Source organism: Cryptomeria japonica, chromosome 6 (genome assembly GCF_030272615.1).
Source record: "Cryptomeria japonica chromosome 6, Sugi_1.0, whole genome shotgun sequence".
In the NCBI taxonomy this organism is placed as follows: Eukaryota; Viridiplantae; Streptophyta; class Pinopsida; order Cupressales; family Cupressaceae; genus Cryptomeria; species Cryptomeria japonica.
Genome location: NC_081410.1, coordinates 227,694,709 through 227,838,887, shown reverse-complemented (window position 1 = coordinate 227,838,887; position 144,179 = coordinate 227,694,709). Strand labels below are relative to the sequence as shown.

Sequence of the window (144,179 nt, the reverse complement as noted above, 5' to 3'; positions counted from 1 at the left end):
CTTCCTATGTCCAATCCATCGATCCACAAACACTGGAATGTTACCCACAATGTAACATGTCCATATAGATAATCAATGAGCCAAAACATATTTTTTAATGCAAATTACTCTTATCCGATTCTCCACATGCTACAATGAGACCCATAACACATCAAATTACCTTCAACAAATCATATCCTGAACTAAAAGGTAGGATTAACACGGAATATCATATCCCGTTATGAAACATACCACAACATCCGATGAACACAAGGATATTTTCGGACCACAAAACTAACATATCCATAATGCCAAAACATAGACAATGAAAACACCAAACAACATCAATAACAATTTTTTGGACCCGAACAAATCTGGAACAACAAATAGAATAATTGCAACATCAATACAACAAGATATCTTTGCACCATAGACTTCCTAATTAACATCTATCCATAAACAAAAATTTTGAGATCAATGACAACCACAACAAAACATACTTCCAATAGGTGGGAGCACCCTAGTCTTGTTAATCGAGACTCAAATTTGAATAGGGGTTAGAAAGGGAGTTGAAAATGCAATTTTTTGGAAGGTGTGAGTAGAATCAAAGTAGACATCAAGCACTAAAAGATATAATGCCAAGGTGAGGTCTAGGTGAGTATGAAATTGTATGCAAATGTAATTTACGATGCTACATTTAGCTTGCACTTTAGCAGGACTATACCCATACTCACAGTAAAGTACAAAGTCACATTGAAAAAATTTGACCAAAATACCAAAGAGACAAGACACATCAAGCCCCTAGAAACTTTAGGATCTTACTACTCCGATATTGAGATAAAATGGACAACACATGAAGGGGAAAGAGAATAACTATATTATAATAGTAAGATTTGTGCTTACTATGAGTCAATAAAAATAAAAATTTGAAATACCTAATTAGAAAGCAAAAGGCTCAGTTTGCAAAGTAACTTGAATTTTGAATTGAATTGAAAGCACATCATTGGTATGTACATAAAGTGTAACATTGAGTGAAGTTTATGCCCCCGTGTTAAAGTGATTGTGTAAGCCTTATTGAGAGAAATTGCTTGAAGGTATTATGAATCCAAAAGACAAGCATGTTACAACAATGACATGCCCCCAAGAAAGGACAAATCAAAGGATAATGGTCACAAAACATTTAGGGAAAAGCACATCAGGGATCCACTCTCTAGAGTCATTTTTTCACTTGTGATAAATAATGTATATCAAGAATAAGTATTGAATTAACCTCATCCTTTATTGGTTTTAAAGTTCTGAGAGAGGTTTTCTACCCATTTACCTTAAATTTTCTTTTGATTAGATTCTAATCTTAGCATTTGATAGATAGATAAGTATTGATAATAATCAAATTCCCGATCTTCATTAAAGATGTCATCTACTATTTCATTGTTCCTCTGCAAACTCACTTGGTTGGCTATGTTTTTTGCTAGTTCTTGCAATCTACCTTCTTCAACATGTTTATTGAACTCAAGTTTGTCCAAATTGGATGCTTCCTTACTAGTTGTCAAAAAACTAGGGGAGTTGATTAAAGTTGCAGCTAAATAAATGTTATGATTCTTTAATATTTTGTCTTGAACTTTAGCCACCATTTTATTTCCTTCTAACAATTTCCCTAGAGCTCTCCCATGGATAGATGAGAATCCTCTTAAACCTTTTTTAGAGAATAATAGTAATCTTTAGTTTTATGTACTATTTGAGTATTTGAACTCTTTCCAACCTCTCGAGGTTGTGCTATCTCTTCACAATATGATGCTTTTTGTTGAACATTTACAAAAACTTTAAATAAACCTAGCTTGAGATGGTCTTTTATCAACTTTGATGTTTTGTTAAATTGAGTTAAGGCTTCATCCTTTTGAGGGGAGATAATGACTTTAGAAGCATCCAAATGTTTGATTCCTTTGTCCATTTGGCTTCTAAAGTCTAACAAATAATTAATCTCTCTACCAATATCCCTCAGAAAAGATATAATATCTTATTGTAGTGGATTATTATTATTCTTCCCCTAATATAATTCTTTATTTGATATCTCCTCTTCAAGAACTATAAGGTGAAGGATCTTTAATTGACTAAAGCATGATTATTAGATCACAATTTGCCTTATTAGTAGGTGTGCTAGGATCAGACTATGTATTCGCTATGGGAGAAGCCAAAGATGTATAGTACAAAGGGCCCCAAGAGTTAGCTTTTTTGATAAATTTATCTAACCTACTGATTGACAACCATTGTGGGTATAATATAATGTCTTTATCCTATTGTCTTGGCTGGTAAGCTAATACTAAGTGAAATATTAGGACTTTATTTGTTTTCAACCCCTAGTTTTTATCATTTTGTATCAATTATCCCATAGATTTTTCATTTTGAGTGCTAAACTAGGCATGTTTCATATTGTCATTTTCAAGAAAAATCTTAGGATAATTTCCCTCATAGTGTATCTCTGGAAAAATAATATGATCTTTGATATCTTGATGTAATGATGGTTTTAGGGAGGATATGAGTGATATCTTCCTTGTTTTTTGATCTTCACAATCCTTGGTTGAAACCCTTTATAGGTTATAGCAATCCTTCTAGTACTAAAATAGCCCAATAAATGACAAGCACCATAAACCAACTCGGGGGTTTCTAGAAATATTGGTTGATTCCACACTATATGTTTGGAATGTATAGCTATTGACTTTGGAAAATCCTTTGTGACATCTAGTAGTACACACTGCCAAATTAGATATTTATGGAACTTTCAAAGAAAATATGATCTAGCTTCATAAATATAAAATCTAATGAATTTAAGCTCTCTATATTCCAAGGATAATTTGATTGAAGTTATCCCAAAATGGAACAAAGTTTATAGCCATTGAGGAGGGGCTAAAATTAGGAATCTAAGGCTGAATATACAAACCAACTCCTTCAATGAACCAAGATTTGATCTTGAAAATTGTGTCTCTATCCTCTTTAGTGCAAAAGATAACTACAAAAAATCCTTTACCGTGATCTATGTAAAAAATCTAATTTACTCCTGACCAATAGTCATCTACCTAGTCAAATAAAATATCTTTGGCAGGTTTGGTGTTCCAAAACTTTCATATTGGGGCTCTTTTTCATTGATCATGGGTCTTCTCATAGAGAGATTCTTTTGAAAACATGACTTTGATTCTAGCCTCCAAAGGTTTTCTCCTTGTGTTAGAAGCTATGATCACTTGATAATTTGGTATTTATGTAATTGCTTAGGTATCCATCTACCGATTTTTGTTGCTTGTTGTTAGGATTTGAGAGGAAAGCATTTTTTTAACCCATTAAAATTTGTTTTCTTCGGGAATGGATTAAAGGGAGTTGCTTTGTATAGTGATATATTGTCTGGAAATGTGGCATGTTCCCATTCCCTAATCTTTCATCCTTGTACAATAATTTCCCTATAGGTCCTCTTTGAGAACCTTTTCCATTTGGGAACCTACACCAAGTTGCAAAATCCCACCCACCTACAATCAAAAAGTTGAAATTTCCCACTGGGGGCCATCCGATTAGTTTGGTCTTATTTCTAGAAATATGAGACATTTTCTTACAGATTTGTTTGAGTTAATTTCTCTCATTTTTTGAGTTGCAATGTTTATTATTGAGAGTTTGTGAGAGATGGTTTGCATACCTTTACATCACTTATGCAACTCCCTTTTCACCTATATTTATTTAAGGTGTTTCTCTCATTCTTCACATGAAGCATTCAATGTTCTCTCTCATTGCATTATTCTTAGGCTTTATTACATTTTCATAATATTGGGTTTTTTTTCTTTTCTTTTTCCTGGTTATAAAATCTTGTGTCTCCTCTTGGTTAATTGGTGTGCATGCTTTTGGATATTTTGGTTTCCAGATTCAATGGTAAACCATCTCTTCAAACAATTTGTCTTGGATTAGTTAGTTCCTTTATTTCATTTATATTTTTGTCATATGCTTTACCTTGAGTATCCAAGATGTATACATGTGTATATTTGCACATGCTTGTACTTAGCAGTATTTAGACCACATTATTTTTTTCACGATGTGCATTCATATTATTTATTATGCATATATATAAAGCCAAAACATGCTAGTGTTGGATGGTTTTCAATTAGATGTGAAATTTTATATTATTTTTTGGTGGCTATTTATATACTATAATTCAATTGTTTTACATTAGGTAGGTACATCTAATATTTTTCTTCAGTGTTTGCCAACGATGATTAAGTAGAGACAATCAACTTGGGTAAAGATGTTATGTTATAACCACTATATGACTTGAGTTCAATCTATGATATGCGAACTATTTAGCCCTATGAGCCTATGTAGCCCTATGAGCCTCAATTCAAATTGGTCAATTTTTAGTTATTGAGTCATGTGGAAACTCATATTTGTGTTAGCATGTTTGCCATGACTGTTCAAATATTGTGATTAGTTTTATTTAATCATTTTTTATGAGTTATAGTATGTTGATGGAATTAATTTATGTTGATGATATTATTTAATTATAATATGTGTCACCCATATAATAATTAACATAAGGAACAATTATATTGGAACTATAATTTTTTTTTTAAATTTACATGTGACTGGGAAAGTGCATTTTTCTTGCTCTTTGCTCAAAATATTGTCTTTAACATTACAAGGCCTCCAACAATTGTTGTTTAAAATTTATAATTTTTTTTGCGTTATTGTAGAAAATGAAAACATAAATATAATAATCATTTGTGTGCATCTATTAGGTGGTAACATAATTTTTTATGGGAGCAAGATCATAATCATTTGGTTGTACATGGACCTTGTTAAGATATTTGTATCCTTACATCTATAAACCTACTTGGTTATGTGTTCATGTATTCATGTGTCATACCATAATATATTCATGTGTCATACCATAATATATATGCTTGATTGATGTGTTCTTCCCAATATTATGTGTGGTTAGATTCTTATGTGATACCTTATGTGCATGGATGGATGACATGGATATTTTGTGGATCTATGTGATTATCATGTGTATGCATTCATCGATGATTAGGTATCCATTATATAGCCTTTAATTATAAATGTTTAATGTGTTTGAGGTGATTAACATTTTATGCATTTACGATTGTATATTAATTATGTATGTTTCTTTAGAAGGATCCTATGTGTATAATTTATGGTTCTTTTTGTTTGTGTGATCCATATGCTTATAATGAGAGAATCAATTTTCCACTTACTTAGTTGCCACCTAGCTCAATGAGGTGGTCATGGGGTTTCCACATGGTTGGGTGGTGTTGAATATCTATTTTGGAAAATGAATTCCTTGGAGTAGCTTGGAGAGCATGCAAGTGTCACTCAACCTTGCAAATTTGGTAATTTTTAATATTGAACTATTATGGTAAAATATGTACCAAAGATAATTTGAGTGCTTTGATGTAAAAAATTCAATGAACCCTCATAGGTGGTGTAAAATCTAGTCTTTATTATGATGTAGTTAACCTTGAATTTGGATGTGCAACTATTATAATGGCTCTTCTCATAATGGTTTAACTTATAAATGTGTTTAATAAGGATGATTTCCTTATCTTTTAGTAATAATCACATCATATCCTAGTTGGGAAATAATTTTTCATCTTATACGTATTAATAAGGCTCTGGTTTTTAGAATGTTCTCTTTTCTTTATTGGTTGCCTTCCTTGAGATTCTTGTCACATTCTTGCATGGGTTGATCGTGCAAAAGGCGAGTTTGACAATGATTTTAGTTCATTTTTTAGGGACTTTAAGAACTCCATATTTGTATAATGTGGGTCTCATGTGTGCCTAAGTGCTTGGATTAGACCATTTTAAGACATTACGTAAAATGTGGAAGTTATGCCTTAATGTTTAAGGAGTTAAATTGTTTCCCTATACCTTTTTTCTGTGCACTATTGTTTAGACCTCAAAGTCTAAAATACAAGTTGAGGGTGGAACAAACTTCATATTATAAATTGAAACTTTGTTTATGAAAATTACACCTCGAGGTATGAATTACACAATTGAAGGAGTTTAAACTCATCATGATTTTTCCAAGGTGGTGTTCGTACTTTGAGTTCTAAGTTGAATTCCAATAGAAGTTCAAACTTAAGGTAAAAAGTTGCATTTGTGTTTATTGTGTTTCATATCATACAATTTAAATTACATGTTGTGAGTTAGTCCTCAAAGGTAACAATGGTATTCTATTAATTTTTTTGACTCAACCCAAGGACAATCATGTTATGTGAAATGTTCATCAAACTCTAAACTTTGAGATTCATTTTTATGAGGGTTTTAACTTGTAGATGTTTTTTGCTTGAATTGGGAATTGAATGCCAAAGTATAACGTGTGGTTTTCTCAAAGTCTAGATTGGGTTGGAATAGAAGGTTCCTAGGTGGGAAGATAAATAATAGTTGAAAGTGTGTCTCATTGCTACCCATAGTTGATAGTACTGAAAATTAATCCTTAGGGTACACTATAAGATGTTGTTTGGACTCCAAATTTTGAGCTATTGAAAATAGCTTATCCTTTGAATTCTAGGGTGTCCATTTGTTAGGCTTGAAGTTGGTTCCCAAAGGTGCACAATTATAAATCAAAATTTGGACCTCAAAATCCAAAAGGTAACATATAGGATGGAATATAAGGTTTGAGGGGATTGTTAGGGAAGAGATTTAAGTTTCATACTTAACTTATAGGTTGTAGTCTAAACTTTGAAGTTTGAGCTAGAATGTAACTTGGACCAAAACCTTGAGAACATGTTAATTTTTGGGGGGATCTTAAGTTAATGAAAAAGTGACCTTGAACTCTAAAATATGATAGTTTGCATATTAGTTCATGTAGTTTAAAACAAAGTAGTTTTATGTTTGTCTTTCTCAAAAGTTGAGATATTAGGATATAACCTAAGGGATATGTTGTGGGGATTTGTAGGTGGGCTTGAAAATCTTGATCATCTTCCTAATCTTTTTAGATTAGTTAGATGATATTTTTGACCCATGATATGCAAGTATTTTTTGAATCACCATCCATAGTGCATTCATGTGCATGCTAGGCATGCCATTTAATTATATAGTGGTAACTTGAGCGCATAGGAGTGATGTAGCATGTCTAGAGTCACATTTGTAATATGAAAATTTAGTATCCCTATTTTTTGTTCATTAATATATTAGGTGAAATATTAGGGCATTACAATTTGATTTCTATGGATTACATTGCTATCTCTTGGATTAATTTTACTCATTTCATGTTTGGAGATTCATGCAACATTCATGAGTTTTTTAATTGATGTTTTTCTTGTGAGCTACTATTGATAGGAAAGTTTGAACATGCATTATATGATAGGTTTGGTGCATATTTTATTTTTCTCCTCTGGCAATGCTAACTAGCATGTAATATTAGTTAGAAAACATTACTATCCTAAATCTTGCCAAAATTTCAACTACTAAAGTCTAATTAAATGCACTTCAATTCAATTAGCTCATTCATTTGGTTTAATGTTTTCTATTTCAATGTAAATTATATTCCTTGTAAGATTCTTTAAGGTTGACTATTTGAAGATATTTTGGTTCCTCAATCTTACATCCTTTAATCTTTCCACCTCTTTTATTTGTGATTGTGGATAATTCTTAGTAATATTTTTCATATCTTGTAATTGAACAATATTTTTTTTGTAATTATTGAGAGCAAGCGGCAATGGGGGAAGGAGCAGTAAGCGGCAATGGGGGAATTCAAAATTCAAATTCTCTGCAAGGCGGGAACTCTAGTTCCAATGATGGGAGCGGCCAGATTGTAGCTAGTCCCATAGGAGAGAAGGATAAGCCTCCAGACTTTCTGGAAGCTGCTAATATTCAACAGACTGGTGGTACTCTACCAAAGAAGATAGTGGGTTCCTTTGGGCCCTTGGGGAAAGGGACCAGCGGGGGGCCCATCCCATGTGACGGCTCCGGGGACAACGGAAAAGAATTAAAAAAATGGTCTTCCCTCTTTGGAACTAGACCAACTGGTAAATCCTCTTTTCCTCCTGTCAAGAATATATCTGATCCTTCAGGAGGTAAGTTCACTATCTCTATCCCTGATCTGGTTTTGAATCATAATATAAATAGTATGTCGAACTCCTTGGTAGGCAAATTTATGGGACTGCGGCCTAACATTGAAGTTGTTAGGGCCTATGTCAAACGAAAATGGGCCCTTAAGGGTAATGTTGAAATTTTGGCGTTACCCAAAGGCCTTATGTCCTTTTCTTTCTCTTGCGAAGAAGACAAACTTATGATTCTTTGTGGAAGTCCCTGGTTGGTAGGAAAGACAGCCTTGGTTCTTCGTAAATGGCAACCGAATTTGAATATGAATGACTCTCTCTTGACACAAGTTCCAGTTTGGGTAAAGCTGCCAGGCTTGCCCCTGGAATATTGGGCAGAAAGTATCTTCTCTAGAATTGCAAACTATTTTGGTGAACTGCTTTCTATAGACCCAGTAACAGCTTCAAAAAGGAGACTCACTCATGCTAGGTTTTGTGTAGGGATAGCCCATGATGCAGATATGCCGGAACAGATAGATTTAGTATCAAAGCTGGGAACATGGAAGCAACATATTGAATATGAATCTATTCCCTTTGCCTGCTTCCATTGTAAAAAACCAGGGCACTGGGCGAAGTCCTGTCCCATCAAACCCAAGGCAGAATCCAGGTAGCCTAAGCCCCATTCTGAGAACCAAAGGGTGCTAGAAAAAATGGTATGGCAAGTTAAAAACTCAGAAAGTAAAGAAGAAAACTCAAATCGTTTTAATCCCTTGGGAGAGAAGAAGGAAGTGCCCTTAGCCTCTATCTCCAGTCTTACAACCCAGGAAGTTCTGAGAAATGATTCAACCATTGTCAACCTTCCGATTACTTCTCAAACAAGGGAGCAGAAAGATCAGACTGATTACCCAAATGATATAGTTGAAGTGGTGGTTGATACTTGTGAAGGAAATGAACTACAAGAGAAAAATGATCAACCAGAGGAAGGAGAAATCCCTGTCTCCCAAGAAGAAAAGACTGATTCCTCTCTGCTCATGCCTAGTCTTGAAATATAAGAAGCCCAAAAATGTTCAATTTTGGGCCTGAACCTCTCGGACTCAGACTGGAGTTCAAAATCAGCTAATAATGATTTAAATGATTCAAATGCTTCCAGAACCCCTAATTGGGGAAACGAAGAAGAAATTTCCAAAATACTAAGCAACCCGGTAGCGGCTCTTGAGATAGACACTAAGTGGAAAATACCAAAGCAAAGGAATAAGAAAGGAACTACTCCCTCAACTTCTCTTCTAAGGAAATCTAGCAGAATAGCTCAAGTGGATGTCAGGTATACCTCCTCCTCCCCAGGTCGTCCCTCTAATCACACAATCAGAAACAAGGAGGCCAACAAGAACATTGCAAATGGAACCCAGAAGACTCTTAAGGAGTTAGGAATTGGTAAGTAACTATGAAGATTATTTCTTGAAATATTAGGGGACTTAATAACCCCCATAACAATGACATTATCAGGAACATGATAAGGGATAGTAAACCTGATATATTTCTAATTCAAGAAACCAAAATGAGTAAAGAAAAAGTTGAATCATTGAAGTTTTTCAAAAAAGGAAATGTCAGTGGCGGCAGTTCTGAAGGTGCTTTAGGAGGTATAACTACCATTTGGAATCTTAATTCTGTCAAAGGGCATGTTATCATCCAAGACAACAATTTCTCTTGTATCAAATTTGAACACCTAAAAGATGGTACTACATGGGTCCTCACCAACATTTATGCTCCCAACACCTTGAAGGCTAGAAATTCCTTCTAGAAAAAACTTATTTAAGCTAGGGACAGCTTCAGGAATCTTAGCTGGCTGGTTATGGGAGACTTCAATACTCCTTTGAGAGAGGAGGAAAAATATGGAGGAAGCCCCCCTCAGCTGGAAAACAAGCTGGCCCTTATGGATTTCATTAACTCTCAGGCCCTCAATGACTTAGAAATATAGAGATGTAATTATACTTGGACTAACAGGAGAACTGGTACTGATCTTATCCAAGTTCGTATTGATAGGACTCTCATTTCCGATGACTGGTTTAGTCATTATTTCTGTTCTCTGTCAGCCCACATTCTGGTTGGTTCAGATCATTTTCCCATCACCTTTATTGCTGACTCCATCAACAGAAGGAGAAAATTCCCCTTCAGATTTGAAAAAATGTGGACCCTCCACCCAGACATCAAAAGTAATATCCAGAAATGGTGGAGCATTCAAGTTGAGGGAACTGCTATGTATAGAGTTGTTAAGAAGCTTAAGAGTGTTAAGGACAACATAAGAATTTGGAATAAATCCAGCTTTGGGAACATTTTTGAGGCCAAAAGAAAAGTCCAGGAAGACCTCAGAGAAATACAAACTCAAATCTAGAAAGATGGTTTCAGAACTGTGTCCATTGCTAATGAAAATGAGACTCTCAAAAAATATCATGATATCATTGCCAAAGAGGAAGCCTTTTGGAAGCAGAGATCGAGATGCATCTAGCTTAAGGGAGGAGATAGGAACACAAGATTCTTCCACATGTCGACTATCAAGCATAAAGCAGTTAATAGGGTTACCAAACTCGTGGTGGATAAAGGGAGATTATCAAGGAGGAGGAAATTAGAAAGGAAGCTAAAAGATTTTTTTCGGAACTACTAACGAGGGATAATAGATTGGATGTTGAAGCTCAATCTTCTTTTCTTCTTAACATCCCTTGTCTCATTGATGATCATAAGAATGCCTCCCTATCTTCCATTCCTTCTAATCAGGAAATAAAAAATGTTGTCTTCTCCTTTGATGCTAACAAAGCGTCGGGCCTGGATGGTTTTCCAATGTTCTTTTTTCAAGATTTTTGGGACATTGTCAGAAAAGATGTTACCAATGGAGTCGAGGAATTTTTCGGGGCTAGGAAAATTTTGAAAGAAATCAATGGCACATTTCTGGCTCTCATTCCCAAATCTCAAGGCACTGACTCTATGGACAAATTTAGACCTATCAGTATTTGCAATTCCTTTTATAAGATTATCTCTAAGGTTCTTACTTCCAAATTGCTTTCTATCCTTCCCGCTCTTATTAATCACCAGCAAAATGGTTTTGTCCCTGGTCGTCAAATTCTTGACTCTATTATTACTGTCCATGAGAACATCCACTCTCTTGTTAAAGCTAAGAAGCAGAGTCTCATCCTTAAGCTTGATCTCTCCAAAGCCTATGATAGGGTTGACTGGTCTTTCCTCTTGAAGGTTCTAATGTCTTTTGGTTTCTCACCCAGAGTTTTGGATCTCATCACCCAACTTATCACCTCTGCTTCTTTTGCTGTTATTATCAATGGTTCACCTTCTACTTTTTTCCAAGCCTCTAGAGGTCTTAGGCAAGGGGATCCTATTTCCCCCATCCTCTTCATTATTATGGCAAAATGTTTTGGAAGGAGTATGGAAAATTTGGTTTTGCAAGGCTCCTTTAAGGGTCTCCACCCTTCCTCTGTGGATCTTGTTTGTTCTCATCAACAATTTGTTGATGATACTATTATCATGGGGGAATCTAGTATTTATGAAGCTAAAAATTTGAAGAGTACTCTTTGTAAGTTTTCCTCTGCATCGGGTCAGCTTATCAATTGGACTAAAAGTGAAGTTTTTTTCATCAATACCCCAGAGAGAAGACAACAGAGAATCAGTAGAATCCTAGAGTGTAGGATTGCTGATCTTCCTACAAACTACTTTGGTCTCCCTATGCGCACTGCTCCTCTTGACTCCTTTTGGAGATCTTTAGTGGACAAATTCCAGAAAAAAGTTAGTTGGATGGAAAGGAGCCCTCCTAAGTCAGGTTGGAAAGCTCCAACTTCTTAAAGCTTCTCTTCTAAGTATTCTGATATATGCTCTTAGCCTTTTCAGAATTTCAATTAAGTATGCTGATGCTATCGAGAAAATCCAAAGAAGATTCCTTTGGTCTAGAGTTGAGGACAAGAAAAGAATGTCCTTGGTGGCTTGGGACCAAGTCTGTAAACTGAAGAGCCATGGTGGTCTGGGCCTGAGGAGGATCCGAACCCTAAATGAAGCTCTTCTGTCCAAACAAGTCTGGAGAATGTTTCATCTTGATATTGAATGGTGTAAAATTTGGTGAAGTAAGTACTCTCTTTAGTCCTCTTCCCTTTCTTCTTTTATCAATTCGTATATTAGTATCATTGGCTCCCACATATGGAATTATGCCTCTAAATGTAAAGAAAGTATAGCTAAAGGAGTGATCTGGAAAGCTGGAAATGGTAGGAAAGTTAAATTCAGGGAGGATCCCTGGCTTTTTGATAAACCTTTGATAGAAATCAATGAATGGGCCCCCTATGCTCCCTCTTGTATAAGATCTTTTGGCTCCTCAGTTGCTGAGTACTGGACTGGTAACGAATGGAAGAATATTGAAAGCATCCACCCAAGCCTCTCTAAGCTCAAGATCCATTTGTCTACGGTTTGGTTGAACAAAGAGGTTGACTCCCTGATATGGAAACATGATCCCAAAGGTACCCGTACTGTTTCCTCTATGTATTGTGTTTTGTCCCCTGATCATTTAGGTAATCCCTTCTGGTCTAAAGTCTGGATTAGAGGCCTAACCCCCAAGATCGACTTCTTCTTCTGGACCATCCTCCATAATAAAATCTTGACCCTTGACAACCTGAAATGCAGAGGCTTTGCTATCCCTAATAGATGTGCTCTATGCCTTCAGGAAGAAGAGTCTGTGGACCACCTTGCCATTCACTGCCCCTTCTCAGCCTTAATATGGGAAATATTTCTCAATAGTTTTAGCATTGCCTGGGTGTTTCCCAACACCATCACAGATCTGTTTTCCTCCTGGAACATAAAATGGACTAATTCTTTTTTGAAATCTTCGTGGCAGCTCTCGCTTCCTCACATCCTATGGGGACTATGGAAAGAAAGAAATAATCGAATCTTCAGGGATATCTCCCTCAATCAAGATATTGTGTTCCAGAAAATCCAATTGGCGATTTAGGAAAATATAGAGTTCATTGAGGGTCCTTGTTTTTCGAACAATACACTGGAAGCAAATATTTTAAGGGTGTGGAACATGAAGAGTACCGACAATCCAAACCTTAATCATAACAATAGGCTTGAAGCTAAATGGCAAACCCCCCTCATGGTTGGTTCAAAGTTTATTTTGACAGCGCTGCCAAAGGTAACCCGGATTCTTCAGGTTGTGGAGTTGTTCTAAGAGATGATAAATGAATGTGTAAGGAAATGGTTGATGTCCCTATTGGAATTCAAACTAATCATAAAGTCTAAGCGATGGCTTCTCTCCAAGGTATCCTCCTAGCAAAAAAATGGAATTGTCCCCACCTATGGATTGAAGGGGACTCAAACAATATTATTAACTATCTCAAGGGGGTCTCAAAACCTTCATGGTCAATCAATAACATTATCATCTCTGCTAGAGACCTTATTATTACCTTTAAAAAAAGCTACATATCCCACATTTAGCGGGAGGCCAATGGCTCTGCTAACTGGGCTGCCAATGCGGCGGTTAACAAGGAAGCAATTACCACGTGGACGGGAGAACAAGGACTCCCCAAAGATGTCAGGCAAATCAATTGCTATGATCGTTATAGAAGTACTCCTAAGATACTTGATGGACAGGATAATTATGAAAAGAACTGACTTGAGTACTTCGAGTCATTATAATAATGAGAGACTCATTTATTATATTACCAATGCCATAAGTTCCCACACTTTCTGGGTGACTTTGATAGTTATGAAAAGCTCACCGGCTAATCTGCTCTGCAAGTTTCAAAATTTGGTGTTGAACAATGATAATATGGGTGGTAACAGGAGGCGATATGAGCCAATTAGTTGTAAAGAATAGAAATCGAAGGAAGAGATTTGGGGTATTCTGCAAAAGGGTGGATTCTCGAAATTCATGGAGAGAATTCACGGTCATGACGACATGGTCACCAGTTTTTTCTGTAAAAATTGGAAAAAGGGAATGCTGAAAATGGGAGACCAAACTGTAGAAATCGATGAAGATTTAATTGCTCAAGCTACGGGCCTCACAAGAGAAGGGTGCAACTTCTACAAAGATAGGAAAGTCAGTAGGGAAGCTATTGAAAGATACCCGGACACTGAGAAAGAGAAGAAACGTCTGGTAAAGTTGAGCAAAACCTACTACCCGCCCAGGGCTTTTGCCAAACCCTGGCGAGAAGTCCTCTTTGTTTTAATGCGATACATCACTCTAGATGGTAGGTTCACTAAAGTTTATGGTTATCACTTTGTTCTACTGAATCACTTTAGGTACAATGATAAGGTTAACTTCCCCTATTTTCTGCTTTGTTCAAATGCGTCCCTCAAGGCCTACAAAGAGAACCCACGGGGTGATACGGCAATGCACCAAGGCCTTATGGTTCTAATCTATGACCATCTTAAGGCCAACCAAATTGCTCGGATGCAGCCCTCTGCGGATTCTGAGGATGAGGGGTCTGACCCTGCCTTCTCAGAGGAAGAGGAGTCTGAAAGTGACCCTTCGACTGATACTGAGGACAACATGGATGTCTCAGATTATGAAAGTGGGAAGAAGAGGAAATACATCAAAACCATACCCTCATCTTCTAAGGGCAAAAAGCCTAAAGGTAGACCCCTGATTAGCATTTCTTCAGAAGAGGAGACTTCAGACAACTCTGAGGAGGAGTACCCTCAAGGGTGGATGAAGAAGAAGACTAAAGGTCACACCCAGGCCAAGAAAATACACAAGAAGAAAGAGGAGACTGTTAAGGAATCAGAAGCCCACAAACAGGTAAGGGCCCTGGAAGATGATTAGAATCTAGAAAAGGAGACCATGGAAGCGGTTCTTAGGGCTATTGACACAACCATCCAGCACACCCTTAAAGAGGAAAAGGCAACCCCTGGAAAAGTTGACCCCCCCTCTAACCCTGCCTCTGAGGGTTTGCAAGGTTTCATGGAAACTATGGAGTGGCTCATCAATGGTTACAAGAAAGCTGTGGACGAAAATAAAAAACTCTGTAACAGAATCTTGATCCTGGAAACCATCAATACAGGGGAAGGGAAGACCGTGGCCAACTTCATAGAGGACCTGAAAAGTACCATCACCAAAGCTGAAGACATAAGAGATGCTTTCAACCCCAGGTTCAAAAAAATTGAGAAGGATTTGCTGGAAAGAAAGAATCTCGCTGACACTAATGACCAAACTCTCACGGAAACTGTCAGCAAAATTGGTAAAATTGAGGAGTGCCTGAAGAACATTGCTGAACAGAGCCTTAGCATCCTGAAGATTTTAGCCAACAACACCAACACTCTCATCAGCAAACTGGATGATGAAAAGGAAATCCTAGACATTGACCTGGAAACGGAAGGAACATGGGAAGCTCATGGCCCCAGAACCCGCACCAGAGGCAAAAAGAAGGACAAAAAACCTAACAAGGATCTGGAAGACCTTAAAGCTATCAGGGCTTCTTACGACGAGCTGGTGACAAAGGCGGAGGACTTGTTGAAGAAAATTTCTGTGTAGCACCTTCTTAGTTTCTTTGCTGTTGTTAGTTTTGTTGTCCTTTCGATTCACTGGCTTTTTGCCAGTCTTTTTGTATGCGGTTCTTAAGCACTGATCTTTTTGGTGTCTTGTCTTAATATCTTATGTTAAAGGTTTCGAGTCCTGAAAACCTACTTTTTTAATTAATCAGAACAATATTTTTTTTGTGTTCATATAACTTTCCATGTTTGTTGGACTATTTGCAAATCTATATGGACATTTCTTTGAGTATATGATCCAATTTATGCTTGATATCAAAGTTTTTTTAGTAGCTTCATCATTCAATATGTGTTTGTTTTGTTAAGAAGGTATTCCTATAGATGAAAATATAAATGTCAAATAAACAAGTATTCTTAAAATATTATTAATGAAATATGTATTTTAAACAAGTCTAAAGGGTTTAGAAACAACACAAAATAAATTTATCCACAAGAAAATTTTAACAATTATTTTATTTTTGTGAGTATCCATGTTTAGAACTTATGCTTGACTAGAAAATTATTTCATTAACCTGAAATTTCCTTTAAAAGGACCATTAGATTGAATCTTTCATTAGAAGTCTTAACTATTGCATTGTTATTTCATGTTATAAATTAGCGATAGTTGTATCACTTTGTTTGACTTTTATTGGGCTAGTTGTCACCTCATTCCCTTGTTTAACCCTTTAACACTCATTGGAAATAGAAACAAGCTCCTATTGTAGCTACCCTTAATGTATTTGAAGTGATTTGCACACATGAGGCCCAACATAATTAATTGTCATGGCATGTTTTGTGTGTAGGAAATGCATCTTAAGTTTCATAAATTGTTGAAACTTATCTAGTATCCAAATCTAGTCATTCTATAATGTAAATACAATTCCAATTTGATTTTCATTTTGAAGTTCCATGTTAAATTCAAATTCCATCAATTGTATATGAATTTATTTGCTTAACATGATGAATTTGAACAATGTTACTTAGTATTAAAATAAAACACAATAAAATCATAACTAACATATAATAATATTGAAAACTAAAACACACGTAACAAATATTTGAAAAAAAAAAAATCTCACAAAATCAAAATGTAAATATAAATATCAACTCCTTGAATAGACATTGTTTTTATTTTTAATGAAAATAAGGGGAAGAATGTAATGATGTAAGTGTGTCAACAAAAAATATTAAAATATTACAATTAATTAAAAAAATTAAACCTCTTTTGACAAGTAAAATAATTCTTAAGTTCAAAATAATTATTAATAAATTTTAAAGTAAAATAAAATAACTGTGATATAACTCTTCACTAAATAAAATATGTTTTTAACTAAATAAAAAAAAACATTGTAAAATAGTTCTCAAATAAAATAAAATAACTCTTTAAAAAAATAATACAACTTTCATATCTTTAAGAATATTATTTACTACACTTTTCAAAATGAACATTAAAATTAACATACAAAAATAAAATAATCCTTCAAATAAAAACAAAACAAATAATGTAAATAAACACAATAACTAACAAATATAACTTTGGTCAAGCGGGGATTCCAATTCCCTAATAGATGCGTCCTCTACAAAAATGATGAGGAAAGTCCTACTCATCTCTTCCTCCATTGTGCCTTTACTCGGGAGCTCTGGGGGATGGTCTACAACAAGCTCAATATCTATTGGATTATGAATGACAATTTGTTAACTTTGTCCCAGGAGTTTCAGGGCCCCTCTTCCAACCCCCTTATCCAACAACTGTGGAAGCAAATCCCCCCTCATGTGAGCTGGAGTATCTGGAAGGAAAGGAATGACAGGACATTCAAAGATAAAGAGGCCTCTGTGGAAATTATGTTTGCTCGATTCCTTAAGTTGATTCTTGAGAATATCTTTGTTTCTAAAACCCGAATGGAGTCCAAGCCTCCCTCTACCTAGGACTGGGAAATTGCTAGATGTTGGAACATCCCCCCCTCGTTCTCTCTTGTTGACTGCTCTAAGAGACTACTAAGACAAAGTACGGTCTGGTCCCCTCCGGCTATACATTTCAAACTCAATTTTAATGGGGCTGCTAGGGGGGTTTGGCTATTGGTGGAGGGGTTATCAGATCCCATTTGGGGGCCCTTGTTGTTGCTTATGCAGGTAACTTGAAGGGGCATTCCTCTAATCAGGCTGAAGCTATGGCCTTAGCCTAGGGAATTCGTCTCGCCCTCACCATGGGAATCGAGATTATGGACATTGAGGGTGACTCCAAGCTCATCATTGATGTTATCAAAGGGCAGAATAAGCTTAATTGGACCATTGAGGGAACCATCAGGGACACCCTGAGGCTCATCTCCGGGCTTGACTCATTTAAAATCATGCATGTCTTCAGGGAAGGCAACAGAGTGGCGGATGCCCTGGCAGCCATTGGCCTAAATCTCTCAGGCTTGATATGTTCGAGGAGCCATAATTCCCTCTCAGACCATGTTAACTTCCTTCTTTAGGAAGAGAAATCCAAAATTCTTACTAATGATTGAGCTGCTGCCAAGTGTTTTCCTTACTCTCATCTCTTCTCTTGGGGTAGTCTGGAGGTGTTGGTTTCATAATTCAAATTATGAGAATATCCCTTCGATATTTTCTGATGTGGTGGTGACTTGTTCGACCAAGTTGGCGATGATAAACGTGTTGCTTTGTTGGCAATTCCTTTGGGCTTACAACGTCATGAAGAGGTATGATTGGATTGGTAACGTGTTGGTTGCTGCCGGTATTTGCTGGCTTTTCATGCCTCATAACCAAGAAATCATTTCTAAAAGTGATTTCAATTTTTCCCATGCGCCCAACTTCATGTCTCATTTATTGATGGCGGGCTCACACACTTCCCATTATGTTTTCTCGGCTTGCTTCTCGAAGGGTCTTTGCAACTTTCTCTGCGAAAACTTTTTCATGACTAAAGAAGCTATGTTGGCGGAGGATATGGGGGGTGAAAGAGTTAGATACGAACCAGATAATCCAGATGATTTAAAAAATGACCCCCTAGTCTGGAATTTCTGCGTTGAAGGAGGGGTTGCTGATTTTTTGGAATGTCTACAGGGCCACGATGAGCAGCTCTCGGCTGCTTTTTCCTCCTCTTGGTCTGGGAGGCGTGTCTTGGTGGGTGACATTTTCTTTGATGTCTCTGAGGAGACCTTATCCCAGGCTATGAAGCTGACCCTTGACGGTCGACGCTGGAAGCGTACCAGCTATGTTGCCAATAGCGAATGTTGGAAACGATTCTTCCGCAACCGCAAGGAACCTATCAAACTCCAGGGTGGATTTGCTCGAAAGGAGCTCAAACACTCGTGGAACATGATCTGCCTTATGATCATGAAGTAATTCACTCTCGAGGGCAGACACAAGGTATACTACAACTATCATTTGCCCCTTCTGAATCATTTCCGCAATAATGATTTGCTCTGTCTGCCCTTTTATTTATGTATTCTATTGAAAGCTCTATTAAAGACACCATGGATCCCAAGCATGGGGATAAGACGCCCTACCTCCTTCACTAGGGCCTCATTTATAGGTTGTATAAATTTCATGAGGCCCTTTGCCTCCCCTGGAAGCTCTCACTCTCTTAGCCCCCCATGCCTGCTCCTCAGTAGCTTGTTGATCTTGTCTATGGCCTTCCCCAGATTTTTTCAGTATCCTCATGAAGGCTTTGCTACGGCCACCATGTCTTTGCCTGCTTTTATGCCTTTGTTGTTTCCTTATCTACGATCTCCCCCAGTTTGACTTTGTCAGCCTCTCCTAGCGCTTCCCACTCTATGTCCAAGGGCAAAGGCAAAACCCTTGTTAAACGCAAACGTATTGTCTTTGATGACAATTCATCCTCTGAGGATGCTGAGAGTGACAATCCTTCCCCTGATTCTGAGGTTAAAAGGAGATCCTCCAAATTGGCTTCCAAAAGCCATAAAAAGAAGACCCCATGTGATCGAAAATATTGACTCAGAGGAGGACCCCATTGGGGACAAGGAGGGAGAGGACCCTAATACCACTATGGGGGCCCCTGATGGGGATGTTGTGGATGTGGATATGACTAGGGACTCCATGGTTCTGACCACTGTTGGTGCCACTGACACGGGCAATTCTGAGATGCAAACCCAAGACCCTATTGATGTTAAGGATACGACCCCTATGAACATGGGCACTGAGGGTGTCATGGGTGAGGATATTTTTGATAACAAAGCCCTGGACTCTGGTAACTTGGACCCAGAATTAAAGATGGCGGAACATGTGATGCAATCTCTCCCCTTGATGGGCCTGGGTAATTGATGGGATGGGGTTTGGGATAGACTAGCCTAGTCTATGCTCTTGGATCCTTTCCTTGGATCACTTGGTGCTCTCTGCAAACCCTAGGGTCTCTAGGACTTCCTTTTCTTGAGGAATCCCCTGACCTTGCCCAATCCACCCACCAATGAGTTGCTTTGCTGCTCCTAAGGTCTCACCTTCTCGTGAGACTTCAAACCCCTTATTATGGCTAATAAGGGCTAATCTTGTTCCACGCCTTCCAAGGTCTTAGCAAGGTTGTTTCAGGTCTATTTCATGGTCTATCCACCCATTCATGAGCTCCCAAGAGGTTTCAAGATTCTAACCCCTTACCGATTTCACAAATTTGGGTTTTTGCCTTCAAATAGGGCTACAAGGATTAGGACCAATTAGGCCTCCTAACCGGTCTTTTAGGGCTCCCTCTCACAAACGATGCACAAACAACCCAATCTCCCAAAAAGGACTGCCATTCATTTGGCAAGGACTCAAGGATTTTCTAGTTTTAGGCCTCCAAGTGTCCGTACACTGTCCTAGGTGGATTTTAAGGTTTTCAAGGGTTTTTTGTGAGGGTTTTTAGGGTCTGTTTGGGTCACAGTGAAGGTTTTGTGTTTAGCCACCTTGTTTGGACTGGTGAAGGCTCCTCCTTCACACCAATGATGCTTCACTCACTCCTCTGCACCTCCTCCAAAGGATGCACTCTTCACTAACCAAACTTGCTCTCCAAGACCTCTGCAATTTGACCTCTCCTAACCGGGCACTGTCCAGTCTCGCCTAGGAGTGGGTCTTTGCTTGGCCTCCCTGCATTTTCAAGGGCCCTGCTTTCTTGGGACTATAGTACAGGGTCTTCACATCCATTCCCCATGGTTTCATGGTGGTTCCACAACGGGGAATGGAGTTAAGACTTCATTTACTCAAACCGGTCCAAAACTGGACAGTAAGACTGCAACTTACAAATTATTTACAAACACACTCAACCAGTAAACAAAAAGATAAACTAATCACTCACAATGAAGATATATACACCAAAGAAGACATTTCATACAGGTTTTCTTGCAAATCAATCCATTAGTTTGCTCGGTAACTTCATTCAAACTGACTAGTAACTCAAAAACAGTCACTGTCAAGCTTTCCTTCCTTGGGCCATACAATGTCTGACATCCATCCCTTTAACTTAGGGTTTGTAAACTCTTATACCACCCATACCTTGGTCAGTGTGCCAAAATTAGGGCTCTCCATGCACAACAAGGGTCTATGACCATTTTGGGTGGAAAAGTTGCTTGACAACTTTTTAAAAGTTGTCATGCGACTTTTGCATCTTTTGAGCAACTTTGCCATTGTTGCTTTTCATGACTCCTAAGCCTATTTTGGGCTATCCTAAGGACATCAACATGCCAATAAGGCCTAACACACATTCCAGCCACACTCAACCTCTCCTGCACAAGAAATCACAACAAAACACTAAGGACCTAGTCTAGCACACATGAGCTCATGGCTCTTATTCATGTACAATGGCTTCATAAGAAGCATAACACCAACAAAACAAAGAAAGAGAGAGAGTTTGGAAGGGTGCTCCTGCACCAGTAATGATATTGACAATCCCCCTACTGAAGATGTGCCCAAGGAGATGGAAAAGACTATGGAAGACATGACTGTTGTGAACTCCCAAGGTGTCCCAACTTTGCAGCAAATGGAAAAGCTACGCACAGACGTGTTGGACATCACGCAAAGGATTGAGAACCTGAGCCTTGTGCTTGAATTGCAGGCTATCATGGACGATGTCAATCAGCTCAAGAGCAAGATGGAGGCCTGGGATGCCCAAATTGCGGGCCTTAACAAATTTCATTTGCAGGTGTTACATAGTTTGATGCTCACCCTCTCTCTGCTGAGGGAACATACTGCGGACACGAAGGAGGATAAGCAGGAGGCTAGGGACTTGTACAATTTCCTGTCCAATGAATGGAACCGTGCCATTGATTCCACTGGGGTGCGAAAGGCACCCCTCTAGTTTGTTTTTGTGTTTTCTGCTGTTGTTTTTGATTTCTAGGACTTGGTCTCTTTTTGCTGTTAGTTGTTGTTAATGCTGTTATAGTGTTGTTTTTGCACTGTGGTCTCGTTAATGGTTATGCTATGTAAAGGGTTAGTGCCCTTGTTCAAACTTCTTTTTTAATAAAAAATAAATATATAATTTAAAATATATTTAAAAAAAAACAGTTTTAAATAAAATAAAACCTTTTAGTAAATAAATATAGCTTACTTTATTTTAAAAAGTGTATGTAAAATATGTACTTTAGGCCAATTTATCACTACAAACCAATTTAAGTATTTCTAAATAAAAGTTAATTGAAAATGCATATTTTATACAATTTTCGTCTAATTATCAAATAAAATTAATTGAAAAACTTGATATTTTAGTACACACAAATTTTGAAATCTATTTAAATATATATATTTGTAAGAAATGGAGAAAAAGTATCTATTAGAAATATTATTCTCACCTATTTACTTAAATCACAAATCTAATTAGGAAAAAAAACATATTAAGAATGATATTATTGACATCTTTTATATAAATATTTTAGTTAATATTTAAAATAACTTTTTAGTAAATAAACCTATCATTATTTATTTTAAAAAATAATGTAAAAGATATGAGAAATATTATTCCCACCTATTTTACTTAAAGGACAAATCTAGTTTTTAAAAAACATATTAATATTGATATCTTTTATATAACTATTTTAATTAATTTAATAATAGTTATAATAATTTTTTCGTAAATAAATCTAATATAATTTTAAAAATCTATGCAAAACATATGAGAAATATTATTCCCACCTATTTTACTTAAATCACAAATCTAGTAAAAGAATAAAAATATTAAGAATGATATTTATTGACATTTTTTACATACATATTTTAATTAATTAAATAATATTTATAATAACTTTTTAGTAAATAAACCTAACATATTTTATTTTAAAAAATCTATGTAAAATATATGAGAAATATATTATTCCTACCTATTTTACTTAAATAAAAAAAACTAATAAAAATAGACATATTAAGAATGATATTTATTGACATGTTTTATATAAATGTTTTAATTAATTAAATAATATTTATAATAAATTTTTAACAAATAAAACTAACATACTTTATTTTAAAACATCCATCTATGTAAAACATACAAGAGTTATTATTTCCATCTATTTTACTTAAATTAGAAATCTAGTAAAAAATAAACATATTAAGAATAATATCTATTAACATCTATTATATAATGTTTTAATTAATTAAATAATATTTATAATAACTTTTTAGTAAATAAGCCTAACATACTTTATTTTAAAATATATATATATATATAATATATGATAATCATTTAATTAATTAAAATGTCATTTAAATATCATGTAAACTTGTATTGAAGTGCATTTAAATATCATTTAATTAATTAAAATATTTATATAAAAGATGTCAATAGATATTATTCTTAATATGTTTATTTTTTAAAATAAACATATTAAGAATAATATCTATTGACATCTTTTATATAAATATTTCAATTAATTAAATGATATTTAAAATATTTTTTTAATAAATAAACCTAACCTACTTTATTTTAAAAAATTAATATAAAAGATATGAGAAATATGATTCCCATCTATTTACTTAAATCACACATCTAATAAAAAATAAACATGACATCTTTTATATAAATATTTTAATTAATTAAAATATTACTTAAACATATAAATATTAAATTGGCACGATTCTTATAATTTACTATGGAATTACACCTCAAAATACAAAGTGCTATAGGCAGTATACCTACTATTCACTATTAAATGAGACTGAAAGTTGGCAAGTCAGAAACCCTAAGAAAGATCTTCAATCTGCAGCTCATTATTGAAAAGATTTTCCAGCTGTCTGATCTTCCAGTACTACGATGCATGAGATTTGATTAGTGTGTGCTGCCATTAAAGACAACTGGCCTTGTCTTGTTCCTCGTCATACTCTTCACCCGCTGTATTTTTTTTATCAGAGCATAAACATCACCAGTCATTCACGCCTCCTTATTTTTGCTGCGAGACGATTTTCTGTTTCCAAGGTATCTTTTTTTTACTATCGATTCGTCGGGACTCGCAAGTTTTGGTCGCTAGTCGGCATCTATGCTGATTAGGCATGCTCCTGGTTTTAGCTACAAGGGGTCCACTTCTGTACATTTTCTGGTTTTTTTGGGGGAAATTTCCTTCTGGCGAGAAATTCATGTGTTATTTGCACTGATAATAGAGGATTTCGCTGGAGTATTGACAAATCAGGAAACATTTATGTGTTATTTGCACTGGTATTGGAGGATTTTGCTGGAGTATAAAGAAATCAGGAGAAATTTATGTCATAGATGCACTGACAACGGAGGATTTCGCTCGAGTATTAACAAATCAGGAAAAATATATGTGTAATTTGCACTTGTAATGGAGGATTTCGTTGGATTGTAAAGAAATCAGGAGAAATTTGGAGGGAAGAGAAGGTGAAGGAAACAAATATGTCATCCGTAGATTGTCCACTTGCCTGCATCGACCTCTCAAATCCCGATCGACAAGCAATTGCTGTACAAATTCGCAAGGTACGCTTAAATCTCCGTGAGCTTTTATTTTATTTTTAAAAAAAAATTTCATGTCAGGATTGCATCCGCTTTAATTTTAGGGGTTTGAAGCAAAAATTGTCTGTGTAATCATGAATTAATTGAAATTTAGGCCTGCATCGACTGCGGATTTTTTTATGTGATCAATCATGGAGTCGAACAAAAGTTGTTTGATCAAGTATTCGAACAGAGTCGGCATTTCTTTGCGCTTCCGCAGGAAGAGAAGATAAAACTTGTGTTGAATGAAAGTCATCGAGGTTATACTCCGTATCAGGCTGAAGCGCTTAACCCATCCGTGCAGTCTCAAGGTCAGAAATTTTCTCTTAGGTTTTGAAAAATTATCTGTTGGCAATGTGTAATCTCAATTATTATTATTTTTTATTGGAAAAATACAAAGATAACAATAGGACAGTCAATAGACTGTCAGTTGAAAACTAAACAGCAGAAAACTAAAGACAGCGTGTCGGTTTTAATTTTGGTTTTCGCAGGGGATTGGAAGGAAAGCTTCTATATTGGTCCCCAATTTTCAGAAACGAGTGGCGACCAGAAAAACAGATTTTACGGGCCAAACCAGTGGCCCTCAAACGGTATGAGTCAATTGTATTTTTATTTTTACAAGTACAAATTTCATTTCTTTTTTTTTTTTAAATAGAAAGTATTTAGTATTTTTTTTTTTTGGTATATTTTTGGTTTCGTGTACTTAATTTTAATGAATGATGATAATGTAGAGGAAACTTGAATTTGTGGAATAATAGTTAAAATGTGACTATAATGATTTTACAATAATTGTTGATTCAACTTAAATTAGAAATTTAACAATTATTTTAGAGTTAAAATTGGAAAATTAAAGTCTAGAGATATTCTACAATGATAGCAAGTGGTGCAAGTGGTGGAGTGCAATGACATGTTTATGTCAACAAAAAGACTTATCTTTATCTGAAAACTAACTATCATTTACAAACAAAAATATTAATATTGAATAAAAAGTGGCACATTAAATAATTATATACTTCTTTATAATTTTTTTTTTCTAGGCTTTCTTACTACACTTTAGAAGGAGAATGATGATGATTATAATTAAGTTTATGCTGATTTTTGTTCTATGTACAAAAAATTATAGAAGAACAAACGTACATTAATTTTTGAAATTGAATTACAATTTTAGATAGATGTAGAAATATTAATTTATTATTTAAATTTTTTTATGTCTCCATATGTGTATTAAATACAATAAATGTAAACAAAAATAAAATAACTTTTAAGTAAATAAAATATCGAGATCTCTTGCCCTTTTTTACATAGATGTATTTTATATAGCTATTATAGTTACTCATACATAATTTGAAAATTTAAATGCAATATTTAGCTCAGGTTTCAATAATATAATGTGTTGTTAAAAATTGATTCACCAATATGTTAAAAATTAAGGCCTTCTTTAGATGATCATTTCAAAACATGTAAATTCATTATACTTTGTGCTCATTTAAACATGTAAATGTGGAATTAAACTCAACCTCAATGGAAGTGAACTAGGGTGTGGAATTACACTTGTACCCACAAAAATGAGTTAGCCTAAAATTTGGTTATTGTGATTATGGAAAATGGTTTAGATACATACATTGATTGGGAAATTGTTAAGCAAGGATTATGTTCTCTTTAGTCAAGCTCGTAGTTGGAGTGATTTAATAACTCTCGAACAACAATTGAAGACAAGAGGTGTGGAGTATATCTAGGATGTCAATGTTTAAGCAAATGATGGAGTTATAATGCTATATGATGCTACTATGATATTCTCGTAATAATCCTAGCTCCATATTAGAGTTATTCTTTAATACGCTAGTCTAGTGTGTAATTTGAAACAAGTTTTTCTTAAGTCTACTCCTAATGCCTAATATGTAGTGTGGAAACATGACCCAACTATCTCCGTCCAGAATGTGGTTGAAAATCGTTCCCTAGCTATTGCTACTGTTAAACCCGATACAAGCCCTCCTCGGCTACCTGAAATTGACTCTTGCAGTAAGAAAAACAAAAAGCGCCCTCTTGAGGATGTTAGAACCCCTAAGAAAGTTAGAATCTAGGAGATTGATTCCGATATGGAAATTACTAATGAGGCCAACACCCCCCGCCGTTATGTGAGATTGGCCTCCAAATCCCTTGAAAAATCGCTAAGAGACCCCTCTTCTCATGAAACTGGGAATTCCATCCCCTCTGAGAATGTGGCCCTGTTTCAGTCTACCTTGACCCCCCACTCTGTTAGCTCCACCCATGCCTCTGAAAGCCCTAAAAATTCTATGAGTTCAGAGGCCGGCCCCAAATCCCATACCAATTCTCCCTCCCCGACTCTCAGGTTCGAGAAGATGATGGTGGTGGAGGAAGTGAGCAGCATAAATGAGGAAGAAGACAACAACCTGGTAGAGTTGGGTAAGAAAGTGGAGGGTTTGTTTGATAATGTGCAGGAAATCACCAATAGAATGGAGGCAATGGAAAACAAGCTGCACGACGTCTCCAGGTTTGCTTTGAATGTGATGCGCTGCTCGGCAACCACTCTGTGTCTCCTGCAGGAAAGTTCTACCAAAGGGAAAAGCAAGGAAGATGACGACTACAGGGCCCTTTTCAAATTCCTTACCAAGGAATGGGCTAGGAAGCTCCTCCCCAAGAGGAGCCATGGAAAAAAGAAATAGTCTGTTTCTATGTCTCAGATGTCTGGTTTTTTGTTCGGTCCTAGTAGCCTCTGGGCTGATAGTTTTAATTTCTGTTTATATTTGAACTTATCTACCTATTGCCCTGCGTGGCAAATGTTTAAAATGTTTATTAAGACTTTTATATATCTGTTGAACTTACGTAGAATGATCATAGTTTTTGATAGAGAAAAGTAAGAGGGCTGTAATTTTGCTGATGTTCTGTTGACAGTTGGCTTGCCACTGTTTCTTTGTTCTATTCTTGGGTCAACCCCCTTGTCTTAGTTGCTTTTAATATAAAAAACATGACCCAAAATAAGAAATTTAAATTTAGACATTTGTGCTAAACATATGTTGTCATTGATGTCAAAGGTATGTCAGAGGAGTCCATTTGGTGTAAAATGAGCGTATTGTGGAGTTGTATCAATGTGTATTGAAAGTAATATGAAAGTATCCACGGTATGTTACCAAGGTTTGTTCCTTAGATAGTGTGTTTATACTCTAAACTTGTTGTGTTCCACATTTTACTGCACTTGAGACTTATGACCTATTGTTTGAAGGGAGTGTATGTCTACACATGTTAGGTTAGATTCTAGAGGTTCTCGAATTGAGCTTCAACAAGTAGAAAGTTAGAAGTGACAGAGTGGTCACTGTGCTAGTTGGCTGACTAGGTTGATGTTTGGATTTGATGTGCTAGAGGCATGTAACCTGTGCTCATTAGAGATAGTGTCTGGATGAATGTTGGGACCAAATAAGTCTATATTCAATAATACATAGTGTATTCTTTCTTGTGGAGTAATGCGTGGCTTTGTAGACCTAGCCTATTACATGTTTGGTTAACCTGGTTATTATTGTGTTTGACTTGTAGATGCATTAATCTTGTTCTAGGCTGACATGTGAATGTAATAATCATTGTAACACATATAAATGGTTGATCTAGGCTCATTCCTAGTGTGTCCATTGTTGTTATATTTGAAAGTGTAATGATTGATGTGTAGTAGTTGGGTGATGCTATGTAAGTTGTATCTCAATCTTTGTGTGTGGTTTCGATTGAAGATCATATGCACTATGTGGGAGGGTTTTGAAGTTTGTTCAGATCAAAATCAAGTTGTGTATTCAGTCTTGAAGGTATGCAATCGATATTTCTTGTAAATTTGGTAGGATTGGCGTCTCACTTGCTAAGTTGGTGCTCAAAGCTTGGAGTGGGGGATTGGTTTCTCCTATAAGTTGGTGATTGCAAATGTAATTGGGGATTGGTGTCTGATAGGTTGGTGCCTACTTCATATTGTAAATTCCTTAATGTATTGGACTACTTTGTGAGGTTGGATTTGGGCAATACATCCAAGTAGCTATTTTCACTATGGTTTTTTCATTTTAGTTTGCATGCAAATTTGATGTTCATCATGTGGACGCGTGGTTGTGTATTGACTAATTGATTTATCATTAAGGAAACAGAGTACTTGTTGCTTTGATGTTTTGGGATTCATGCTTAAAGAAGTTATTATGATAACTAATGTTTAATCAATTTGAGATTAGCATGTTTGATTCACACACCCCCTCTTAGTATATTGTGTGCCCTTCAATTTGGAGTTAAGATTTGCACTCACATAATGAAATGGGTCAACTTTACATTTGTAGATAGGAACTAAGTTGATGAACAACAAACATACAAAGTTAAATCTAGATCCTAGGGATGAGTGATGTTAAGGATAGGTTGGGATAATGTTATTCGTCATCTTCCATGCAAAACACATTATATTTTATACTAGTTAATGCATGCACCTAGTTGTTGTGGGCTAAACACATAAATAAATGAGCATGGGTCAACAATATTCACCATAACATTTTTCCCTTGCTTTGCCTTGCAAGAAAACTACTATGAGAATATATCTTAAAGTAAATTAAGTGAACAATATGGAAATTAAATATTTTTCAAACACTTAAATAATATTAATATACTCGAATAATAGATATAAATTATAATTCTTGAATTCACCTAGTGCTTCATTTGAAACTTGCAAAAACAAAAAAAAGTGCAACGAGTCACACATGCCACACATTTAAATAGACTAGCTATAACTTGCTTTAAAAACTTTTAAAAAATAGTAAAAGTAAAGAGAAGGTAAGAGACTCTTTCTAAGTGAAAAAGTAGTAGGGTTATAACTAAGGAAAAACATGAAAGGGCTTTGGCTAAATAAAAAAGCGACTCTAACTACATAGAATGAGGCACTAAAGAACTTCAACTATTTATTAAAAAAAAATCTAAAAATATTTTAGTGCGAGCACCAAAATATAGGATTAAAAGCACTAGGAAACAACAAAAAATACAAATCCCATCCTATGTTAAGAACTATACATTGTATTAGAGCTAAAAGTGTGCAAAAATGACAAGAAAATCAAGCTCACCATAAAAAACCTTTGACAACCATTAGTGAAGTGATTGTTGATTGTTGGAGTAAAGTGTGGGTGCCCAATCCTACAACATTATTTTCTACATCCAAAAATATTCCTTGAAATAACTTGGGGATTTGTTTGATTTATATATTTGATGATGATAAATGGATAGTTGAAATCGGTTTAGGATGGAGGACTATGATTTTATGAGAGGATATTTTGAATTTGAACTTGGGAGGAGAAAGGATTAAATTCTAGTGGTTGGAAGATGGAGGGCTATAATTGACTTGATACATTGATGACTAGGATTGAATGCTAGTTTAAAGTTTGGATTGAAGGTAGTTGGAGATGTGTGACTAAGATTAGGTTAATTGATTTGATGGATATGTATGAATGTTAGTTTGACTTTGGATTGGTGATTTTAATTTTTTTTGAAATTGTGGATATGACATGATTGTCCCATTGGTGAGGGATTAGAATAGGATTTGGGGATTTAGGATAATTAATTAAACAATTAGATATCTGAATCAATCAAGTGAAATGGATGTAGGATGTTAGTTTAATAAATTAATGTGTAGATGGAGGGAGTGTTAGAAAATAAGTCTTAAAAATTTATAATTATTATTTTTAAGTAAAAGGCCGAGGTATATATATATATATATATATAAGAAAGAAAAGTAAATACAATAGAAAGTATGAGAAGCCAAGAGGGCAGAAAATTCATCCTCAGAAAGAGGAGAAAATCCAAAAGCAAATTCCATATAAGGAATTTATACAGAGCCATTATAGAGTTAGATCCTTAGCATTATCCAATTACAAATATCATATGAGACCCATAACATTATCAGTTTACATATAACATATGAGATTAATTGAGTAAGGATTTTTGACAAAAAACCAAGAAGAAATATGAGATTTAGCATACCATCTGGACAACACAACTATCTCCTAGTTGAGAAAACACATTCTGAGCCATGACAATCTGAACCCCACTGCATAATCAGGATGAAAATGAGAATTGGTGAACCTATTGAACCACCCAACTAAAAGCTAGTCTACATACAATGTTGAGCCTTAACCATCTAATCAATACTGCAAAAACAAAGGAGGATAGAGATTTCTTGCCGAACTCTAATGTCATTGCGACAAGGGACATCTGTCGATAAGACCACTCCAAATGACAAGAATGTGGTCATAACTAGCCTAGTATTGACACGAGTCTTAATTAATTAAATAAGTATAAATTAATTATTTAATTATCATTGAGATGACAAGAATGTGGTTATAACTAGCCTAGTATGGTGTTGAAAGTGGTAGAGTTAGATGTGTTGTTAGGACACGGTTAATTTTAGGTATCTACATTTTGTCCATCCTTAAGGAGGAATTATTGCTAGAAGAAGAAATGTCATTGAAAATAGGATAAGTATAGATGATTTGTGGGATGGAATTAGGGGGGTGCCCTTGTCAGTTTGAAGGAATGATGTTAGAAGGTGGGTTAGGGATGCTCTCTCAGGAGAGAAAGTAGGTGTACATGACACAAGTGGTATCTTGAAAGGAGAACTAGTTCTAAAGGGACGAGGAGTGGATGAGAGGTGTTGAAGAGATAGAAATGGGCGGGGAGATGGGTAAATATATGAGGATTGCAATTAAACAATATTAGTAAAAGATGAAAATGAGTTGAAGTGGATAAGATGAAGGATAGGATGACACATGGATGATGAAGAACTAATGTGATGGAATTTGGATGTAGGTATATGCTAATAGAAGGTCGATAGTCAATGTTTTATGTAGCACTTGATATTATGCAACAATGTATTATAACTAGGGTGGTGATGTGTCAAGTGTGTGAGGGATTCATATCCAAGTAGGCATATGGCTTGACACACCATGATATGGAAGATCATGATGATGTTGGTCATGATGTGCCTATTATGAAACAACTTGTACAATTGAAAATATAATATGAAGTATGATTTGAATACTTGATAATAATATGCCACTTTGATGGGCAACCTCCTAATCCACTTCGAGGGGGATACCTCCAAAAGTCTTCAATAAGAAGACAATAATCAACACGATGATAATAATTAACCACTAACTCTTATATATGGTTAAATATACTTTGGTTTCCATCTATTCCAACTTAGATACTTAACTTTAATCCCTAGGATTACCTAAATACCTTATATACGATTATAATAATGATTATGTAACTTATTTAAAAGACAAGGTAGCCACAAGCCGATTGTTTATAACCTAATATACACAATAGGGTTAGGGCATAGAAATGCCCCAAGGATCAACTAGATAATAACAAATGAAACACACAAGAAAAAAGTAAACATTCACAAGTGATAAAAAGACACAAGATTTTGCCTCTGATCAAGTTAAAAGCCAATAATTAAGTGATTTAATGGTGGTAATGATGTGGTTGATGTTGGAAAAATATATCTTGGTAATTTGAGGATAGGGAATGATATATCTTGATTGTGGTGCTTGGAAAATTTAAACAAGATTTGGATTCTAGCAAAACTGATAATGGGGCTTACATTTAAGCCTTTCGATAAACGACAAGCTACTTGTCTAGAGTAAGCAAGAGTTTTTTTATGTTGCTACTAGTGTGATTTTTTATCTTTGTTATTTTGATTTTTTTTAAGTTTTCAAAATTTTAAATTATATGCATTTTTTGAATTCAAGTGCTTGCTTCCATTGTGAGTAAATAATATCTTATTATGCATAGTTTCTTCAAATGGATCACATTACAATGGTTGTACTTAGTGGATGTTGTTGTGAGCTTTAGTGATTACTAGGTTAATTTCTCTTAGGGTGTTTCTAAGGAAAATTGAGGATGGGAGGTGGAGTTATTATGTGAAAGTTTGGATGAAGGAGATGTAATGGAGTTAAATTGGATAATGGTTTGGGATAGATAAAGATACGAATGCATAGATGGAATGATTGATGGATCTATAAATTTCGTGAGGTTGTAGGGAAATAGGATCAATAGGTTCACACCATGCTAGGTTTCAAGGTTGATTCTTGTGTTATGTGATAACCCAAACTATAATACTAAAAAATACCTCTACTATTTTATGTTATTATTTTACTCATGTTGTCAAGTGTTATATCATTTGTATAATTAGGCACTTCTATCCATACAAGTTAGGAATTTGTCTAATTTGGGACAAGCATTCAACTATGCAAATTTTGATATCTATCTATACAGGATAAGAGTTCATGTATCGATTCAAGATAGAAATCTACCCCAATGGGGAAGGCATCTATCCATAAATTATAGGTATATACATTGGTTAAAGACTTAGACTGATGGAACCATTTGGGTCTTGAGTCACTCTCTAAAGACTTCACTCTTCTATTAGGTGTTGAAATTTCAAAGCAAAGCTCTTATACCATGTTGAATTTTCAAAGCTCTGATACCATGTTGAATTTTGCAACACAAGCCTGCAAGATTAAACGACAAACAAGAACACCTTCCACAAACGAGAGTTGCGTTAAAGAATGCTATATATACTCAAAAGCAAAGAATACAAAATTACAAGATGAGTTACAATTGTACAACGAGGTGCTTATAAAGAAAGCACATGGATAAAAAAGTGCAAGCATCAGGAGCTAAATAAAGCTCAACTCTATCTAAACTAGATGTATAAAATCTAACTTAGGTGCACAACTAAAATAAGCACTCCTAAGTGAACTTGAGCAAAAAAGAAAAGCTAGTTGTAAAAAAGCAACTAATAGCTAAATATGCTCTAACATTGGGAGTGCACATCGAGGTTACTATCTTTAAGACTATAATATATTTATCAGATAAATTCTTGAAACTTGCCTTGAAATTTGACCTAAAGTCTCACAAAATCAAGAAATCCTATACAAAATACAATTTATCTTAGAGATTTCACCCTTAATCAAATGATTTTCTTGAATGATTAATCTTTTATTATTGTTCAAGTTAATATTATATGTGTTTAATACAACCCACCCTATATTTGAACCCTTGCATACTGTTAACCTCCCTTGTTCATCATAATGCCTACATACACCACTTTCAATTGAGATCAAGGTGCAATACATATGTAGTTTTGTTTTCTAAGAAATTCTTGATGTGGTATGCAACCTTCTCTAAGGATCTTTTCTTCTCAAATAGTTCCTCTATTACTACTATCCATGATGGGAAGCATTTACATTCATAAGTAATTGCTCAACATAACCAATACTTGGTTACTATTTTCATCTAACGTCTAATCCTAATAAAATAGTATAACACCCCTTAAACGAAGTAACAATAGTTCTATTCTTATGATGATTTTATTAACCCAATTGAAACTCAAAAGCAATCACTTATGAAAAAAGAACTATGTGAAGTTCTTATTAACCTATGTGATGGTTTTTAATTTGTTTAATCTAATGTCATTTTGGTTCATTTGAATTATATTTTTAATTTTCAATCCAATGAAGATTACCCGTTTCTTAGATTTTACACAACATTGTGTATCTTATTTCACCTCGACAATGTATAGGGATGATGCCCCAAACTTGTTGTATCTTTATTGGCTACAAGTCTAGTAGCTCAAAGTGTGACAATATTACCCATAAATACAAGCCAAAGACACCATTGATATTCAATGTTGTTAGCTTTTTCCTAAAGTCTTGTTTAGGTTGTCTAACTAGAAAATGAAAGTATCTAAAAACAAATCATTTGAAGTTATCCTTAAGACTTTTTGCACTAAATTTTGAAACAAAATATTAATCTTTCAACTAGATAAATATTAAATTCTTCACAATCCACAAGAATAAATTCAATTGAAAATCAAGCTAATTCAAATTGTATTTTCAAAAGATAAATTAAGATATTATCAATACAACAAATGATTTTATCTAATGATATCAATTAAATTAATTGACTATAAAAGAAGTAGATGGAATTTAAAAACAAAATTTGAAACTATTTAGTTGAATTGGTATAAAGATTTACAGTATCAAGCAAATTGCTATTAAAGAAACTAAAGAAGTGAAAAGAATTTCTAATTTTTTTTTTTTTAAAAGAGGGTAAAATATTAGTCAAGGAAAACCAGGAATACAAAGCAGAGGACTAAAAGCCCACAAATGCGACCATACAACAACAAATAAAAGGTACCAAAGAAACTTCCCAAAATAAAACCTACAACATCTGGTCATCCTTTATTAACCTGTTCAGAACATCCAAATGCTTTGGAGGTAGGAACCCCCAACCCTCAATATTCCACCCTCCTAGGTTCTCAGTGGCCCATTTGGTCAAGCAATCGGCAACCCTATTCCATTCATGAGGGATATGCTTAAAAGAGATAAAATCTAGATAAGAACACACATTCAAGATTTGTCCAACCACTGCAACAAGCTCCCAATTAACCTCCTTGAGACGCAAAGTGTTCAACATGTCAATCACTATCTGTAAATCAGATTCACAAGCAATCCTTCTCCACCTAAGAGCATAACCTCTCTCAATCTCATGGAGAATAGTCAAGGCTTCCATAAGGTTATTCGAGTGAAGCCCTTCAAATATAGAAAAGAAAAACACAACCTTGCCACAACTGTTTCTGCCAACACCTCCAATACCTGCCAAACCTGAGTTCCCCCTGAAAGAACCATTCGTATTAATTTTCAAAACTCCCTTTGGGGGAGGCAACCATCTCCCCTCTCTATAAACTTTCTGCTTGGCCCTCCTCAACTTCTTGCTAATAAGAGAATTCTCGTCATAGTCAACTAGATTCAACCTCCTAACTACATCTAAATCCTCAGGAGGAACAATAATCGAGATATCACACTTAGCCACAATAGTTTCTCTAAGCTTATCAAAAAACCTCTACCACAAGAAATTTCTATCTAAAGCAACCCCTCGAAAAATTCTTCGATTCCTCTCAAGCCAAAGATTCCAGATTATAAAGGAGGGATCAATTGTCCACGCAATTTGGAGAAAAGGAGTCTGGGTAGGAGGCCTATCCAAGCTTTCCCAAGATTCTACGAGAGAGGTGACATGAACACAAGAATGATTCCAAAACTCCCACTAGAGATGCCAAATCCCCATTGAGTAGGGACACTGAAGAACAGATGAGAAGAATTCTCTTCATAATTTTTGTACGACACAGATTGACGGACCCTAAAATCCATGTTTACTCAAATTATCCCAAGTCAAGCATCTATTTTGGGCTACCAACCAGAGAAAAAGATTCCACTTAGGCCATGAAAATTTGTTCTAAACCCGCTTCCACCAAACTACGCTCTCTCTACCATACAATTGTCTGTCCAACTTAAGGTACCCGAAGGCAACAAAGAACCTACCTTTTGGGTCTGGACCCCAGGCCAAAATATCATTCCCCTTAAGGGAGCTGCAAAGTCTCCCTGCAAGTATTGCCACAAGCTCTTGCCGATCATCCTCAGAGCCTCCCACAGGCCAATCTTGGGGCTCTTTCCAACAGTAAACCTCCACTTGACCCTGTAAACTATTTTACTTAAAATCTTGCACTTTGCACCAACCAGCCTTAGTAAAGATATTACACAAAGGCTGAACATGCAAAAACTGAGAAATGATCGAGGGATGACCATCCCAAGAATCCAACCAAAATAGAACATCAACATCGCTGTAGCATATCCAAAAAAGGCCATCCTTGATGAGCTTATCTCTTCTCTTTAAAGTGTTCCAAATCATGGACCCCTTCCCCACCAGAGGGTATTTAGGGATTTCACTTCTGCATGTGCCCCATAAGTACTTGTGGGATAAAATATTAGCCCATCTCTGGTTCTGACAAGTGCACCATCACAAAGAAAGCTTAGTAGCTAAAACCATATTATTCATTGCAACAATGAGAAGACCTAAGCCCCCTTCCTGCTTTGGTCTAAAAAGTGAGTCCCACTTCACCAAACTCCATTCAGCCGACAAAAGATTCCTAGACCAAAGAAATTGTCGCGACAAAGCATCAAATTACTTCACAAAACTAGAAGGGGCAATTTACACAAAAAATCTGTAAAGAGGCAGAGCCTGCACCACCCCCTTCAAAAGAATCACCTGGCCAACAAAAGAGAGCCATTGAAAGGTCCAATGGCCAACCATCTTTCAGAATTTCTCCAAGATATCTTGTCAAAGATCCCTGTGCTAAGATCCCAAACCCAAAGGAATCCCCAAATACACCATAGGAAGAGTACCAATTTGAAATCTAAGAATACAAGCAATCCTACTTTGAATAAGCCGAGGGGTGTTAAACAAGAAAATGGAAGACTTATCCTCATTAATCCTTTGCCTCGAAGTAGCCAAATAAATGTCCAAAGATTTCCTGAAATTATTTACTTCATTAATTCTAGCCATACCCATCAGAACAATATCGTGAACAAATTGGAGATGTGAGGAAGGAGGCATCCCATTACCCCATCTCCAACCTTGAATCAATCCATGTTGTACTTGAGACTTAATGAACCTCCCCAACCCTTCAGCAAGAATGATAAATAGATACAGAGATAGAGGATCTCCCTATCGGAGGCCCCAAGAAGCCATAAATAATTCATAAGTCTCTCTATTGATAAGAACATAAAAAGAAGTAGAGGTGACACAACTCACAATCCAATTAACCCAATCACTAGAAAAACCAAAAGCTAACAACACCTGCTGCAAGAAGGACCATTTCACCCTGTCATAAGCCTTTGCCATATCAAGCTTGATAAACATAGCTTTCTCCTTAGACAAAGCCATATAATGAATAGCCTCCACTGCTATCACGATCCCGTCCATACTTTGTCTTCCAACAACAAATCCCCCCTGCTTTTCAGAGATTAGATCCTTGAGACATCCCTTAAGGAAGCCATCAATAAGTTTGGTAATGATTTTATAAACAACATTGCATAGGGCAATGGGCCTAAATTGATCTAGCCTATTAGCCCCTTCTTTTTTCAGAATAAGGGCCAAGAAAGTAGCATTCATAGCTTTCAACATCTTCTTGCTACTATAAGATTCTTGGACCTCCTCAAGAAGATCAAGATTGATTATCTCCTAGAATTCCTAAAATAACTCAATAAGAAAACCATCTAGGCCCGAAGCTTTACCTTTCTTCATGCTAAATACTACTCTCTCTAGTTCTTGAATATCAATAGGGTGGGTGAGGTCATCATTCATTCTATGAGAAACATTTGAAGGAATGCAATCCAAAATTGTAGTTTCCTTCTCCTCAATTGGGGAAGAGTCCTCTGTGAATAGGGTAGAATAGTGCCTCAAGACCTCCTGAGAAATGACAACTTTCAAAGAAAGGTTAGAACCATCCAGAGACAACAGAGATGAAATACAATTATTATTCCTGCGGGCTCTCACACAGTTATGAAACAAAGTCGTATTCCTATCTCCTTCCTGGAGCCAGTCATTACGAGACTTTTGTTTCCAAAATGTTTCCTCCTTAAGTTCCCATTCCTTAAGATCCTTGAGAGTTGAGGATTCCTTCCTGCTCAGATCCAAGGTAAGACCCTGGTCCCGAATTAAATGAGTGACATTGTCCAGTCGAGCTTGAGCAGCAATTCTATTATAATGGAGGTTCCCTAATACCTGCCTATTCCATCTCTTTAGCTTGTATTTCACAAATTGCAACCTTTTGACAAAGGAATGCATGGGTCTACCATGATCCGGTTTACCTTGGTGCCACCAAGTAGAAATTAAATCCTGAAGAGAGGGATCTCTAAGACACATTAAACTGAAATTTAAAGGAAGGATTCTTGGGCAGACAGAGGGAGGTCACAAAGAGTTTGATCGGCTAATGGTCTGAACCTCTTTAATCTAAGATCTCTGAATAAGTAACCCGTCTATCACTAATCCAGAAAGTAGAAACCTGATATCTATCTAGCCTCTATGAGATAGCCTCCTCACCACATCTTCTATTATTCCATGTGAAAGTTCCATTGTTTGGTTTCACATCATTAACATTTAAAAATTCAATATTCATGTTAAGAAGATAAGAAGAGGGTTCTAGTCTTAAAACACCCCCTCTTTTCTCTTCCAAACTACAAATTGCATTAAAGTCTCCCGCCACAATCAAGGGAAGATAAGGCATAGGAGATCAAACAAATTTACTGTGCTCCTAGAGAAGAGACTTATCTAGGAGATTCGTAGGAGCATAAACATTGGAAAATAGGTAGATCTCCCCTGAATCCAAACTTGATGACACCATAGATAGAAACAATCAACATGAAATCCACCAGAGAGGGGAAATCTTACTAGGGTCCCAAAAGCAAGCCAATCCACATGAGTTCCCAAAAGCACCAACACACTAACAAAGTCCACGTGGCCAAATACCAGGAGCCTTCTCCAACAAACCATCTACGGTCAACTTCACTTCCTGAATGAAGACCAAATCCGAACACAAACATCTAAACAAATCATGAACAACCTTTTGTCTAGGGATGTTGTCCATAGCCATCACATTCCAAGATAAAACAATCATTTCAGGGGTTGTGAGAAATGCGATTCAATGGTTTTCACCGACCCAGATTCCACCTGTGTATCCCCAATCAACTTCACCTTTTCTTGATCGGTCTTGCGGCCAATCCTCAAAGATTTCTTTGAAGGTCCCTTTTTTAGAGATTTTTGATGCAAGCCTAAGACATGAGAAGACTTATTGGTCCTCCTAGCGTTAGCAACCCCTTTAACTAAGGCAGGATCTTGTGTCCCAACAACAGCCTCATCCTTTGACCCCAGCATCACTCCTGACATAGGGCCAAGTTGGCCCTAAATGTGCACATCTATGTCCATTGGCCCATCTCGTTGATCCTTTGTTGGCAAATCTTGATTATCATTCCCCTCCTTCTCCGTAGTTACTCCCTCCACAAACTGCACCCCCAAGGAAAGTTCCATAGGAACACCTTCCTCCTAAGAGAGATCCTCTAGAATATCAAATCTGTTAAAGTGCACATCATCCTGTCTATCATTAAAGGTTTTTTTCTGTCCTCTTCCCTTATTTCGAGGTTTAATAGGGATAAAACTCTCCTTATTCACATTACCATCCTAAAAGGGGTTTTCCTTTTATCCCTCTTAGGATCATAACCAAAGGCAACATTAGAAGTATTCAATGTCGGATTAGACCAGGGACATTTCCTCTATAGATGACCATACTCATGACAAATGCGACATCTAAAGGGGAGAGTCTCATAATCCAGTGGTTGGATCCAAGAAGAGGATCCAAGGCGTAGCTCAATCGAATCTGGGAAAGGATTGTTAAGATCAATTTCAACACAAATGCATGCAAAGGATATTACCTTTCTATCCAGGGTATGAGAAGCCGTTCCAATTGACTTGCCTAGTAACAGTGCAATAGTGTAGGATATCATTCTTCCAAAATTCTAGTGGAAGCCTCGGAAGTCGGATCCAAACCGGGGCCCTTGACGGGAGTTCTTCTACTGAGTTAAAACCAACATGCCAAGGCTTTATAAAAAGCCCCACTTGATTGAAAAATAAGGTCCACCCTCAAAGGCCTTAATCCTATCAGCCATGCAAGAGAAAACAACCACAAAACAATTATTGGTCGCCAATAAAATTTCCATCTCTCCTTCAGGGTTCTAGATTCAGCGAGAACAAGACTCCAAAACAGACAGAGAAAGTCGTAAACCCATGAATTTGCAGATAAGAGCATGATTGCTCCAATAAGATATGTCTTCCGAGATTGTGTCCGGTTGAATAACCAAGACATGTTGATCCTGGCTTCTTTCCAGGCACACATATATCCCTTCCTTATAAAATAATTTCTATTATGCTCCTTATCTTTCACATGTAGAAAAGATGGAGGATCAAAAGACTCCACAACTCCAGTCGTATTCAAAATTGGATGAGAAGACCCCATATCTCTAGCCGTATTCAAAATCGGATAAGAAGATCCCATAGCTCCAGCTGTATTCAAGATCGGAAGCCCAACCTGCACCATGCAACCAAAAAAAACCCCAGCGAGAACCGCCTAATCCACTATCACCCATCCTCCGACCAGAACCGCCACCGCTGCAACAAGCAACTAGCCGGAAGCAAACGCCAACAAAAAAAAGAAAAGAGAAAAAGAGGGGTGAGGGTAGCCCACACTACCCCCACACTGCGTCACCTAGACACACAGACAACCACCCCACACTCTGCCCAACACCTGCGCAAATCGCCTTCACTGAGACACACAGAGCTGAGTGAAAGGAGCTCGGCTAGGGTTTCCTCCAGCCTGCACTCATAGAGACCTCAACCGACGCCATCTCCTAAATGAAGATATTTAATAATTCTGCCAAAAGAATTTCTAAATTACTTGACACATACTAAGTGAAATTGCATTTCAACCAGAGGAAATAACTATTTTGTTTATTTATTTAGGGCTAATTGTAAATGAACAACATTGTAACACCTAGTTGAATTGATAAGTTGGAAGATGTTCTACATCATCTAAATGACAACTCATGACTTACACAAAATTACTTATTGAACTATTGTTATCTAACTATGATAACATTTGGTGTAATACAATCCAAGGTATTGTTATGGAGTAAAGAGTTGCTTACAATTCATATCCTTTAAATTGATTTATGCTATAACATAAGTTGTTTTCATTTATTCAACCTCATGTTTATTATCCTTGGAGTTGAAATAAAGTAAAATGGAACTTATTATTTTTTCATAGTTTTGGTGAATTATGAACAATAAACACCTTCAAAGTAAAATTGAAATGCTAATTCCTTGTTTATCTATACATCTAATTAACAAATTTTTTGAGATGGTCTTACATAGTTTGATTAAGATAATTGTATGGTCCTCTAAAAATCAAAAGCATTCATATGGTGAATATCATGATTTAACACAACCATACTTTTTTTATATTAAAGATCGAGAGTAAACAAAATACAGATAGTTGAAAACAGGGGAGGCAACGCCTCAACCACCAAAACCACCGAGGATTTGCGTTACATTACTAGAGAGCAATCTGAAATAAAAAAATGAACAATGTAAAGGGAGAGCCAGAGCGCTACTGCAGAAAGTGATCGAGAGGATCGATCCATGTGGTCCACCCTTGGGCCCCTTCCATCCAAATCGTCTTCTTCCGGTCTTGGATCTGAGCCAGCATGGCAACGTGGTCAGCCTCGAGCATCCTGTTACTGTTGATCTCTTTAAGCAGCTTCTTTAAAGCCTTTTCAAAGGAGGACTAGTTTTTCGCGAGCCTCCTCCACTCGTAGCCATCCTTCATCTCATGTATGAACATAGCGGCGTGACCATCTTGTAGGAACTGAAGGAATTTATGCTTTTCGAGATTCATCACGAAGGAGACCTGTGAAGCAATTTTAAAAAACGTGTCTACGAAGAGACTCAGTAAGACACCTGCCATGGCCATTAAATTTATCCTCATTTCGCAGTTTCCAAATGAACCAAAGGATATAGGAAGATAAGATAAACCAGAACATATTAGCGTCCTTCTTTAGACCAACAATATAACCGGTAATGATGCTAAAGGTATCCACATGATTAGGAATGCAAAAACCAAACATTAACCAAACCTCCCTGGCGAAGGAGCAGTCAAAGAAAATGTGTCTGCCGGTCTCAGGAAGTCTGCAAATGGAACAAATATCAATACTGAGAGGGTTTCTTCTTAACGGGAGTCTGTCAATAATAAGCTGCCATTTAAAACATGTATTTTAGGGGGAATCAGACTTTTCCATAGGCGTATAAAGCATTTATACCAGGAATTGTTAGGTAGATCCAAGTACCATAGAATGTTAACATGATTAATAATAGAGTCATCATTAGAGATCATGTCATAAATGGCGCGACAAGTAGTATTGGGTAGGAGAGAGCCATCTTTCCATTTGAGAGTCAAGAACCGGAGGGAGTCTACATTAGTACTAGCGGGCAAGGCAAGAGTGGCACGGGCATTCTTTACCATATGGTAAGTTCTTTTCTAGGTGGGCGAGAGATTGTAGGAGGCGCTGAGCTCTTCCCAGTTGAGCAGGGCACCATTCTCAAATAAGTCCTCAAAGACCCTGATGCCGACACTGGCCCAAAGCTTGGCCGAGCAGCCTTGCGTGAGGGCAAGGGGTTTATTAGCATGAAGGAGATTCCACCAGATCGACCTTTCCCCATGAATGGTGTCATTGCTGCTAACACTAGGGCTGTCAATAAGATGCCTAATATGTTCCTAGGCTTTCCAAATGGATTTAAAAACATATGAGCCTTGCATGGAAACAGGAAAATGACTTGCCACCAGGTCAGCCAGGGGAAGGGCTTTCTAGGACTTAGCATTCTTAGGGACACCTCTCTCAATATTGTTTCTAATCAGGACTTTCCAGGGCTCCATGCCATCTAAGGCATGAAAGATCCATTTCATAGCAAGGGCAATGCCTTGGATCTTGAGATCCTTTAGCCCAAGGCCACCCATTTTCTTAGTTATGTGACACCATTTCCATTTAACCGCATGCATTTTTTTTCCACCTTTGCCATCAGACCAAAGGTACTGCCTTATGGTTTTTTGGATATCGAGGATTTGATAGTTACTGAACATCCAAGTGGAGGAGTAGTAGACACTATATGAGGAGAGGATCTTCTGACAGACTTGGATTCTTCTAACAAGGGAGAGGAATTTATTATCCCACCTATGCAATTTTTTGTCAATCTTATTCTTTATCCACTGCCACATCTCTTTAAGAGAGGGAGAAATGGAGAAAGGGATGCCGAGGTACCAGATGATTTTGTTGGGGCCTCCTCACTGAAACCCATAGGGACTAAGCCAGACAGGGGGTTTTTCTTTCCAGCCAAGGAGAGTAGAATTGGCAAGGGAGATTTTAGCTCCAGACATGATACCAAAGGTTTTAAGCTTTTGGACAAGGTTGTCAATATGCAGAGGTGAAAGTTCAAGGAACAGGGCAGTATCATCCGCAAACTGGATGTTGAGGAGGTTGGAGTCATCAGGGAGCTTAACTCCTTTGACACAGGGGGATAGAGAGTTGTCCCTAGGAAGATAGTACAAAGCATCTGACGCAATGACAAATAAGGCGGGCGCAAGGGGACAACCTTGCATGATAGATCTACTAAGATGAATGTTCTAGGATAGGGATCCATTGACTTCTATTTGAGCCGAGGCATCCTGGAGCAGGACATTAACATATTTATAGAAGTCAATCGGGAACCCAAAGGCTTGTAGCATCATGATGACAAAGTCCCATTCCACACAGTCATAGGCATTTTCAAAGTCCAACAAAAACATAGCAGTGTCTTGGTTAGAAGCTCTAGCCCAATCCATGGCTTCCTAGCTTGTAATGAGGTTCTTGAGGATATATCTACCCTTGATAAAGCCTGTTTGGGTAAGGTAGATGAATTTAGGGAGAAGCTTTTCAAGTCGAAGGGCAATAACTTTAGCTAAAATTTTGTAGGAGACATTGAGGAGAGTGACAGGCCTCCAATTCTTGATGAGGGCCCTATCCCCATCCTTGGGTATCATCTTGACAGTCCCCTTGTTAATGTTAGCACCAAGGGTTCCATTGTCAAAGGCTTTAGAATAAACACCATGCAGGTCACTAGCAATCCATTCAAGATTGGCTTTATAGAACTCAATAGGGAGGCCATCCGGGCCCGGTGCTTTGTCAGATTTCAGGGAGTTGATAGCAGCAGTGATTTCCTCAACAGACACCCGTTGGTTGAGGAGGGTGGAATCTTCAGGGGAGATCCTAGTGGGGATCAAGGTTTTGTACTTGTCTCTAGTGTCTTTAGCAATGGCATTATCTTCAGAAGTGAACAAATTATTGTAGAATAATTCAAAGGCCTCTTTGATGATGGGGAGGTCAATAATTTCCTTGCCGTCGATGATCAACCTATCAATCTTTTCCTTGGACTGTTTGTGCTTAAGTAGATTAAAGAAGAATTTGGAGCCCTTCTCCCCATGTTGCAGCTAGTGGGTGCGAGCCCTCACCATAGCCCCCCAGATCTTAACTTGCTGGTGTTTTCTAAGAGCTTCTCTAGCATGTGCAACCTGAGTAGCCTTGTGAGCGCAACTAGGGTTATTTTGGATATCAAGTTCAAGGGAATGGAGCTGCCTGGTGAGCGTTTTCTCAGCAAATCCGAAGTCTTTTGCCTTTTTTTGCCCTATAGTCTGAAGGGTTTTTTGCCAGGATTTCACATTAAGGTTCCATCTATCAATATGAGAAGGGAGGAGATTGTTCCGACAGTTAAGGAGTCTGATAAGATGTAGGGCGATCAAGACATCCTGATCCTTAAGGAGGGAGGTGTTAAGCAAAACTTTACTGGAATTATTGACTTGGGTACTCATAATATTCCGAATATTAATAAGAGCCATAACAGGGTGGTGGTTGGACATGGACGTAGGCCGAACAGAAACAAGCCTGCCTTGGGCATCAGGAAGGAAGGAAAAGCTCTCTTTATTAGCGTATAATCGGTCCAATCTAGAGTAAATTCTACCCTCTCCCTTCTGGTAGTTACACCAGGAATGCCACAAGTCGAGGGGGGAATGTCCAAGATCCTCCATTGGATCAAACAAGGATTTGTGTAGTTTCAGCCCGTTCCAGTGTTCTCTTTCCGAATTGTTCCATGTGAAGGGTAGGCCACCAGTTTTGTCAAAGTTATTTTCAACCATGTTGAAGTCCCCCGCAATTATCCAGGGGATGTCTGGGAGAGATCTAAGCCAATCCCATAAAACAATCCTATCTATATAATCATTAGCAACATACACAAAACAGATCCCAAAGTGTGTACCTTTCAGATTGATGGAGCTCCAGACAACTCTATTGCATGGGGAGATGCCCTTGTCGGTAATGAGATTGGACCACTTGGGATTGATAAAGAGTCCAACCCCACCCTTGCCTCTGGGGTGATTAGAACAGACTTTAATGGCATCCTTCCAGATATAGTCAAGTGTAGTTTCAAGAGTAAAATCAGTAGCTTTTAGTTCCTGTAATAGAAGAAAATCCGTATTCTTATATATGTCGAGGAATCTTTTCACGATGAATTTTTTGTCGGGTGACTCCAACCCTCTCACATTCCAAGAAATACACTTCATCATTAATGAGAGGGGGTTAAGGAGTAGCTGACAGCCTTAGAGCTGGAGGGAATGTCAGGGATTGTGGGGGGATTAATCCCCTTCTTCTTATTCTTGGAGCCGAAGGGTCTCCCTTTTTTCTTGGTCATGGAGCACTGATCCAATTGGTCTTCCTCCTCCTCACTAGGGGCGGAACCAGTCAGGGGATCAATGTTCCCTTCCCCATTCTGGCCTAGGGGACTCGATTTACTATAGTCTGTGCAAGACTCAGGTGTTGAATTGATGGAAAGGAGCGCATTAGGGAGCATCTTAGGGGCAGTCGTAGTGTTAGCAGGAATGATTTGGATAATGCAAGAGTCATCAATTTCATTAAACACCTTAGGGACACCACACTTGTCAGTAGTGCTATCGAGACCCAGAGGAGGTGAAAAAAGGGGAATCGTAGAGGAGGAACTGAGGGGAGTTCCAGGTCTATGAGTCATTTCAACAGACCCAGTTCCAGAGTCTGTAGCAGTATTGCCAAGGATGGTGCCCTCAAGGTTTTTAATCATAGACTTGACGTTTAAATGGTTCGAGGTTTGGCAGGCACCCGAAGAATGGGAGGAGCCATTCTTCCTAGAGTTACTCTGTTTAATTCCAGATCGTATTTTATCAACCGCCAACTCTTGCACATTTTTCCTTCGGCGTTTCTTACTGATGGCTAATTGGAAGCCATCATCGAAGGGGGGTTCGGTGGTGTCCATGGCAGAGGAAACAGGGGGGGTGGGCGTGGGTTGGAGGGGGCCGACATTGGCAGGGTTTTCACACCCAACCGCCCCATTAAACGGATTACTAGTTCTAGGGGGGTTGTTAGCAGGCGAAGGGGTGGTATCGGGTCCATTCACCGGCGGAATTAAATCGGTGCTTTTAGGAATTCGGGGGTCACCCTTGGTGGGATCTGCCTTGGTTTCAACAGTTCTTTTCTTAATAATAGGGCAATTTTTACGTTGGTGTCCTTCGTTTTTGCATAGAAAGCACTCATTTAGCCCTCCTAGGGTTTCTAGAGGGCATGAATACACCTCGTTTTCAATTGTAAGATTCAGGGTATCAGGTATATCAATTCCCGGCTTGATTGAAACCAACATTCTAGCATCAAGATGGGGGATAAGTTTGTTTGAATCGTCCATCCTGACAAATTTACCCACAGGTTGATGATTTGAGGTAGGAAGCGCCATAAGAATGGCAGGACATTTTTGAGTAGAAGCCACCTAGGGCATGAGAGAGCCATAGTTTCCTCATTGATGGCTTCAGGCGACTAAGCTAGGGCATAGGAGGAGGTGTTCCCTATGGCCCAATATTGTTTTTTTAGGACCTCAACCTGTTTCATGAGAGGTGAAAAAGATAATAAACAAACCCTTATGAATTTGTCTACAGAACGAAAATCTGAAGCCAAGTTGAATATTCCAAAAATTATAAAACCAATCGTCTAAGAATTTGCGGGGGGGGGGGATTTTTCTACGTCTACAGCGGCAAAGAAGATTGCTGTGTTTTCAAGTCTATTCTTCTCAAGCAAAATTTCTTTAGACATAGCATCATTAGGTGAAATGGAGGAGAGATCAATGGATATGGTCGAGGTCTTACCTTCTCCGTCGGGTCGAGCGCAGCCAGCCACGAACTTAGCATTCCTATCGTAGGTAATGCCATCCTTAGGACCCACGACGGTGTTTGAGAAGGATCACTTAGGTTTTGGCGGCGAGAGATTAGGGTTAGGCGGTGGGTCTGGGACAATAACCTCTTCAGGCTCCATTAAATGTCGAGAGCAATGCTCATGCAATGGTAGTACAGTCTTAAATGCGAGCGCAGGCAACTAGCAAGCAAAGACAATTGAAGAAAAGTAAATGACAAGGCAAGAAAGGAATCTCAAACCACGTGGAGGAGAGCGGTCTCCTCCACCACAGTTTCTGGCCTACGTGCGCAGGGGGCGTCCACATCAACAGGGTCGCACTGACTTTCGCCGTTGACCTACTTCGCAATCGCCAAATTCGCAATATTTCGCATCCTATCATTAGAACTTTTGAAAACAACCATACTTCATTTCTTAACAGTGTGTTTATTAGGAGTTTCATCAAGTGAGCCCTTCCTATTTTATCTCTGTGTCTTACCATTGTAAAAACCATTTTTCATATGTTTCTATTATCATTTATTTTCCTCTTTCCAATTTGTTTGATGAGAAGTGAATTATGTAATTACAAATCCTACATTTATGTTTCTACTTAGTTCATTGGCATAAATAGGAATATGAAGAAATATTGAGTTTAGAACACAATCATATAACCAAATCCACTTTACCATCATCTGTGTTAAAGGGCCTTCAGATCTGAACACTAAATTGTAATAATTGATTTACTTATATACATATTTTTGCAAATAATTCTCGTCTTACTCTTAACTTCAATTCTTATATATGTTTGAACATTTTTTAATATAAATGTATATCAATGCAATTATATGTTTACTATGTGATATGTGTGGTTGACCATGAAAAAAATATTTTTTAAAATAAGATATATATATATATATATATATATATATATATATATATATATATATATAGCATGGGTCGTGGTCTTGTAAAGGGTTTGGCTCGCCACTTTGAGTGGGGTGACTTGCATATGCAAGTCACACCCCTATAAGGGACGATTTGTATAGTAGGTCATGACTTGTTATAAGTAGCCACAACCCCCTTCTGACAATGATATTTTTATATATATATATACACAACACACACACACACACGCACACATTTCTATATAATAGAATAAATAATAGATAAATAAATATCGATTTTAAATGAATATGAGAAATTCATGAGATTATAAAATAATAGATCAGTTTTAATATACTTAAATGCTATTAATTTATCTAAATTATGTATATCTACATCATTGATATATACACATATACATGTATGTATTATTTATAATAATTTATTATTATTATTTTCAACCAAATGTGTAAATTAGAAAAATTTTAGAGGCAAGGTTTAAGCATATACATGCTAATAGTTTTATTTTTTGGATTTTTAAAGAAAACATTCACAAAAGCTATCTTTATGCTTTTTTCCCCCTTAATTTTCCTAGATTTGTCTAAGTTGGGGGAAATTAGTCTTTCTTTCTAAAACTATAAACCTAATTTTTGAGAGAATATTTCTATAATTTTTCAAATTTAGATGGTGTAGATTTTACTTTAAAGTAGCTATTTGTATGTGAGTTGTTTTGCTTATCTTCATGACAAAATTATAAAACTCTTTTTTCTCATATTAAATTAATGAGCCACCTATATAGAAATCACAGTTCCCTATTTGATGAAGTTTGATGTAGAGCTTATCTCTTCAAGCCTTTGGTATTGAATCTCTTTCAAGTTCTTCTAATCTACTCTTCAATATTTGGTAGTACCTGCTAGGTTTTCCTTTTCTTGACCCTTTTTATGTATAACACAAATTTCATAATATCATTTCAATTTTAATAATATCAAATTGATAAACCATCTCTACTAATTACTCATTCTAACTAGTGAAAATAATTAAATTTTAAAATAAATTAAGTAATATCTCCACATATGTTATAAGTCAGGGGTGTTTTAGGAGCAAACCGAGACAAATGAGAACTGATTCAATTCACCAATGATTTCTTGTGCAAATTAACAAAAAAAATTCAGTAAATTGTGATTTTTTTTGATGAATAACAACCATTACCATTAATATAAATTAAAGTACACTATTCACAAAAAAAGGAAGGGGATTACAAGATTACCCCTCATGATCCAAATAGGTAGAGGTTGGAGACAAAATAACAAAAGCAATAATAAAAGTTGCTACATGCCTAGAGCAGTGGTTCATGGAGGGTGAGGTGGATCTTTGTCATCCTTGGATCCCCATACACCAACAGGGCTAGGAGTGTCATCCGGGAGGGACCAACTCTCATTAGTAGCAATATCCTCCTTGTCTTCATCTTTGCAAGGTAAAGAAATAGCCAACTCAAGGCATGCAAATGCCTTAGAATAATTGGGCAAACATTGCCATCTCTAGTAGCAAGACAACCACTAGCACCACCAGCGGGCAAAGCCACATCACCCAAACCCTAGTCAGAGGCAGACCCACCCCCCCACCCCATGGATTGGGGAAGAGGAGCACATCCTATTGAATTCACGACCGCCACTAGACTAGCAATGGGCTTGTGACCACGAGGTCTAAGAACAACGAGTTGAGGAGCTTTGACCACGTTGGTGATTGCAAGCTACAGACTGGTCTTGAGAATTTGAGGTGTTAGGAGGCACTTTGGCAATTGTAAAAGGAGCATTACCCTAATGTTCCAAAAGCTTCTGAAGGCGGGCCACCTCTAGAGCAACCTTGTTGGGTTGCACTTGAATTTGGAGAACATATTACTACAAATACAAGCTTTAGCATAAAGCGAAACATTAACATCAAGAGTGTTGTGAGTAAATATAAAAACATTTTTTTCTTTATAAAGAGAAAAAAGAATCTCCACCCTAAAAGCATGCCAAATTAGGAGGATCCTCCAGAAGGGCCATATGCCAAGAAAAAGGCTTAGGTTTGAAAGGCCTAAAAAAATCATGGATCCAACTCCAAAAGGCTTGAGTGCGTCTACAAAACCAGAAAAGGTGCATGAAAGATTCATTTTGCCCATAGAAAGGGTGATGTGGGCCAGGAATACCCAAGTGTGTCAGGCGAGCGCCCAAAGGCAATCCTTGGAAAAGAATACACCAAGTAAAATGGGCAAGCTTGTGTTCAATAATAGAAGACCAAATAGAAAGAAATATGCATCTCCAAGTGGCTGGAGAAGATTGCAAATGCTAACATAGGTTCAAAATTGGCACCATGGGAAGGTGCATAGAAAATCAATGATAACTCAGATGTGGTTTATAACTACTAAATGCAGTTTTGGGATACCAATGCTAGTCTTTCCACTAGGGTTTCACTGAGTGAATACCCAACTTGTGTAGCATATTCAAAGGCAGAGCCATCATGACCAAATCAAACATCTATTGATCTTGCCGGATGAGCTGTTCCTGAGCTTGCATATCCTCCCAAGAACGAATGGTCATGGTGACCCTAGAAAAGAGGTCTCAAGGAGTGTGAATGCCACGCTTATGAAAGCACAAGTCATGAACCCCAGACACTTTAGCCAAAGGGAGCCCTTGAGGCTAAATGAGAGGAGACCATCATATATTTTGTTGATTAAAAGAGGGCCCATCTCTAAATCTAGAACCATTCCAGTGAAGCCATAGTTTGACAGCTTCCCAGGCACGCCAAATACTCTTGGCAACAAAAGTGCTTTCAATTTGAACTACTTCTTTCATAACCAAAAGGGTTTGAAACCCTATCCCCTTCCAAGAAGGGCACTTCATAGGATGCCTTGAAGAAATACAATTCTTGAGAAGAACCTTCCAAGGCTCTATGGCAGAGATTGCACGTAGGACCCACATGGCGCATAAAGCAAGACCTTGCTTATGAGTGGAAAACAACTTGAGTCCACCATAATCCTTGAGGAGACATCAAAACTCCCAAGCTACTTTGAGAAAGCTAGTGCAAGAGGCCGTAGAGGCCCATAAAAAATCTTGCATAAGATTTTCTAGTTTGTGGTAGGAGGCTTTTGAAGGAGCCCATCAAGAGGAGAAATACACACAAGTGACAACAAGAATCTTAGAACAAATCTGAAATTTACTAGCAAACAGAAGCGGCTTGGTGATCCAATATGAGAGTTTTTTCTCAATTCTAGCCAAAATTGCATTCCCGAGATCCACTAAAGACCCTAAAAGGCAAAGGGGATACCCAAAAATCTGAAGATTTCTCTACAACCAATCCACTTCCAGTTGTAATAAAGAATCCAAGAAGGAGCTTGAATAAAGGATTGATGATAACATCAGGTTTTGTGCCATTGTATAGTTGAACCAAAAGCCAAACAAAAAGTATCAAAGCATTAAAGAGCCTCACACACATTTTGTTCATCTTCAATGAGAGTTAAAAAAAAATCATCAACAAAATGGCCATTGACCAGTTGCGAAGGTGAATTAAGTAGGGCAATCCCCCTGACTCTACTTGTCGAAATAGCACTGGCTAGGAGATACTCGAAACCTTTAGCCCCTAAACCGTTCAAAGAGGGAGCCAAAAGGAAACCCTTGTGAATGGATTTGTGTAAGCTGAAAATAGAAGGCTGACGACCTTTTATGGTGATGCACACAGATGCATCATCGAAGAGCATGTTTACAGATTCAATAAAATGAGGTTCAAAGCCAAGGGCTTGCAACTTGTTAAGAATAAAGGGCCATTAAATTCTGTCATGAGCTTTGGCAAAGTTGATCTTGACAAAGATGGGATTTTGCTTCAACTTCCTAGCCCATTCCATACCCTCTTAGACATCAATGATATTGTCAAGAATAAATCGAGATTTGATGAAGCTAGTTTGCTCAGGACACACAATTTGAAGTAGATGTCCAATTTTTGAAGCGAATGGTTTGAGATACATTGTACGAGACATCGAGGAGAGCGATGGGCCACCAGTTACAAATGTGCTTCGAAGCTCCTACTTTAGGTATGAATTTAATGTTACCCTTGTTAATTAACTATCCTAATGTTTGGGAGTTAAAATCTTCTTGATAGACTTTAAATAAGTCAGGTCCCACACAAGACCACAAGGCTTTATAAAATTCACAAGCAAAGCCATCACAACTAGGAGCTTTGTCATCAACCATGGAAAAAGGTACTTCCTTAAAACCATCAATGGTGAACATTTGATCACAAAAAGATCTTTGGGCCTCAAAAAGATGAGAAGGCACCATAGAGAGACAGTCCTGAAGAGCTCTGTCACTTTCCAGGAAAGGGTCCTGAGTAGTGAAGTCCTTTTTGTAATGACACACAAACACCTACAAAATATTCGGTAGCTCAAAGAGTGTTGTATGGCCTTCCTTAATGCTCTTAATGCTAGGTGAGGAATGATGGGCTTGAAGAGCCTTAAAAAATTCTTTTGAGGTGTAGTCCCTAACCTTAAGCGAGTGATGTTTGGCTTTTATCTGAGCACCTCGAGCAACAAATCTGTCAACAACTTGTTTTTGGTGGCAGAGTTTTGCAACCCTAACATGGAGAGTAGGAGAAAAAGGGTTGGCAAAAAAACCAAATCCATGGCATGGAAGAGATCTCTAATAGTGGCTTCATATGACCGACAGTGGAAATTGGCAAGCTGTTGGCCATAAATTTTGAGAAAATGTATCCTGCACTAGATAACCTCATTGCACTAGTCAATCCACCTATGTGACTAAGTAGGACAACTTTCAAGATTCCAAACCCGCTGAATGTGAGCCACTGTGGAGGGATGAGTCAACAAAGAAGTGTTAAAAAAAACCGAGTCTAGGTGGGCGAATATTACCAACTTGCCAAACAATAATAAATTGGTTGTAAAAGTGGTTTGACAAAGTGACGTTAGAGATAGGCATAAGCATGAGATCATGACAGATCTCAAAAGAAAAGAAAGATTGTGCAGTAATCATTTCACGATCAAGCTATTTAAAAATTCTATCAGAACCGGCTTGAAAATTACTCCACGTATGCCGAAGACTATTAGGGCAACGAAGGTCAGTATTGGGGTCATAAAGACCCAATTTATTTTTCATATAAAACCATGCCTTCCATTTGTCAGCTGTGCAACGAAAAGGAATTAAATCCTCCTCGTTAGAGGTAGCTTCCATCATATTAAAATCATCACACACAAAGAATCAGCAAGCCACCACCACATATAAGATCTCTCAAGAGCATCATTCAAAGCATAAAAATTAATGATACTAAAAGAATGATTGTCAACAGACATAAGGATTTAGACCACTCGTTGAGTAGGATTTGATCTGTGCACCATGATGCAAGACTCCCAATGCGGCACAAGAATAGTAAGGACACTTCCCTAGCCTATTTCGTGGTTTGAAGCAAAAACCAAGCGAACTAACCAAATAACACAAGCAACATCAAGGAGAAACGAAGAAATTTTAATTTCTCTGAGACAAAGAACATCTAAACTAGGAAATCTTTGCCGAGTATCTCACATAGAATACTTCCTAACTGGGTTAGTAAGAATTTGAACATTCCACGATAAGAAATTCATTAATAAATGTCTTGCATGCCATCCTCATCCTCAAGAGAGAAGAAACTATTTTGCAAGAATTCTGAATCTTTCTAAAGACCAAAGTCAGAACTTTGTGGTTTTCAAGAGCACGATCACCATCTGCATTTTGCCAAAAAGGGTTGCATGAATGATGGAGAGTATTAGGTTGTGTTGAAATCGTTAATGTAGAGGGGTATGAACCCAAATAGAATGAGAACCACTATCATTATCTTTGTCCTTCCCTTAAGAAATAGGGTTTGAAACAATGAAATGTGAGGATAGTTTGGGTTGTGTTTGCGCATGCGTTTGCACTGGTTATGATTGTGACTGTGGTTGTGGCAGTCCTTAATCTTGTATTCCGAAGATTGACAATGGAAACAAGTAGTCAATAGATTCAAATTAAGCACCTTCTGGGTATAACACATACCACCAATTTGAATATCAATAGTATCTTTGATCACCAGCTAAATTGATCTCAACATAAACCCTCTTTTGAGGGCGAGCTTGATAAAAATGGCCAGGCTCAACAAAAGCCACTTTACCAAGGGATTGATCTATGCCATGTAAAAATGGCCAACAAGGCAAAGGAAGGCTTGAGAATTCAAAAAGTTGCATACTATATTTGGTTGGGATCCCGCTTTTTCATTAATGATGCTACTTGAGCCTTTGGTGGTGTTGTCACTATGTGGGACCCTCAAAATATCACGAGAAGTCTCATCTTAATCTCTGCTAATAGTTTATCTATAATACTTACTTCTCCCCATGCCTTGTGGTGTTTCGTGAATATTTATGCTCCAAACACTTGTTCTGGCAACAAAATTGTTTGGGAGGATATTTTTGCTCAAATTTTGGCTACTCCGAATGACCACTAGTTCATTGTAGGAGACTTTAATATCCCTCTATTCCCTTTAGAGAAGTTGGGAGGGCCGGTGAGCTATTCTAATAGCATGTTAGACCTGTTCGATTTCATTAACTCAACGAACCTTCTTGATATTTAATTAAGGGGACATCTTTTTACTTTGTCCAACCACAAGAAAGTGGACAATCTCATACAAGTCAAGCTAGATAGGTTTCTAGCTTCCTCCAATTGGGATCTAGGCTACAATTTCACCCTTAAGGCCTTTCCTAGAATGGTTTTCAACCTTAACCCTATGATTTTGGACTGGGCAGATAAACTAGCAAGAGGACCCATCCCCTTCCATTATGAAATTTTGTGGTCCTCAAACCCAGACTTTAGAAATTGTATTCAAAGTTGGTGGAATACTCCTATCCAAGGCATTGCTATGTACAAGGTGTCTTAGAGATTGAATATCATAAAGAAACAAAGTCAAAGGATGGAACAAATTCACATTTGGAGAGAATTTTAAAAAGAAAAAAGAGATTGACCCTAAATTAATAGCGATACAATTACAAATTGCAATTGGTGATCATCTGAAAACACACATAATATGGAGGAAGCTATAAGAGGTGAATGGAAAGAAAATTTCAAGAGGGAATAAATTTATTGGAAACAAAAGTCTCAAGTCCAATGGCTGTGAGAAGGTGACATGAATTTTGCCTTCTTCCACAAATCGGCTCTAAAAATCAGAAAAAGTAACACGATTCAGTCCTTGGCGAATGAGATGAATAATATTATCTTGGATGACCTTCAATTGGGGAGTTAGCTTCTAGGTACTTTTTTACAATGCATAGAAAGATGGGCAAATTGATCAGAATCCAACTTTAGAGGATCAATTAGTATAAAGTGTTCCTATGACTCTGAGTCCAAATGATAATGCTCAAGTCATGGCACCTATAATTGTGGAGGAAGTCAAGTCTGCTACATTGTCTATGGGTGCTTTAACGTCACCTGGACCAAATGGTTTTCCCTCGACCTTATTCCAAGAATTCTGGGATTTTGTGGGATATGAATTTGGCTGCTAGGGACTTCTTCTGCACTAGTAAGATCTTAAGAAAATTGAATAAGTCTTATATTGCTATGATTCCTAAAGTGTCAGACCCCTTGCGACTTTCAGACTTTAGACCTATTAGTCTATGTAACACGGTTGATAAGATCTTTTCTAAAGTCTTGATCAATATAATTAAACCAATGCTTGATAGAATGATTAACAACAGTCCAAAAGGGTTTGTCCTAGGTAGATAAATCCTTGATGCTACAATTTCAAAGCATCAGATCATTCAGTCAATCGATAAATGCGACCTTCTGAGAATGGTCCTTAAGCTTGACATTTCTAAGGCTTATGATAGGGTGAGATGGGATTTTCTTTTCAAAGTACTAAGGAAGATGGAGTTTTAAAACAACCTATTAGATCTTATCAAGGAATGTGTAACCGTTGTGAAATACTCTATCTAGTTAATGGAACCCTTGGGGACTTCTTTGAAGCTGAAAAAGGGCTTAGGTAAGGGTACCACTTTCCCCTTAATTTTTCATAATGGTGGCTAGAGTTTTGGGTAGAAACATCCTGAATATGGTGGAAAGTGGCTTTTTGCAGGATGTTAAGGCAAATTCAATTATCCCACCTTTGGTTTTGTAGCAACTCGTGGATAATACCATCTTGTTTGGCGGAGCTTTAGTTGTAGAGCCCTAAAGGTGGAAATTGTTTTTAAACCAATATGCCAAAGCATCAAGACACATAACTTATGATAAGAGCAACATATACTTCTTCCATACAAGGGATGGACTTTAGTGCAAGATCAAACATATTTTAGGCTATCATAGTGCGGCCCTCTCGAGTGCCTTCATGGGCCTACCCCTTATGGTAAGGAGGTTACTAACTCATTTTGGAACTCTTCATTGGAAATACTTTAATTGAAGCTTGTAGGGTGGAAATGTAAGCCATTAAGTAGCACGAGAAAATTACAACTCTTGGTTGTCTCCCTACATGGAATCCCGATCTACTTTCTCCCCCTCTTTAAAATCTTAGCATCCATTGATGTGAAATTGGAAAGAATCCAAAAGAACTTCTTTTGGATGAGGATAGAGGAAAATAAGTGAATGGCTTTGGTCAATTGGGACAGTGTATGTTGCCCCAAGAAGTTTGGAGGACTTGGATTAAGAAGTATTGACTTACTCAATAAGGTACTTTTATCCAAAATGTGATGAAATTTTTCACTGCACAAATCAAAATGGAGTATTTTTATGAGTGCTAATTGCCTCAACTTTGAAAAGTTTTATAGAGCCTTTTCCACTCCTAGACTCCCTAGTGGGTCTAAAATTTGGAATAATAATATCAGAAGTGTAAATTTGATCACTATGAGCATAAAGTGGCAAATTGGTGATGGGCAGATGATTCGCTTCTAGGAGACATGTAATTGATTACTCATCCCAATTTTAGAGAGATCAACGAAAGGGCTCATACCCTTTTTGGATCCCGAGTGATAAACTATATTTCACCACAAAAAATCTTGGAAAGACATGGTGCAGTTTTGTCAAAACCAACCACATTTACTTTAGTTGCCTTCCATGCTTCAACAACTCTTGTAGTGAATCAAAATCTTGTTAGGGTTTAGGTAGATCCGAAGCAAATACAATTTAACAACTATATGCAGATTTAAATACACAAAGATGAAGAAAAAACACAACACAACATAACACAAAGATTTAACATGGTTCACCCAAGATGGGCTACATCCACATAACACAACCGTCAAATCATTTCTTATTATCCAGTAAATCAATACAACACCATTACAATGTTTTTTTTTATTCCAACCACTTATAACATGCAATTTTTAGGGCAACATATGAAGTCAATTAATAAAATTAACCCTAACCCTAAAATAATATTCTCTTAATCTTTTCCTTGTACTCATATTCTCGTACATGTATTCTCATATTCTCGTATTCTCGTACACGCATGAATTTTTTTTTGGGGTAGCGTTCAGCTCTCCATTACGGCGGTCCTTCAGGCTGACACCTCTGCCCAACGAGTGTACAATACTTGCATGATCAGTCACCACATACCAACAAATCCCACTCTTCACAAGTGGGGATAAGATTTTTTAGACTAAAAAATTGAAACGTGATTTCTTGGTTAATTCGACTGACTATTTGCTAATAAAGGAGGGGAGACATACATGATTTTGGGGGAATGTTTGGAACCCTCAACTCATACCTAAGATCAACTTCTTTTGGTGGACGTTTATGCATAATAAGATTCTCACTCTGGATAATCTTATTAAGCGTGGATTTCAACTCCCTAACAGATGCATGATTTGAGAGGATTATCAGTGATGTTTGCAAACTGCTTCTTGGGCTTGACACTTCTGAAATAGGACACACTTTTAGGGAAGCTAACAGTGTTGTAGATGCCATGGCGACTTTGTGCTTGGGAATTGGCAACCTTAGATTTTGGAGATCAAGGGTGTGTCCACAAATATTCGAAGACTCCTTATACAAGAGAGAAAATCCAATAACCATGATTGAATGATGAAAAAATGAAAAGTTTGGATTCCAGGTGTCATTCTATGATCGCCTCTCTAGCTTAGAGGATGGGAAGTAAAGACAAAAAATTTAAATTATTTGGGTGGGAAAGAGATTTAAATTTCTTAAACGCTAGACGTGATAGTGGGGTTCCTAATAGGATTGGTGGTCAGATGAGGGATGTGGAGCCGAGGTGGTTAAGCAACTTGACGTTGACTAGTAACAAGGTGTGTTGTAGGGCCATGCAGAATAAAGAGTGGGTCCCTCATGGCAGCAAGTAGGACTACTAGGGGGTGGAAACTTTTGGGTTGATGTGGACGCTGTTCTTTTTGCCCACTTGGAAGAAAGGGAATCACCAAGAATGCAAGGAGCTAACTATCAAGTGGATGATGTCTATCGAGATAATGGGGAAACCTAGGGGACGATACAACATGCCAAGTTGGATAGATAGTTTGGGTCACCTTTATAGCGACAGGGGTTATGATGCCGAGGTGGCCGATCCGTGCATGGGTTGCTCACATTGCCACCCTAGAGGACAACTCAATGAATTCAAGATATCATCATTTAGCATGTTGCTAGGCTATTGAAATGACTATTAGGAGAAAATATAATGCTTGTTAATGGTTGCCTTAAATATTATTATTCCCCATGATAGAAAATCCCATCGTAATCTCTTTGTTGTTTTGGAAGGAAAGGTTTGGCACGTTTGGGGTTTATGGTGGGCATCGTTTAATCATTACATCACCATTGGTAGACTTTTAACTAAGGCCTTTATTTTTAAGCCTATTAAATTTGTTTTATCGGCTAATTGTAGACTATATGGGAAAAAAACGAGCTAAGTTTTTGGTTCTTTGTGTTATTGTGACAACTTCCATGGGTGGGGAAGGGTTTGGATTAAATCCAACACTCACGTAGAGTTGAAAGTGAATAACACTATTTGGCATGTATTTGTAGAGGAGGGGTGGCTTCGTTTATCGAATATATAAATGGCTATGATGAAGTTCTATCTAATTAGCTTGATAAGTCTTTAGTAGATAGGAGGGTTATTGTTGGGGGAGTTTTGTTTGAAATTAGTGAGGAGGTATTAGGAAAGCGACAGATCTCTCCACGAGGGGGAGAAAATGGAAGAAGCGGAGCAGGGTTACGAACAATGAAAGCCTAGCCCAATTCTTTGAAGAGGACGAGGAATTGACCAAGCTTCATGGTGGTTTTGCTCATGCCAAATTGTCAAACGCTTGGAGCAAGGTTTGTCTAATGCTAATGAATTTTTTTACCTTAGAAGGAAGATTCAAAATTTATTATTAATACCATTTTCCTTTGCTTAACCATTTTCGAAACCATGACCTGCTTTTGCTTCCAATTTTTCTGCCAACCTCTCCCAAAATTTTGGTTCACCATGCTTTGGACAGCCAAAAATCAAGGTAGGAAACCTATTCCCCTCTACCAAGTCCTAATTTTTTTCTAGTACCACTTCCACCTAGACTTGTGCCTGCCTAGACATCTTTTGGTTTATGAATCCCCTTAATCCTTGTGCTTTGACTCGCTGCTCGCAGCTACAATTCTTGACTCCGCGGGGACTAGCAAAAAGAAACGCCTGCAAATTTCTTTTGATGCAAAATCCCTGTCTCAGCCTAGCTCCCCAACTACCCCCACAATTGGCTTGGTGGCCAAAGATAAATTGCCAACTTCTACCTTTGACATAGAGAAGAAAAGGAAATGCTAGAGACCCTCTTCCCTTGCAAAAAACACAAAATTATAGTTAAGGAAGTGGTTAGTGATGAGGAGGAGGGTGTAGAAGAAGATGGTAAGCGCATAAGCTCTCATAGACGCTCGTATAGGTTGGCCGACTAAATAGTGAACATAATTGGATCCAAAAAATTGGTTGATTATGAGGAAGAATCGGAGGAGGAAGCAACTAACAATGAGGATACAACTAGTGAAGAAGATGAAGTGGACAACAACTTGTGGAAGTTGAAAACTTCAGACAAACCATCTAGTGACAACTCTAAACAGAATGAACCCTTGGACCTAACCCAAGATGCAATGCTGGAAGAGGATGACAACTGGCAGGGGGAGAGCGAGCACAATTGTGTCAATTGTACAACCACAAATGAGGAATTGGAAGCCCTGATCAAGAAGGTATTAGAGATAGAGTAGAAGTTGATTAGTGTCTTTAAGTTTATTATGAGGGTGATGCACAACTTTGCCACTTCCTTGTGCCTAATGTAGAAAAAATTCCTGGGCAACAATGCTTACAATAAAGGGAATTACAAGGAATTTTTCAAGTTCTTTACTGATGATTGGAGCCATATGCTCAAATAGCCACTAGTTGGCTTGTTTTATTTTTCTAGGCATTTTGGTTTATGTTGTTAAGATTTTTATATTGTTTTACTATCTTGTTAAGACTCTGTATGATTTTTGATATTTGTTGTTAAAAGATGTTTTTAATTCATGTGTTGTTAATGTTTATGCTACCGATGGGCTATTAGTGTAAAATGTCAGCAACCTTGTTTTACTGCTTTTAATATTAAAAACAAATGAAATGCATTATATTATTGAACTCTACATATTTTGTCTTATTAACTTTGTCATACATAAACTAGTTTGTAAAGAAGGGTTATTGATTAGCCTACAACATATTTTTGAGTGATCAATTGCATTATTAGATGCATAAATAATTATCGACACAACACATGATTTATGTCAAAGATATTCCACACAATTGGGTGTGATGAGACTAGAAACCAAGAGATACACATAAACTAAACGTCTTGACGCTTTTCATGTGGCATGCAAAATTGATAATCTTCAGAACATATGCACTACGTGAAATTTTGTTGATGAAAAATTGAGACTTCAATTTATTACAAACAAATAACATCAAAATCTCCAATTTAGTAACATGCAATCAATATAGAGTACTTTCTTGAAGAGTTTATTAGACTCTAAATTCTAGGTGAGGAGTCCTATATGACTCGAATAGTGAAGCAAACTCGAGGAACAAAGGAAGATAATACACTATCTTTATTTGCTTGAAAAGTGGAGTAATAAATAAAATGGGGTGATGATTGAAGTAGTAATATAATCTTAATTAACTTAGGTTTAGAAGATGTAAAATTTTATGTACTTTAAAGCCAAGTTGGTGGATGTTTTCTTTAATTTATTTTTAAATGAAATTTTTATAACAATGAAGGTGTTTATTTTTTAAGTATAAAATGATTTTTTAAATTTAATTTTCTTTTGTCATGCATCATGATTTATGATAATGCTTTTAGACTGTAATTTTAATTCAAAAATATGATATGATATTTTAAGATCTAATGTTGGAATTTTGTTTATTTAAAACGTGACTTCATCGTATTATGTGGTAAAGGAACATTATAAATTTGAGATGGTAAGTTGCATGTAGAAAAATGAAAGGGTGAATTCAAAAGAGACAACATAATTTTATATGAAATTTTTATAACAATGAAGGTGTTTATTTTTTAAAGCATAAAGCAATCTTTTAAATTTTATTTTCTTTTGGTCATGCATCATGATCTATGATAATGTTTTTAGACTCTAATTTTAATTCAAAAATATAGTTGGAGATATAATGTTTTAAAATAAGACTAGAATTTTGATTATTTCAAACATGGCTTTGTCATATTATGTAGTAAACTACAAATTTTGGTAAGTTCATGTAGAAAAATTTAAAAGTGAATTCATCTTTAGAAACTTAGTGAATGGTTCATACCTTATTTCTATTATTCTAAATATTCAAAAGAGACAACATAGTTTTGGTGGCATTTATTTATTTTAATATTTTTCTATGCTCACTTTAGTTTTTACTAGTTTCTTTTTCTTTATTTTTTTATCATATTTACATTTAATATTTTTTTAAATTATGAGTCTAGTATGTGTTTGATTATATTCGAGCACTTTCTAATGTTGCTATCTTTTACGAGATCAGAACTTTTGCCACAATGGAGAGAAATAATGCTGGATTACTATGAAAATGTCTTGTAAGTTTTTTCTATAATTCTTTGTTTATCTTTGTAGTCTAATTCATTTATTTTTTTAATATTTTAAAAGATATATAGAAATATATATTGGTCACTTAGTTTTTTACAATTAAAGAAAATAAGCAATTAGTAAAGAGAAAGAGGAATATGCTGGATTTAACTTGATCGTATATTTTTATTTATACCAAAACTCAATAGAAGGTATACAACTTTTCCTATAAAATAGGATTAACCCTAGTAGAATCATGGATTATAGATACCGCTTTATTAGAGTGAATTTCCTATGACCACAAAGGTGTATTTAAAAACAAATTAGAAATGGTGACTACCTCAACATGTGAACTAGACACAAGTATAAGAAGAGGAAACAGGCCTTGGTTGAATTTACCTAAGAATTTCATGAGAAGCTTTTTAATGGGGTCACAAGGACAAAATCAATATGAAGTTGTGAAATTTGATAGGATATCTAATGAAGAGGTGTTAAAAAACTCTCATTAGTGAAATCCTAGAGAAAGGGAATCATACTCCTGATAATTTTGAAAATGATAACCTAGATTATAGAAAGTGAGTTTGGCGATTATAAAAACCATTATGGATTTCAATGGGACATATGCTAGACATCACCATGAATGTAAAAGTTATGACACCCAAGGGATGGAGCACAAAAAGATGGCGATAAAGAGAAACATGCTTCACCTAACCACAAATATGAGGAATATGACACTTAAAGAAAAAATAGATGCTGAAAACTTAAGGAAAAAATGACTTAGACCACTACCAACGAATATGGTAGATAAATGGTTTCCATGATTAAGCCCAATGCAGATGGGATCTCATGTGCATAGGAGTGAATATATGGAAATAAGAAATAAGTTTTATACGGGGAATTGCCATGAGTAGCATTTGTGAAAAACAAGGGAAAGGTATAGATTGTAAGGTGTAAAATCATCACATTCCATATCCCCAAGGAGAGGGAGAAAGAGTTATAGGTGGTCTACAATAAGGTATGCACCTATTGTAAGTAATTTCTAATGAGTTTTAAGGGAACATTAGTGATTCTTTTCCAATGAACTTAATTTACTAAGGAGAAGGAATTCATTATTGAGAGTATATACTAGTTGAGTGATAAGAGAAGAGAATTATATACCACCTCTAGTCTAGAAAGATATTGAAATTTGGTTGAATCATCATGCAATTGATTTTACTTTGCATCACTTGTCATCTTCATACAAGCCAAATTTAGGACATATTTTAGGAAATGTTCTATAAAGCATGTGGACATTTGATGATGTTTTAACTCCTCTCTCTACATCACTAGCAATATCGACCATGTTCTTTTTAGCTAGTACATAATAACTCATCTCTTTGTATGTTTCACATCACTAGCAATATCAACCATGTTCTGTGTAGCTATTCTACAATACTTTAAAAAACTAACATAATAAAGAAATGAGTTGGGTTAAGATAAATGATTGTATATCTCTATTTACCAAGAAGTCTCTTTATACTCCACCCTTTTATATTAGTGTATTTTGACCATTTCATAATTTTATGACAATATAATAATAAATAGAAATATCTTGACACGTCCAACCAATTACATTCTCTTACAAAACTTGTATAATATAATCTTACAATATACAATTATAACATGGTGTCTTACCCACTTTTGAATCATATTCATTGCCACATACAATTTGAATAAATTTTTAGCATGTTTTGTTATTTTGGAACTCTTAGTCCTTGGTAAATAGTGGTATTGGAGCATTAAATAAGTTCTAATTTATAGTGAAATTGTGTTATATTTGAATTTTTTTAAATTTTGTTTTCAAAATCGAATAAGCCCTAAGTATATGAGATTGGTCTAGAAACTTGTGACAATAATTCTCCATCCTTTCATGATCTCAACCAATGGAAAATGATTCTACATATGAGATACAAACATCAAACATTTTTCTAAAGGTGATAGGGATTGTTTTTCAATGACATAGAGATGGTTTATATATAGTTATGCCTATAAAATGGCGAGGACCATTTATTATTTATTCAAACTCAACTTGTGTAGCATGTTTAATTGTTTTTCTAGAATTATATAAATAAAACACAAAAAAGGGCATTTGAAATATAAAAACTCTATATGGTACAAGTCCATTTAAAATCATTATTTTAAGGGGGAAATTCACATGTTTTGTAGATAAATAGGGTAGTCTCATTTTCTCATGCTATGTGGTTAACGACTATTTTAATAAATAATTTTTTTTTTTTTCAATTTGGATAGTTTCCCTCTTCCATGTCAATAGATCTATTTTAATAGATCTTCCTTATTAGGGAGGGCGATGCCTTTAACCTTAGGGGACAATGAAGATTCCATTATTAGGTCAAATATAGCATCATATGCAATGACAAACAATGTAGGGGCAAGTGGGCACCCTTTCCAAATAGATCTTTCTAGATCAAAAGATTTTATAAAGGGCCATTAATATCATTCTAAGTAACTTCATCCTTCATTAAGGTCTTAACCAAGTGAGAAAAACTAGCAGGGAAACCAAAAGCTTCATGGGTCATGAGTAGAAAAGACCATTCTGCCCTATCACAGGCCTTCTCAAAGTCTAATAAAAACACAACTACATTTTGATTAGATATTGTATCTTAATTCGTGGTCTCCCAGCTTGTTAGGAGATTCTCAAGGATGTACCTTCCTTTAATGGATCTAGTTGGGTGTTGCTAATGAATTTAGGGAGGATATCCACAAGCCTTAATGCAATAAATTTTGTAAGAATCTTGTAAGATACACTAAGCAGTGTGATGAGACGTTAGCTATTGATGAGAGACCCATCACCATCTTTAGGCAAGCTTTTGTGTTTCGGTTTATTAATATTAAGTCCCTGAGATTCCATGTCAATAGCAGCTTTGTATGCATGTGTAGCGTCCTAAAATTGCGACACTTGCAATTTCGACCACATTTGGGTCTTCACGATGGTGATGCAACACGAAACCTGAATGGAGACCCCGAAACTTGTTCATGACATCAAAAACTGCATTTTTTAGCACCCTGGCCTGATCCTCCTTGCACCCTGCTGTCCTTGGAGGTGGGACCATGGCGCCCAGCGCCCTGGTCCCCCAGGACCACGGCGCCCAGCGCCCTAGTCCCTGGCCCTATTTTGGGCCCGGTCTCCTATGGGGCTTCGGGTCTTTATGTTTGCAATTTGGAAAATAGCATTTCCTGGTCGGCCCAAGGTCGGGAAAATCAGTCTATCAACCCTAATTGACAAGTATATAAACTACTTTTCCTCTCTCATTTTGGGAAGAGGCGAAAAAGGTGGAAACGATACTCAAACATTCAAGCATTCAAACATTCCTTCAAGCAATTGATCATTCTAAGTCTCCATTCAAGGCTAAGTGTTGCATTCAAGACAAGGATTCAACCATTGAAGAGGAGATCACATGCTACAACATACAACATACAACAAACAACAACATCTATACCTTCGCATATAAGGATACAAACATCCTTACAACAAGGTATTAGTACTTGTTTTACATTACATTTACAGCATTTCTCATTTCTTGGTTAATTCCAAAACCGGGGTTTGACCTAAGGGCAAACTCCTAATCCCTAACCCCCCAATCGTCTTCGCTTTTCTGTGTGTAGGTTGCAGGTACGCAGCTGAAATTGAAGATCTGGAATCCTTGTGCAGAGACGAACAGATCCCCCTTCGTTTCGCGGATTTTTCGGAGGACCGTGTGCACGCCGGGCGCCATCGTCTCGTCAACTTTTGCTCAAATTTGCAGGACAGCGCCGTCTCGACATTTTACTGCTAATTCCAGGTCCGCAGCTTCATCCTATATCCCTATCTCAGTTTATAAGCGAATCTTTCTCACTTTCTATGTATTCCTAGCTTAATCATTCTATCTACATTCTTTACAAAAGAGGGTAGCCTTGCTGTCTTAACCCTTGAAACTCATATAGAATCCAATCTTGCATTGCGTGGGATTGGATCTTGTGGGTTTCAACCCCTCTTTTGAATGTAAAGTCTCCCCTAAGTGAAAACCATCAACCCTAGTGAATCTCCCTTCTCTCTCCTTGGAGTTGGGGAGGGGAGAACAACTAGGGTTCGATTTTTCCGCTTTACATTTTGGTGAACCCGACGTGAACATCCTCATTTTGATTATTCATGGTTAGATCTGAAAATTTTGCTTTCCTAATTATATTTCCATGTTTGATCTTTTGCAAAATTTTAGAGGTTAATTGCATAAAAACCCTAAATTTTCTTTTTTAGTAATTGAGCTTGTGAAATGTTTAATTGTTAATGCTTGTTTCAGATCTGCCCTTCTATTACAAATTATCAATTCATATTTGTGCTTTAATTTTGAAAATTAAGTGGTTAAGTGTCAAAACCCTAATTTTTGAGACCCTCTTGATTCAACCTTTGTCCGACAATTTCACTAATCAAAACATCTCCAAATCAACTGTAACTTTGGATTCCGCAATAAAATCATAATATCTTTCATCCCTGAAAATTTGGAAAAAAGTTGTGAGGACCGTGTGCACTCCGAGCGCCATCGTCCCTGACATTTTTTCCGAAATTTCGGGAGCTAGATCTTACTGTATTTTTCTGCTAAAATCCAGAATTTTGGCTGATTTCATCAATTCTAACACTTTCAAAATTACAGTCAAAGTTGGTCTAGTGATTGCTTGGATAAAGGTTTCTAATCATTCAAAAATTGTTGAAATTGAAATTCCTATCAAAATTGTGTTCCTTACTATCCTAACTCTGAAAAGTGTGTTGGCATTCATTCGAAATTTCAGTGCTTTATTCAAATTTTTGCAATTTGTGACTTTTGAAATTAAGTGCTTAATTACAACAACTTTGATTTCCGCTTTCAAAATTGAATTTTGCGTGAAATTGAGTCAATTTTCAAATTTCAAAACTTGCATTGCTTTTGGTATTCCCTCTAAAATCATAAAATTCAAAATTTCAGTTTCCCTCTCTTTTTCAAAATTCAAATTTTGCATTTTTTGACAATCTGGATAGGGTTCAATTTTGAGATTGCAACTTTAATTTGGCTTATCTATAGATCGTAAAATCACTCAATTTTTTCAGGTTAGCTGTAAAATCATCATAAATTTCATCCCTGCAAATTTTGAAAAAAGTTGCGAGGACCGTGTGCACCCCGAGCGCCACGGTCCCAGACATTTTTTCCGAAATTTCGGGAGATTGTCCTGATTGTATTTAACAGCTTAAATCTAGAAGATTGGCTGATTTTACTGAAATTTGCTACCTCTAAAATTCAAAATCTTCTCTCTTTCTTTAGTGCATGAGTTTTACAACAATAAGTCCTACTTACACTATTCCCGTTAGACGAAGCCTTAGAATTAAGTCCTTCCAAGGTTTAATTACTGAGGAGATGGAACCTAATTTGAATGGCCTTTTTAACGAGGACATGGGTAATTCCTCTAATCCTCTTAATGATGAAGAAGCTCTCCATGAGGTTTCTGTAGAACAACTTTCAAAATTGGATAACCAATTTGACGATTTTCGACAATGGATGTCTCAAGAATACCCTGATAGTCAAGCTCTTCCTTTAATTGAGGGTCTAAAACGTATGCTTCAAAGTGATAAGAATGGAATTGATATTTTGCGTGGTATTGCACACATTGTGGATTCAAATGTGATGCCTATGAAGAGTTGTGCTGAAACTTTGGGTTATACACAACCTCCTACTCAAGACAATCATTCTATTCCTTTGATGACTTCTATTGCTAGTATACCTACTTTTACATCAAACATAATGACTACTTCAATACAAGACATTCCTCCTATGATCGCTAGTCATGGGGGCAATCCCTCTTGTTCAATCAACCCTCTTCCTTCATTCAATCCGACTTCTTCATTCATTCCTTCAATGAGTGTTCCTCTTATATCACCACAAATGAACATGACGCAAGGGGGCAATTCATTTAACCATTCCATTCCTCCTTGTAGTGTTCCTCCTTTCCAATCATCTCCTATGACTAACTATCATAGTGTCCCACCACCTTACTCTCTACCTTCTTTCAATTACATAACACCTCCATCACAATCTAACACGTCTAATATGAACTCTTCGACTGAAGCGACCATTAACAATCTTGCACAAACTGTCTCTTCTTTACAACAACAAATTGCCTCTATGAATCAATCTAAGTTTAGTGTGCCCACATTTGATGTTGCGAGCCCACTTTCTCATGACATTGTTCGAGCTATTCCCCCTAAACATGTTGAAATTCCGCATTTGGAGCTTTATAATGGTAAGGGTGATCCTCTAACACATGTTAAGACTTTTCAAACAATATGTACTGATTTTGCTTATGACCAAAGTTGCTTGCAAAACTGTTTACTAGAACATTAAGAGATAAAGCCCTACAATGGTATTGCTCGTTGCCTTCCTATTCTATTTCTTCTTTCGAACAACTTGCAAATGCTTTCATTCAACAATTTCAAAACAATATAAGTCCTAAAGTTACTTTGATTGATTTAATGCATTGTAAACAAGGTGTTAAAGAAAAAGTGACTGATTTCATTGGTAGATATAAGCATTTGTATGCTCAAATTTCTTTTCCAGTGCCTGACAATGATATTCAAAGAATCTTTATTTCTAATTTACAAAAAGACATTAGAGAAAAACTCCTGTTTTCTGAGTTTACTTCTTTCCAACAGTTGTGCGCAACTCTTCACAATTATCAACTGACTGTGAGTCAAATGGAACAATCACATCCTATGACTCCGAGTGATAAGGGTGATAGTAGTCAACAACCATTTGGGAAGTTTAAACCGAACAGAGAGTCCATTAAATTCAATGAAAACATCATCAACAACAATGTGAATGCAGCATCAGGTGTGCCTCCTATTTCTAAGTTTTTCAAGAAAGAAAGAAAGTTTACTCCTTTGAATGAATCATTGCATAGTATTATGAATAAGTTATTGGAACAAAATGTGCTTACTCTTCCTCCTATAAGGCAAATAGATCTTGCAAAGATTAATTCACCCTATTTTGATAACAAATCTTTTTGTCAATTTCATCATCAACCTGGGCATGATACTGAAAAATGTTTTGCTTTAAAGGTAAAATTCAAGATTTGATTGATAATAATACTATTTCTGTTTCTGGAGTGAATGATAAAGGCAATACATCTGTAGCTCCTCCTAACCAAAATCTTCAGATTTTTACTGATCCATTACCTTCTCATACCTCTAATGCGATTGATACTACTGATTCCTCTCTCTCACCTGATGATCTTGTTTCTATGACTCCGAATGTGATTAACTTTGTGGAGCAGCAGAAAATCTCTAAAGAACTTTCCATAGCCTTTGATTCTAGCGAAACTATCAGGGCACCTGATGGTCCTTTATATATAGTTGCAAAAGTAAAAAATACACCTTGCCGTGGAGTGCTTATTGATCCTTCTTGCATGGTTAATGTCATTACTGAAGAATTTCTTTTTACTTTGCAATTGAATCAAGTGATCTATGACGAAACAAATGTAGTTGTGAAACTATTTGATGCATTTTCTTCTCCTGCAATTGGTTCTATTACATTACCTATTGAGGTCCATAACAAATTCCTTGATGTGGACTTTGCTATTATTCCATCATCCGAACAATTTCGTGTGAAGCTAGGCTATCCTTGGCTATCTTCCATGAAAGCTATTGCTTCTTCTATTCACAAGTGTTTGAAATTTCCCCATAATGGTGAAGTTGTTACTGTCAATCATAGTCTCTTTAAACCAGCTGAAAGAACTTCTAGCGTTCCTCTTGATTATTTTTGGCCTAAACAATTCCAATCTCTTCCTCCGCGAAGTGATCATCTTTTCAAATCTTATCAAAAGTGGAAAAAAGATATGATCCTATCTCTAAGTGAACCTAGAACACCCAAACTTGACATTCCTATCATTCTTGAGAAGGAAGTTCTTCCTTTGAAAGATAAAACTAATGTCTTTCCTCAAGAAGATTCCCAACTCATCCCTATGGATGTGACTATGCCTATATCTAATAAACTTCCTAAAAGTAGACCTATCCCTCCTCGTCATGATGGACTTGGTCTCCTTCCTAAACCAAATATTCCTCCCTTATATGGAGCAGTTCCTCCTCCTTCCTCTTATGGAGAGAAGAGACCTTCCTCTTCTCCTATTGTTCAGCCTAAGAGACTACAACCTAAACACCCAAGTGATAAGGATGAGAACATTCCTCCTCCTCAATTTTCTCAACTTCCTACTAAGACTAGACGAAATCATTCTGCACGTGAACGCCGACGAAAGCGTCGTCTTAGAGCTTAGGCAGCTGCCTCTCAAACTTTGCAATCCCCAAAAACACCTTCAACAAGCATTATTCCATTTTCTCCTCAGCCGGAAATTGAGCCAAAATCTCCTAAACATAAGATGCATGATGGTCTTGATCCTGTGCGAGTTAAAGATCCTATTTTTATAAATCTTGATGATGATATAGATGAAAATGTTATTCATGATGAAAATGTTACTTCTCTTGCTTCTGATAGTGAATATGAACTTGTTGATATTGATAACCATTTATCTAATGAATTTTGTAAAGCACTTATCCTAGCTCCTAGACAAGAACAACGTGGCTTGGAACATGAACATAGCCCTTGTTTGGATCTTGTGATAGCTCCATTTGCTGTGTTGGATGTTCCTCCTCTATCGTGTTCCCTGCCTTCCCGAAACATTGATCAGCAAGATCGGGGGGTAGATGACGTGCTAGACTAGTTCATTAGCATAGCAGATTCTCTCCTCCTCTCTTTCTTTTGTTACTTCTTCTATATGTTATTCTCATTCTTCTATTTGTTGTCCTTAGTGTTGTCTACTTGAGGACTATGCAAAGCATTGAGATCTCTTTGGTCTTTCTCATGTTGACTCAAAAGACACATGTGCTCCCTTCTTCTAGGTGACCTTCCTTGATTGGGGAATGAAGAACAATTATGCATACATACATATGATATACATGAATTATCATACAGCATACTGACCCCGAGGAAAGCGAAGTCACCTTGTGCTTTGTGTTTTGTGTCTATTATCCTTGGGCTTATCTCACACTTGGGGGCTAAATCCTTGTGATAACGTGCTCCTTTCTCATTTCTTATATGTATCACTACCTTAAAGCAATCACCCCCGGTGAGGCGTGTGCGATCGCTTTAACGTAGGGGGGCATACATCCCGTTCATATCTTTTCAAGATACTTGAAAATTTCTTGGCAAATTTAGCTTTGCCTTGAAAATTTTTGATATCTTTCTTGCATGACTCATAGTGAGGGAACCTTACTACTGACAGTCATGGTTCTCCCTCGTGATCTTCCCTTTTACTTTGTCAATCGAAGTCGTAAGATCCTTAGTCCACTGGGGGCTTGGTGTATCTTGCCTCCTTGACGTGGTGAAAGTCTTTCAATATTGTTTCCTTGTACTTTACCAGAAGTATGAGCGTACGCTTATACTCCCGCTAAAGTGGGGGCTAAATGTAGCGTCCTAAAATTGCGACACTTGCAATTTCGACCGCATTTGGGTCTTCATGATGGCGATGCAACACGAAACCTGAATGGAGACCCCGAAACTTGTTCATGACATCAAAAACTGCATTTTTCAGCACCCTGGCCTGATCCTCCTTGCACCCTGCTGTCCCTGGAGGTGGGACCATGGCGTCCAGCACCCTGGTCCCTGGCCCTATTTTGGGCCCGGTCTCCTATGGGGCTTCGGGTCTTTATGTTTGCAATTTGGAAAATAGCATTTCCTGTTCGGCCCAAGGTCGGGAAAATCAGTCTATCAACCCTAATTGACAAGTATATAAACTACTTTTCCTCTCTCATTTTGGGAAGAGGCGAAAAAGGTGGAAACGATACTCAAACATTCAAGCATTCAAGCATTCAAGCATTCAAACATTCCTTCAAGCAATTGATCATTCTAAGTCTCCATTCAAGGCTAAGTGTTGCATTTAAGACAAGGATTCAACCATTGAAGAGGAGATCACATGCTACAACATACAACATACAACATACAACAAACAACAACATCTATACCTTCGCATATAAGGATACAAACATCCTTACAACAAGGTATTAGTACTTGTTTTACATTACATTTACAACATTTCTCATTTCTTGGTTAATTCCAAAACCGGGGTTTGACCTAAGGGCAAACCCCTAATCCCTAACCCCCCAATCGTCTTCGCTTTTCTGTGTGTAGGTTGCAGGTGCGCAGCTGAAATTGAAGATCTGGAATCCTTGTGCAGAGATGATCAGATCCCCCTTCGTTTCGCGGATTTTTCGGAGGACCGTGTGCACGCCGGGCGCCATCGTCCCGTCAACTTTTGCTCAAATTTGCAGGACAACACCGTCTCGACATTTTACTGCTAATTCCAGGTCCGCAGCTTCATCCTATATCCCTATCTCAGTTTATAAGCGAATCTTTCTCACTTTCTATGTATTCCTAGCTTAATCATTCTATCTACATTCTTTACAAAAGAGGGTAGCCTTGCTGTCTTAACCCTTGAAACTCATATAGAATCCAATCTTGCATTGCGTGGGATTGGATCTTGTGGGTTTCAACCCCTCTTTTGAATGTAAAGTCTCCCCTAAGTGAAAACCATCAACCCTAGTGAATCTCCCTTCTCTCTCCTTGGAGTTGGGGAGAGGAGAACAACTAGGGTTCGATTTTTCCGCTTTACAGCATGCAACATGCAACATGTCTTCACTAATCCATTCTATATTTTTATTCTAGAATTCTATTTGTAGCTCCTCCGCTTTAGGGGATTTGTCATTATTTAGTACATTAATAGCTTTTCTCACTCCTCAAGAGTGATGTCCTCGTCTAAACTATATATTCTTAGGATTGAGATTCTTACAAAACCATATAGTCTCTTGACAACTAGGGTTATTGCCTTCCAAAGTGAAGAGGCTTTTATAAAAACCAAGGAACAAGTTTTTAATTTCTTCGTGGTGATGTACAACTTTGTCCTTAGCCCACACTTTGTCAATTATTTCTTTAAATTCTTTGTTTTTTAAGAATTTAAAAAAATTGAGATCCTTTATCTCCTTTCTTTAACCAATTCATTTTTTACCTTACCCGAAGAGCTTGTATGTTTTTTGGTTCGTAGACTTCTTAAAGAATTTTTGTAATTATTAATTCCTCATTTAGCTTCATGTTAATAGGGTTATTTTGTAGACACAAGTCAAAATTCAATCTTTTTTTTAAACTTATCTTCTAGCCTCTTGTTGTTCAAAACCCATTTTTCTTTCCTTTGGTTTAGAAGATTATTTTCATTAATAAATATTCTATTCCATCTTCTGATATTAGACCTATTGTGCATCTTCCCTTTATTGATGTCCTAGGGCATGAAGATAGAACTCTTGCAATTTTCATATCGCAGGTGGTTGACGTTGAGCATGAAATTACTATTACTTTTTTTCAAGTTGTTACAATATTTGTAAATTAAGTTATTTTTTTAAATAGGATGTTGATCAGATAGTGTAAGGGTATACTTTTAGATTGCAACCATCTTTATATGCCTTAAAACTAAAATAATCCTTGTGGACATAGTATCTATCTGGTCTAGGGCATATTCTTTTCTTAACTTGTTGAAAGCCATATATTCTTCCTTTTTATCATGAAGAGGATCGAAGAGGTTCAACCTAGATTTTAGTCTAGACTAGTAGTACATTTAATTACCTTGCCATTCCATGTTTGCCCCCCAACTTTGTCCTCTTGATGTTCAACCATGTTAAAGTCTCTCCTTATGATCCATGACATATCTTGAAAGTTATAGAGCTACTTTTGGTGCTCTGTCCTATCCCTATAATCACTGGGGGTATATACAGAGCACAAACCAAATCAAAAATAATCTTTTTCTATCGCCACCCCTACAACTTTATTACAAGGAGAGAAGCCATTTTGTATAGCATGTTGGGCCCATTTATTAGGTATCAAGATTGTAGAACCACTTTTTCCATTGTACGTAATTGGTGGAAAGTTGAAGTGAATCCTTCCAAATGCACTTGAGATTAATATCAAGATCAAATTGGGTAGCCTTTATTGTTTGCAAGAATACAATATCTTTGTTCTTAATCATGTTCAAAAATGTTTTGACAATATATTTCCTGTTAGGGGTGATGGACACATAGATCAAGATATCTGTTGTCTCTCTATGTGCACCCCATTATCACCATCATCAAAAAGCATTTAGGAAGGCTATCATTAGTTTCCCTCTTTTTGGACATAGTAGATGGGGACTCATAGTCTCGTTCTTCCTCTTGTGTTTCACAATATTATATTTTTCATTGCCAATGGGATGAGTCTATCCTTATTGTTCTTTGTGGAGGTGATGGAGAAGCTAGTTCCAGGGAATTGCTTCCTTTAGTAATTTCTATGCTAGGTCCTCTCCTATTGGCTGCTACAACAATCTCACCATATTTTTCAACCTTATGAATATTAGGGCTTACTTGTTCGTCTAAGAAGGTTACCACCTCAAGAGTCATTAATTCCTTCAACATTGTTAATATGATTAGGGTTTTGAATCTCTCCAATTCTATCCAAAACAGGTTCAATTTCATTTCCTTTCTCGGGTATAATTGCAGAGTGCCCAATAGAATCATTTACAAATTCCACATGGGTCAATTACTAGGAGGCTACGTAAGTTTAGTGGTTTGGACAGGCTTGGGGGCAAGAATGACTGCAACATGCTCTTTGGTCTCTTCATCCTTGTCGTGTTCATTTACATTAGGAACAACTAGATTTTTAAAACTATTGGTTATCTTTAAACCCACCGTAGGAAAAGTGTGGGATGTCGAATAATTAGGCTTTCGCGAACTCCTATAAATTTGACTTCTTCTTTCAATTTCATGAGCTATGCTCCTATCCAGTGATTCAAATTTAGGGTTAATGGCAAGTTTGATTGCTTTCGAGGAATAATTATTACTAGCTTTGAGAATGTTAAAATTTGCATTATAGACCCCAATAGTTTCAAAGCATTTATTACTCTCTTTTAGTTTTTCCTTTCTTAGGACAATGTTTTCCGTAATCTTGTCAACCGCTATTTGTTGAGGAGTTTTCCTTTTGGGCTTCCAATGCTTTAAGGAAAGGACAATGTTATCGTCAACCTCCCTAGAAGTATTGAGGGAAAGTAATTGGCTAACAAAATCTAAGATATTAGGGAGTGAGGCTTTAGGGAATTTGAGGCCAAGGATTCACTAGAAGGAAGGTTGCCCAATGAGAAAGTCATTTTAGGATTAACAAAAATGAGATTAACAATTTTCAGAATTCTGCTAAATCTAAGAAATGAGATAGGATTACTGGGCATTGTGGGGAATGAGTTAATCCATTGCTCAACATTAACCTAAGAAAGAGCACCCGTAAAGGAATCAACATTGGTGGCTATTTTAACTAGAGGCAAATCTTTATTAGAATTGTGAGAAAGAGAATTGTCAACTCCAACCACTCAGGTTTTGAGGCTAGAATTTGAGGCCTCTAAGTTATTAGGCATGACATGCTTGCTCAAATCATTGTTCGTGGGTGGTCCTTTAGGATTTTGAGAAACATCAATCTTAATTGGCCTATTGAGGATAATGGAACATTTTTTCCTTATATGTACTTGCTTACAACATAAGTAACACACATTTACCCCTCCTAGAATTTCAATGTCACAAAAAAGAGAAGAGCCTTCAAGATTTATCTCAATAGTTCTAGGCATTTCAATTCTCGGTGCGAGAGAAATTAAACCCTAGCCTTGTCCATCTTGAGCACTTTCCCCAAAGAGGAGATAAGTTGGCGGATAAGTACCCACATTATGAGACCAACATTTTTGATAGTTATTTATTGAGGGCACGACTGTCCCAAAACGTCATCATTAATGGCTTTGGGAAACCATTTTAGGGCTCTGAAAGTGCAATTGCTCATATTCCAATATTGCTTTTTAGTAAGAATTTCTTCTATTTTACAATCTTTGAAAAATAAAATAAACAAACCCATTCAAACCATTTGGCAAAATGAAACTTGTATGCCTATTTTTTTACACCATACATTTCTTATCCTTTCATCTAAGAACTTTCTAGCCAGGATTTTGTTACTATCTACTTCGGAAAAAAAGATAGCAATGTTTTATAGTTTTTTTTTTCTTCATTCAAAACCTTTATCATATTAGGTTTAGGCGAAACAAAGAGTTTCTTAGGGTTGTATGGAGGGGGCTTACCTTTTCCTCCTCCTTTGCCACCATTTCCCTGAAAAGCACAATGAGAACTCGCCATAAACAATGTAGAGTCCAGAATAACCACATGTATTTTTACATTAACATCTCAAAAGGATTTATTGTCACCTTTTTGATTAAGTGCCTTTTCAAGCTTGGTTGATAGATTTCCATCCACTAAATGTAAAGTATGTAAGACCGAAAATCATAAATTCATTAGTATGCTCTCAACAAATGCTATTGGGTAGAAATAAATTTTGAAGTGATTATACACCAACTTGTAAACATCAAACATCCTAAAATAAAATATGAGGAAAAGATACCAGGGGATAGGCCACTTGCTTATGAGTGGGTAGATGATGTCGGAGAATCCATGATCAATGACAATCCTCATCAAGCAAAAAGAGAGTGATTGTAATTTTTCTAAGGTTCGGTAATGTTGATGTGGGAGAAAATAAATTACGTCATTTAGGCCAAAATATTCTTTTTATTTGGTCTTTAGTTAATGTTTTAGTAATTTTTGATGTGGAGAAAGTGTAGGAGACAATTTTAATGTTTGAAAATTCAAATTTGTCCATCTTTGGCACGATTTCTTGGTTGTAATAAGATTTTGATGACATCATAAATTACTCCTAAAAAATAGGGATAGGGTTTCCAATTTTGAGTGCCCATGTGATGCTTTGAATGTTTTTCTATTTAAGGTCCTAATTGGGAGAAGTGTGATGACAAGAGGAATCTACTGTTTTAACATATTGATGTTGATGTGGGGATTTTAGAGAGGGTTTTGTGTGTGTTAGTACCTTCTTACATCAATCGTATTATAGATAGGTAATTCTAAGTGTGTAAATAGTTTCGTTAGAGAGAGGAAATTTGTACTAGGATTGAGCTTATGGGTATAGAGAAAAATGTTTGCAAGAGGAACCCCACGTGGTAGAGGTAGAGGAAGAAAAGAAGATGTTTTTTGTGATGCTTATTTTAGAGCTTTGAGAAGTTAGGTTGAAGAATTGCAAGAAGAAATCTAAAAAGGTTTTGCATGAAGAAGAGAACTTGAAAGTGAAGAAGAAGAAGAAGAAGAAGAACCTTTAGAGGTTGCTAGTCAAAGAAGTAATGAAATAAATGCAACAACAATGACTGTCAATGATCCATTGCTAATTGGATTATGAAGGATAGAGAAAAGACCGAAAAATGAAGTCCCTACATTCATTGGAAAACCTAAATCCTGAAGAATTAATTGATTGGATAAACAACATAGAGGATTATTTGAATTGGAAGAAGTTGAAGGCCTTGACAAAGTGAGGTTTTCTAAAACAAGATTGAAATGACATGCTTCAATTTGGTGGAGGTTCAAGTGGAAAGATAAAGAAGAGGTAAAGACAAAATCACTAAATGGGATAGGATGGTTGAGAAAATGAAAAGACAATTTATCCTAGTAGATTATGAATCAGAGTTGTTTAAAAAAAATACACAATACACAGTTTGAAACAAGAAGGAAGAATGGTGAAGGAGTATACATAAGAGTTTCATAGGATTCTGAGCTGAACTAGTCATTTAGAGGAAAACAAAGAAAAGTTAGCCTATTAAATCAATGGGTTGAAGTCAAGCATACAAGAGAAATTAGCATTAGTAAGAGTATACACCATAGAGGATGCATATCGGTTTGCATTGCAAATAGAAGAAAGATTGAATAAGAGATTTGAGAACAAAAAAAGAGGAAGAGGCCATATTGATGAAAAGATAGAAGGAAGATCATAGGTAGATCTAAATTTGGACTCAAATCTAAAAAAATAGAAAAATGAAGCCCTTGACAAAATAAAGAATAGAGAAATGATGATTCATACCTCGGGAACAAGATTCTAGAGGAAGAGGAAGTTCGGGTAGAGGGTTTGTAAGAGGAAATTACAAAATAACTTGTTTTGAATGTGGAGAAGGACACAAAGTGAATGAAAGTCCACAACATGGAAATATAAGAAGAAGAAATGAAGGAAAAGAAAGAGTTGCAAATGTTAATAAGGAAATTGAATCTTCACAATTAAAGCGTGCTAAAAATGGAGAAGTGCTAGTCACTAGGAGAGTCATCTTGAATGAACCAATTCAAAGAAAGAACTTGTTTATAACATGATGCAAATGTCAAGACAAGGTATGCAATATTATCATTTATGGTAGAAGCACATTCAATCTTGTTTTTGAAGATATGGTGAGTAAATTGTAGCTAGAGAGGAGAAAACACCCGCATTTGTATAGGATAGCTTGGCTACAAGATGACAAAAATTGTTTACTCAACGAACAAAGCCTGGTAAATTTGATATAGCAAAGTATTATGATGAGATAACGTGTGATGATATTCTTGTAAATATTTATCATGTTTTGTTAGGGAAGCCTTAGCAATTTGACAAGAGAGTAGTGCATGATGGGTATGCTAATACATGCTCATTGATGAAGGTTGAAGCAAAACATAAGTTGAAGCCATTGCAAAGAGTAACGGAAAAGATATGCAACGTTGCAAGGGTTTGTTTAGTAGATGACATAGATGATATGATGAAAGAACATGTTTATTTTTCCAAAACTAACCGAGAAGAAGTTGAGAATGATGATTGGTTGACGTGTATTGAAGCAATTGATAGAGAATGAGAAGTGTTGATTTTAGGTGTGATAAGGGTTGCAATAGAAGGTGAGGTAAAATCAGATTTTACTAGTTTATTTGATGAGAATGAAAGTGAAAAGATAGGGAAAATAATTGTACTAGTAGATACCTTTGATAAAATTGAAATTGAGGAAAATGATGTGGAGAAAAATGAAGGGTTTTCTGATGAATCTTTGTTTGAGAATAGTATTGATGAAAGCCCCTTGATTCATCTTGATTCCTTGTTAACGAAATGATGAAATTGAGTCTCTTGATTGTTGTACTAATGCTATTTTGAATGAAATCATATTGTAGCAATGATATGTCTTTTAGAAGGCATTAAAACAATGAATTTTCTCGAAGGAGACAAGGAGGAAGGAGAGGGAAAAGGTAAAATTTCAAAGTCAAATTCAAATTTGTTCATCTTTGGCGCAGTTCTTCGGAGTGAGAATCTTTTAAGGACATTATTAATTACTCCTAAAAAATAAGGACTCCAATTCGGAGTGCCAATGTGGCGCTTTCAAAGATTTTCTATTTTAGGCCCTAATTGGGAGGACTGAGAAGGCAAGAAGAATGTACTATTTAGCACATTGAAAAAAGGCCATTTTACAATATTAAAATGCATTTAATGATGAGAGTTAATGGATTTTATCGGATTTAGTCATGGCTCTTTGGAAGGGACCAAAATTTGGGCTTTGAGACAACTTTGATGTGTTTTGATTTGGGAATTTTGTCAGTGATTTTACCATAAGTGGCAATTTTGTGAGTGTTGGCATGGGTTTTGGTAGGAGGTTCATTTTTACCTCTTGTTTTGTAGCATCAAGATGGCTTTTGGAAACCATTGTAGAAGACATGCATGCTATGATGAAGATTTGTAGGCTGGAGAGCTAAGATTGCCAGTGAGAAGAATTAGTTTGGTGATGAATTATTCATAGCTTATTTTCCATGATTCTGAATATTGTCAAGGACCAATCATATATCACATTTTCTATATTTAAATTAGCCCATGAGGCTACAACTCAATTCTATATTTGAATTGTAGGGACTTAGCCTCATTTCAAGTGTTATTGAATGAAGAAAATTACTTATATTTTTTAGATTTATATGCCCATTCTGCTCATTTTATGTGACTAGTTTGATGTTGTTGTGTGGTTTTTAGAGAAGGTTGTGTGTGTGTACCCTTTTACATTAGTAGATCAAACCTTTGTGGAGGAGGACAAACACCTCTTCCACAATCATTGTTGGAAACCCTCGCTTGCTACGCTCTTGGCCTCGTTTTGATATTACATTGAGATCTACCTTTTCCAAAAATATAAAACCTTAGAATGAGATTATATAGAAAAATGACATATGAGAAATTAGAGTAGATTGAGAAATTAACACATGAAAAAAGTAGAGGAAAAGAAAAAGGAATAAAGATAAAAAAATATAAGGGTAGAAACGGAATGAAATAACATAAAGGCCGAGGAAGAGGACACACAAGTGCTAGAGGGTTATAGCGAGACACGGGTACAATTGGATGATAATTGATTGGTTATAATAGCCATGAAGACAACATCAAATTCTTTAGATAAGAATAGGCCAATCATTGGCAATAAACATGACGAGTGCTCTTTAATCATTATTACCCCAGGTATGATTGAGAAAACAACAATAAGATAGGAGGTTAAATTGAGAAGGTTGACCGTAACAAAATATAGACATTAGGGACTTCCTTCATCATAATTGAAGGTGAGGACCCAACAAATTAAGAAACCTAAAAATTGTTTTTGAGGTATAAACTAAAAACAATGGGACATCGTGGTTTATTTAAATTAGTGGACAAAGAATCATTGAAAAGGATGAGGTCACAAATAAATTTGGAGAATTTGTCGCAAGACTTGTACTACTCAAGGAGGCCACCAAGGAGTATGACCTATAGTAGAGAAAAGCCTTGTAGTTGCTATAGGTGTTGAAGAAGGAACTGCAAATACTACAAGTGTTTAATCTCAAGCTATTATAGATCCATACTCCACAACCCATGACCAACTTGGACCTAGTAGGTGCTATGGGAAGTATGTCTTGTTGTGGTTGTCATTAATGTCAAACTTCTTGTTCCGGATTACCATTGGTCTGGAATGTTTGTGGTGCAAACTTATCCTATTGTGTTGGTGTTGCAGGTGTCTATTTGTTGTTCTGAAAGTGCTTGGGTCCGAAAAGTGTTGTTGACATTGTTTATTATGGCTATCTTTGTTGGATATAGTTTTGGTATCATGGATATAATTGTTCTGTGGTCTGGAAATATCTTTGTGTTCTCTAGGTGTTGTACTAGTGTTTGTTGCTGGTTGTGATATTCTATGGTTGACCTATCCTTAAGTATGGATATGAGTTGTGTGAGATTAATTTGATGTGTTATGGGTCTCACCGTAGCATGTGGAGATCCATAGTTGAGTTGCTTGCATTGGAGAGTATGTTTTAACCATTTTTTGCTTATGTGGATGCATAGTGTGTGGATATACTATTGGTTATGTTTCGATGATTGCAGATCGGTGAATTGGTCTTTGAAGATGTGTTTTGGTCGCCTCTTTCTCCTGGAGTGGATCAACGTGTGTATTTTTTGTCCGGAAGATATATTTGGTTCAATCTTTGATGATCTATCTTATATGTAAAGATGAATGTGATCAAGTTAAGTGTGTGATGAGGTGTGGAATGTAGATGCATGATGCAAGGATAATTAGTGAGGTTCGGTGAAATGCATAGAAGAAGAGTTGTGTTCGAATGATATGCAAGTTGTGCTGAGACTATGGTAGAGATATGAGACAAAGTGTTGGCAGTTGAGGTTTGAGTTGTATGTATTCTGATGTTGGTCACTTGATGCAGAGTTCAAGGACAACTTCATGATCAGGAGATCCTTCTTTTCATTTCATTTTTGTATCTTGCCCTGTTGCAATTATCTTCAGGTTTTGCAAGTCCTCTTTTGTATCTTGCACCATGAGTAGTTAGGCTTGGTTTGCAAGTCCAGATCAATGAGCTCTTTTCTTTGTAATCTGATATACATAGTGGATATATTTTGTGGGCAAGTGCTCAACGTGGTTTTTCCTTGTAGAAAATCTTGGTGATCATGTGTTGGATGTGTGTTAAAGTTTAATTGTTTGTGTTACATTTAATTTTTGGTTTTGGACCGATTTACCCCCCTCTCAATCTTGCCTTGGGTTCAACAATTAGTATCAAAGAAAGATTCCTCTTGAGTAAGCTTAACCACTTGAGGTAGAGGTGGTATGGCGCATGACGTGCATTGCAAAGTTCAGATCTTTGATGGTACAAATTTTCCATACTGGAAGAAGAGAATGGTGTCACATTTGGAGACATTGCAGAATGGAATTTGGGAAATCATTCGGATTGGATATACACCTCCACAGGGTGGTGCTCAGACTCCGGATGAGATAAAGTTGAAGGAGGTTAATGCGAAGGCTAGAGCTATAATTTTTAGTTGTATAAGTGATTCAGTGTTTGGAAGGGTAAAAAGATTGAAGGAAGCAAAAGTTGTATGGAACAAGTTCTGTTTGGTATATGAAGGAGAGCCAAAGACAAAGCAGGCTAGGTTGATGAATCTGAAACAAAAGTAGGAGTGTTTGGGAATACTGGAAGATGAAACTGTTGAGAACTATATTCATAGAGTGATTGATCTTATTGATGACATTAGAGCTCCTGGTGGACATTTGGAGGAATGTGACGTTCGTAAGATTTTGCTAACTTTTCCAGCTCATTAGTACTTTAGCAGCCTATGAGATTTCAGAAATGGAGGAAGAGAAAAGGGAAAAGAAAGAAGTGGCATTTAATGTTTGAAGACATGATGATCCATAATGCAATGTAGATTTAGATGAAGTTGAAGAAAATTTTGTAAGATTGCAGTGAGGCACTAGAAAATACAAAGGTAAGTTACCTCTGAAATGTTTTTCTTATAGTAGAATTGGACTTTATGCTTCTAATTGCACTTACAGAGAAGACTATAAGAGATAGGATGATGATGAGAAGAAAAACAAGTTTAGAAGACACAACTTTAACAAAAGAGAGAAGAAGGGCTTATGTTCTATTGAGGAGCATACATCTGAAGTTGAAGTTGATGATGACTTGAATGAAGAATCCCTAGTTTTGGGAATTGAAGATAACTAGGATGCTTTGACGAAACTGGAAGAAGAGAGAACAATTAAGATTGCATTAAATGCTAAGATAGAGTTGAGTACATGGATTATAGACTACGAATGTTCAAATTATGACTGGTGATAAAGACAGGTTTATTAATTTCAAGAAGGATGATGGAGGATGAGTGAAGTTTGTCGGAGAAGATGGTGTAGCTATTTGAGGTATTGGAAGTGTTTCTATTGATGGTAAGTGTAAAATTGATGATGTTTATTATGTTGAAGGGTTAAGACATAGTTTGTTAAGTGTTAGTTAGATGTGTAAAAAAGGCTATGTAGTTTTGTTTAGTAGCACTAGATGTGTGATCAGAAAGGAGAATACTGGTAAAAGAGTTGCAGAAGGAGTTAGAATAGTTGGAAATGTATACTATATCAAGGAGAGAAAGGAGAATAAATGTTTGCTATTGCAAAAGGTTGAGATTGTTCCAGCAGTTACAGAGAAGACAAACTTGATCTGGAAGAAGCAAACAGAAGGAACCAAATGATGAATGAGAAGAAGAGGAAGACTTAGCGAAAGTTCTAGCTAAGTATGTTTAGATGCATCATTTAGAAAATCAGTTAATTGGAGATAAGACAAAAGGTGTTCAGACAAGAAGGAAGATTGCAGAAGCTCAAGAACCAGCCAATTACTGTTTTCTATCTATAACTGAGCCAAAGACTTATGAGGAAGCAAGTAAGGATGAAATATGGCTAAAAGAAATGGAAGAAGAATTAAATCAAATCTAGAAGAACAAGACTTGGAAGCTAATACTTACACCGGTGGACAAAAATGTAATAGGAACTAAGTGGGCATTTAGGAATAAGTGAAATGAGCAAGGACAAGTGACAAGGAATAAAGCAAGACTGATATGCAAAGGGTGTTCTCAAGTAGAAGACAAACTTTGAAGAAACTTTTCTTTGGTAGCAAGGATGAAAGCTATACACATGTTTCTTGTATTTTCTACTTAAAATAACTCTAAATTTTATCAGATGGATGTCAAACCAACATTTTTAAAGGGAGATCTATAAGAAGTTTACATTGAAAAATTAGATGGTTTTAGATCAACAGAGGATCCAGATATGTTGTGCAGACTAAATAAAGTATTTTATGGATGAAAACAGACATCAAGATCCTGGTATGCGAGATTGGACAAGTATTTGATTAAATAGAATTTCAAGAAAGGTACAACATACATCTTTATTTCAAGATTGATGGACACAAGTTGATAATTGTTATAGTGTATGTTGATAAGAATTATAACACCTTTTTGTCTTATCTCCAATAAGGGTTAAAACTACTCTCCAATGCAGAAAGAATTATAAATGTCAATGATTTGTGAGTTGTCTTTCTTTCTTGGGTTGCAAGTTATTCAATCACAAAATGGAATTTTTCTCTCTCTTAGCATGTGAAGAAAATGTTTAAGAAATTTGGTTTTGTTGATTGCAAACTAGTTACAACTCTTTTTGAAAATTGGATGCAAGTTTTGCAAAGATGATGAGTCTTTGAAGGTTGAACAAAAGAAGTATAGGTTGATGATTGGTGGATTTTTGTATTTGACTGCATCGAGACTAGATATTATGCAGGTTGTTTGTTTGGTAGCTATATTTTAGGCAAATCTGAAGGTTACACATGAGCAAGCTGTGAAGAGAATTTTTCAGATATTTGAAAGTTGCTGTTGATTGTGGACTTTGGTACAAAAAGAGTGGAGATTTTATTTTGAAAGCCTAGACAAATGCAGATTGGACTAGAAGAGTACTAGTGGTGGTGCATTGTTTCTAGGGAACTGATTGGTCTCTTGGTTTAGTAAGAAACATGATTCATTTTCCCTATCTATTGCTAAAGTAGAGTATATTGAAGCAACATCTTGTTGTACTTAGGTAATGTGATGAGATAGATTCTTAAGGATATCAAGGTAACATATGATGAAGCGATTCCTATTATGTGTGACAATACACATGCAATAAACATTTTGAAGAATCTAGTTATGCATTCAAGAACAAGTCATATTTCAACTAGATATCACAAGTTAAGGGAGAAAGTTTCTAAGAAGAAAGTTAGATTGGAATACTTTTCTACAAAAGAGTAGGTTGCAGATGTTTTCATGAAGGCATTGGTAAAGGATACATTTGAGTTTCTTTAGGAGAAGCTTCGGGTTATTGCCTGTCCTTCTAGATAGGGGGATTTCATGACTATTTCATGTCTTGGATTGATGTTGTGGTTTCTCTCAGGGGGAGCAGTGGTGTGTGCAATGTTGTTATGACCTTTGTCCTTGATGGCAAAGGGGGAGAGATGGAGCAAGTTTGATCTTTGGGGAGAGATTGAGTAAGTTCAGGTAAAGGGGGTGCATTGAGTAGTTCTAAGGGAAAGATTGAGTAGATATTTCTGATATGGGGAGAGTTTGGCAGATTTAGTTTGTGGAGAGATATTAAGCAGTATTTGAGTTTGGTCAGGTGTTGGCAAGTGTTTCCATTAATGACAAAGTGGGAGATTGTTGGAAGTTTGTGATGTTGTGGTTGTCATTGATGTTAAACTTGTTGTTCCGGATTCGCATTGGTCTAGAATGTCTGTGCTGTAGATTTATCTTGCTACGTTGGTGTTGCAGGTGTTCATTGGTTGTTCCAAAAGTGTTCGGATCCAAAAAGTGTTGCTAAAGTTGTGTATTATGGTTATCTTTGTTGGATATAGTTTTGATATCATGGATATGATTGTTTTGTGGTCTGAAAATATTTTTGTGTTCTTTGGGTGTTGTAGCAGTGTTCGTTGCTAGTTTTGATATTCTATGGTTGACCTATCCTTAGGTTCAGATATGAGTTGTGAAAGATTGTTTAATGTGTTATGGGTCTAACCGTAGTGTGTGGAGATCCAAATTCACATTGCTTGCATTGGAGAGTATGTTTTAACCATTATTTTCTTATGTGGATGTGTAGCATGTGGATATGTTGTTGGTTATGTTCCAGTGATTGTGGATTGGTGAATGGTCTTTGTGAGATGTGTTTTGGTCCCCTCTTTCTCGTGGAGTGGATCGTGTTTATTTTTGGTCGAGAAGATATATTTTGGTTCAAGTCGACTTGGTTCAAGCTTTGATGATTTATCTTGTATATATGAATGAATGTGATTCAGTTAAGTGTGTGATGAGGTGTGGAATGTATATGCATGATGCAAAGATAATTGGTGAGGTTTGGTGAAGTACAGAGAAGAAGAGTTGTGTTTGAATGATATGCAAGTTGTGTTGAGACTGTGTCAGAGTGTTGGCAGCTGAGGTTTGAGTTGTATGTGTTCTGATGCTAGCCACATTATGCAGAGTTCAAGGACAACTTGATGATTAGGAGATCCTTCTTTTATATCATTTTTGTATCTTGCCCTATTTCAGTCATCTTCAGGTTTTGCAAGTCCTCTTTTGTATCTTGTAGGATGAGTAGTTAGCCTTGGTTTGCAAGTTCAGAGTAGTGAGCTCTTTTATTTGTAATCCAATATACATAGTGGATATATTTTGTGGGCAGGTGCTCCCCGTGGTTTTTCCTTGTTTGGGTTTTCCATGCAGAAAATATTGGTGTTCATGTGTTGGATACATGTTGAAGTTTAATTGTTTATGTGTTGCATTTAATTTTTGTTTTGGATTGATTCACCCCCCCTCTCTCAGTCTTGCCTTGGGTACAATAAGCGTAGGTCATTTGGTGCTATTTTTAGCTTAATTTTTTTAGCTTAAAGACATTTGGTGCTATTTTTAGCTTAAAATTTTTGTAGTTGATGTAGTTCAAGTTGTTGTAGGTCATGATGAGGGAAGATAAATTGATCAAAAGTAAAAATCCTTGGGTTTGAATACATTGGGGAGGTGAAAAAGGGGAAAAAATGACAAACTCATAACAGAGGTTCCACAAGACCCTCTAGTAGGGGAGTTAATAGTAGTAAAGTTTGCAAAAAAATAATAAAATGTTGTACTAATAATGTCCTAGAAAATTGGTGTTGGTTCAGAAGAATATCATAAGACAAATGGTTAATTTAGAATGAAGAGGAATATTTGAAATTCTTGAGGGAAATGGTATTATAGTTTTAAGAATTGTTATTTAGATGTAGGTTAGACAAAAAATCATAGACCTTGTCGTTTCCTTTAAGGCACATGAATGGTGCAATAGATAAGACAATATTGGTGCATTGTATATACTAATAAAAAATAAGAATTGAAATGATTGAGAACGAAAGAAAAAAACTTTTAAGAACACCATCAAGACATCACACCTATAAATGGTGCAATTCATAGTTCCTGCACAATTGTCTTGTACATGCTATACTTTATATCTCATCTAAGAGTCTATTCTTTATACTTGCAATATAACCTTTATAGGGTGAAGTTAAATATTATAATAAATCATTTTATGTAGTCTACCTAGGAAGCCTTAAAGGGAAGAGAAATAATCAGCTATGTGACACCTATGCAAATAATGTTTTGTTGGGCTTTGACATGGATTAGAATCTCATTTCTTATGGTGGGGATGTCCAATGCTAGACCTTCTAATCTTTTATTCAAAATCAAGCATAAAGTGGTGAAGAAAGATAAATATTTGGAGGATACAGAGAGAAATATTGAAAATTTTGTAAGAGATTCAACAACTATAATGTAGACACATTTGTATAGATTTGTAATAGATAAGAATGCTTTAATGAGCAATGAAAATGATTAAAGAGGAAGAAACTAGGGTACCCAAAGATATCTTCCTCTAATTTTCATTTTTCCAAACGTTCGACAAGATGAGGTGGGATGGAATTCCATTAGGATTGAAATGAAGGTCTCTCTTGAAACATCCAAATATCATGATGGATACATCCGTGAAAATATATTATGTGATGTTTGTGAAGGAATTTGGTTTTTAGTAGGTAGGGTTGAAACTATTTTCTTCTATAATTTGGATTACTACTCTTGGATCGAAAGGAAACCATCTCTAAAAATAGATATTGGAAAATTGCAGGAGGTTATGAACAAATTTAAGAAAAATAGAGGATACTAGAAAGATTCTCTGTGAGGTTGGTCAAGGAATTTGGTGTGTAGTGGGTAGGGTTGAAACTATTTTCTTCTATAATTTGGACTACCACTATTTGGGTGGAAGAAAACCAACCAGAAATAAATATGTTAAAGCTAAACAAGGTTATGAATAAGTATAAGAAAAGTAGGGTTATTACTTATATAGTGGGGGACTTTGTTTAACACTCAACCTAGCAACCTCTTTGGAAAGTAAGAGGCTTAAGATTGATCCATAGTAAGTTATATTTCATAGGGATGTGCAATTTGGAGATTGGGGGTTAAATGATGAGTTCAAATGTCATCTATATTATGTACCTTTAGTTCTCGTTTATCCACTTCATTGATGCCATTTTCATACTATTTCATACTTATTCTTGTCCATATATTATCCTATCCTAATAGATATAGCTTTTAAGGATTATGAATTATTTAGCTTACTTTTAAGGAGATAGTAAGAAATGAATATTATTTGTTTTGTGTTTTCCTATATCTCATTATTAATGGACGTGCAACATTGTTGCAGGTTGCATATTGTCCTAACCAAAGTGATTCTACTTGTGGCAAAGTGTTTTGAAGCACTAAATGTGAGCAGTGAAGGGACTCATAAATGCCATATGGTGTTTAGAGTAAAATCAAGAAAATTGAAACATTGCTATAAGTGACTCGTAGGTATAACTATCAAAGGACAACAATGTATTTTGCCGTGCCTAATATCTTCTCCAATTGTTTATAATGTAACAAATGAACCTAAGGATATTTATGAAAGTATATATGTTTTTAGGTCACTCCTAGGAAATAAGATGTGTTTGTTATTTGATTAATATTATTGTTTATGAGATATATATATCCTTTTGTAAAGCCTAGAAAATAGGAAGAACAAATGTATTATTATAAAATATTTGCCTTGTAATTTCCCTATACATTTAAATTATGAAGACAATGTAAATATACAAAATAAAATTAAAACAATAAGTATAATAATTTATGTACGTTGTATCTAGTTGAAAGAAAAGTAATATAAAATATTGCTGTGATTTGTGACTGTTTACAAATAGAATTATCATAAATTATGTGTGGTGAGAAACGACCTACTTGTTGGGTGTGTCGCTAGTAAAATTCTTACATTTATTTGTTTTCTTTGTAGTTGGGTGTACATAGTTGATTATTTTTTATCTTATAACTGATGTGGATTAGTTTTGTTTTTGTTTTTTTTATTTGTGTGTTGTCCTGTGTGACCTTTTATTATGTAATTGTAGATGTAGCATTAAGTTATGACTTGTAGTTTTTCATTTATAATTATCAATAACACTTTCAATTTTTTATGTTTAAATCTACTTTATATTTACTTTTAGTATACTTGCAATTTTCATTTAAGTAGGACTACATTAACAAAAATTTTACTTACTTAAATTACCTATAGCTCTTATGCATATAGTTTACTATGACACTATTGAATGTGTATGCCCTTGGTTTGACAACGACCTTTCTAAAACTTGTTTAATTAATAGTTTTTATGTAGTAGAAATATGTGATGCATGTCAAGGCATTTAATCCAATCATATAATTAATAGAAGACATAATTGAGTTCAATCACACTTTAGATAGTATGACAAATAGACTCTTCATTACAAATATATGATGTTTAGGGTGCATGACAATCGGTGAAGTTTATTGGAATCTAGGAGAGATGACTTGGAATATCTCAAAATGTTTTGGTCAAGTTGTTGACATTGAAAAGATGCAAAAAATGAAGATTGGTAAATTCATCAGCTCCACAAAATGGTGTGTCATTCACTGCAATTTCATTGAATTTGTGGAAGTGGCAAACATGGTCTACTATAAATAGTCGAATTTGAAGGGTGGTTGGACACTAATTGATTCATTTCATGTTATTTTTTTTATCCACTTTGGTACTATGGAGGGTTGTGGGAAGAATATGACTATTGTAAACATAAATTGTGAAGGGTTGGTTCAAATTGGGAAGCCTTCTTCAATGTTTGAATTTGCAAGAGGTTGTGGGAAATGGTAAGTTTACTTGGTTAGGGTTGAAGAACAGGTGTGAAGGAGACTATAGATGTCACGAAAGCTCCAATTACTATATTAGGTGTTTTAACACTTGTAATAGATGCTTAATACAATGAAAGTGTTGGAGTTTCTTACACAATTTAGTCTTTTCTCTAGGGTGATTCATTGTCTTTGTGCATTCAATGTTAACATGTGTTTGCTTTCTATGTACAATAAGAAATTTATAAAATGTAGATTAAAATGTCAAATGTTAAAACTTCTTTCAAATGTAACTAACAACTTGGTTAGAGAAACAAACCATACAATATAAATGAAATAAACTAAATTGATGTCACCTAATGATTTCTATTGCACCTAGAAGATAATTGTGCTTAAAAGGATTGTTATTGAAAATGATGAAGGAATGCTTATGATAGCAACATAATGATTTATTTTTGATATTGTCTATAAAAAAATGGCTTATAATTGGGTAGGTTTATAGGCTTAAAGATTACATTAATCAACGATGAGGATTGGTTGAGAGATCAATGATGCAAATTGAGTTGATTGGGTAGTTGTGAGATAGAATGTGTAGGAAAAAGGGTATATTTATAATTTACTTTTCAATTTATGAGATGAAAAATATGAAATAAAACAATGTAATAATTCTTTTTATGGATTTCGTAGATGAAAAAGGTATGATTTAATAAAATTTGTTAAATCATTTCTAGTGGAAAATGTGGTGATTGAATAGGAATTTAGGTAAATAGATTAGGACTTAAGAAAATAGGGTAGGATTTTAATAAAATAACACAAGTAATTAAAGAAATGATTATAATTAAATAAATGTGAGAATAGATAGCTAATGACAATTTTAGGACATGGACATTTTTCTCCTCTTTGATACGATGTAGTTACTAGATGAAGCAATGTTATTTCAAAGAATAATAAATATAGATGTTTAGGATGGGAAATAATGGTAAACATATGATTGGTGGAAAGGATGGAAAAGATAGGGATGACATATAGGATTATGGATTGTAGCCCTTTGAGAGGAGAGGCAAGTGTGAAGAAGTATTTTGGGCTCTTATAAGGAAAAAAAAGAGAGAATTAGTGGTATAGGGGTGTGAACAACTTGGTTTTTAATGTAGAACTTGACACTATGGACCAAGGTATAAATACTAAGGTGATAATGTGTCAAATGCATAAATGAATTTCTTACGAGAACAAAAAATAAAGATGACGCCTCAACACATCATAAGATATTTGAGGAAAATATGAAAATTATAAAAAAACAATATTCAATTGACAAAAAATAATTTACCTCTTTTTTGAGTGTTGAAAAGCATTGAGAATGATAGTGGCAATGAGATTGATGATGCATAATATGGGGATTGATATATTGTGCTAAGACAAAATCAAATTAAAAAAAAAGTGAGATGTACGACATAATGGTAGATGAATTAATTAGGGCATGTTATCAAGGTTGCTAAAAGATCAATTTTGGGTTTGAAGTTTAAGTGTTAATTTTGTAAGGTGTAAAGCATGACATGCCAACATACTTGTGAGTATGTGAAACTTTATATTTATAAATGAACTCACCTAAGACATTAAATAAGCACGAAGGACAATGCCAAAAACTTGTTCTCAAGGAAGACACAAAATAATCAAGAGTGAGAATGCCAAAAAGTTGTTCCCAAGGAAGACATACAATAAGAAAGAGGGAGTATGTGAATTTTTTTTCTAGAGGAAGACAATAGTTTTCCACCAACCTAGGGCATAGGTTTTGTTGGAAGCATGAGCTTATATGGTTGCTATTGATGTCAAACCCGGTTATCCAAATAGATGTTGGTCCAAATATGCTTTTGTTTGTTGCAATTGTGCTTTGTATTACAGAATGAGTTTAGTACTTTTGGTGTTGGTTGTGGAATTTTGTTTTGGATAGTTATCTTTGTTCTTTGGTAGGGAGTGTGTCTGTCAAAATGATCTGAAAAGATTTTGGTGCCCTTTGGATATGTTGTAGATTGTGTTGTGGTTTAGTGGATGTTGTTTCATGTCATGTGTAGTATTCTCAGTATGTTTCTCAGATAGTTTCTTTGTTCCACAAGGGAGCTTTGTTGATTTATGTTTAGGATATTCAGTTATGTTGTGACTTGATATGTCCAATTAAGTTATCTTAACTGGATCATATTCTTTTGGTTTGGATATGAGTTGGAAGTTGTATTGGGATGTTGTTATTGGTCTCATCTTGGCTTGTGGAGATCCACATAGAGTATTTTGGATCATCAGATGTTCTATGACCAACTGATTGCTATATTTACATGTAACGACTTTGGAGAATGTATTAGCATGTTCAATTCGTTGAACTAATCTTGGAAGGATGTAATGTAATATGTTTTGGTTCCCTCTTTCTCTTGGAGTGGATTGTTTGGAGTATTTTTGGTCTATGTGGCTTACTTTGTATAATATTGCTTATTTTATTTTTGGTTGACCCTAGATTAGATTTTTAATGTTGTATCTCACATTTAAGGAGTGCAGATGGAGGAGTTGTGTAGTGATGGAAAAGTGAATTGTATGTGAAGTTTATGTGAATGATATGCAAGCAGATATGAGATTGTGAATGTGCAACATTTAGATTGAGAAGAGCTTTAAAGGTGATTTATTTAGTGAGACAGTGTGATGTGGTAGCAAAAGTTATTAGAAATGGTTGCCATGATGTTGGTCACTTGATCAAGTTGTTCAAGGACAATTTCATGTTCACGAGAATCCTTCCCAATTTCAATTCAGCTATTTCCTTTGTTGCTAATTGACAATGAGTCCCTCAGCTGCAGTTTATATCTTGCCTTAAAGAAGTGATCTTGAGCAGAGAAAGTCCCGATTTTGTATCTTGTCTAAGATTGCGTGCGTTCGTCTGCAAGTCTGGAGTAATGAGCTCTCTGACAGGAAGCTATATTCTTTGTAAACTGTTGATATATATTGTGAGTAAAATTCTCATTGCGGCTTTTCCTTGTTTGAGTTTTCCACGTAAATCTAGTGTTCACGTGTTGATAATTATTGTGTTGTTGATTAAGTTGATGTTGTTTATAATTAATATGTTTTGAAGTTTCAGATTGTTTCACCCCCCTTCTCAGTTCTACCGTGTATTCAACAGTTGTCGCATCTCTCAATTTTTATCCCAAATTTTTATTATTTGTTTCTCGAATTATAATTTCATGTTTGTTATTGTGTATTCATTCATTTGTAACTTAGGCACATCTATCCATATGATATAGGCATTTGTTAATATAGGAAAACCATCTATTGTTATAGGATATGCATCCATCCTTATGAAACTTGTGTTCCTCCATCCATTTGGGATAGACATCTATCAAAATAGGATAGGTATCTATCCATATAAAATTTATGCATTACTTTGACCAAAGTATTAAACTCTTTGAAACCGATTTGGTCCCGATTCACTCTTTGAAGAGTGATCGAAGACTACACTCCTTTAATGGAAGTGCATTGAGACTATCATCATTCAAGGGTGAACCCACAATAGTGGGTTACACTTTTTTGGATGAAGAAATTGCACTCATTTGTCCAAAATATAATTTTTTATCACTTTTGATCGAATGCCATGTTCGATTGGACCAAAAATACCTTTCGATCGAATGTATTATTTTAAGTACGTTCGATTGAATATAATATTATTATTAAATGGGGTTCGATCGAACTCCTTTTTTAAAGGGATTTTTTTAAAAAAGAACATGGTCGCTTAAAAAACCAAGCTCAATAGAACCTGGATTCGATATAACCCCTTTCGATAGAACATATTTTCTATCAAACCTTCCTAGACATCTCCTCCCCAAGCTCTCCCAATATTTGTAGATTTTTTGCCTTCAAAGCTCTAATTGAGGGCTCAAATGAAACAATCTTGACAAACCCAACTGCACGATAGTAGTCCTCAAAGCAATCTTCCCAATGATTATGATTTTAATATATAATGAGTTTATTGTGATTTTTTTTTTAGATTAACTAAACATAGGTTTCTCAACAAACATCAACTCTTGTGTTCTATGCTTATGGAAAAATAGTAAACAAGTGAAATTTTTTTTTGAAAAATATCTATGCAATAGGTATTGAAGTCCTCTTTCCAACAAAAAAAAACAATACATATACAACAAGTTATGACCTACCAAATGAACATATGTCAAAATTACAGCTAACTTGACTTCAAAACTTAATAAAAAATGAAATATTGAAGATAATGTTATGAAACCAATTGCAAATTATAGATATGAATGTTATAAAACATAAATTCGAAAGAATCACATTTATGCCTATTTTATAAAAGAAGTTATGCCATACCAAATGAGAATCATTGTTTAAAAATGTTGTTTACTGTAAAAAACTAGTTTTCGAGGGAGATAGAAAAATGCAAACAAATTGGTTCCAAAAAATTCAGAAAAAAATATTTAGAATCTAAACACAAAATGTCACAAATCACTAGTTCACATCATCTACAAATTCCTTATGGTTTAACAATGATAGGTGTTTGAATGTGAAGTTTTTTCTCAAAATGATTAATGCAGTGTCAAAGTTGGCTAAAAAGTGTAACCTACTATTGTGGGATCACCCTCAAGAGTATATTATATACATTCATAAAATAATAGGCTTGAGTCCATCAATCCATTAAAGCCTTGGAGAGTGAATCAATCAACCAAATAATATTTTGAGTATAAAATGTATATGCTATCTCATTTTTATAGTAATTTCATCCTTATATTTAATTGAGTGTTTTACTTGGGAAAACATCTTAAAATCTTCCACCCAACCCTTATATTTTTAAAGATTTGCCGACTACTTCTATTTTTGTTGGTTCTTTGTGTGAGATTTTGCCAAGATCAAGGGCACAATGAAAAATATTAAAATAGAGACAAAAGAATGAGAAGAACAAACTGTATTCTCATCAATATGAAAATGATCAACTGGATTCACCAATACAATGAATATAGGCCTTCTTATATAGGCAAGACCATATGGATGTACGAGCACACAATCATGACATGTGGCTCAATGAGAAACAAGGGTAGGTAAGAAATACTAGGGGTAGGTAGGAGAAATAATATAATATTCCACAAGAGGTGGATGACCCACCAAATGTGGAGTGTAACAACAAAACAAGACCACAAAAGGTGGAATTTCTCCTACAAGCTCTATCCCTATGTGCACACTTCCCTAAGTGTCTCAAATCCAAACTACGAAGAAATGCATTATCCTAAGTTAACTTAAGTAAAGTGTAATGATATCCATAATGAATATTTATTTACACCAACACTTTGCCCAAACCTGTTGGAAAGCATAGCTTTTCTTGTGTGGCTAGATTTTTCGCCCAACCCTCGAAGGGGGTCCGTCCTCTTCCCTGTGCTAAATCCTCCCCTATGGTGGTTTGTGGGCAGGATGTAGTGGACAACATTGGGTTCTACCAACACTGTGCTCTTGTGTGTAGATTCTCTGGGTTCTGGCCTTCTCTACCGGACCTTAATTTCTAGATAAGTGACTCCTGGCGACCTTTGGTTGCTTTTGATATTGCACTTTTCCCCTGTGCTAAAGGCTTTTTTGTCGCTTCCTTCACATCTTCCGCTTATCAGGATTTGGTCTTGGGCAAGTTGTGGGCTTGAGGAGTGCACTCCCTCTCTGTTAAGCCTTGGACAACTTCTTTTAACCCTCTCACTGAACCACTCAATGTGTGTCCAATTTGGATTAGGCTCATCAATCTCCCTCTTCCTTTTTGAGAGCACTATTGTTATGAGGCTATCGGTAACTCTATTGGCCATTTCTTGAAGGTCGATGAAGTTACGTCCTTAATGGACCACACTACCTTTGTCCACATTCTTGTGGACATTGATGCCTCCTCTCCTCTCCTAGGAGATGTGGCTCTTATGGTGGGGGATAGGTCTTGGTCACAATTGTTGGATTTTGAGGGCCTCCCCTTCCACTGCAGAAGATGCTTCTCTACGGGTCATCTTGCTTCAGATTGCTCTATTTCATGCCACAAAGGTGTTTCTACCTGGTGGAAGAATGCTACTGTTGATCACTTAACAGTCAATGCCTTTGACTATGCGTCTACTGGCTCCTCTAATGAGGATGATGTTGATGTCGTGGTCCTCATGACTACCGATGCTCATGTTGCTCCTTTTGTGGCCTCATCTCTTGGGGTCCCCACTTCTGCTTCTCCCGTTTTGTAGCTATGATCCCCTGCTGCTGGTTCTGCTTCCGTTGCTGTTGTTTCGTCACAACCTCCTGCTATCTAGTTGCAACACCCTATTGACACCACTATTTGTAACCATGTGGGATCCCTTCCGGTTGATCTCTCTTTTGATCAACCGAATGACATCATTGCCTGGACCGTGGTTGCTTGCAGGCGGAAGGGGAAGTCTTTTCCCCTACCCCAAATCCCCCCTTGTTGTGGTTTGGGTGGCTCCCCCCCCCCCCCCTTGAGTGGGGTCTTTTCGGTTCTCCGGTTGGATAAGTTTCCTTCCTTGTTTGACGGTGCTTGTTTCTAACTGCCTTTGGGATGTTATTTTGCCAACATCATCTCTCTTGATGTTGCTTCTTGTTGGTTTTTGACTTTGTTAAGGGTTAGCGCCCTAGTTAACGCTGCTTTACTAATCAAAAACATTTTAAAATTAATTTTTTTAGGTTGATAAATTCATTAGAATACTCCCCAACCTTGTACCTTAAAATTATGTATTGGAAACCTCCTTCATTCACTATATATTACTTATATACCCACTTGCAAATTGTATCAAGGTATATTATATATGTAGTTCTCTATTCAAATCTATGTTTGATGTGAATTATTAGCGTGGGTATGTAGCCCTTTCCAAGTCCCCTTTTCTCCCAATAGTTCCTTTTTTTAACTTATCACTTACAAATTATGGAGAGTACCCTTGTTTTTTTTTGTTTTTTTATCACTTTTGATATTTACCCCTTTGTGTTTTTTCCTCCTTTTAATCTCTTCTTGTTGAAGTTTTAGGACTTTCCAAGTCCACAAAACCTTTTTGGGTAGTCTTAGGCCAAGGTTCCTGACATGAACTTGGTTCCAAGTTTCAAGTTCTCTTCGCTACTCAATCAAGTGGCTCCTCTCCAACTGTTTTCCTCATAGGTTTCAAGTTGAGTGGATACCCAAAGATGATCTTGGAGCTAACCTCCAAGTCCCTTCTTCCTTCTATGAACCAAAACCTCCCCACCTATCGACTATGTCCATTTATTAATTAGGTTCACTTAGGCCCTTTATAGGTTATTATCTCCTCTTCATTTCATTTTTATCTTAATTCACATTATATTGAGCTCATTGCTTTCTTTTTATTGTTGCTACAATTTGTGTGCATTTCTATCACATTTCCCCTACCCCTCATTGTAAAGTTGGAGATTATGCATGTGGTTTCATTTCCTTTTTGAGTCTGATTCATGTTGATTCCTTAGCATGCAATTACGAGTTAGGGTTATGTTTTCATGTTTTCTGCTTGTTTTATTTTGTTCCTTTTCTTTCCTATATATTTCTCTCTTTTAGTACAAGTTCTAAGGTTTAGTTTAATCATTCTTTTCTTTCTTAAAAAAACCCAAGTTTCATCTTATGCCTTAAAAGCTAGCCCAAAAGTTTTATTTTTGCATTTTGTTTAGATTTAGATTTGGGAGCATGATCTAAATGTGTGGTTGTGTTCTAAAATCTATTTTTAGTTTATTTTTTTGGACAAATTAAGGTTTTGGTTCCTATTTTTTCCATTTTCCTCTTCATTGGCATCATTAGGATTTGATAGCTTGACTTGTTTTTTGTCACTACGGGTTTTGGGAATCGAATGTATTTGAGGACTTGAAACCGGTGTTTTATGTTTGCATTTCCATCTAGTTCTTGTACTCACCTTCATCATTCATTACATCACAACTCACCTCTAATTTTGGTCTCAAACATTTGGTGGAACTAGGGACTTGGATCCAATGCTTAAATTCCACATTTCCATCTCATTCTTGTGATCACTCATAATAAAATTTTATCTTTACAATTTTTTCAATTCCAATTGCGTTTCCAAATTTGATTAAAACTTGGAACCTAGTTTGAAGTCCTAGGTCCCTTTTTTGATTGGCATTCAGTTTTCCAAAAATTAGTCTTCATATTATCATACTATACATGACAACTCGATATGAACATGGAACCTAGTTCTAGGTTTGTATTTCCTCTTGATCCCCACCTTTTCTATTCTCATATTTTAAGGTTCTACATTGTTTCTTAATGAATCCCAAGACCTAATAGATTTTTATAACCTAGTTCCAATTTCCATGTCTATCCCTCAGCCCAAAACACGCCTGTTGTACTAACAAATTTCTATGTTTTAGTTCAAATCGAACTTTTGAGCCCTCAACCCAAAACACGGTTGTTGTACTAACAAATTTATATGTTTTAGTTCAAATCCAACTTTTGAGCCAACATTTGTGATAGAATACCAAATTTTTAAGTACATTTTCAAAGATAAAAAAACCCCTCTTTTAAATATTATAATGACTAGAAGCTTAGCAAAATGGTTATAATGCTTAAATGTGGGACTTTATTAGGTTCATTTTGTTTCATTTGATAAATTTGATAATGGCTACAAAGGTAGTCAATAAACTAGAGAAAGTCTCTATAATGATGAAGTATGAGTTTCAAGGAGTCCTAAGGATCTACAAAATCATTGCCATTGTGCAAGAGATTTCTAACATTGACCTAACTGACTTCAAAAAGAGGACCTTTGGAGACGAGACTACAACTCAGCCTTGAATTATAGCAAAGTCAAGATTGGAACACATTTCTTGATTCCGAGCTTCCCTTCAATGCTCAGAGTTGATATTGGCATGTGCAACAGAATATAATTACAAAAGTAGGACTTTAAAGGATCAGAATGACAACATGATGCTAGATATTAGCATCAACTTTGTCACACACATTTTCTACTTGCCTTTAAAGTCTATTTTAAAGACTTTGATAGAAGAAAAATCCCTACAATATTTTTATGAGCAAGAACACAATGTAGGACACTTGAATAATTCTCATCTAGCTAAAGTAAAGTGCCTTCACTAAGGTACAAAAGAACCTCACTAGAGAAAAATTTCAATGAGAAATAGGTGACATCATTACTCTACTACACATATTTATGGGGAAGCCTAAATGTATGACTTACCACACTTGGATGTATTAGTACATTTTTTTCATTCTTAAATACCTTGGTTGTTTTGATTGGGGACAACTTACTAGTGAGAAACTTAATAATTAATTTCATTAATGTTTATGCCACCAAGAAGCTCTATATGAATTCTTATATTGTCTAGTTGTTGGTATTTTGGATATGTTGATATGGTTTTGTCATTGATGTCAACACTTATCAACTCTGGTCAGCCTATTGACACTTGGAGAATTAGCAATGTTCACCGGCAAGCAAGTGACTTTATGCACAGTCACTGGTATCTTGTTTACCGGCACTTGGAATGACATGGAAAACACTTGGTTATGTCGAAGACATCGTTTGGACACTTTGTCTTGGAGATTTGTTCATTGGTATATTCGTGTTTGCATATTTGTTGTTACCGGCAAATAGGTCTAGGATAAACACCGACAGACTTATCAATTCCTGATCAACACGGCACACTATGGAGACGATTTATTATTGTTGTAAATGCATTAAGCTGACATGTTGAAACGGATATTGCATTGGTTATTGATTTACTTGTAAATTGTTTTATTGTAATATCTTTTGTAAAGTCGACCTATACATTTTGGTCATAGGTTCTGGTATATATGTAAGATCTTATTTGTAAGATCAATATGCGATTGGGAAAAAGATTTGTAATAGGGTATATGCGAAAATAAGAAGAGCTATACACACATACATCATTTGAAGGTTGAAGGAAGGTTTTTGTGAAGACATATTAGAACTACACCAGTACTGAATCCAGCATATGAAGATGCTATTTTAAGCAGTACATCATTATTGGATTTAACCATCCAATTGTAGTCAGTGTGACTCCCATTTGTGTTTGAGCAGTGAGCTCTAGGCGCTTGGCCTTTCTGCATGTGCAGACCCCCTATTGTATACACATACTATCTGTAGAAGTATCATCTGATTGTGGGTAAGGTTTCCCACCGTGGTTTTTCCCCTTATAGGGTTTCCACGTACAAATATTGGTGTTATATTTTGTGGATATTATTGTCATTCTGTTTCATGCATTAATCTTTACTGGTACTGCAATTAACTGATAAACTATCTATCGACATTAAGTTTGGTTCACCGGTATTAAGCATTAAGCTTGGTTAAGTGGTTTTTGGTTTGAATTTATTTGACAACTGATTCACCTCCCCCCCCCTCTCAGTTGTCTCTGGGACCTAACAATTGGTATTAGAGCTTAGTCCTCTTTTTGCAGAAGTTTAGCAACTTGAGGAGATCCAATGTCTTCTAACTATTTCAGGAAGGACAGTCCTAAACTTGATGGAACCAACTATGGCATATGGAAGATCAGGATGGAGACACATCTGAATTGCATTGGAAAGGACATCCGAGAAGTTATAAAGAATGGCTATACTGCTCCTACTCTCGGTCAGCCTAATCCACCAACCTTAGGAAAAGATGAAGAAAATGATTGTACAACAAGTGAAGCACTTTTGAGCGCATTATCAGATCAAAAAATCATGGGATTATCAGATAGATCTACTGCTAAAGCTATTTGGGACCATTTGGAAACATTGAATGAAGGAGATTCCACAGTCAAAATTGCAAAACTTGAGAGCTTCCGAGTCAGGTATGAAAATCTGAAAATGGAAGAAGATGAAAGAATTTTTGCTTTTATGGAAAGAATTAATGAAATTGTTTTAGGTATTAAATGTTGTGGAGGAACCTTAAGTGAAGATGAAATTGTTTCAAAATTTTTTAGAGGATTTCCACCGGCATACAAAATGAAAGTTACCGCTATAAATGAGTTAAGAACAATGCCTAATACATCAATAACTAGAGACACATTGATTGGAAAACTTTCAGCTTTTGAAATTGAGGAATTTGGTCCTGTTGCTACTATAAAGACAGATTTAGTTTTTAAAGCATCAACATCATCTGCATCATCATTTGACAAATCTAATTGGAAAGCCTTTTATGCAAGAGAACTTGAAGAAAGCAGGAGAGAAAGTGAAAAGCTTGAAGCACTATTTGCAAGGAAAATGTCTAAAGGTCCAATTGGAAGTAAGTATGAAGGTAAAACACCCTTCAAATGTTTTAACTATAATAAGATTGGTCATATGGCTTCAAGATGTCGTGATAGACATGTAAGATTAAAAAAAGAAGCTAGAAGAACATACAAACCTAACCCTGAATATCAGAGATACAAATTTAAGAAGAATAAAGACAAGTCTTGTTATCTTGTTGATGAAGGGGTCACTAATGATTCTGATGAGGATCCGACAGACAATGGATGGGTCTTTGTTGCTATAACAAAAGATCAATGGGCACATACTGTTCAACTGGTAGAGCAGGCCTTGGCAGCTAAAGTTGAAGTTAAGGATGAATTGATCATTGATTCAGGATGTTCACATTATATGACTGGTGATAAAAGTAAAGTCTTGACTTTTCAGGATTACAATGGAGGTCTAGTAAGATTTGGAGATGATAAAGCTTGTTTGATCAAAGGTAAAGGTACTATATCTCTTGATGGTAAGCATAATGCTGACAATGTTTACTATTTTGAAGGTTTAAAGCATAATCTTTTGAGTGTTGGTCAATTAGTTGAAAAAGGATTTCAGTTACAATTCAAGAATGAGAAATGCAAAATTATGAACAGAACTGGTTTGGAAATTGCAACTGATAATCAAACTAGAGGTAACATCTTTCATTTGAATAACAATGAAAAGACATGCTTGATTGCACATATTGATGAAAGTCGGCTATGGCATAAGAGACTCTGTCATGTAAATTTTGATTGCATTGTGAAAATCAGTACAACTAAAGTAGTTAGAGACTTACCTAAGATTGTTAAACCTCACAATCTGGTATGTAAGGAATGTCAATTTGGAAAACAAGTTAGAGCATCTTTTAAAAGTATTCCAGAAAAATCCAATAATGCTCTTGACTTAATTCATACTGACTTATGTGGTCCAGCTAGAACTAAAAGCTTACAAGGTGATAGATATTTCATGCTAATCATTGATGACTATTCTAGAATGTGTTGGGTTACTTTTCTCAGAGAAAAATCAGAAGCACTTGGGAAATTCAAGCAATTCAAGGTGATGGTAGAAAATGAAACCGGTAAGAAAATCAAATGTCTGAGATCAGATCAAGGAGGTGAATTCACATCTAAGGAATTTAATACATTCTGTGAAGTAAATGGAATCAGAAGATAGTTATCAGCACCCCGGACACCACAACAGAACGAAGTTGTAGAAATGAAAAATAGAACTATCTTGGATGTAGTTAGAAGTATGTTATCAGAAGAAAATCTACCACATGTATATTAGAGAGAGGCAGTAAGCACAACAGTCTACACATTCAACAAAGTTCACATCAAAGGTGAAACTGGTAAGACCCCTCATGAACTATGGTTTGACATTACTCCTACTCTTAAATATTTCAGAATATTTGGAAGTAAATGCTATATTAGAAGAGATGAGTATATTGACAAATTTTATCCTAAAAGTGATGAAGGAATATTTCTTGGTTATTCATCTAAGAACAAGACATATAGATGTTTTAACAAGAGATTGCAGAAAATTGTTGAGAGTACAAATGTGAAAATTGATGAACAGTTTAGAGGAACTTCAAGGTATATAGACTCTAAACCGACAATAGAGATACTGACAAATGAACCTACACCGGTACAGAATGAAGATCCAGTTACACCGGTATCATCTGAAAACTCCACTGAAACTGAAGATCAACAACAAACAAAGACACCTCGGTATGTAAGATTGAACCATTTCGAAGATAAGATAATTGGGAACAAATATCAAGGAGTTATGACAAGAGGAAGACTGACAAATGAAGAGGTATGTCTTATTTCTCAAATTGAACCAGCATCAATTAATGAGGCATGTGAAGATAAACACTGGATTAAAGCTATGGAAGAAGAACTAGAACAAATTGAGAAGAATAACACATGGCCATTAGTTCCCCGGCCTAAAGACAAAAATGTAATTGGAACAAAATGGGTATTCAGAAACAAACTTAATGAAGATAGTAAAGTAATTAGAAATAAAGCAAGACTAGTGTGTAAGGGATATTCATAGAAAGAAGGAATTGATTACAATGAAACCTTTGCACTGGTAGCCAGAATTGAGGCAGTCAGATTATTCTTGGCTTTTGTAGCACACAAGAACTACAAAGTATATCAAATGGATATTAAATATGCATTTCTGAATGAAGATCTTGAAGAAGAAGTTTACATTGAGCAACCTGATGGATTTTCTTTGACTGATAACAAAGATATGGTTTGCAGGTTAAGGAAAGCTTTGTATGGGTTGAAGCAAGCTCCAAGAGCTTGGTATGCTAGATTGGATAAATACCTTTTGAAGATTGGTTTTTCTAAAGGTAATGCTAACAACAACTTATACTATAAAGTGACTAATGATGACATCTTGGTTATAGCAGTTTTTGTTGATGATATAATCTTTGGAGGAGAAGATGGTTTGCGTAAAGACTTTTCTATTGAAATGCAACAAGAATTTGAAATGTTTATGTCTGGAGAGATAAAATTCTTTTTAGGATTGCAGATTTCACAGACTAATAAAGGTATATTCTTGAGTCAATCTAAGTACTTGAAGGAGTTACTAAAGAAATTTGGCATGAAAAACTCTAAACCAGTAAGCACACCTATGACTACAACTGATAAATTATCACTAAAGGATGAATCTACACCTGTTAATCCGACTAGGTACAAATCTATGATAAGAGGTCTACTATATTTGAGACAAACAAGACTTGATATTATGAATGCAGTATGTATTGTTTCAAGATTCCAGTTTAATCCTAAAGAAAATCATGAATCAACAGTAAAAAAGATTTTTCGGTACTTACAAGGCACTACAAATCTTGGCCTATGGTATCCTAGAAATGAAAACTTTGAATTATGTGCATACACAGATGCAAATTGGGCAGGAGATGTAGATGACAGAAAAAGCACCACCGACGGAGCATTGTTTCTTGGAAGCAGATTAATTTCTTGGTTGAGTAAGAAACAAAGTTGCACATCTTTATCAACAACAAAATCAAAATATGTTGCAACAACAACTAACTGTACACAGGTATTATGGCTTAAGCAAATGTTGAAGGACATAAAGGTAAAAAGCAAAGAACTTATAACTATCTATTGTGATAATACAACAACAATTGATATATCTAAGAATCCGGTACTACATTCTAAAACTAAACATGTTTCTATGAAACTGAATTTTCTGAAAGAGAATGTTGAAGCAAAAGAAGTAAAACTGGTTTATGTGAATACTAAAGAGCAGATTGCAGATATTTTCACTAAGCCTTTGCCTAAGGAGACTTTTGAATATCTCAGAGATTAGCTTGGGGTCATACCCCCACCGGTAGAAACTTAGATAGTTGATGTTTGTCATCAACCGACAAAACTAATAGAGAAATCTTTTACTCCGGCTTTGATGAGGAGAGCTACTTCTCAGGGGGAGTAGTTGGTATATTGAATAAGTTGGTATTTTGTATTTGAATCTGGTTTTTGTATTGCTTTGGCATTTGATGTCAAAGCGGGAGAGATTGATATGGAAAAACATATGTTACTCCTAAGGGGAGAGATTGTTATTTTGGGAGATCACTCTCTGTACCTGAATTTTGATTTCTGGTTATGATCTCTTTTGGGAGATTGTTGGTTTTTGGTATTTAGCATTTCTGTTTTGGCACTTTGATGGTTTTTCCATCCTGAGTTGCCATCAATGCCAAAGGGGGAGATTGTTGGTATTTTGGATATGTTGATATGGTTTTGTCATTGATGTCAACACTTATCAACTCTGGTCAGCCTACTGGCACTTGGAGAATTGGCAATGTTAATCGGCAAGCAAGTGACTTTATGCACAGTCACTGGGATCTTGTTCAGCGACATGATATATTGTTCACCGGCACTTGGAATGACCTGGAAAACACTTGGTTATGTCGAAGACATCGTTTGGACACTTTGTCTTGGAGATTTGTTCATTGGTATATTCGTGTTTGCATATTTGCTGTTACTGACAAATAGGTCCAGGATAAACACCGACAGGCTTATCTATTCCAAATTAGCACGACACGCTATGGAGATGATTTATTATTGTTGTAAATACATTAAGCCAACATGTTGAATCGGATATTGAATTGGTTATTGATTTACTTGTAAATTGTCTTATTGTAATATCTTTTGTAAAGCTGACCTATACATTTTGGTCCTAGGTTTTGGTATATGTAAGATCTTATTTGTAAGATCGATATGCGATTGGGAAAAAGATTTGTAATAGGGTATATGCAAAAATAAGAGAGCTATACACACATACATCATTTGAAGGTTGAAGGAAGGTTTTTGTGAAGACATATCAGAACTACACCGGTACTGAATCCAGCATATGAAGATGCTATTTTAAGCAGTACATCATTATTGGATTTAACCATCCAATTGTAGTCAGTGTGACTCCCATTTGTGTTTGAGCAGTGAGCTGTAGGTGCTTGGTCTTTCTGCATGTGCAGACCCCCTATTGTATACACATACTATCTGCAGTAGTATCATCTGATTGTGGGTAAGGTTTCCCACCGTGGTTTTTCCTCTTACAGGGTTTCCACGTACAAATATTGGTGTTATATGTTGTGGATGTTATTGTCTTTCTGTTTCATGCATTAATCTTTACCGATACTGCAATTAACTGATAAACTGTCTACCGGTATTAAGCATAAAATTTGGTCTACCGGTATTAAGCATTAAGTTTGGTTAAGTGGTTTTTGGTTTGAATTTATTTGACAACTGATTCACCCCCTCCCCCCCCCCTCTCAATTGTCTCCGGGACCTAACACTAGTTTCTAGCAAGACAAACAACATTCCTTGGATTAGTAATATATGGCACATTGGGTGAAGGGAATGGAGAGAAAAGAGTATGGGTGCATTTCACTTAGTTAAAACTCAAGGAATCTTGAACATTCGTTGTGGGATGACTCTTAAAGGATTTCATGTGGGGAAATTAGTTCATCCAATTCCCCAAGTCTACCTACATGAAGACATTTGGCTTTTTTGGAGCCCCCTTCTTATTCTCAAGGTTTTGTAGTTATAAGGTGCTATTGATAGAATTTACTCAAAAAGCCTTGGAAATCCACTAGAAAGTTATAGAAAAAACATAATCTTGGACTGTTATTTCCTTTCACTTCGGACCATTATTGTTGCCGAAATATAGTTTGTGCTAGATCTTCTGAGGAGGAGCTCTCTTTTTTAAATGTGAAATGCTTAATGAACTAGGTATGATATGAATGACAAAACAGAGTAGGTTTTTTTCCCTCACCATAAGCATAAGGTAGCCTTGGAGGATTTATGGGTTGATTTCCACAATGACTTTAATGTTATGAAGATGGGTTGATTTCCGCAATGACTTTAATGTTATGAAGATGGTGACATTGAAACATATAAAAGATGTAGGAATTGTGGAGGACATCTTAGAGGGAATAAATGGTGATGGAAATATATTAAACCCAACTAACAATCTCTTAAATAGAGAGAAAATGCCTCTCCCACCAATCAATTGGGCCACTTTAGAAGTTAATGATTTAAAAATCATTAATAATATTTTCTAAATTAATGCCCTAGAGTGGATATACTTCTAGAAGGGCCCAAGGAGAAGGAAAAGGAAAAGAAGATAAAAGAAAAGAGTGATGCTCCTCCAATTTAAAAAATGACAAGAGTGGAGCCTATGCATACGATCTCACAAAAGGTGGCCAAAACCTTTGAAAAGGCTAAGAAGGTCAAGGAGGTAGCAAATGTTTGATGGATAGTTTTGGAATGTGATTACGACAATCCCATCTAGACCATCCAGATGTTATTATTCATATGCCTTTGTTCTATATAGATCAATCATGAATGGCTAAATTTATTATTTATCATCTCTTGAAAGGACTCCTTCACCTCCATCCACATGTTCACTATCTAAACCTCCTAATTTTGTGTCATTGACAAGAAAATATGTACAAAAGCATGACATGGAGTGAGGTCAAACTATATAAAATTTTGCAAAAAGTAGAAAACAAATATAAGAAATGGATGGACTTTTATAGACTCCTCAATCTCCTCTAAGCATAACTATGTCTTAGCAAAAGACAAATAATGTTGAGGATAAAGAGAATGCGAAGGATAAACAAGGTCAAGAAGATACAACCAAATCTCCATTAGAGAGCCCCCCTCACTAAGACATTGAACAAATTCTATCACAACATAGTCCTCTGAGGCAACTTACTCTAGTCAAGACTCCTTCAAAATATAAGGTAGGTCAATCTCCTCTACTCTCTCCACCTAAAAAAAGTAGGTAACTGTGGATTCAACTATGCATAATATTCCTACTAGACTAACTTGGTTGAAGTTGAATTTTGTTGCAAGGAGGAAAATAATGCAAATACTGTTGGAATCAATGAACACTAAGAGGGCGGGGTGAATCAATGAACACTAAGAGGGTGGGGTGAATCAATGTTCCGATAATTTTAAATTTATTAATCCGATTCTTTATCTACCAGATGATAATGACAAAAACTATAATAGAGAAACACAAAGCAAGAGTCCACACAACCATAACACCAAGATTTTTACGTGGAAACCCAGAAAGGGAAAAACCACGGTGGGATTGAGTACCCACAATATTATTATACTATGGCTAGTAGTAGAACAATATTTTCAAAAGGTGGAATGCACTTGCATTCATGCTCACTACCTAGAGCTCACTCCTCAATTACAAAAGGGCTACAACCCGGAGGAAGGATCACTGCCTTACAGACTAATACAAAATGATTACAATGAGTAATGAATTGAATAAAAGCATCTAACTATGCCAAAATACAGTTTCGGTTAGGCTCAAAATGTCTACTGCAACTGTTATTATATTCTGCTCTATAGCACTGCTTTGTTACATGCTGGGGCAACAAAATCTTGACCAAACTTATAAAATCGCTCACACAAACTTCCTTCGTTCACACAGACACACACACACACCAAAACGATCAACCAAACCGATCTTATATATTTGCATCAATGAAAGGAATCATTTACTAAGTCGGCTTTTAAAAACCATGTAACACGCAACTTGAAACGTGTTCCACCAAAGTCAGTTGAATCCGATCATAAATCCAAATGCGGACCAAAACAAGATGATAAAATGTTTCCCATAAGTTGGTCCAATCACCACAAATGCAAAACTGATCACCAAAATCATCCCAACAAATCTGCAACACACGTTACTCCAAAATAGCTCTGCCCTAACTGAAATACCGGATCTCGGAGCTCTAAACTTGTACACAATTCACCACTGGATATCAGGATCACAAAATAATCTGTCTTGAGCCTCGAATCAACTGCCTTGATTACCGCAACCAAAAATACATCACCGAAACCAAGATGTACACCATGATCTCATGTTCTACTGGTAACTGAGTTCCACCATCCAGACTTATGCCTTATGAACAAAATGACTTCTGATAAACCAATTCTATGTATACCAGATAGGACCTGCAAACCGAGTTGCCATCAATGACAACCCCTAAGAATCTATCATGCACCAATCTTTGCTGGACTTACCAGAACAGTGTCATTTTCCAACAAATACAACCATTGGATATGATAGTAGTACATGATATGGTTAGTAGGAAAATGTCAAGACAAGCCTCAATTTACCTCAACAATCAAGGTAAAACATAATAGGGAAATAATATTTAAAATATAAATCTCTATTATGGATAATGATAGAAGGTATATGACTCCTCAAGATTTCTAGGTCAGCCGAATTAATTTGGGAAAGCAAACAAGAGAAGAGGAGTTGGATTCATGAACTAAAAAAAATAAAAATGACCAAATGTATTAGAACTCCATAGTTGATAAAAGAAATGCATATGCTACTTTGAAAAAAATGTTCAAAGGCTTTGAAAAGAGTTCTATAATTCTTTTGATGGTAAATTATTTAAAAACAATAGCAAGCTAGAAAATGTGCCCTAGGAAATATATTGTTATCAACTAAAATTCTTAGCTTGCTATAGAGACATTTATATCATGGAGATGATTTCTACTTGCAAGTACCTTCTCTAGCTTTTATATACATGAAAGGTACAAAAAATTACACTTAAATGCATGATTCCATAGCACATTCCAGACTAGTAGAAACATTAGGCCAATTTCAACAAAAGAAATATCTATATCTAACTGAACGTAGATAGAAGTTATATTTATTACCTACTAATTTCACCCTAGATTTCATATTAATTTGACATTTGTTCCAATTCCCTGATCCTTAACATGACATCTTTACTAAACCTATTGTAAGAACCTTTCTATTGAGGCATTAAACTTACTATACAAATAAGAAACATAATTAGAACTTGCAAGATAATTTCAATGCTTGTAGGTATCAAGAACATGATACCTACAACATTCATACTACATGAAATTCCTTGACATAAAATTTTCCTAATTTTATTAGAAATATTATATATATTTCCGTGGTTGGTAGTTGTCACAAGCACAAAATTCCCTTATTTGTTGACATTCATTTATGGTCAAATAGTAATCCATGCCCAAGGCTTTAATATTTGTGAAAATAATAGGCGATGATCAAATCACAATAACTTTCTAAACCATTGAACTCTTAATTTGTAGCATGCCACTAGATTAGATTTGCTTCTACAAATACCCCATCATTACCATGATGCCTCCAACTATTATCGCATATATTTTCACCAACCTATATATTTTCACCAACCTAACAATAAAGATCTTCTCCCTTTCTAAATAGATTTTACAAGCTCCATTTAAGATTCAATCTACTTATCTACATAGCCTAAACATTTTGACATCATATCATATATTAATGATGTGAGTAAATTATATCTTTGATTTAAAGTTGTATGAACTCATGTGTTGAAAATATGTGCACTACTTTACAAATAGATCTTGTAGCTAATAAAAGAATGAAATTCATCCTTCTTGCACTCTCTTAGATGTTTTATTAGATAACTTATCACAATGTGGTAGGAGTTTTATACATGGAAAACCAATGGTCCATAGGCACCCCCAAACTTTAGTCATTCATCTCTAGTATTTATAGTAAATGGTAGAGATTTGCGAGTCTTCGGGATTTGTGACTCATGGGTTTACAAGGAAACATAGCATATGCCATAAAATAATAGACAGTAACTAGACATCCTCAACATTTTAAATATATTTGGTTGAGAATTGTATGTTATATACACCCAATATCTAACATGTTTTTGTTCCCACCAAACATGCAATTCTTGGCTAACACATGCCCTATTTAGGATTTAGGGATATTTAGAGCCATTAATACAAGATATATTAAAAAATTGACCAAATAGAGTTGGGATAGCTAGCATCCAACCAACAGTCATGTAGTGTCATATTAACATCTCAAACCCTCTTTTTTTTTTGTAAAGATACCCTATCATGATGATCTATTAAATTTGATGGCCATGGTCTTTTGGAAAAATAAACTCCCAATAAAAATGTCACTTCATTATATTGGGTCATGCATGATGATCAAACATGATCAATTAACATTACTACTTAGATTGATAGATCACCAATCATTAAGAGAGAAAAAGCCCTTGGATTAAATTGAATCATTGACTACCACTAGTTAATCACATTACAATGTACCACCCACCTACCAAATAAGTTTAATACTTAAACATCACAAATAGTGGATGTAAATGTGTTGACTACATCCACAATGAATGCAACCCATGAATTCAACAAGGCAACCAAAGGAGGAGGATCACACATAAATGAAATAAGACTAGAAACACAACCATTTTGAATTAATTTTGGTAAAATTAGTTGATCATGGTAACACAAAGATTAACAAATTGGAAAAATAATATAACTTAGCATGGAAAGATAGACTTACAAAATAAAATAATTGTTTGTCGAATCAAGTGTCAACATTATCTCTTGTTGGAAATGTACATCTCTTAGTGATGCAACAAGAATCTAAAAATGTATTTGGGAAAACAAACTAGACATAGATAATAATGGAGACAAGAACACATCTATATATAGATACAAAATGAAAATCCATAAATTATAAATAAAACCAAAAGATGGCCACCAAATTGATTAAGTAGTAATCCTACTTTTCTTGAAATCTATTGTGGGCCACACCCATAGGAAACCATGATACCATTGATTGCATTGATCAAATTCTACATTCTCTGATGATTTCCTATACTCTTTTTTTTAATAATGGAGACACCAAATAGATGGAAACCAAGAATGTTTATGCTATTAAATATGTGTGTGAACTTAGTATTGTTGTAGGAAGATGGACACAAAAAGACTTTTCATGCTTCCTCTAGACCAAACAACTCATTATAAAGTATGTAAGAACTATTGGTTTTCTTATTATCAAGCTTGCACTCATCACCAAAGTCCATATTCCATAATTTATAATTACGCTGGCTAGAAAAGTTATCTTAGTGAATATGGAAACGAATTACCTCATAATCCATTATTTCGACATCATTTTGAAATCTCACCTTATCAATAAAATCAAGATCAAATTTGAATTTTACATTTTAGGTATCCCAAGACAATATTCTCCAATATATAATTGATCTAAGCATGGAGTTTCATTAAGAAAATTCTTATGAAAGGAATGGACCTTGGGTACGAAATTTGAATAGGTTTTTTCATATTGCTCTCTAGAGTTAATCAAGGAAGGAAACTCATGCTTCTCCACTTTTATGCTTAGTTTCAATGGACGCTTTCATACTCAAGTGCAGTAGTACTATCTTCAATTACAAGGTTTACAATCTTCATCAAAAGTAAAATAAAATTCTTTACAATATCCCTTATGAACCTTTAGACAGTAAAGGATCATAACATTTCACTCTCTAATAAGTTTGCATAATGCATAAATTGAACAATATTTTCATTGGAGCAACCACAATCAATGATAGTATAAAAATGGGTAGATTCACAGTTACTTTAATCAACCATGTAATATGAACCATCATCAGGAGAATTAGCTTCAAATTTGGATGGTTTAAGAGCCTTAAAGTAGAAGCGTGGTTCCTCAAATTTCTGTTTATATAGACATCCTCAAAGTATTTAAATTCATTAGTAAATAAACAATTAGATATAGTAACAAATGTCTCTAAATCAACCTCATGTTAAACCTCCTCATATTTTTCTCTTAAAATTTCCCTTACAATATTACATATGATATGAGGCATTTGACACAACTATCATCGAAGCAAGACCCATTATCTGTTGCCATGTAATCTTTAAGATCACAATTTTTGCACCTATTTCAATAGATTGAACATCCAAAGGCAAAGACTTAATACAATATGTATCCTTGAATTGAAAAAAAATGCACATAAAACCTTATTAATTTCTTCAATGTAAAATGCACAATGCAAGGCTACTACAAACTTGGTGGATTCAATTCTCATCTATGAGTACTAGAAAGCTCTTTGATTAACATATTGAGATCAATTTCATCTCCAAAATGATTGCTATAAACTACCTTGAATTCATACCAATATAAAATACAATGGTTTAGGAAACAAGTAAACCAATCTCTCACATCATCCTTAATAATTAGATAAAAACTAATCATATATCGTTATGTTTTTTATTAAAAAGGTAGAAAAACAAGGGTGTTGACCCTATACAAAGACAAGCCAAAAAGGCTACATACAACTAGTCAAGAACAGTGATAGCAAAGGCCAAAATAGACCATTTAGAACACTTTAGCAAATCAGCTAGTAACCCACATCAAGGGTGGGTAGAAGTTTCACCCACAACTCGGGGAAGAGTTTGGGAAGAAGAGGAAAACAAACTTTTCTCCGTTGACGAACAACAATGCACACAACACTATCATTTGGAACACCAACACAAGGGGGATCAATCCCCTTAGTGGAACTACCAACACTAGGAGTAGGATGCTGACCAAGTGACAAATCCACCATTGAAGGCTAGAGCAGAATAGGTGAAACAGGTAGAGAGGTGTCCACAAGTCCAAATAGGAACACACTAGTAGGACAAGGTGAAGGAGGACCCACTTGTAGTAGGAGGATCAACATGTGAGGAATCATCACCACCCTATGAAGAGTCGTCATAGGAAGAATTAGAAGGCGGGACAATCAAGTGATCACCATGAGTATGCTTCCACCAACTGGCAGTGCCTTTACCTCTTTATATATTTTCATGTTTTTACCTCAGATCATTCATTATTTTGATGAAAACATGGACATTCACGCTACCTAACACTAGCTCATTCTCATGAAATGTGGGTAATTGGTATTTTATTTCACTAAGTATGAGATGAGGGAAGTTAGCTATTTTGATGAGTTATATTTATCTACATCTATTAGCAATACATGATGACTTTTGAGGTTGAAACGATTCATGATGGATGATACCTTCAAGTGGATGCCTTAGGCTATTTTAAGGAAAATGTGTTAATACAACATTTTAGGTTGATAAAGCACCTAGCAAAGAAATTGATGATAAATTTGGGCTAGCACTTGTAATCATATTAATCAATATGTTCAATAGGGCCTTAAGAACATTAAGGGGGCCTTTATAAATTTGGGCATTGGGAGGGACATCTCATCTAGGATACAATAGATTATCAAATTTATTTTTGCAAGAGGTGTTATATCTATATAGAAGGGTATTTGAGGAACTGAAATGATAATTCTCATCTCATTATACAAGAGTACTCTCTTTGATTTCTAATCTCAAATAAGGCTAACTTATATGCATAAAACATATATTTCTTTACTAATGACGTTTAAATTTTTAGATAGAGAAGTATATTTATCCATAAAATGGAAGAACAAAATATATTTTTTCCCTTTGAAAAATGTAGAGATAAGCTCGCGTCAAACACTTGATCTATCACATACACATCAAGAATCCTTTCAACAGTAAAAGAGATTCATAATGACGATAATAAAGCCACTACCTCATAAATAGGACAAAAATCTTGAGTAATCAAACTAGCCTCAAGGGAAAGGATGAATTGGGTCCACACCACTTGCAAACTCTCAACACAAACAACTTGGGATCTATAGTGCAACAAACTGCATAGCCTCATGATGCTTCTATGTGGCAATGATGTCGTTTTGTTGTTGATACAAATTATATCCTACAACTCCTAGAGAATAATATTGCTAGTGAATTAAGAATGTGACCCCAAATACCAAAGGATATAATAAATGGGATTAAAATAATAATAAAAATGAGAAACAAAGAGGAAAGTTTCATTGGGTTGTCCTCACAAGTTGTGGGCCTTCATTGAGCTATTGTGTTTGTGGATTTGAAAAAAGATGACAATGCCTTGGAAATTGTTAAGAATTAGTCCTCACATGGGTAATTTGGTAGGATTATTACATTATTTGTGATATGTTTTTTAGTATTGAAATATGATGTGCATTGAATATTATATTATCGTGAATTTATGGTTACAAGTGTGTGAGTTGTTTTGATTAGATAAAGTGGGAAGGACCTACACTTGATACAAAACCAATCATCAAGCCAAGAAGGATGAATCTCATGAGCGATTAGATTAAGAAAACTAAACCAAACAAACAAAGCTTTTGATCTCAGTTAAGAACCAGCAGGAAACAAGGTTCTCTGAAAACTTCTCTTTCTCAACACAAGAAGGATGGAGAGAAGAGATAATAAGACCTTTCCTTCATCTATGAACTACAATCCAAAAAATACTATCATTCGAGATTCCACAAAAAGAGTGAAGAATAGGATGCCTCCTAGGAGGACAAACAATAGATGAAGGGGTAACAACAGAAAGATAAGGTGAAAAGTGACCAAAGAAGATTGGACAGAAATTGAAGCCAGCAAAGAAACAGGGAGAAAGCACGGAGAAAGAGGAAGCACAACAAGGGTCCTCGGAACATGATAAGGCCATTGTGAGGTGGTTGAAATATTCACCTAGATTTAATGTGAGAAGTTATCAAGAATTATTATAAGAATTAGATAACTCATCATATATATCTGTAATATATTATCAGAGAGGTGTAAATTAGAAAGAAAGTATTATTGCATATATAAAATTTAAGCTTCTATTAAGCTCTAACTGAATTCCCAATTCCCAATGTCCAAAGAATGGTGGCACAAGTCCATGACTTTGAGGATTTCCATTTGGGTCTTTCATGATCAGAAGTTTGAAGCTACTATAGCATTCTGCTCTTGCTTTTAGTCTGCTCAAGCAATAGATCCTTAACCCTATTATTACCATTCTACACGCTTTTGCCGTCTAATTTAAGCTTCAGAGGCATTGTATTTATTCTCATCGACCTCGAAAAACAATCTAGTAGTGAGAAAGATCACAGACGACTCGGAAACTTGCCAAGATCAGTTTACAAGATCTTGTACATGATATAGGCATTTGCTGTTCCAAACCATTCTCTTATCCATTTTTCTCTACAGATCAACAAACTGACTGCGGAGAAGATTATAGAGAAGGGTTAAAGATCCCTTAAACGTGCATAGAATTGGTTGATATCTTAGAGAAGAAAGAAGACATTGCTCAGGGGTTCCTTAACACAAACTATATGACCTTTCCTCCAAACAGATGCTGAGGCATTGTCATGATAGATTCAACACGGCAGAGCCCACATGGTTGAGTCGATTCATATTAAGTAGTAATTTTATTTTATTTATTTTTGTTTTTAAAAGTATCATCTATTAATTGTCTAATGATAGCTTTTAGATTGAAGAATTTAGACTGTAAAAATCATTATCTATAAATTGAGTGTCTAATGATAGATTTTAGACTGAAGTTATTTTCAATTTTTTATCTCAAAATGTCTTATTAGTTCTTACAGATATTTTTTTGTCTAATAAAAATATTGATAGGTTGTTATTATTTATTGTCTAGATATTGTTGTAACATAAAACAATGTGTTGATCAAAATTTTAAGTCTTAAAAAAAATGTTTCAATTGTAAATGGCCACAATATAGTTTGTATGTGATGTCCATCTTGAGTGGGATATTATAAAACTAAGCTTGAAAACCAAATTTACTAAGTAGCAAATCGATTGAAGGATGGAGACACAAGAGATTTGAAGACATTCAACAACCTCTCTTTAATGACTAGCAACGAGATTGTGTAATTTTATGTGGCAAAATTACTTGTACCAAATTGGCCAAAGTCAAGGGTAACTTCAAATGGTAGTGGCAATTTTTTATGCTATTAGAAATCGAGAAGCAATGGTCAACAATGGTGGCTACTTTTGAAAACTTTTAGACGAGAATATGCACATCATCAATATTGTAAATAATTGTATAGAAGATCAACTAGCTACAAAGATCCTCTGACTACTAAACTTCTTGGAAGTGTGGTCAACTAATGATAAGTTCACTAGAAGTGGGATAAGTTCTCATATTTAGGTGTTTATATACAACAAGATCTAGAGAGCATTATGCATAGCATATGATTCTATTTCTAGTTTGTGATGTGCTTTCTCCCCATGTTTGCATTAAGGTGGGTGTTAGGAATTAGTCCTCAAACATGAGTTTGTTAGGATTATTAAATCATTTGTGATAGGTTTGTTAATATTAAAATATTATGTGTATAAGATGTTATATTAGTGTGATTTTGTAATTGTGTGCAAGTTGTTAACACAACTCAAGTAAAGATTTAGGAGTGAAAAAAGGGGGAAGAAAATAGAGGTAGTTGAACAACCCACCTAGATTTAGTGTGAGAAGTTTATGGAGTTGTTATAGGAGTTAGATAAATCATCGAATATATTTGTAATATATTATTGAACAAGAGAGGTGTGGAATGGAAGCAAAGTATTGCTACATATAAAAAATTTAAGCTTCTATTTGCCCCTACCCAAATTCTTAATAGATACTGAGGCCTCCTAACACTCATCTCAACGATAATGTCATTGAGAAGAGATCCTCTCGTAAATGGTCTCTCTAAACTATTTGTAAAAACTCAATCATGTTATTTAGCTCTCCCTTCTTTTCAAAAGAGTATTAAGTAATCTAAAACTCAATAATTATATTTAAAAATAAATAAAATTATTTTTTCTATTTTTGTTGATCCTCAATACTTATTTATAGAGTCATGTTCTTCCTTTGTAAAACTATAAATGTAATTTTAAAATACGGTATACAATATAGACTACATTATCAAACATTTAACATACAAAATCCTTTATATATTTATACAAGTTCAATTTCATAATGTGTGTATAGTAGCAATAAATATATTGTTTGTATTATAAATAGACAAAAAAAAATGAACCATACCATGAATAATACAAACAAAAATCATGAAAATTGAGTTTATGTGGATAATGACCATATTAGAAAAGGAAATCAATTTGATTCAAATATACGGTAGTCTCTAGAAGTGTTGAGAATGTGAAGCCCAATGGTCACATGACCATTCGCCTTCTCTCAACTCTTGGTTTCAGAGTTGAATGTGATTGTATAAATGGATGTGTGCGGTCTATGTATGATGTAGATTGGACAACAATTAATAAAGAGTTATTCCCTACTTGAGAGTGGACGTAGCCTTTATGGTGAACCACTATAAATTCATGTTTCGTGTCCTTGTTATGTTATTTACTTTCTCTATTTTGTGTTATTATTATTTTTTTCTCTACTCATTTTAAATTAATAATTGGTATCAGAGCCATGGTTGAATTGAGTAGAGAGGGAAGAAGAAGAAGATGAAATATGAGAGTTGAGACTCGACAATGAATGATGTTGTGCTTATGAAAGCTGAAACAAGGTGTCGTGTATATTGATGGGGTGACTAGAAAGAAGACGAAAATTCGGCTGAAAAAAAGAGAGTTAAAAAACATGAAAAAGATATGAGTGAGGATGCTAGATTTGATACAGCTGTGGCATGTATTGACCAAACTTTTGATGGCCGTAAAATTGATGACGTCCCTGTGGTGAACGTTGAAAACCATGATACCCCAGTTGGGATTGATGTGGAGTTTTCCTCCCGAGATGTGGAGGATGCAGTTTGGAGTCAGGCGGAAGGCATAGAGATAAGAGGCCTGTGTATCGACCAAGAGAGGGTCAGGAAGCCCAATCTGTTACTCGGCCTGGAGATGAGGAGGCATTTGATACCAGAAGCAAATTAAATTTACAAAAAGTGAATTTTGTGGATGATGATTCTTCGAAAACTGCAAATGAGATAGGGAGTCAAGAATTGACATTGAGTGATATGTCTAAGCTCTCGTTCAAGGCAAATTCACAAGCTGAACCCAGTGGTAGTTTTGTTGTGCCCTAGGAAGATGGGAAGGTCCAGCAGGAAGTGGAAGTAGTAGTGGCGTCTGAGGAGTTTGGGAAAGTGATAGAGACCTTCACCCGTGAGCAATTGGTGGGGATTATGCAGGTGGCGGGGGTGAAGCACTTGGACGTCCTGGAGATGATCATCGACATTGCAGGCCGGAAAGCCCAACTGGACTTGATTGCCACACACAATGATTTGAGAGTGGAGGAGTATCAAACTGCTAAGGCTTCTTTTAAAGCAGGCTCTGCTTTCGATGCAGGCAATTTAGCATTTCACACCTGGATTGAAAAATGTGATGTTCGTCTGGTTGAGGAAGTTGTAGCCGATGTTAATGAGGTACAACCTGTTTCTTCCCTGACAAACACTGTGCCTAATGTCACTATTACTGCAAAATTGGAGCAGGGTTTGGTTTCGAGAGAGTTGGAAGGTGCATATTATGGTAATTTGCAGACAAGGGTTGCTCTGCCATGGCTTGGGAAATATATCTCTTCCACGTCTTCTTCTAATAATATTGTTTGTGCAAGTCATTACGATGCTAGTGAACAAGATGACATTGCAGGGAAATTTGAAATGGAGTGGAAATACTCAGAAGCCAACGAATTTAGTGCTGGTCAGAAGCTAATGAATTATGTAGGTGTGGCTCCATCTCCACTTCTAAGTGGTATGTCTTCACTGTATCCGACTGGTGCAAATTTAGGATCGTGGGGTCAGTTTGGGAAAATTATAGAGGAGCTTCTTAAATGTGTGGCGTGCAAGGAGGATAATGGACTTCGTGTAGTACTCGATGATGTCTTGGTCCATGCTTTGCTTCGTTTTAGGTAGAAGATTTGTTATTGCCCGCTGGGGTTTCCCGATGGAGGGAGTAGGGCTTTATTGGACGCTGTTCATTGTATGGTGAAGCTGCTCGTGGCAATCCAGGGCTTGATGCAATACAATGTTGATAAGGAAATAGATAAGCGTTTTGAGGAGTCTATTAGCGATGGCTATAAGGTGCAGTTTGCTTCCGAAGGTGAGGAGACATTTAATGCTTATCGTTATAATGTTGGAAATTGGATGAAGATATATCATTTGTCATAGAGAAGAGGAGCACTATAGAATTTTACTGTGTTGTGTATGTGTTCAAGGCTCCTTATGTGGATGAAGGACAAGTGTATTTTAAATCTGCAGGGAGTGGTGTTTTTGATAGTAAGTTTGTGCCTCTAGTAGAAGAGGATATCTTTGATTTCGATTTATTTTGAAGATGATTCATTCAGAGTGTGTTGGAACAAAGTCTGTCAAAATTAAAATCTTTTCAAGGTCTAGTTGTATTATGAGTTTAGAAATGGAAGTGGGGATGCCACACTATATGGTTGTACATGTTGGCCTTCGAAGGGGAGATTGTTGAGAATGTGAAGCCCAACGGTCACATGACCATTCGTCTTCTCTCAACTCTTGGATAAATGAATGTGTGCAGCTCATGTATGATGTAGACTGAACAACAATTAATAAAGAGTTATTCGTTCTTTGAGAGTGGACATAGCCTTTATGGTGAGCCATTATAAATTCGTGTTTTTTGTCTTTGTTGTGTTATTTACTTTCTCTATTTTGTTTAAATATTATTTACTCTACTCGTTTTAAATTAACATGAAGCTTCAAAATTATATTACATTCATCTTAATCCGATTGTAGTGGAGAGACTAATTAGATGGCAGGCTTGAAATTTTTCAAAATTGAACTACTTACTGTGCATATAGACTTTCATTTCTAAATATCAATTGTAATAGGCATGCCACTTTCTCTTAATTATGTTTATTAGATCAATCTATATTTTTAAAATTTGACTTTGTTGTGATTCCTTATTATTGTTCCTTTCTTTTTCAAATTTTCTATTTAATATTGATATTGAGGAAATTTATCCTAATTTTCGAAAGCCTTGGTTTTCTAGGCTAATTTAGAAATGACTAGTAGATTTTTTTTATTATTGACATTTTTTTTAGGATCATTTTTGTTAGGTAGGTTATTGTATTTATTAAATTTTTTGGGTCATGAGATTTAATTTGATTTCTCATATAAAATGTGATCATTTATAAGAGTATCTTTTTATCAATATTTTTTTCTTTTTCTTATTCACTATTAATCTTAAAGTTTTCTCTCTTGATTTTTTCTATGAGTATCCTTATTTGTCGAAGTATCATTGGATGAGGTTAATGAAAATTTTGATTTTTCCTCTTTTCTATTTATCACAAAATCTCTCCCATCTAAAATTTAAAATCAATTGATAAAAAAACTTTAATCTTAAATTAAATACACATTTTTCATAAATATTTTTATCAGATTTTGTCTTTTAATTGTAATTTCTTCCCTTAATTATTTAAATTGTTTAAAATGGTACAATTTTTTTTCATATGTATCCATGTATGAATATGTATATAAATGTGTATGTTTGCATGTGTGTGTTTGTGTATTTGGTTTAAATTTTTTTTTTATATTAATCTTTCTAATATTTACTAATAATTATTATATTTATTGCAAATATTTAGAATAAACTTCCATTATGATTTAGTTTTAAAATATGGGATGACCACCTCCTTATGCAAATAATTTGCATTGATGAAAGAAATGGATTAGATGTATTATGTACACCTTCTCTAGTAATACAATTTTCATAAAATAAAATGAAGAAACATATCTTGATGAATTTTAGTGAAATTCAAGGTATTTTTTATATGGAAAGTAGATTTGTTTATTAGTTATAATAATGAATATGTTTTATATATAGTGTATAAATGTGGGCTATAGAAACAATGAGATGTTAGGAAGTTATAAAATATAATGAAGTATATGAAATATTTTTTGTGAAGAATTATGTTTTGGATTAAGGCAAAAACAGGTTTTGAAGGGGCCTCAAAACCCTTTACAAAATGATTCTAAGAGGTATAGAATCAGAAAGAAACATCCAAAACAAAACAAGCTGCAAGGATAAACATAAGAAACAACAACCAAAGAGACAACAAAAGCCCAGCCGGGCACAAAAAGACATCAGAAAAACCAAACCCAGACACAGACAAAACTAACAACAGAAAACTACCCAATTACATGAGGCTTCTGAGGGTCTCAACGACCTCAGCCTCTAGGGCATTCATGGTATCAGCAACAGCCTTCATAGCTTTATGATCCAAATTTTGAATAGCCGCCTTTTTCTTAATGTTCCCTCAGGTCCTTTTGCAGGGTCCTTCACCACTTTGAGTCGCCTCAGCATCATCACCAATAATAACAACAACCTTATCCGACCGTTCCAGACTATTCACCATGGTAATCATAACCATTGCAGACTGTTTGACAATTTTGTGACTGCTAACCATAATAGTCTTGAGGGTGTCCTGGATCTTGTTGTAGCCTTCCTCGACGCGGGTGATGCGTTCCTCCAACCTTTTCTTTAGTTGATCAACACCTTCCCTTATTTTCTTGATACAGTCCATGATCGATTTCTTCTTAGCCTCAGTCCAAATCCCTTCATTATTTGGATTATCATGAGTAGAACGAGCAGGGAGAGCATCCATTTTGCTTGCCAGGCTTTTTGGTTAATCTTAATCTCTTTAAGTTCATGAAACATCCACTTGAACAAGCTGAAAGTATCAATAGCATGTTCACGAGCCATACCCAACACATTTTCATAATCCTGCCTCTTATCGTTAAGCTCATCACTTTTGGGATGAAGGTCTGCAATACCAACCACACCCACATTACCAGTCTCCATATGGGACGAATGAGAGGTCAAGACATTAGGGCAAACAGGGTTCTTATCATCTTTTGCCTTCTCTCTAGAAGAGGGGGAGCCATTCTTAGCAGAAGTAGAGGGGGAGGACATAACGATGTTATTTTGACCTTTGATACCCTTCCTCATCTTAGGTTTTGAGCTTGAAGGAATTTTCATTTTAGCTTTTTTCAAGGGAGGGGAAATCTCGTCAGACCCAGACCCAGAGGCCTCATTATCAGACTCGCCTGCACTAGTCTCATCATTTTCGGAAGTAATGTGGATGTAATCATCAGGGGGAGGAAGAGCATGGAAATGGGCATCAATAAGGACCATCAGGCCTTCATGCACGATGGGAAATTTGGTAGGGTTCTTGCAGTGGTCACTAAAGTTAACCCTAAGAGCTGACATGAGATAGAAAGGGAAAGACATCTTCACACTATGGTGGAAATAATTTAGAATAACAAAGTGGTGACCATACACCTTGGTATAACGACCATCCAGAGTAAGGTAATTCATAATTACCTTGAAAAGCTTTTGCTAGAAAGACTTAATGACCACAATGTCATAGTAGTTGGTCGTCTTTTTAACAATTTTAGCTTGCTTTGCCTCCTTCTTGGGGAAGTTCTGCACAACTTGCTCCATATACACTTTGTCTCTGTAATACTTCATGCCCTCCATAGATAACCTAGTGACCTGTGCAATAAGGGCTTCATCAACCAAGACCTTCTGACCATGGAGAACAATCATTCCATCCTTCCATTTTTGGGGAAAATAGCTAGTGACATCTTGGTTTCGCCCTTGTAGCCTCTCAATGTATGGAGTGAGCCCACCTTTCTCCAAAATCTGTCGTAGCTTCTTTTCATTTTTCAACTACACACAACTAGGTAGCTCAATTTTTTTCTCGCACCACCCATTTTATCAAGCTTTCTGTTACACTCTCTGCAAAGAATTTTCAGAGTTAAAGCAAAACTCTAGAAAATGTATTAAATTGCCCACAAAGCATGCAAAATAAATTCGCATCGATTCTCATGTCCTCTCTGGCCACCTGTCTCAGAACGAAAGGTATTAGTAATTCTAGAAACACTCAAAGTCATTATGGCACAATTAATCATTAAATTTACTCCTCTGACTTTGCCCGTGGAGCAAATGCATAGCAAATTCTGAGTCCAGCCTGTCACCACGGGTCCAACTAAGTTGGGCTTAACACGTCACTCCCCTATTGGCAAGGAAGTCGGCAGTCACATTGGCTTGTCTATATACATGGACAATAATGCATCTATCAAAGGTTTTAATAATATCTTTAGCCTTTTTAATCAAAATATCAACATTCCAAGTCAGAGTAGATTTACCCTTTACGTAGTTGATAAAGTTCTTTGAGTCTCCCTTGACCCAAACAAGCTTACAGTTGTTTCGTTTAGCAAGTTTTAAATTGTGATAAGCTCCTATGCAGGCTTTTGCAACATTATTAGTCTGTTTACCAAGAGGGAGAGAAATAGCAGAAATGAAGTTGGCATAGTGATCCCATATCACCCCTCCACAACGAGCCTAACCATGGTAACATGGTTCCCTCTAGCTGCACCATCGAAATTGATTTTCACCCATCCTTGGGGTGGAAAGTTCCAATTAATGTTGTCCCTAGGGTTGACCTTAGGTGTAATAACATAATGACCAAAATCCCAGTCCTTGACAACATTGGCTTCATACTCCTTAAGGATTCCACTATGAGAGAGAACATTGGAGCTAACAGTCGAGAGATTATCAGAGAGCTAATAGTCGAGAGATTATTAGAGATAGCCCTAGAAATTTTCTTGAAGACAAAATCAGGAGGGAGATGAATATTCCTGAAGATACGATTATTACGTTCTTTCCATAAACCCCACGCAATGTGAGGAAACACGAAGAGTCATAGCTTCTTTATGAAAGGATTTCTTGAAGGCGGGTTCCATTGATAAACAAACTCCTTAACAACTCTTGGTAAAGTCCAACAAAGATCCCATTTTTGAAGCACCAAACCCCAAATCTCAAAAGTGTAAGAGCAATGTGAAAACAGATGATCAACAGATTTAGCCTCCTTCATACACAAGTAGCATCTGTTTGGGATAGAACAGCCTCTCTTAACAAGATTGTCAGTAGTTAAGATTTTATTAAGAAAGAGAAGCCAAAAAGACATATTGACCTTAGGAGAAAGGTCCGTAATCCACACCTTAGAACACTAGGGCACATGGGGTTCATTACAACCATCCCACATAAGCTACATAAAACTTCCCATTGGGATTGAATTTCCAAATAAGATCATCTTCCACACCTTCCTCCAAACCAGAAGAATTTAGGGAAAGCTGCAAATGAGTGAAAGAAGGATTAATAACAGGGAGATTTACCCACTTACCTTCCTTCCAATACTCAGCCACCATTAAGCCAAAAGAATCCACTTAAAGATCCCTTAAAGATCCCAAGGTATGATCAGAATCAAGCGAGTGATTCCCGATCCAGTAATCATCCCAAAACTGGATTTTTCTTCCATTCCTCAACTTCCAATAGGCTCCCCAGCTAGTCACATCCCTAGCCTTGAGCATATTGTTCCAAAGATGAGACCCAACGGGGATTTGAGAACTCGAAAAATCCTGCAAAGAATGAATATTAGAGAGATATATATTGTGCCATAAGGTGTTCCAGTCCCTTCTACAGTCATAAGACCTCCAGACCTGTTTAGCCAGAAGAGCATTATTAAAGGTTTTAATGCTTCTAATTCCCAATCCACCATATCTCCTTAGTTTGCAGACATTCTCCCAAGAAACTAGAGGGATTCTTCTCTTTTCCTCAACCCTAGACCAAAGGAATCTCTTCTGAGTTTTATCAATAATATCATCAAATTTAGAGGGAATCTTGAACAAACTGAGGGCATACATTGGGAGGTTCTGAAGAGTAGCTTTCAACAGCTGAATTTTACTAGCTTGACTCAAAAGGGTGCCTTTCTACCCAACCAACTTCCTATTAAATCGATCAATTAACGATTGCCAAAAGGAATCAGAAGGTTTAGATCCCAAAGGGAGACCCGGGTAAGTAGAGGGGACCTTACCAATGAGGTAGCCGAGAATGTTAGCAATCTTCATTTGGCGCTGCTCAGGAGTATTGATGGAGTAGATAAAACTCTTGGTTCTATTAACCATCTGTCCAAAGGCTTTTTCATAGATGTTGAGAATCGATTTGATGACTCTGGCTTCCCCCCAAAAAAAGCTTCCCATTAAAATGGTATTATCAACGAATTGTTGATGAGAGCAGATCAAGTTGGCAGAGGATGGATTGAAGCCTTTCAGAGATCCTTCCACAACTTTTTGATGTATGAATCTACCCAAACTTTCCGCCATTATAGTGAGCAGAATGGGCGATATAGGATCACCCTGCCTAAGACCCCTGGAGGTTCTAAAGAAGTGGGAGGGCGATCCAATTACAATAACTGCAGTTGAAGTGGTAAAAATGAGTTGCCAAATCAGACTAATAACCTTGCCAGAGAAACCAAAAGCCTGAAGAACATTTTTTAAGAAGCACCAATCCACCCTATCATAAGATTTAGCAATGTCCAATTTTAAATGAAATCCTTGAGACTTCGCCTCCAAAAGTGAATGAATGTTTTCATGAACAGTGATGATGGAATCAAGAATCTGTCTTCTTGGCACAAAGCCATTTTTTTAAGGAGAAATCAGAAGAGAAAGGTTTTTCAGCATCCTTGACGTGAGGACCTTGGAGATAATTTTGTAGGAGTTAAACAAGTTGATGGGCCTAAAAGCATCCAAAGAATCAATCCCCTGCTTCTTGTGAATGATGATAATGACAGTAGCATTCAATTCCTTCAGCAAGGATCTAGATCCAAAAATTCTTTAACAGCATTGGACACATCTTCCCCCACTACCTCCCAAAAGTGCTGAAAGAAGAACATAGGAAAGCCGTCTAGGCCTGGAGCTTTTCTGCCATCAAAAGAAAAGACAACACTCCTAATCTCCTCCAGAGAGTTTTTTAGTGGTGAATCTTCGCCAATTGGCAAATTCCGCGCGAATAGTCTGGGGCAACGCGCGAATAGTCTGGGGCAACATTGTGGTCAAATCGCCTGAAATTTTGGGGTTAACAGTACATTGTAGAATCTGGCTTCGCCATTGACCACACACCGTCAACGTGCATGCCCGTAATATTCGCCTGGAATCACTTGGACATGGGTATTAGATCACCTCCGTTATTCGCCGACAATAGTAAAATGACCACGTACCTAGGACCTAATTCGCCAATGGTAAATTAAATGTTCATTGCATGCGTCGGCCAAATTCGCCAATATCAAATAAAACATTATAAGCATTCGAGGACCCATTTTGCCTCGCTTAAATTAAATGTTCATTGCATGCCCGCACAATTCGCCAAAAATGCAATTAAATTAAATGTTTATTGGCAATTGAAATGCCCGGGCCCCGCGCAATTTGCCAAAAATGCAATCATGGATTACTATAAATACACTATTCCTTACACTCTTTCTTACAATTTGTTCGTGTATGATTAGTAAATTGGGAGCTCTTGGAGTCTCAAGTCTCAATTCGCATTCCACAAATTGAGTTGGAAAGTCAAAGTTCATTGTAGGACAGAGGGCCAGAGTTACAATCCTGCAACACAGGCCCAGGCATTCATTCCTGATTCCTGATTCAGAGAATTGAGAAGGCATAAAGGTGAGTGATCATTTTTTCATACTTGATAGTATTAGTTTTAACTTTTAATTTGTAGTGAGAGGTCAAGACTCAAGATGTCACAGTCAGACATGGGTGAGACTCCTCACGGTGGTGAAGGGATTGGGATGTCAGACAAGGGTAAGACTCCTCAGGGCAGTGAAATTGAAGGGATTGGGAGGCCATCAAAACGCCCAGAACTTAAACTTAAAGATAGTACCATAAAGTATTTTTTTGGAATTGGCAAATTTTCTGGTCCATCAACCTCTGCAGTTGCAGAACCCATTCACAGTAGCTCACCACCACCACAAGGTGGGATTGTCATTGAGTTAAATGCATCAAATGAGGATGACAATACCGACACGACAGAAGATGTTCTAACGGATACACACAATGAGATACCATTGGCAAATGCAAATGCTAGTACTTAAGATGATGTTGGTAGGAAGAAAAGAAAAAGGAAAGTAAAACTAGGGCGAGAGTGGGAGATGACAAGGAGTTTTAAGATTGATTGGGTAGCAAAGTACCCATTCATTGAACCAGTCCCAAACAATGATGAACAACCAACATAATGCAGGTGTAAGATTTGTAGTTGGAAAACTAAAAGAGAGAAGAAGATGCAGCTAAAGCTTGACACCATAGAAAAACATATTGGTAAGGTTTATGAAAAACAGATCATAGATGGAAAGGAAACACGAGTAGTAAGATGGAAATCAAAGGAAGAATGTCTTCATGTTAAGTATGCCGCGGAATATGAAGAGCATAACCACAAAACAACACTGATTCGTAATAGTGGATTTGGAAATACAATCAAGGCTGGGCTTGAACATGCAGCGAAAGATGCAAACCTAGCAAAGACTGTTCAGATGAGTGTTGTTTTTCATATTATGTCGAGAGGGCGTCTTATGAAAGATTTCCTAGAATTTAGTAATTTATTATCTTTTTTGAATGTTGCTCACTATCCTATGTCACATTGCTCAATAAGCGCTTGGTGGGAAATGGCAAACTGTCTCGCTGAGGTGGAAAAGGAAAATTTACAAGAGTGTAAAAGAGTCAAATTTCATTTCATTATCCATAGATGAAGTTATTGCGGTAGATAACACTACTTGGGTTTGTATGCATGTGTATACCGTAAAAGAACGCATCCGCCGAGCTCATCTGCTTTGTGTTCGTAAAATTAGGGGCAATTCAACAGTAGAAAATTTATATTTGGAAGTTAAGAAAGCTTTGAATGAAATTGCTGGTATGGATGACTTGACAATTGCCAAGAAGTTGGTGTGTGTTGGAGCTGATGGAGCTGCAGTAATGCAAGGTCAAAGGATTGGTCTTTGCGCAAGATTACAAACTAGTATTGCACCATACATGGTTGGCATTCACTGCATGGCCCATCAAATGAATTTAGCATATAGAATTGTAAGCAATTTCCCTACAGTGTCAAAAATTGAAGATTTGGTCCACGAGCTTCACTCATACTTGTGCCGAAGTCCTAAATGTTTTGCAAAATTTCAGATTTTTGCTGAGGGAGTAACATGAGGAAACAAGCTTCTCAGGGATGTTGAGACCAGATGGATCTCCTTGCATGGACTAGCGGAATGAGTTCTAACAGAATATCAATCCTTGATCGGACTAATGTATGAGCAACGCCTCACAGTAGACAAAGCTCCTGATCTCTTACATAAGTTAAGTGATATAGAGACTCTATTAACTTTAGCTAGTCTTCTCTCCATGTTGGATTTAATGGACAAACTTGTTAAGAAAGCCCAAGACAGAACTATGTATATCAATGAGTATAACACTCTATGTAAAATGACATGCTTGAGCCTGGATGGTCTATATTCAGATCTAACAAGGTGAAGCCCAAATTTTTTTAAGTGGCAGATAATTACAGATTTGAATCATGCTGAAATTTTTTTACATTTCAATACAAAAAATGAGTTATGTGTCTTTGTAAAAGGATTTCAGATACCAATGCACCAATCTAAGATGGGCAAGCAAGGCAGAGCACTACCAGTTAAAAAGGAAGATTTTGATAGGATTGTTAAACTGTTAGTGATAATTTGAAGTCTATTGCATATGAACTTTCAACTGAGATTCGTGAAAGATTCCCTCAAGAAGAAATACTTGAAGCCATGGGTTGTGTGTATCCTCAATTTTGGCATTCAATTGGAGATAATCCAAATGACGCAAAGATGTATCATAAAAAACTAGAGGAATTGATATTGACATTTTCAAAAGATGCATATTGCAATGGACAACCAATAGAAGGAATTTTAAATTCAGATCATCTTAGAAAACAATGTAAACAATTTGCATTGGTTATGAAACAACTGCTGGTTAACTTGGAGAATCCATTTGAACCTGGATCAATCACAAGGCTTTGGAAAAGGATAGATCAAAGTGAAGCATTGCGTATTGCAATACTAGAATATTTGAAACTTGCTGATTTATGTCAAACACTGATATTGGGGTCAGTGGAAGATGAGAGAGTTTTCAGTGCAATAGGGCTTTTGAAATCAAAGATCATAAACAAATTAAACAAGAATTTGGAAACTTGTTTGAGGTTGTTTGTAACCCAGTATAATGTTAGAGATTTTTCATATAATAGGGCACTAGCAATTTGGAATTCCATGTGTGATAGACGAGGGGTGTGCAACACTTTAAAAGTTGGTGGTGCTACTGCTAGTGCTAGTGATGAGACAAATGAATATGATGGATCGCAGACTCAGAGTCAGCATGAAGACGAAGACATTTTTGAATACCCGACTCAGAATGAAGATGAACCTGTTAGTACTAGTCAGTTTTCGGATCTTGAGTCCATTTGGGATATAGAAGCCTCAGACAGTCAGACTGAATCACTGAAGTGAATTAGCAGTTAGTTTATAGGTATTTATAATTATACTACAATTCTTGAGTCATATTACAATTTCAATTTGCAAAATTGCAATACTATAGTTGTCATTGATGATTTTTGATATTGTATTCCTTGAATTTGTCAATCAGAAGTAGAATGGATACTTATTTCATATTTTTAATTGTGAATTTAAATTATTACTAAACAATTGAATTATTAGTAAATTGGTATTTGGTTCCACATTATGTAACATGTTGAACATGAAATGCAACAAATTTGTGTCACAAGATCCATAAAATTATTCATATTGCATAACTGTTACTACAATATGAATAATTTTATGGATCTTGTGACACAAATTTGTTCATGGCGATTAGGGTTTTGTGTTTGTTTTTTGTCTTAGTTGGCTAGTAAACCGAAGTTGTCGTGCATTGAAAATCTAAGTTGTCCTCTATTTATTTGTCCATGTCAACGTCAAGTGTGGTCAAATGGTTGGTCAGACATGTTTAATGGTTATCGCTAGCTCGCAGGTCCTTTATCATCAAGTCAGTTTAAGTCGCGAGCTTGTGAGTACTGGGAAATTTTAGTTGTCGCTAGCTCGCAAGATGTTTTGCACTTGACCATTTTATGTTGCGAGGTTGCGACTGGGTGTGATTTTATGTTGTCGCACGGTCATGAGGTGTTCATGGTTAAGTCATTTTAATTTGCGATCATGCGATGTAGTTGGTATCGCAGCTTAGTTGGTTTTGTCACTTGCTCACAGGTTTTGAAGTTGTTTAGCATTTTAAGTTGCGATCTGGTGACAGTTAAGTTTTGGTTCTGATTTTGTGGTCATCACATGCTCGCGGGTTTGTAAGTCTTAAGTCAAAAAGTGTTGCGAGCATGCAATGGCAGTTAAGTGTCTTGTTATCGCGGGATCGCAAGGGTTTAAGTCAAGTTAAGTTTCGAGTTGCGAGCTTGTGATGAAATAAGTTATTTTGTTAGATCAACGACTGTCGCTCACTCGCGAGATTCTATGAGGATTCGTAAAAGGGGTTGCCAGCTTGCGATTAAGAGGATTTGGTAGCATTGTCGCTAACTCGCCGGTTCCTTTCCTGATTGTTATAACCGGTTGAGAGTGTGCGATTAAAGATGGGGATTGAGACGTGGACTTGTTTGTCAGGTTCTGTAAAAGTTTTGACACGATCGAGCCGAGATTTTGACATTTGTACAATTGCATTAATGCATTCTATCAGTTTAATTGAATTAATGTCACACTAGCTAGTTCATGCAAGTGTGACAGTTAATGAGACTTGAGAGAAGTGATGGCACCCAAATACCATTTTATGTTGTGAGGTTGCGACTGGGTGTGATTTTATGTTATCGCAAGGTCGCGAGGTGTTCGCAGTTAAGTCATTTTAATTTGCGATCATGCGATGCGGTTAAGTCGCTTGCTCGTAGGTTTTGAAGTTGTTTAGCATTTTAAGTTGCAATCTGGCAATAGGTAAGTTTTGGTCTGATTTTGTGGTCATCGCATGCTCGCGGGTTTGTAAGTCTCAAGTCAAAAAGTGTTGTGAGCATGCGAAGGCGGTTAAGTGTCTTGTTGTCGCAGGATCACAAGGGTTTAAATCAAGTTAAGTTTCTAGTTGCGAGCTTGCGATGAAATAAGTTGTCGCTCACTCGCGAGATTCTTTGAGGATTCGTAAAAGGGGTTGCGAGCTTGCGATTAAGAGGATTTTGTAGCATTGTCACTAACTCGCTAACACATGGACTTGTTTGCCGAGTTCTGTAAAAGTTTTGAATGCCAATCGCCAATCAAATAGAAGGGCATGAATTCAAATTTCGCTCGAGTACTTCAGTTTGAAGTTTGAATTAATGACATTATGCCACAGTAGCTAGTTCATGCAAGTGTGGCAATTAATGAGACTTGAGACTTGAGAGAAGTGACGACGCCCAAAATTCAAATAGTAAATACCATAAATTGCATGATCGAGCCGAGGTTTTGTATAATTGCATTAATGCATTCTATCTTCGAGGTAATCCAGTGAATTGAGCTCTGCAACAACGTTGGAGAATTCGGAGTGTTGGGTGTGAGAAAATTTCAGAAAATTGGTTAAGTTTTTCTCCTACAGCTAAAATGATCCAAGAGACGAGTGGTACTGGAGGTTCCAAGCCCAAGCCCAAGCCCAAGCCAAGCCCACAACAAGTGGAGCAGGAGGACCTGGAGGTTCCAAGGCCAATGCCATTGAGGAAACGATGGTTAAGAAATACAAAGATGAATTTGTAGATTTCATGCCAGGGACTTCCGTTGCTTTGAATACAAATCATTTGGCATGTAGAGATTTATGGAGCCAATGCAGAATCCCTACCATGCTTAATATGACTGGTTCTGCTCTGTTTCATTATTTCTAGAAAAATACGATTAAGGGTGTCCTGATGTCAAACCCTTGGGATTTAAATATGGCAAAGTTAATTGTGCTAGATGTGTATGTTGATGTGGATTTGATCAAAGAGTTGGGCAAACACTATTGCCCAGTATCTAGGGTAATCAGAAGAAAGAACCAGTCTGCCCTAGTTTCAATTAACAGAGCTAGCTTTGTTGAAGCTTTCTAGATTACTGGTGTTGCATGTACAAATATAGATTTGGAGCGGATTGCAGAGGATTATGACAAATACAAAGGTGTTATCAAGAAGCATGCAATGCCCAGATACATGCCTAGGGTGAATAAGAAGCCGGTTATAATTCCAGAGAGTATTGAACCACCATTTGACATCACAACTTTCCACCATTATATGCATTGTACAATCTATGGATTATGCAGAGTGTTGGGTTTTGATGGAGATTCAACAGTGTCAACTGAATTACTGATGATGGCTATGGACATTCAACACCCAAATGTTAACAAAGGTTATTATTATGTGGGCTATGTGGTTGAACACATTCATAATGCTCTAGTTGAAATTCAGAGTGGTGCACCCAACCCTACATTCAAGCATTATTCATTGCTGATGCATTTAATCTTGTTTTATAATGTTGAGTTCGTGGATAAAGAATTGGAGCTTTTGAAAGAAGAATTCGATGTCTTAATGCCAATACAAAGATGGACCTAGGTTTGGGACAGTAGTTCTCCCCATTCTTCTTTCCTTTTCTTTGAAAATTGGATTGTTTCGCGAATTAAGGAAATGCTAGGAATAAATAGGGAACGATTGTCAATTAATGTTAGGAGAGTTTTGAGACCTTACCAGTATGTTCCAAACTGACCTATTTCACATAACTTGGGAGACTTTTATTTTTTTGATAACTTTACTGTGATGAGAGTCTATGGGTATCCTTAGCCTCCCCATATTTTACCAAAATTTGTTCCAATTAGGATTGCTTTTATGGAGTTTATCTGGCAATTGACCCTAGTTGAAAAAGAATACCTTGATAAACATAGGATGTTTTCTTTTCTTCCTAGGCTTTGGGTTGCGTTTGATTTTACCATTGGTAGGAGTTCCTTTGATGAAGTAAACAATTTCCTTAAACAGTATAGGTTGGTTAATGTTGTGTCTAGATTTTGTGATTCGGAACAATTTATTAAAGTTGCAATGCCAAAAATGACAAGTTGGGCCACAATAAAGGACCACGAACCATTGGATGATGAAGATGTGGTTAGAAATTTGCTGAGAAAAGATGAAGTACAAGAAAGGAGAAGAAAATGGAAAAATTTGATGAGAGTTGAAGCAGAATTGTTGGCTGCTGACCCTAGTTTCTCAAGTTTTTGCCCTGATAGCCCGTACTTGGAGAGGATTAACAAAATGCTAAGTTTATATGAAACTCTGATGGAACAAATGCCTCAAATTCCAAAAGTGATTGCTCAGCAGCAAGACCCCCAAGATGGACATTCTTCACATGGCAAGAGGCCACTTAGTGTGTCTGCTGATGATGTAGAGAGTGGGGATGAAGTTCAATCTACTCGAGTGCTAGCTGCAAAGAAACAAAAAACCATTGAGGTCGGTACAATTGTGAGGAGAGACCCTACTAGAGCAATTGTTACAGAACAAGGACACTACTTTCATCAAATAAGGACACATCTCAGAGAAGCAGGGCAGAATGAAGAACAGGGAGAAACAAACAAAGCCCTTGCTCAAGGCTTTGATGAGCGTGTGATGTTGTCAAATGAGTTCATGAAAGATGATGACTTTATTAAGTCAAATGAATTTAAAAGTTTTTTGACAAGGTTGAAACAAAATCAATTATAACAAAATCTGATCATAGAGGAAGCAAATGAAGAAAAGAAAAAGGAGATCATCAAGGCACTGCAGGAATATGATCCTGACAGGGAGGAAATATCCGTGGAACAGGCAAGACAATTGATAAAGAGTACTGGTATGATTATGATGCCTGACTGGGATATCCAGTCTATTTTTATTATTGGTCAAATTAGGAAGTAAGAGGACCCAATGTTTAGAACTGAATTTTGAAATTGGAGATGTAATAAGGGGATCAGGATTTAATCCTAAGTCAAAGACGCTGCTTGGTCTTTGGCCCCTTCCACTCAAAAGCCCCACCTTCTAAATATCCAAGTAGAAAAGAAAGCTGATAGAATGATTTGGAACTTGCAGAACACAACTGACATGGAGATTGCCTCATTTTTTACTCAAGTTTATTTCATGAATTTATCAAAAACAGAGGATTTGTCAAGAAGATACACAGAAACATATACCCAATTGATTGCATTGTCTAAAAAATATGAAGAGACACTGATGAAGAAGCTCGCTCTGGAGCAAGAGTTAGTGGAGTTGAAAGAAAAAATTGCAAATGAGCCCCCTCCAATACAGATTACAGAACAAGTACAAGAAATACCAGCTGATGTGACAACAAAAATGGAGGAATACATAGGGAAAATTGAAAAGCTTGAAAAGGAACAAAATGTCAAGGCTATCTTTGTTGTGTCAGGAATTCTAAAACACATGATTAGTGTATTGAAAGACAAATTGATGGTTGTGCATGATTTGCACATTTCTTTGAAAGAAGCAAGCAAAACATCCTCTGAGGCTGTCGCTTTTCTTGGACCTTTGTTCAATGTTTGGTCAGGAAGAAGCAGATTAATGGATAAGCTAGATACTGCAATGATGTATAGTGACGAGTTCCCTCCCAAGATCAGTGACACTAAAGACATGATGGAGGTAATGAATGGAGCTTATGCATTTTTCACAGGGAAGGATGTGCTTATAAATGAAAAATTGCAGACATTTGGGGAAGGTTATAATAAATTGGTGCCTTAAATTTATGGTAGTAATGGAGATTTGAAATCAGTTTCTGATTGGACCAGCGAATTTAATTTGATTCTGGAGCAAGAAGAAATAATCAAGCATGTAAATGAACAGGTTGATGCTGATTTCCTTAACGGTCTACTTGATTCACTGTTCAAGATTGAGGTTGACCATGCAAAGTTTATTGTTGAGTCCAGGGCAGTTACAGATGCCAGATGGACAGATTCAGTTGCAAAGTTGGAAGAGGTAAAGGCATTCAGTTGGCCAATAGACAAAGAGGTGGACAGGTGGCAAGCCATGCTAAAGCCAAAGAAGAAATCTCAGGTTGAGGTTGCTACCCAAGATTCCTCACAGTAATCCTAAGCTTGTTGAATCCTCAGGTTGAGGTTGCCACTTTTATTGATGATTGATGTTGAACTTGAAAACTCTTATATTAATATAGTTATAATAGCTCAACTGTTCAAGAATTTGATAAGTGCATAGTTGAATCGCATTGTGAATTTACTTTCTGATATCATTATGAATATAATATCAATATCATTTGCAGTTTGAGCAATGCGATCTTCACATAATTGTCTTTGTGTTGAATTTATGTTTTCACTGTGAATTGAATGGTCAAGGGTTTTTCAGTTTACATATGAATCTGGGTTGTGTAACTGTATGTAATGGCATTATTCATAATTTCATCCTTATTTATCTGCAAATGAATCTTATTGAATTTTATTATTAGGTTGTCTTGAATTGTAAGTGACTCTATGCCCTAGGATAAGGCATTGGTCTATTGTCTTGATGTTTTACTAATTATGTTGTATAATTGTATTCCTATCTAATAATCTATTGTGGTGTTTAATACTTTCATTCTTAATACTCTTATGATTTTATATGCTATTGATGTTTATGTAATATATATGGAGGTGTTCTATGATTGTCTATAATCCGCCCACCAATTACAATGAGGTGAATCCTTAATTATTTAATATGATTCCAGACTAACAAAATTTTTGCATTTCTGGGCATAATAGGATTAGGAAGCATTAAATGAAAAATTATATACACCATAACAATGCAACAAATGAAAAAAATTAAATCTCATGATTCTGATCATTTGAAAGAGATAGAATTATACACAAAATAAATTTATATATAACTCCTTCAAGAACCTGCACAGACAAAGCTTGACACTAAATGCTTTTCATTTGCTCTGTAAATGACTATACAGTATACAACTTGCTCCTTTCACCTAGAGTCTAGAATCACTACTGGAACCAGAAAAGGAACCCCAATGACTATACAACTTGCAAAACTGCTTGAGCCATGCCATTATCACCCTGATGCCTTCATTTCAGATGGAATGTGAGATGTTACATTCTGTCCAAGTCCAACAAATTGTTTCCAAATAGAGGACGAAGCCTTCATGCCCAGGAACAAAGAAAATGGAAAGAGGAACTTGAGACTTCATGCCCACAATCAGGGAAAGTGGAAACATGAGCTTTAGGGTAAATGTAATCTGTTTTTTTTTTTTGGGGGGGGGGTTGCAGTTTCCATGTTGTCACAAAGATGATTGGCTGCCACTCCCCACCCAAACAAATCCTTCTTTCATTCCTCTACAGGCTCGTTCTTCAAACCCCTTGCCATCCTATGGCAGAGTAGAAGAAGAGGATGTGCCATGCTTGGCCCTTCTTGACAAAAAAGGCTTTCACAACCCCTCTGGCAATCCTTCTCACTTTCACAACCCCTCTGACAATAAACAAACTCACACAGAAGAAAACAAAAAAACACCCATCCGGTATCACAGAGCACACAACAAGTACAACTCCATGCACAATCCTGCTCAAACATCATCTTCCTCTCTGAGGAAAAAAACCACTCAGAAAATGAAAAAGGTTTATTTTCTCTTCTACCAATTAAGTCACCACTCCATTGTATTTATAACATTTTCACACTTCATTTGGTGATGCTCATTCTGCATTCACATGAAAAATTATCATTTTGGTGGTTTTCAACATGACTGTAGACTCTAGATTCCTAGAAGTCATCATCATGCCTATCAAATCCACTACATCCTGCTAAGTCTCATCTATTGTGAACGATTTTGTTCTGATTTTATTCCTCCTTGATTGGACAAATTCTGCTTCAAAATCCCTGACAACAAGCAACCTGAGCTCTTATTTCTCAGAGAAATCCATGATCTCTCATCTCTAACTCAGAAGCTATCAAATCCTTTTATGCCTCTGAAACCGTCATCCTCGCTTGTCTAATCAACCTCGACTCAAGAGAAACCTTCAAACTAGTCTCTCAGGAACGAGTCAACATCCAAGCCTTAAAAATTTTAGGTTGCGAGCTAGCGATCAGATAGTTTGTGGTTAAGTTTTATGGTTATCGCCAGCTCGTGAGGTAAAATGTTTGAAGACATGATCAAGCCGCGAGTTGGCGACAAGTTGGTTTGGGTTTACATCACGAGGTCTCTAGCTTTTTGGGTGTTAGCGTTTTATGTTACCGAGCTGGAGATTGTTAGTGAAATTGCTTTGGTCGTGAGGTCTCGAGTTGGTCTGCGATAAATAGTTTTATGTTGACGAGTACGTGACAAAGGTTAAAGTTACCACTATGTCCAATTCGCTGCAGTGACGAGGACTTAACATTTGTGGTCGAGAATTGGCGAGTGCCAGTTCAGTTTCCCTCAGACGCTAGATCTTGAGGTTAAGAAGGCTTAGCATTTTCAGCTTGCGAGTTGGAGATAGAGAGAGTTGATGACTATGTGCCACGTGTTTTAATTACTTAAAGTTAATATCTTAAAATCACCAAAATTTTATTTTTATGGTTTGAAAATAGCTTGAAATCGCCAATATTTTATTTTTATGGTTTGAAAATAGCTTGAAATCGCCAATATTTTATTTTTATGGTTTGAAAATAGCATGAAATCGCCAATATTTTATTTTTATGGTTTGAAAATAGGTTGAAATCGCCAATGCAAATATTTTTCTGGTTTTAAAAACATTACCATTCGCCCATGCAATTATTTTTTGGGTTTTAAAAACAGTACAATTCGCCAGGATTTTTCACAAACTTTGAGCGATCACGGCTAATTCGCCAATGGAGATTATTATTTTTCTTCGTAAACCGCAAAAATTCGCCAGTAAAATTAAAATTTTCCTCGGAATTATACAACTTTCGCCAGGTTTTTACACCTTGTCCAGGGGGGGCTTTCTTAAAGTTTTCCCTGATCTCCTCCTTAGAAGGAATGACAATAATATTATGATTTTGGCTATCAGATAGGACTTAAAGTATGATATCAACCAACATATTTTGAGCCTTCGGGTCTAATAAAGTATCTTTCTTCAGAAGATCAACAAAGAACTCAACAACAACTCCACTTATTTCATCCTCATTATTAATTCTTCTCCCATTCTTCACAAGGTGGCCAATTCTATTTGCAGCCCTGTGTTTAAGGGTAGAGATGTGGAATAATCTTGTATTTTTTTCACCCTCCTTGAGCCATAAGGATCTAGATCTCTGCCTCCAAAAGATCTCTTCCCGGGCAATAATATTGTGGTATTTGGATAGAACCTCACTTTCCTTAGCAAAATTATCATTCACATAACCTTCATTTTGGACTTTATCCTGGATCAGGCCCAAGTCCTCCTAAATAGCATATTTCTGAACGAAGATGTCCCCAAAGACTTCTCTATTCCAATTTTTAACCCTCTCCTTAACATGCCTTAACATTTTAGCAACCCGGGACATAGCAGAACCATCCACTTGAACATTCCACCAATCCTTCACACTACTGGAAAGGTTTGGGTGGGAAAGCCACATTTTCTCAAATCTAAAAGGAAACCTCCTTCACAGACCGTTTTTAGGCTCAACCAACAAACATTTATGAAAGTGGTTTGATTCGATTCTAACCATGGAATTTAGAGAACAGACATAATGTTGGATCCACTCAACTGAGATCAAGGCCCTATTAAGCCCAACTTGGATTAGGTCAACTCCAACACAATGATTAGACCAAGTGAAGGAAGCTCCCAATAAATCCAAGTCAACCAGACCTTGACCATTGATGAAGTCAACTAAGTCCAGTTTGCTATCATTCTGTATCTGGGATCCCCCAAATTTCTCAGCTTCTGTAAGAGGGATATTAAAATCCCCCATTACCAGCCAAGGAGTATTGGGATAACGACTTCGAAAAGAAGAGAGATTTAGCCAAAATTTTCTCCTACAAACTTTATTATTGGGAGCATACACATTAAATAGGATCCATGAGAACCCATCCCTTGAATGTTTAAACAAGGTTGCCACATGGTTACCATCATGATAGATAGGAGTGCCATGAATAAACTGAGTATTCTAGAGAGTAACAACTCCCCTAGAAGCCCCATTAGAGTTGCTCCCTTGAGATTCACAAAATTTAGAAAACTTAATTTTCTACACCTTATCTTTTGACATTTTAGTTTCTTGAATAAGTAAAATATCCGGTCTATGATCCCTAACAATATTACGGACTATGTCCTGTTTATGACTACTGTTAAGACCTCTAATATTCCAAGATAGGATCTTCATTTCTTACTAGGGGAATTAAATAGACTATCATGGATCATTTTCTATGATCCATCCCTTATGTTCTAAATGCACTCATGCTCTCTTTGCCACCTGTTAGATTTTCTTCCTACACTTCGGGGTGGCCCGCTGCAGTCTGCCTTCCCTCTATTGCGAGTTGTAAATCCAGGCTTTTGCTATGATTTCTTTTTTGTCGACACCACCTTAATATAGCTCATTTATTCGTCAAATTCGATACCCTCCAAACCAGTAGCGCTATAAACCTTCGGGGACTGCAGGGTGTCCGGAATCGTGAAGAATGTTATCATGACTGAAAAATTAGAATTATTATATAAATTTTATGTATCTATGAATTAATTTATCAATTTGAAATGACTTTAATAGATATCTAATCATTTTTCATTCTTTGTCTATAAAATGATGTTTGATTATAAGTTTTTATTTTTGACTTAGAAATGTTGGGAGGAGATTGGTCTCATTAATTGCTGTAGCCCTAAATTTAGAGGAGACATTCTTCAACAAACCAGGAATGATGGATGAACCATTAGCCTTTGCTCGGCTCCTGCATTATCCAAGTTGTTATCTGACTCCTTTTATGTATAATTTTCATATTATTTTATTTATTAGCATAAGAATTGTTGAGGTAGACCTATTTTCATTTTTTATTGCTAGGTAAACAACCTAATTTAGACCATGAAATGATTGGTGCTGCTGCTCATTCTGACTATGGAATGTTGACTCTTCTTTCTACAAATGGAATGGCAGGACTCCAGGTAGATCATGCTTTGAAAATATTAAATACCATATTTTGATAATTTTATATTTAAATATTTTTACACAGTATATTAAGATAGGCATATTTGGAAGATTTGCAGGAACAAAGATGTTAAACCACAAAATTGGGAAGATATACCTCCCCTTAAAGGGTAATATTTATTAGTCTTATTATTTATCCTTGAAGGTTGCACTTTTATAGTCTTACAACATAATCTTTGAGAAACATTTTCATTTGTAGGGCATTTGTGATTAACATTGGTGACATGCTAGAGCGTTGGAGTAATTGCCTATTCCGGTATGATTATTTACTTTATGACTATGATTAAAAGCTTAAATGTTGATTAAAAAAATTAAAGATTTTAAGTTTTCATAATATTCAATATTGGAAAACATTATTTTGAAAAAATGAAACAAATTTATATAGTTGTATTTTTAAACATTCAATTTAATCCATCATTAGAATAATTAATATGTTGGAATTTAGACTAAAGATCCTCAACAAAAGCATCTAGTAAAGAACATCAAAATAGAGTAAATAAAAAGATTAACAAGATGCCCTTTGACATCACGTTAGATAAATAAAAAAATTTAAATTTATTCCTTTCAAAACATTTAAGTTAAAATCAAATTATCTTAAAAACATGAAATAATATAATTGTGAGCAAAGGTCTTGTTTTATCTTATTTTTATGGATCCTTTAAATCCCAACCTTTATCTTTGTTGAAAATTTTAAAATAATTTTAATATACTTGATCTTTCTTAAGAGAAGTTTGAATTGAATGCTTCTTTAGTATTCTTTTAAATATGATTTTTATTTCCTCTAATAAAATATTTTCAATGCATTTTATTTTATCTTTAGTTGATGGAACCTTACAAGCATATTTAATAAAAAAAAAACACATTTAATGTATTTTTCACATTTTTCTTTATCAATTTAAAAGTTTATTGTAATATTTGTTTTGTTAGTTCAATTTTGACATTTGAATAATTTGAAGATATTTTGGAGACACTTAAAATACAATTATTTAATTTCAAGGGAATTCAAGCTAAACTGTTCGATTTCTTTTCCTAACTATTTCTAACTTATATTAAAAAATGATTATTTATTTAACTATATATGTATTCCTCTATAGGTGAAATGACACTACATAAAAATTAAAGTATATATTTGCTTCAAAAAAAAAATCCTTAATTATTTTTGCAAATTTCTTTATAATTTTTTTTTTAAATCACATTTTAAAATTAGTTATTGAAATTTATATATTAAAAAATGAATTCAAAATCACACTTATTATAGTCATAATGACACAATAATAACCATGAATTTGTATTGGATTTATGATCCTATCAAAACCAACTTAACTTAATCAACGCAACAATTTAAAAATGAATTCAAATAACTCATTTAGATATACAAATATAATTAAAAGTAATTTGTAGGTCTAATTTTTTTCGTATGAAGTTTTTCATGCGAAAATTTTAGATGAAAATGAATGTTCCATTAACCTTATATATTTTTCAATAAAAAGTGATCCCTACTACCTCTTAGATTCAAATATGTGAACACAAAGGAATACACAATCCTTCACCACAATGTCAAGCCAAGATATATAATGATAATCATTTATTCCTTCACCATGATGCCAACATAAGCTACATAATAATACATGATTTTACATATTTTAAATAACAATTAGATTAAATAAATAAAATCACATTAATAATGTTCCTTATATTATTGTGTAAAGGGTTTCTTATCTCTAATAAGTATGATTTCAATTCAAGCAACATTTTGAGTCTATTGTTTTTAACATTAGTTAATGTAAAATTCTATTACATTTTTTGTTATGATACCCTCCTTTTAATAGCTATCACTTAGTATAAATTCTATTGTGCAGTTCAACTTTGCATCGTGTAGTAACTAATGGACATGAGCGTTATTCGGTAAGTAGTAAAGTAATTGAGAATATATAAAAGTAATTTACATAGATATTGTTGGAAAATATTGTCATATTTTATTTATTGCTAAAGATAAATCATCCATAAAATGTTGAGAAAAGTTAATATATAATTTATTCGATTAAACTAATTTTATTTGAAAATGGCCTCAGGTAAGTTTGATGTCTAATATTTTTCCTTCGTTTTCTATAATTCCTCAAAAACATCTACTTTTGTAGGTTGCATTTTTTCTAGATCCAAATGCCAATTGTTTGGTAGAATGCTTGCCAAGTTGTTGCAATGAAACAAATCCTACAAGGTGTGATGCAATTTAGTTTATTGTTCATAATATTAGAAATATATAGTAAAAAATTCATCCTTATTGAATTATAATTATATATATTTTTATTGAGAATTACCTTTTTACTTTTTAAATTGATGTCAAAATGAGTTCATATGATATTCTTGACAGATACAAAAAGTTGTTTACGAAGATACTATTTTGCATTTCAAATTGCTAAGCACTTACTACTATTGATTTTTTTACGTTTCTACTTTTTATGTAGGTTCTCTCCAATTTGTAGTGGGGATTATTTACAAGAGCGGATCAAGATGACATACAGTATAACAAGTTAAGAAATTTGGAGAGAGTTTTCAAACTATAAAAAATGTTGTAGAATACAAATAATTGTGAATTTGATAATATTGGTGGATATGCATATGAACTCAAGTTTAAGTATTTCAAAGTATCAATTTAAATAATTTAATTTTAAACCAATAAAAACTGTTGTAGACATTGATCATGGATTAATAATATTTTCTTAAGACAAAAATATTGTGTACCATCAGTTGCAGCATTATGTAAATTTGTTTCAATCAATATTCTCTATATGCCATTGATGTGTTGTTGCTCCTTGGCAGTAAGACTAAAAGATTATAATAATTTCTATCCATATTGTGAATTTAATTATAACCATAGTTTTTTCCTGTTTGGGTTTTCCATGTAAATCTTGTGCTCATGTGTTAATGGTTGATGTGTTTCCAATATTGTTGCAAAATGGTTAGATGTTGTTTATAATTAATTTGTTTCGAAGTTTTTGAGTGGTCCCCCCAACTCGGGTGACCCCACAATACCGGGTTACACTTTTGGTACATCTTGGTTTTTGTTGAAATCATACATTTTTTAAAAATATAATGATTTAAGCTTGAAGAGGTCCCATTTGAAGTAATTAATTGAGGAGAGTTAGATCAAAATTTCTTGGATAGAACCTCTCAACTTCTAAATCATATCTACAATGGATTCTCCTTCACACCTATCAAAATATTGATAAAAAACCACTTTTACATTAGCTTTTGGGGGTTAAATGAATTCATTTAGAAGTTTCTTTATGTATTTAGTCCTTATTAGAAGTTTTTCAAATAGTATAATTTTTAATATATTTGATTTCATTAATATATTTATTTTTATTTTTTTGATAAAAGTGGATATACCATTGAATTATATATGTGTGTGTGTGTGTGTGTATTTACAAGCTGTCTGGTTCAATAAGCACTAAAGGGAAAGAATCAGTAAGAAAACCTTTCAGTATTGCTCTAATAACACAAAGCCTACCTACCCATTACAAAAAGTCACCTAGGCACATTCCACCGAAACCCCTCCCCATATTACATAATCTTTTCATTAGACACAAAAGAAGCTGCCATGAGAGGCATACAAGCATAATCTGTCATTC

The 144,179-nt window shown here is 35.8% G+C and overlaps 1 protein-coding gene across 3 annotated transcripts; it reads left to right on the top strand.

Annotated features, from left to right (window-relative positions):
• The first annotated feature begins 23,633 nt into the window (after positions 1 to 23,633).
• On the top strand, positions 23,634 to 143,217 carry LOC131071454 (2-oxoglutarate-Fe(II) type oxidoreductase hxnY). Of its 3 annotated transcripts, XM_058007298.2 has the most exons (11): positions 23,634 to 24,426; positions 24,557 to 24,752; positions 24,933 to 25,031; positions 62,058 to 62,109; positions 140,185 to 140,306; positions 140,404 to 140,504; positions 140,599 to 140,657; positions 140,747 to 140,803; positions 142,407 to 142,452; positions 142,686 to 142,765; positions 143,013 to 143,189. In XM_058007298.2, exons 1-11 carry the CDS (start codon positions 24,346 to 24,348, stop codon positions 143,080 to 143,082), a joined length of 963 nt encoding a protein of 320 aa, XP_057863281.2. In that variant the 5' UTR covers positions 23,634 to 24,345; the 3' UTR covers positions 143,083 to 143,189. The 3 variants fall into 3 exon arrangements, with proteins under 3 accessions (XP_057863281.2, XP_057863283.2, XP_057863282.2); XM_058007300.2 differs by lacking the exon at positions 142,686 to 142,765 and having other exon boundaries at positions 23,637 to 24,426; positions 143,013 to 143,217; XM_058007299.2 differs by lacking the exons at positions 142,407 to 142,452; positions 142,686 to 142,765 and having other exon boundaries at positions 23,637 to 24,426; positions 143,013 to 143,187.
• The last annotated feature ends 962 nt before the right edge of the window (positions 143,218 to 144,179 follow it).

Excerpts from the sequence above, each read along its gene's own strand:
- LOC131071454 (XM_058007298.2), top strand. The coding sequence starts at position 24,346 with ATGTCATCCGTAGATTGTCCACTTGCCTGCATCGACCTCTCAAATCCC. Across the intron at positions 140,307-140,403 it reads TCGGCTCCTGCATTATCCAA|GTAAACAACCTAATTTAGAC; the intron begins GTTGTTATCTGA and ends TTTTATTGCTAG. Across the intron at positions 140,505-140,598 it reads ATGGAATGGCAGGACTCCAG|ATTTGCAGGAACAAAGATGT; the intron begins GTAGATCATGCT and ends CATATTTGGAAG.